Genomic DNA, 110,918 nt, shown 5'->3' with positions numbered 1-110,918 from the left:
AGAGTGGAAAGCTGTCGACAGAGGGGTAAAATAAAAAAAGACTAGGGGAGTATGCAAGCACGCAGGTGGTTTTTCCATTGATACCCAATTTTCAAGATCGGTAAAATAGTGTGAAAGAAGAACTAAACATTTAGCAAAAAAAATTCCAATGCGTCTCAAATCAAATATATATTTGATTTGAGACGCTTTGGAATTTTTTTTTGTGCAAAATGTTTAGTTCTTCTTTCAGACTATTTTATCGATCTTGAAAATTGGGTATCAATGGAAAAGCCACCTGCGTGCTTGCATACTCCCCTAATCTTTTTTTATTTTACCCCTCTGTCGACAGCTTTCCAAAAAACCTGTATCAGGAAGTATTTGACACTTATTTTCGACTTTTGTTTTCATTTTCCCAAAACGTACCCTCAAATTATCTGAGGTTCTGGGTCCAATTAAAATGACGGGTATTGGGAAGCTCCCCTGTATTTGCGACTATTCACAAACTTTCTTACGCAAACGTTATTGCCCTTGGAAAAGTCCAATTTTTTGATTGTTGACCATCTTGCTGCGTAAGCGGCTACGCCCAAACTTATTAGAACAAAAAGTATGATTCTAGGAAAGGTCCTGCCAAGTCGGGTATGAAGGGTTCAATTGAAACAACAGATTATTTAAAAACCTGATATTATTTGAAGATTTGTCGTTTTTCTGGCACTTTTGGAATTTTTGAAAAACTAACCTGCCCATTCTCAGGTCAAGTGGTTGATCGAGAAGCCTTAACTTTGGGAATAAAATCTGCTGAAGCATTTTTGACATATTTTCAACGGAAAAAAGTTATGATTTACAGAAAGTTAATGTTTTGAAACTTTGGAGGTTTTTTTTGACTTTCTTAAATACTATCTTAACAAATCTGAGATGAAGAATTCAATCGAAAAAACCGGTTGTGAAAATTTCCAAACAGAAGTGGCGACTTTATAATTTTTTGTAAAAGAAGTGTTACGTCTTTGGGAAAGTTCCAATATATCATAAGTTTTCACTCTTCTCACTTATTTTAGTAGAAAAATAATTAAGTTTTTGGGCGAACTACTTTTTTCAATAATAAACATTTTATACTCATCAGGATAACATTTTTAAAAATATATATCAAATACGTACCTCCAGTTTTAGCTGGGATTCTAGTTAAACTTTGTAATGAGATAGGAATATTTTGGGGCTGGCAGTTTTGTTTTCAACTTTGCGTTGTATGGCAAGTGCGGAGATGCCTTCTTTTGGCCTTTTTGTTACCGTTCCAAATTGAATTGAAGCAAAATAATAAAATTAATATAAAAGCATTTCAAACTTTAGTTTTTTCCAACTACTGAAAAGGGGGAGGAACTTTGTTTTCGGATATGTTTAAGTTTTTCTTAACTTTTTGTTTTCCACGCAAAATCAGGCACCGAAACTCTTCTAAGCGTAATTCAAAGACAGACAAAAAACTTTAACATTTTTCTATTGTTGAGAAAAACTGGCGCAAACTTTTCGAGTTTTTGTCAACTTTTGAGTAACAATCGTTATATATAAAAAAGCCATTTGGGCTACAAAAGTTTGATTGAATTAAAAAGAAAACTAGTTTTGGAGGCTGTATTTAGTGCTTCTTTGGAAAAAAAAATTTTAAAAAATTTTAAAATAAAAAAAATAGCAGAACTATAGCAGGAAGTCGGCATTAATTAAAAATGAATTCAAAATTATGCATTGATTCGCCTATGAAAATACTTTTACAAAACTATTTGCACTTTTTTCCGCAAAATCAGTCGAGTTTTTTGCTGAATGATGAGAAGATGCAATTAACTTGTTTTCATTGCGAATAATAGAAAAATAGTTACAAGGTTACCTATCAAAATGCGATACATTATCATTGATATCACTACCAAACAAAAAAATACCAAAAAAGAATGAAATTCCCATTGTCAAGAGAAAAAAAAAGATTTTGAGCACAAAAGAAAAATGTAAATTGCTCAACTTAAAGACTATTTCTTTTATCAGGGCAAAGCCTTGAATGATCTGACTGTTCCATAAATTATATCGAATAGTCTTTTTCAGGAAAAAAAAATTAATAAATAAAAGGGTGGACAATATCAAATGTCAACTGAAAAAAATTGAGTCGTAAAAAATTGATACGATTGACTGACTAGCCTCAATTCAATTGGTAACGTTTTTTCGTTTTGCGTTCCGCTTTCAGTATTTTGTTTAAAAACTTCAAAATGCGCATGAAGACGTACAAAGTGCCGACCCAAAGGTTCCCCCCTTTGATACTTTTTCAGAAATCCATTTTTGGCCGACCGACTCTAAAATTTTTCTAAAGGCGTCGGAGCCAATATACTAACTTTGAGGGGGAGCGCGCGCCAAAAAAAAACGCGATTTTTTTGTCAAAATTTTTCAAGAAGTGCCCAAAAACGGCTTTTTTGACTGTTTTTTCAAAAATTTGCCTGCGGCGCACAAAATTTTGCCAAAATAGGGGCAAAACAGTGCTTTGGGAGAGCTCGAAAAATCAATTTGTTCAACCTAAAAAAAAAAAGGTCGTCAAAATTTTGGAAGTTTTTTTGAAAAACTGCCCCCCCCTCGAGAAAATCCTATATCCGCCCCTGACTAGGAGCAAAGGGGAAGAAAAACGTTTCCTTTTACAACGTGATCGTTACAAAAAAATCAATGATCTGGCACTCAAGGAATTTCTCAAAAAATGTAAAACTACTTTTCGACAATTGGGGGAGAGACATTTACAGTGTTCGCTGAAGAAAACTTGTACTTGAAGGCAAGTCCTCAACAGATTGTCAGAAAAACAGTCATCTGCGCGGGAATAAATGACTAAGAAGAGGTTCATTCATCCGGGAAAAGTTCATGGGTAGAATGAAAAAGAGGCGTTCAACAGTGCCGAATGCAACAGTGTGAAACTTAAAAAGTATTCAACAGGGCCAAATATTGATGATTTTTAAAAATATTGAGTTCTGTCTGTGAATTATTGGCAATGTTGCGTGTATACTGTTTTATTTTGGAGCAAAACCAAGTTGAAGGGTCGACAATTTTGCCGAATTAATTGTTTGTTCAGAAAAATTTATGGCTGGGGAGTTTGGGGAGTTTTTGTTTATTTAACAAGCGGCATTAAATGGCCGTTTTTATCTTTTCAACTTTCCGTTTGAATATCAATACTTTTCAGTGATTTGGAATGAGTAACAACAGTATTCAAAATAGTTTTCGGCATAATTGTACAGGGTTTTAATTTTCGGCACTGTTGTGTTTTGGCACTGTTGTACTATTCCAACGAAAACACTTTGAAGTTTCAGAAAGAGCTCATAAGGATCCAAGGCATTCTAGGAGATATTCTAAGAGATATTACAGCCTCATTTCAATCCAGTGGGAGAGACCATTCAGCATAGATCATTCAGCATAGTATCCGCGAAAAAAACTTACACTGAAATCTTTTTAAGGTATATGTTTTTTTGATTTTAGATGTAAATTTTATCACTTGAGATTTTTGCATATAACAGGAAATATAGCAGAACTATAGCAGCAAAGCGCATCGGTTATAAAGGACATCATAATTATGCATTGTTTTGCCGATGAAAATAATTGGACAAAAAATATATTTGCAATTTTTTCTGCGAAATCAGTCGAGCTTTTTGCTCCATGATAAGAAGCTGCAACTAAGCTTTTCAATTGCAAATATCAGACAATTAGTTACAAGGTTAACTTATCAAAACGACTCTTTGTTTTTTTTGATATCAAACAAAAATAAAGAGATGAAATTCCCATTCTCAAAAAAAAACAGAAAAAAAAAGAATTTGAGCAAAACAGGAAAGCTCAATTTATTGAACTGACTCATTAATTAAAACGAGACTGCTCGTACCAGGGCGAAGTCCTGATTGATTATTCCGACCGCTTTTTGATTTCTATCGATTAATTTAAAATAAAATAATTGATGTTTTTTCAACAGAAAACTGAGATTTTTCTTTGAAAATCATCCCTTCACACGCTATACAAAGAAAAAAGTGATATACTTTGCATATAGAGGATTTTTCTGAGGTTTTTTTGAAAATTATCCCTTCACACGCTATACAAAAAACACAAAAAACAAAGTGATATACTTTGCATATAGTGAAAATTTAAATAGACCGAAAAGCGTACCTCAATCAATTTAAAACAATTTCCAATACGGATTCGCAGTATGTATAATCTATCAGTCGCCTGTAAATCATAAAAAGTGAATTAGTAAAACATCCCAAGGTTGCATCCTGGTTTTCATGAGTCGTTTAAATTATATTCGTGGCTCTGAAAAAAAAATTTTGATTTCAAAGTACACGACAAAAAAATTATACAAAGACAACTTATGCTAGCCAATGTGTACCGAAAGTCAAATCATCAATGCGCTGAAGTTCGAGAAATCGAGCGAGTACTACAACGGGGGATCGACGAGTATTATTTACTCTAAGTAACAGACTCTAAAATAGGCTAACAGCGTAGTAGGAATTCATCGAAAGCAATCAATCGGCTAGTTGTTTTGAAACTCACGCCAACAGCATTCTAGGATTTCACTTTGAAAAATGCGGGTAGTTAAATTGATATTGGAACCACCGGGAAATATGAACGATTCAATTCTAAGGAATGGCATATTTAAGTCAACGTACTTTGAAACAAGACTGCTCGTTTATCAGTGCAAAGTCCTGAAAGGTCCGACTGCCCCTTAACCCATATCGAATATTTTTTTGGGAAAAGAAGATATTAAAAAACTATAAGTTTTGGACAAAATCAAAAATCATTGGAAAATTTGAGTCGTTCAAAGTTAATTCGACCAATTAACTTGCCGCCCAATTCAATTTGGAGCAATTTTGTTGTGCGGTATAGTTCACCACACATAAATAATTGGCGTTACGCTTTCAGGGTTATAATTATTATCTTCAAAATGCGCATAAATTAGCCCAGAGCCCCAGCGCATGCCCGAATGGGCAATTTTTAAACTACCAAAACTTTGAAAAAATTGATCGGAGGTAAAATATGTTTTTAAATTTGATTTTAGAGAGTCAAAATATTCATTGGGCATAAGTTTTTCATTTGAAAAACAATTTTTTTCATCGCCGAACGGAAATTGAGAAAATAAAAAACCTCACCAAGCATAAATATTCCGTTTCCTTTGAAAATCAGAACAAGTATAAACTAATATCAAATCGTCAGCTACTTATCATTGTTATTACATATTATTATTCGTAAAGTTATGGGGGTTTAAAATTTGCTATTTTGGTCAATTTGGGACACGTAACGCGCGATATATATTGTAAGCGGAGATTTAATCCGTGTTAAAACTTGTTCCAAATTGGTTCAAGAAAGCTTATATGCCATAATTGAATTGTTAATATCAGCAAAATCTATCACTTTGTGCTTAATATGGCCTGTGGGGGGTTGTTTTTAGAATCTGAAATTAGAAAAAACATAAAAATTCTTTTTTGACAATTGATTTTTTCATGTTGTTATTGCTCCATATACCTTAAAAGGCAGTCGGAACATTTAGGACTTCGCCCTGATACGAGCAGTCTTGTTTACGCGTAAGCGGAGATTTAATCCGTCTTAGAAATCGTTCTAAATTGGTTGAAGGAAGCTTATTTGCCATAATTGATTTGCTACTAGAAGCAAAATCTATCACTTTGTACTTTATATGGCATGTGGTGGGATGATTTTTGCCAAAATTTTCAAATTATGAAATTTTCAAATTTTTTTAATACTTAAGTTTTCATGTTATTTTTTTGGCTTCAAAAGCAGTTGGAGCTTTCAGGACTTCACCCTGATACAAGCAGTCTTGTCTTATTTTGGCCTCTAATATAAAAATATAAGGCTGGAAATAACTTGTCATACTTAACTTTAGTTTAAATTTTACAACAAATTGAAGAAATATTTAATAGGGAGTACAGAATGGTCAGAGTTTATAGGGAGTACAGATCAAATGATGAAGAACTAAGAAAACGGCAATTTATAGATGACAAGAGACATCAAACAGGAACAAAACTGCTCGTATCAGTACAAAGCCCTGAATGTTCTGACTGCCTTTTAAGCTCTAATGAGCATTAATTACATGAAAAAGTTAAAAGTAATAAAAAAAACTTTTTAAAAAAAATAAATTTGAGAGTTTTTTGAAACATCATCTCTCCACCCACCAAATAACAGAATGATAGTTTTCGCTCCTAGTAAAAAATAATTTATGTTTCCTTCAACCATTTATGTTTCCTCCAACGCTAATTTATGTTTCCTCCAACGCTTCCTCCAACCATTTTAAAACGATTTCTAAGACGGAAAAAAATCTCCGCTTACGCGTTATTAGCGAGAAATATACCGCGCGTTAGTTGTCCCATATTGGCCAAAATGGCAATCTTCAAACCCCCATGAATTTACGAAAAAAATCACAAGTGAAATATCTTTTCAAATTTAAGCTCAGAACAACAATACTTTTTGATTGATTAAAAAAAATCCGTCAAAAATGGCAAGTTAAAAAGTCGAAATTTGTCTGTAGTAAAAAAAAAACACCCGAGCAGAAATATTCCGTAACTTTTGTTACGAAAACCGGAACAATAAAAAAGAGTTGACATTAGAACAGAAGTGTTGACTCTCCAGAAAAAATTAAGAACCAAAATTGTCGCGAAAAAAGAACTTTGGAATTCAATCAGGAAAATAGTACGGGATTCTTGGCTGAATTAGGAACAAGAACAGATTTGATCTAAGTATTAAACCAGCGAAACAGGTTGCGGACCTTTAAATTGATTAAAGAACGTTATATACACCTCTGACTTGATCTAATGGCCCTTTTTTACATCCTATTTGCTCAATTGAAAAAAATCTGCCTATTTTTTTGCAGTTTTTGCAAGATTGGTCGACAGATCACAAGCGAAGGGGCAACAGCAAAACAAAATAAAGAATATCTTGCCATAAAAAGAAAAAAGTTTGGGATTGTGGGAATACTGCGTTCTAGTCGCCTCGCTATTACGCGGAACCAAAGTGAGACTATCTGCGTTGAAAGCAAATGAACTGAGACACTTCATGAAGAGGAGAAATCCCTCAAGTATACAGTCTTAAAATTCTTCCACAATAACATATTAATTGCAATATAATTTTTTTTCCACAAGGAAGGATGTGTTTTCGACCTCATAATTTGTGACAATTTGTTTTGTGCAGAGAAAACATCTGATTTGTTGAAGAAGTTTTTTTTGAAAGGCTGAATTTTTACCGCTTCAGTGCTTGCTTTGTCTTAAAGTTTCATGCTCAGACCAAGAAACTTTGCGCTGATTTTTTTTATCTGTGAGTTGGTTGATATCATTTTGAAGTCTTTGCAGTCACAATTTTTGATGGACCGATTTTTTATTTCAGTATCGAGAAAAAAAATGATTTCAAATCTTGATCATGTGATTTCAAATGTGATAATGATTTCAAATGATTTTTATGGTTTTATGCAAGCCGATAACCATTTGTATGTACAGCCACATTGCCCAATTTTAAAAGTGGAAAATTTAGTTGAGGACTAATTTTGTTTATCAACTTTTACTTCATCTGGTATTGTCTGATCCGATGCTTTTTCTTTAAATAGGTCGTGTCAGATCTTCTAAGGCATCAGTTAAATTAAAAATAACTCAGGGAAAAATATTTTGATGATTTTTACTCTGGATTTTCTTAGTTAGTGAGACTTTCAATCAGTTTACTTTTCCAGCTTATCAACCTCACAGTTGCTCGATTGAATAGTGGAATTGTTTTTTTTTCTTTTAAGCACAATTTTCATCTTAAGACTTGAAATCCTGAGTTCTTTCCTGCTCCAAAATCAATATTTTGATTTCTTTTCATCCCCATGCAAAGGGTAGCTTGAGCTCCAATGGTGACAATCCACTTTTTTGTTTTTACCTGTCAAAATATTGCTTTTTAGGTTTTCCTCATATTATAGATTTTTTTGTTTGGTAAAAGTAAATAGTATTGTACGTATCGCTGCTCTGAATTTTTCATACAAAACTTTTCTCTTATAAAATTCGGGATTTCTCCATAAAATAGCAGAACCAATAGCTTTCTCAGCCTCCAGACTGCAACTTAGGCTAAATTTTCAAATTGAAAAATCGATTTTAGATTTTTTTATCTGCTTGAAATTCAGAGCAAAAAATACAAATTACAAAATATAAACATCGATTTTAGTAAGTTACCAGAGGAGCAAATATCACCAAGATGAAAAACAATCAGCAACCTAAAATTCTCTTCACTTATGGCCAAAAATTTGTTAATTCCTTAAGTTAGTATTTTTATTATATTTTCTGAACTGGCGTTACTTTATTCTGTTCGTTTTGCGATCACATTACGATAACTGTTCCCATATAAAAGTAGAATCATTTGTGTTGGGTCACAATAATGGTTTTTAACAGCACGAAATCTTGACCGCTCGAAGCTAAATTGGAACCTCATTACGAATATCTGGGTTAATAAAGGCTAAATTTTAAATAACATCATCAGTCCGTCTATGTTTTGTTGTAACATAAAACCAACAGCTATAATGGCCTAAGAAACCATTACTTATTTTGAGGACGGCCTAAGCAAACAATGGTAAGTGGAACTTTACACCAGCTTTCAAAATATATATCAAAAATAATTACAAATATCTAGAAAATAAAAAAACACACGCTTTTTATTCTCACTCGGATTTAAAATGGCGTCGTTTCCTTGTCAAACTGCGGTGTTAGAACAAATACATTACTGACCATTTTTTATCGACACCGAGACACTTTTTTCGATTCTTTTCAATTCATAATCCAGTCCAAAACAATTCTGAAGTAGATTCGTAATACGTTGTCTTCTGACCAAAAATTCATTCTACTGAGTTATGACCGAAGTGTATAACTCATAGAGTAATTTCGGATAGGGTACACCGTCTGCTCGTCACGCTATCTTATTTTCGGCCGGATAGATTCGTGCAACTTCTTAGTCTAATACCAATCCTAATCTTACTCTTATACTATCTAGTCTCAGGTTGTTTAACTAGTCTCTGCTAGGCTCAATAGATCTAGGGTATACTGGTTTATTGCGGTTGCTGAAGTCTTCTTGGAGAGTCAACTAATTTCTAAGTTAAATTCAAATCTCTCTGGTGCTGAAATTACAAGTAATTCCAGCACTTACAAATAAGTGGGTTGTTAGTTGTATGGATCATGATTGGTTAATATTAAATACTTTACAGTGGTAAAATATAAAATTTATCCAATCATAAAATGTAGTTTAGATCAGGTTCCACCCATCCGGGTTTTACAGAGTTTTTTTTGAATAGTCTTTCTGTAGTTCAAAGGATGGATGATGGACGTTGGTATTTGGCGAACATCATATTTCTTGTGGGTTCTTTTGTTAGAGAAGTTCCAGGTTCAATCGTTGTGTCTTCTCATGACAACGACTGGGTTTTCGCAACAAACTCAAATCTGATTTCAGAATGGTTGGCTATGTCAGGTTTTTCTGTTTCATTGATGAGAACTTCTTTGTGTTTTATCTTGTCTGGGAATGGCGTGGAGATTGTGCGTGGAGGGGATGCCTGGTTACTCGGATCTGTACGTATACTTGAACATCGAGGTGGTCATTGGTCTAGTTCAATGAAGTCCTTTTCTGCGAAGTCAAGTCGTACTCTAAATCCTTTGAGTTGTGATTGTGGGCGGCATATTGATTGTGGTTGGCCATTCTTTTTCGAGTGTAGTGGGGTCGTTTTGTCTTTGGATGTTCGTCCTTTGTGTTGTGTGCTGATCTATATATTGCATAATATAATTTACATTTTATAAAACTTTTATTAGTTTAATGTTTTTTAATTATGATTTTGGTTAGTTGTTTTCACAAAAGCTTTTTGTTTTAGTTCAGTTATTTTGAAGAGTTACTCACCCTTGAGTAGCTCTTATTAAAAATAGGAGTGTGGTCACAAAGCGTGGATGTAGCACGGTGGGTTAGGCCGGCTATAGAGCATGCTCAGGACGTCCTCTTCTGGTGGGTTAGGCCAGGAGTGGGAGTATGATTGCATGCGGTTTTTGTGAGAGGTCCTGTTATGTGACAACGTTTTATGTTGGGTTTGTTGTGGTTTTTCTTATGTTTTGTTGGTTGTGTCCTTTTTTCAAAAATCAAATTGTTTGTGGTATGGGTTTGTCTTTCGACTTTTTTGTGTTTTATTATTTCTTTCTTAGACTTTATAATAGTCTTCAAAAGAATAAATTATCCAGTTTTAAACTGGGTTAATCCGGTTTGGGTACCGTTGGTTTCCTTTTCTTAGTCATGCTGTTATGCTATGTGTTGTGGTGTTTAGTAAGCTGCATTGGTTAGTTTTGTTTAGTATATAATTCCTTTCCAACCGGGTTAAAGGAAAGTTTGAAACTTGTTATCGTGTGTTAGAGTTGTTGAGTGAGAAAGCTTGAAACTGAAATTCATTATTTTAAGCAATTCTTCGTGGGCGAGCTGTGCGAATTTGGATAGAATTCTTGTGCGAGTGAATAAAAATATCAAAAGGTTAGTACTGCATTTTCGTTTTATCAATTTATTACATAGAAATTCAAATTTTACTGCTATTTGTTGGGAAAAATTAAGTTACAAATTTTCATTATAATTAGTTTTACTGCATTTGGGAAAAAATTTATAAATTAAATTACTGCATTGGTATTATTTTTATTTAATTATTTGGTGGAAAAAATTTATAGAGTTTTAAACAGTTTGAAGAAGTTTTCAATTTTTATTTTCTTATGTGAATTTTTCAGATGATCGTTGGATGAAGGCTAAAATTCTAAAGAAGACATGAATAAAGAATGGTTAGTTTCTAATTTTAATAACTAGTTAATAATATGTATAGTTCATACTTACCTGTTAGTCGTCGGGGAAGAAACCGTGGGGGAAGATGTCGTGAATGAGATCTGAAGTTGTTAGTAATTTAGCTAAGATGCGGATGATATTTTTAGTTTGAAGCAGTGGCCAAAGCAATTGAAGTGCTTTAATGGTGGTTAGTTCTTCAGTGCCAACTGCAAACTCATAAGGTGTGTTTTGGATTAGATTATATAATTTGTGATTGAATTTAGTGTTGTGGATGAATTCTAAAATGGGGATTTCTATAGGTTGAACAAATTCGTGTGGGAGAAGAAAGGGTCGGGATTCTTCTGCGTTGAAGGTCTTGGTGATGGGACAAAAAATATACATTTGGGTTATGGGATCATAATTTCGAAGAATACCATGAAGGTTAGTATCTTTAATGCAACATGTGAAGTTAAGAAAGAATGGTGAGGTGTATTTGGAATTGATGAATTGAAAACGGTGGTGTGGTTGTCTGGAGGGGGTGTGTAGGTCGAAGTGATTTTGGATAAAACGATAATATGTATATGTGTGAGTTTGTTTAGTGCGCAACATAATATCGTGTGAGCAGTGCAAATCTCTTTCATGTGGTGCAAGGAAATGAAAGGTTAGTGAAAATATTTGGAAGCGTTCTTTAAAACTTTCGTAAGCTTGTGTGTCTGTTAGTGCTTCTGAAATGATGTGGTCAAATTTGCGGTCAAAGATATTGAGTGTAAATACATATGGTGTTTTAATGAAAAAATTTTCTGTGATTTGTGGGTTAGCGAAGCGATCGTCGTCTAAGAATTGATCTTGGTTAGTTCTGATGATGTTATGATCGTAATATTCTAGCGTATATTCGTTAGCTCGGGGTGCAGTGTATGTTTTTAGTGATTTTTTATATCCGATGTAAGTAAATTGTCTAGGTGTTAGTGGTGTAGTGAGTCGATATAGCATGTCCTTATTTCGTTCTAGATCGATGTGAGTGTTAGATAAAGGTAAGCAAAGGGGATTAGTAAAATGATAATATGAGGTCCAAGGAAGGGTAGGCATTAAAACGTGTTCGTCTACAAAGTTGTGTGTCTCGTTAGTGTCGTGAGGGGTGTTTAAGGTGTATTGTGGAAATGAGGGTAAGGTGATAGCTAAAAATTCTTTTGTATTAGTGTGATGTGGGTGATTTATATATTCACGGGCTGTTCCTGGTTTTGCTGGGAAAGGATGGTTGGGGAACTTTCTTTTAAAAGTGCGGTAAGCTCTATTAGTGCTGAGTGAAGATTCAGTAGATGTGGATGATGGTGCTAATGATTCGGTATAAATTGAAGAGGGTGTAGGGGTAGGAGGGTTGGATGAATCTATTGTGGATGAAATTAGGTTTATGGTGGGGGGTATCAAGGTGGTAGGGTTGTTGTTGTAATGTAATAAAATTATCTAGTTCTGGGGAGATTTGGGGGGTGTCTGGAGAATTGGATGATCGGTCTGAATGATGTGAAGAATAGGTTGGAGTGACTTGGGAAGCATAAGAGGGTGTAGAATTGGTGGGGACGGGGTTATTTGGTAGCATTGGTTGAAAAGGGGGGTGGGAAAAAATTGAGGGGTTGGTGTGAAAATTATTGGATGGAGATGGTTCAGAGTCGGCAAATTCATCGGGGGTTTCAATATTCGGGTTATTGAGTTGTGATGTGCAATATAAAACTGAGATGTGTGAATTAGTGTCGGAATTCATGCCTGATGTTACATTACTGGTTGGGAAATCGGGTGGCGGGAAAGCAAAAAGTGGTATTATTGTAATTGGAGTAGTGAGGTTGGTTGGGTAGGAATTTGAACGGTGTAGGGATCCAAGTTGTCGGCTCATCGTGGGCTAAAAAAATTATTATTTTGAGACTGAAAAGCGGTGGTATGGGGTTGTTCTATAATTTGTTCATAAGTATTTTCATCTTGTGAGTGGCGTGTCATTATATGTTGGATGGGACTTTGTGATATGGTTGGTCTAAAATTTGGATTATGTGTTATTGCTAAGTTTCGAAAATTACGTGGGACTAGGGATAATGGATGGTTATGTGGTAGGGGTGGTAACTGTGGTGCTGTTGGCGTTGTGTCTACATTGTTATGTTCTTCGTCGTATGTGTTCTGTCTTGTTGCTATTTTTGTGTTGTATTCTTTTATTTGTGCATCTAAAAGAATTTTGTTTATTGATGTAGAAAAAATTCCAAAAAATCCTGCAAATAGTATGCGTGCTACACTTGCTTGTCTATTGACTTGTGTGTGTATAGCACATGTGTTATAGATTCCTTTTAAGAGTGAAAAAAGAAATCCAATAAAGTTAAACATTGCGTATAAAATAGTCAGTTTTTCTAAGATGTAGTAGGGCCATCCTAGAAAATCAAGAATTTCATTCTTGAGTGTAACAAAGCTAAAAATATTGATAGGTGATATATCTTGGGGACGGTATTTTTCACCGTTTAGATATATATAATCTTTAATGTCTTTAAAATATCCGCTATAGTCTTGCGTATAGATGTCTGCAAATCCTGCGGTTTCGGCAAGTTTGCGTAAGTTTTGGTCAATTGATTGTCTTTGTATTGTGTCCATTTGTGTTAATAATTCTTGGAATTGTTGTGTTCTAATGTGATGTTGAATATCTGATTTTGAGTATATTCCTATTGATTGTAAGTCTATATTTGGGTTTCGAGCGATAGCGCGAATGCTTTCTGGTGAAAATTTTTTGAGTGATTGCATTAATGTGGGATATGGGGTGAGAAGGTAATATTTATCTTCATCAGGGTTTAGTTGTACTACATTGTGGCTATTTTCTGATCCACATGGGACTGCGGTATCCCAGAAATAGGTTCTTCTTGAAAGTGTGTCAACGAAATGTACCTTGTTCTTATAAAAGATCGGGATTCTTTTATAGCATCGTTTATCTTCAAAAACGTATAGTGGTGATACTTTTTTGGTACAAGTATAAAACCATAAAATGTTTCCTTCATAGTCTAAAAAATTTGATCTATTTCCTGATAGTAAATATCCTGCGTAGGGTATTTTTAATACTGCTAGTGCAAGTGATTGTAATATTTGTGTTCTTTCTAATTCGCATAGTTGGTGTAGTGTTTCTAATTCAGAGAGTGACATTTCTTGAAAAATTCGGCTAATCGTGTAGTCTAGTTTCATATCTAAGTGAATATCATAGTGGATATTACCGAAATATGTACTATTCATTAGTGATAGTTCTTGTAAACGTGTGCTTTGATCGTCTTGGGGCTTTAAATGTCCACCAGGTTGACCTGTATTTTTTTGAAAATGAACTGGTATGTATGATGTTCCTTCATTTGGAGGATGACTTGTGGCGTATGGGTCGACTTTTATTTTTCCAGTGGTCATGTCGAATCCTTTTTCGTATTCAACTAGTATTTCGGAGTATTGTGTTTTGTGAAGTGGGTTTCTGTATTTACATGCAAGTTCTGTTTCTTGATATATTTGAAAACAAGTTAATTTATTTTCTATATTATGAATGTTTCTAAAATTAGAACTTATTTTTCGTAATGGATTTACTTGTTCATATGGTATTGATTGTATAAAATATTTTTCGTGAAATTTTATCATACGAGCGTGTATTTTTGCTACTTGAAATGTTGTACATGTGTCTTCGGGGAACCAAACAATTGTTGCTTGTGTTCTTGTTGTAGGGTCACAATAGCCTTGGTCGTTTTTACAAGGTAATCTAATTCCTTGATAGATCATTGTGTTGTCTGATAAATCTCGTGTGAGTTGAATTTTTTGGAGTTGTATTTTCCAATCGAAAAACATTATATCTTGGTATCCTTTATTTTTTGTGTCTGCTTTGCAGTTTGATGGGTTATTTATACCAATGTGTGGTATCCAGTGTTTATCGTGCATGTCATAGGTTAATCGTCTGTGTGCGCCGTTATATGGGTACTTTTCATCTAATTTTATATGTCCTTGATATCTTTCAAGTTCTGCTTGATGTACAGAATCTGAAAAAACTTGGAAATATACTAACTTTCTATCTGTGTTTTTATTTTTTGTGATGTTTAGTCGGAGTAACTCGTTTTTACAATCTTCGGGATTGAGATGTAAAAGTCGTTCTATATTACTCTGGTAGAATGATTCATGGTCAAGTCGGTTTTTATTTCCGTTTGAGACTTGTGAACAATGTACTTTCTTTTCAGAAAATGTTGCTGTGAATTTATATCCTATAACTGTAGTTGCTCGGGCTTTTGAATAGAGTGTCGCTATTACATTTGTTGTTTCTATGGCTTGTGGTTCTGTTTCGCATTGTGATACTTGATTTATTGCATATTTGTGTAGTGTTTTTTGTTCGTTTTCTTCACAATCGTAATGTGTTACTAATAAATCTTGTGGTCCTGTGCGGGGGGAAGGGTTTATGTTTTGATTTGAGGTTATTAGAAAAAGGAGTTGGAGAAAAATTAAAATTTTTAGAATATACATGTGTATGACAATCCTGAGTATGGGTTATAAAATGTGATGTAACCAATTGTCTTTTTGGTATATCTGTCGTATTTGTATATTACTTCAGTTGTTATAAATGGTGGTGGTAGGGATTGAGCTGTTATATTTGGTGGATTTAATGGGTAGGGATGTTGAGTAATGTTGTTTAATTTAACCGTGATTTCAAATTTTAATTGTAGACTATTCTGTTGGAGTATTTGGATGTTATGAGCACGAATGTCTTCGTGAATGTCTTGTCTATATTGTAGTCTATTTAGTGCCCAATTGTGGAGTCGGTTACTTTCTAGGTGTTGTCCAAATAATGGTGGAGGTGCTGTGAATGTATTCCAGTCTAGTCTTAAAGGAATATTTGTTGATGATTGTTCTCGATATCTAGCGTCGAGGTTATTTGGGAAATTTAAGTTAAAAGGTGGTGGTGAAATCTGGCTTATTGATGGTGTTGATGGTAGTGATAATGTTTCTGGTAGTGATGAGGATGTTGTTGAATCCGTAGAAATATCTATTGGATCATTGACTAAATTTAGTTCACCTTGTGTAAATGAATGTGTTGTCCAATATGGTAGTCGTGATGCCTGGTTTGGGGGGTTAAAGGGATTTTCACGTATTTGTTCAGATGTTGGTGTTGAACCTAAGTAATCTGATGGTAGGCTTGAGGTGCTACGTTGTTAAAGAAGCGTAGGGGTTTCTGGTAATATTCCAATGGGGTTTTCTGGAGTGTTTTGTGATGGGGATTGAGGTATATCAAAATGAACTCGGGGAGTTTGAAAATTTCTGTTTCGTCGAGGATGTATAATTTGTCTATTTCTTTCGACTGTATTTTGGTTTTGACTAGGATTTCTTATTCTACTTAATTCTTGTGGTAGTGTTGGGTATAAGTTATATGTTGGTTTGCTTAGAGGTGCTTGTCGTTGAACTGGTTCTAGTGGTTCTGATAAGCGAGCGTGTCGTTCTTCAAAGGTATATGGGTTATCTTGAAAGGAAATTCGTGTAGATGTTTGAGGATTTTGGGTAGTTGAAGGTGTTGTTGGGTTATCTTGGGATGATGTCGGTGAAGACTGACTAGGTGACTGTTGGGTAGCAATTTTTGATAGCTTTTTGGTCTATTCTTTTAGTGAAAAAGTTTATGTTTATTATAGTATTCTTCTAAAAAAAAGAATTAGGAGAATTGTTGCTAGGGCGAATGTGATGATTGCTTTTTTATACATTTGCATATTGTCAAGATGAGGGATGAGAGAAATGTTATAAAAATTACAAATAGTAAAAAAATATCGGTTCTACTAAAAATGGTTCGTATCATTTAGATAAGTTTTGTGAATCGTACCTGTGGATATAGTCAATAGCTTTTGAAAGTTGGAGGTATAGTTCAAATAGGGAATAGAAAATTAAAAAAATATTGCAAAAAATGATTAAGATTATTACAAAAGATTCAAAGATATCAAAAAGAAATATTATAAAAGTTTTAAGTATCGTAAAAAATTGTTTGAGGTTTGTGATAATTATAGTGACTGATTGAGAGAAGAGCATTTACAAAATGACTTCTTGATCGAATATTTTTTGTTGTTTGGGGCAATTTTCAAGTGTGGTCGGGTTATTTATTGGTTTTTTGACAAGTGGGTCGAGTTTTGTGAAAAATTGTTGGTGGCAATTTTTATGGTGATCGGGAGGTCTTCTTTGTCTTTATTTTCATTTGTCAAATGATCTGGGGTATTTTTGAGATTTTTATACTTTAGGCTAATTAAAATGGTCGTTCTTTTACTTTAGGCTAATTTAACATATTTGTTTAGAGGGTATTTGAGGTCTGAGTTGGGGAAATATTGTTGATCTTTGGTTTATTAGATAAGGGAGGGTTATGATATTATGGTGATATTTATTTTAGTTGTCAAGTTGGAGTGATTTGCTTATTTTTGACCTGGAGGTCGTAAAGTTTAGTTATAGATATGCCTGGAGTTTAATATTTTTGGTCTAGTTGGTTTGTGTTAGAGTTATAGAAGGTGACGGATTGGATGAATCCTATTGGCTAATTTTGAACTGGAATCGCTGCGTGTTTGTCAGCATGTTATTTTGAAAAATGGAAGTGTAATATGTTTCAGAGGTGCAAAGATTATTAAATGTAGAATTAAAGTTGTTTTTGAAATTCAACTTTCTTTAATATTTTAGATTGTGGGATGAATAATTTATAATTTTTACGTGGTTGGTTTCTAAGTCGTGAAGACTCTCTATGTTCTGATTTGTCGATTTGTTCTTGGGGTATTATTTGTTCTGTCAATTTTCTATTTTTTCTTTCTTTTTGAGATGTATTTTGATCTAGATTTTTTGTATTGTTTTTTGTGGTGGTTGATTTTGTATTTTGGTTTTTGAGGTGAAAATCTTTTTGTTCCTTTGTTGTATTTTCAGTATGTGGGTCATTTTGAATAACTTGTAAACCTGTAAAAGAATATAATTGAGTTAGTTCGCGGAGTGCGTATTCTTTTGGATAATAAGGTAATAGGTTATTTCGGTGTTGAACGATTTCTTTTTTGTCTGAGTCGGTGATTTTATATGTGACATCAGTGGGTTTTGCAATTATTTGGTATGGTCCTTTACGAAGGGGTTGTAGTTTTTTAGAAATTCCTTTTTGAGTATTAAAATTGGGTATTAATACAAATGTTCCAATTTTTAAATCGGAGGCTGGTGTAAAGCGTGAATTTATTTGTTCATTAATGTTTTGTCTTTGTAACAACTTTTTTGTTACTTTCTGGTAAATTTCATTGTGTTTTTTATCTCTGTTTAAAATCCATTCGATGTGTGTACCGGAGGCTAATTTAAGAATTTGTGGGTGATGAAAATGATCTTCATCGTGTGTATGTAAAGGTAGGTTATAACAGATTGAGTCTTTATTTGGTTGACAATAACCTTGTGCGTTTTTATGAGAGTTTGCTGTAAACATTATTGGTTTTCGTGGCTTTTGGTTAAAAACCATTTCATATGGTGACATTCCTAGAGTTGTCGTAATTTGTGAATTATATGCTAAGGGAAATAATTTTACATCTGCTGACCATTCGGTGTATCTTGTATCATTTCCATTGATGATACATCTGAGATATTCTTGTAATGAACGGTTCATACCTTCGACTAAGCCGTTTGTCCAAGGTGCGTGAGATGTACGTGGTTTGTGTTTGATGTTATATAGATGACATAGTGTGATGATTTCATTATTTATGAATTCTGTACCGTTGTCTGTAACTAAAATTTCTGGTAGTCCGAATTTGGCTATCCAGTGTTCATAGAGTGTTGTGTAAGCGTAATAAGCGTTACAATGTGGTACTGGGTTAAGTGCTACATAATGTGTAAACGCGTCAACAATTACCATAATGTAGGAGTTTCCTTCGGATGAGGGTGAAATTGGTCCTTTTGTATCAAAGGAGATACGGTGGTTAAAGTACAAACTTTGTCCTTTAAAGTCTTGTTTTTGTGCTATTTGTTTTTGATTTGGATAAGGTTTATTTAGTTGACATACTATACAATCATTGCATAGTACTTTTATCCAAATTGGTGCATTTGGGAAATAAAAGTTTTGTATGAAATTTGAATATGTTTTCTCTGATCCAGAGTGTCCTTTAATATTTTGTGTATGTGAAATATTAAAAGCTATGAGAATCATACTTAGAGGGAGACAGGGAACTGTAGATTCATTTAATTTGTATTCTAGAAGGTCTGTGTTTTCGTTAATTGTTGTATTATTGAATTTTCGAAAATATCGGAGGAGTGTTTTATTTCCTAAAATAGTTGTATCTGCCTTGACGGGTTTAGTTTTATATTTGTGCCATGATTTTAGTTGTCTAATTACTAGGTCAAGATTTTGGTATTGTTTCAATGTTGAAATTGTAATTGTTTCTGTTGGGGGGAGAAAAATGTTTTCTATTTCTAATTTAGATAAAGGAATTGTATCAAGTGGGTCATGAAGGTCAAATATTTGATTTATTGTGTATTTTGAATCGTTTGTTTGTTGTCCTGATAAAATTTATTTTATCAGTTAGGTTTTCTTTTTCAATTAGTGGAAAAAGGTCTTTTTTATGCGAGTGTTGTTTTACTCTTTTTTGTTGGGTGTTATTTTTTATCCATTGTGAATATGGGATTGGTTTAAAAGTTGATGTTCCAAGTAGGTCAACTTCATAGTGATTATTTTGACAATCTAAATAAAGTGGGAAGTGTTGTAGATTGTTTATCTGTGATTGTTCAACGTCAGTTTTTACTGCATATTTGCATTCTAGTCGGGGTGATGTTTCGTTTTTTGCAAGGTAGAATTTTATATTTTTGGGTATTTCAACTGTGGTTTTACGTGTAAGTAATTCCGGTGGCGTATTTCGACTTAATGTGTCTGGTAATGCAAGATTCTTTCCTGCTGTCCAAACTATATGTAAGTTTGGAAATTTCATTAGAATTAGTTGAAATCTATAAACTCGGTGATTTGGATTAGATTTTTGTGTGAAGAGAAAAATGATTGGTTTGTGATCTGTGAATAGAACTGTTGGATGTTTTGATCCAAGTATCCGAAATTCATATTCTGTAAGTGTATAGATTATGGCTGTACATTCTCTCATAAGGGTTGAGAGTCTTAGCTCTGCTTGAGTGAATAATCGAGAGTTTGCTGATATAAGGTTCATTTTGTTTGTACCATTATGTGATTGTAATAACGCTGCGCCGATGCCAAAGTTCGAAGCATCGCACATTGCATAAAATGGTTGATTTGAATCTGGAATTGTGTTTGAAATTTGTTCAGTTAGAAGTTTTTTAATTTCTTCAAATCGTGCTTGATGTTCTGTGTTCCATTCAAAAATTTTTTTGTTGTCTAAGTATATTATAAAATGGTCTTAGGTATAATTGCATTTTATAGACATATTTACTTAAAAAATTCAACATTCCAAGGAATTCTTGGATTTTCTTTTTGTTTGTTGGTGGTTGGAGTTTTTGAATAGCATCAATGCGTGATTTTAATGCGGTGATTGTTTTTCTTTCTATATTATGTCCTAAGAATTTTACTCTTGTCAAAAAGAAGTGTGATTTATCGGTGGCGGCCTTCAGATTTTCGTTCTGAAGTATTTGGTGATATTGTTCTAAAACATTGAACATTTCTTCTTTAGTCTGTGATTGCATAAAAACATCGTCTAAATAGGTGATTGCGTTTTTCTTGAGTATTAGTGGTCGAAAAATTTTGCTCATAAAAGCTGAAAATGCTGCTGGTCCTATGGATATTCCATAGAATAAGCGGTTGAATTCATACTGTTGGTTTCCAATAACAAATTGTGTTAAACGTCGCGATTGTTCATCTAATGGCATTTGATTGTATGCACTATTCATATCTGCGGTTGTAAAGTATTTTCCGTTTATTTTTGTTAAAATAACTTGTATTGGTTCAATAGGCCAACTACACTTTGATTCATCTATGAGTGAGTTGAGGTATCTAGCGTCGAGAACGATTTTTAATGATTCTCCTTTGGCTAGAATGATAACAGGGTTGATAAATGTGTTACCTTTTGGTTGTTCTTCTTTATTTACTGGTGAGATTATATTGTATTGTTCTAAAATATCGAGTAATCTGTTCACTTTATCGTGTAAATGAATTGGTACTTTACTTGCTCTTTGTTTTTTGAAAACTGCGTCCGGTTTTAATGGGAGATGTAGTGATGAGCTGATTTTGCCAACATCAAATTTGGATGTTGCATAGACTGATGAATATTTAATTAGCTGTTTGGCTAATTTTTCAAATTCGTCTTGTGTTATTTGTGAATGTTGGAAATTAAACATTGTTAAAAATTTCTGTTGACTCTCAGTGTAGTTATTTATGTTGAATGTCGGTTTGAAATATGGGGTTTTTGTGAAATAATCCGTATTTCTTTTTTTGTTACTTATTATATTATTTATGGATAATTCTTCATTAAGAATTGTGGATTGACAAATATCTAATAATTGGAGTATATTATTTACGCGATATGCTTTTTCGTGTATTGGTGATATTGTAGCGTTGGTTTCGCAATAGCCTAAAAGTCCTAAAGGTAGTGTTACTTGATAGGGTGTATTGTTGTATACATGTAGAGAAATAATATCTGAATTCGAGTTTTTCAAATATTTTATGGATGAAATTGTGATTTTGAAAAACTTATGGATAGGTTTGAATTCAAAATCTGACATATAGAGTTGTTGTTTGTTTTGTTTTTTATCATATTGGTGAACTTGTTTTATTGAAAAATTATATATGTTTCCTGATAGTGGTTTCAGGTGTTTTCTTTGTTGGTTATATATTGGATAAAATTTTGAAAAGAATGGTGGTTGTTTGTTTAATCTTTGAAAAAATGTTAGGGATGTGTCTTTTGCTTTTGTGTATTTATCTTTGATTAGTATTTTACCGTTTAATATGTTGATTGTTGGTATATATTTAGAGATAAATGGTATTCCAATGATATTGTGTTTAATATCAGTGATATGGAATATTTGTTTAAATGGTTTAGTTAAAATTTTATTTTGCTCCATTGTTCTTGTGGGGAGAAGAAATAATTGAATTTTTCCATAGTTTACCAATGTTGATCCTTGTGCTGTTGCTAGTTTACTGGAGGTTTCAAGAGGTGTTAGCTTTGGGTGTAAGGTTTTTATTTCATTCCATGTGGGAATGTTTATTATATTTGATTCTGAATCAATTAGAAAATCAATTTCAAGATCTGGTGGTTGAAATTCTTTGCTTCTTGGACTTTCTAAAAGAAATGGTATTGTCCAAATTTTTTCTTTGGGTTGTTCTTTTTGTATGTTTTGATAGATGTGATTTGTATTCAAGCATTTTGTTTTGTCATTTTCATTGGGTTGATTTGTAGTGTTAATTTCATTAGTTTTTTGCGTCGTCGGTGTGGAATGGATGGGTTCAATATAATAATTGTGAAGGAGTTCTGATTGATTTTCATATATGTGTGATGAAAATGGTTGTTCATAAATAATAGGTTCATAGTCATTTTCGACTTCTATCATATTGATGGAGATAGTGTTTTCTGTTTCACTTTCTGAGTCTGATGATTCACAGTTTATTTGATTGAGTTGTAACACATCATTTACTGTGTCGTCAATACCTGGAGGGTCTGATGTTGTTTCTGGATTTGATTGTACTTGATTTATATTCCTTTGATGTTTAGGTGTACTACTTCTATGGCGATTATTAGAATTATTATAATGGTTATTATTCCTATGTGGTGATTGGGAATAATTTCTATAACGATTATTATAACTTGAATGTCGATTTTGTGAATTATTTCGTGATCTATTTTGGTAATTATTGTTTGGTCTGTTATAGTTTGATCTATTATATGAGTTATTCCTTGATCGATTGTTCGGGTAATTCTGGTTTCGGTTGTTTGAATAACTTCTATTCCGATTATTGGAGTAGTTTCTATTCCTATTGTATGATGAATTTCGTGATTGATTGTTTGGATAGTAATTATTTCTTGATTGGGAATTAGATCTAGAAACAAATCGTGTTGTATTTGAATTTGATCTGGAGTAGTTATTTCGACTATTTGGTCTATTGTAGTGATTTTGTGATGAATTTTGCGTATTTCTTCGTTCTGGTGATCTTCCTCTATAACTTGAGTTAAATGGTGATTGATTCCTTGTATAATTTGTATTGTTCGGGAGTGGTTTTCCTGAACTGTTGTTGCTGTACACAGTTTTGATCGGTAGATTTTGATCTTTTTTCATGTATTGATAGAATGATTTATTTGGTTCTTTATTTTTTTGAGGTTTATTTTGATTGTCTTGCTGTTTTTGTCTACATTCAGAAATACTATGTCCGTATCGTCGGCAATAATTACACCATTTTTTGAAAGATGGTTTGCCTTTAAAGTTTGGATGTTTTTCGTAAATATTGAGTATTTCAGTGATTTTTTCAACGAGGTCTGTATCTGATTCCTGTATATTGTTGATACTTGTGGTATTTGTTTCGATTCGGTTAACATATTGTAATTTGAGATTTTCTGTTTCTTCGAGTTTCATTGTGATTTCTGCTTGTTCTAGTTTGTCTACTAGTTTTCGAAAATCTAAATCGGGTTCTCGAATTGAAGAAGGATGGGATGCTCTCTTTTTTATTGCTATTTTTCTTAATTGCGGTGTTAAGGTCATCATTAAAATTTCTGTCATCTTTGTGTTTTTATAGTCGTGTGTATTTAATGAATATGCTTTTCGAACTAGTGTTTCGATGCGTACTGCTAATTGCTTGATGGTTTCATTTGGTAATCTGCGAATTTCATTACATAAAACTCTTTGTTGTTGTTTGTTTCTTTCGGAGTCAAACATTTTTGAAAATTCTTGTGTAAACCTTTTCCAATTTGATTTTATTTCTATAGGCAATACTGAAAACCATTTTTGGGCTGCGCCGTCTAAAGTTGTTTGTATCAACGCTGTGCGTCGATGTATCCAGTTTTGATGTGGTGGCGTATTAATTGGTTCAGGTCCTATATTTAAAATCAAATTTGCTGTTACTGCATTTAAATAGTCTTCTACAGAATATTCAGGGTCTGTTCCTGTGAATACCATTAAAGGTTTATTTGATGTTATTGATGATCCACCCATAAGGTATGGATTCATTGTCATTTGTAATGATTCTGCTGCATTTGGCATTTGAGAAAAATTTGAAAGTTGATTTTTTGTTATTTCGTGTTGTTGAAGATAATATGGGAGTGGTATTTCATTTTGCATTTGTGTCGGTTGATACGAGTGTGTGATCATTGGGTTTTGTTGCTGAATTGGTTGAAAATATTGTGTATTAATTGGGTTTTGTTGCTGAATTGGTTGTTGATTTTGTGTATCTATCGGTTGTGGAGAAAAAATTCTATGATTTGTATGTGGTTTCTGTACTCCTTGTCCACGATATTCTTGATTATATGGTGCAAATATATCTGGTTGTAAAAAATCATCATCTGAGGATAAGTAATCCATTTGATAAGATGTTTGTTTTTTATTTTTATTTTGTTGAAAAAATGGATAGTTTTCAGTACGATCCTGTGAAGGATGTAAATTTGTTTGAAAGTTTACTGAATTAGTTTGAAAGTTTACTGAGTGCCATTGGGTTATCCCAGTTTCGAGATCTTGTATAATTATTAAAATTTTTTCGTGGGGGATAATTTGTTTTTGATGGATGTGTGTAATTATAATTATGTTCTGCAAAATTGTTTCTAGTGAACGTTTTACGTGTTTTTGACGGTATTGTCATGGGTCTGTATGTTTGATAATCCATGTGTGAATATTTTGGGGCAACCGAAGGTTTAACGGTTGATTGTAAGTTACTTGTGTTTGTGAAGGGTTTGTATTTCTTGGTGTTGTTAAGTTTGGACGTATTGGTGAAATACTTTGTTGTGTAGTTGTTGTGTGTACGATTTCTTCATTTATGAAGTGTGATGGTGTCTGGATATCTTGTTGAGTGAGATTTCTAGTTCCATTGAGGTTTTCATTGTGTATAACTGTGGAGTTTAAACTATTATTTTGCATATCAGGTAAAAATGTATTATAGTTTAATGGTGTTGCATCAATGGTTAATGGTATTACTCTTACATAATCTCTTACATAAGATATCGTACTTATTGCTTGACTTGAGATTGATTGTGGGAAGTTTATGAATGCGGGATGAGACCATTCGGGGTCCCAAACATAGTCTGATTGTTCTGTGATGGCAGTATCATCGTTTGAGTTTTGGGGTCTAAAATTTTTTCTTGCTTGTGAAATTAAATCAATATTATGTGTGAAATAATCTATTATGAACCATGCCAAAATTTTTTGTAAGTCGTGTTTTGTATGTTGTGAAACTTCATCTTTCGTGAAATTTTCTTTAATTATATTTAGAAAACTAGAGAGTAGTGTGATTTCATGTCGTACTCTTATATGTTTAGATGTTTCTGTCGGTGAAACATTTGTGATTGGGATTTCGTTTTCTATTATCGAGATATAACTATATATTATTGCAAAAACTTCATTGGTGAATATGGAGTTTGCTCTTTGTGAGTTATGATATTGTATGCTTTTTATATATTCTGAGAATACTTTTGAGAATTCTGAATCAAGGTCGTCTGTTTGAATTACATATTTGCTGTGATTCTGGTTTGGTGAGTTGAATTCTATGGAGTAGATTCCGTATTGTTGTGTTAAGTTACATATATCTTTCAAATAGTGATCGATAATTTGTCTTTTGATTTTTACATCTGGGAACTCTGTTTTACATGGAATGATTCCGGGTTCAAACAAATTTAAGAGTAAATTTTTGCAAAATATGTGCTGTCCTCTATCAGTGGTTGCATCTACGATAAAGGGGAAGATATCATCATCATCTGGACTTTCTTCACCTGGGGTGTGTGTTGAGCTCATTTTTTCATTTGATGACTGTTAATATGTAATTATCAATGTGTCTAATTGGTTGATTCCAATTGTATAAATGTACTGGTTTGTGTTTATATTGCTTTTTTATTCTTCTTTTTCCTCTTTTTGATGAATTTGAAGTTGTTTCTGAGTCGGAAAAATATAATTGATCGTGAATGGGGCAATTTTTATCTATAGATTCTTTTAATTTATAAAGTTCGTCTAAACTGCTGGTTTCTGATTCTGAAAATGCGTTGCGGTTTTTGGAAAATCTTTTTCGTGTAATTTGTCTTTGTTTGGTTATTATTTTTCTTTTTAGTGTTTGTCGTTTTGTTCTGATATATCCAACTGTTTGTGTGTGTGGTGTGATTACAAGATCGTATTTTTTGTTATCTATTTCACAATTGTGTAAAACGATTGTTTGTTTATTTCCTAGGTTTTTAAATGACATAAGGTTTAGGATGACGGATGCAAAAGGTTGTTAAATGATTTCTATTACTTAGACTGTTAGTCCTTACGATTTTTTGGTTAGCCTAACCTGGGTCTATTTGTTCAGGGTTGGGGAGAAAAGTATATCGATTCCGAAGAATGATTTTATACTTTCTCGTGGCTAGTATAAGCTAAGGTGTTAACTTACTTAATCTTACTTAAGGGTAGTGATTGTGTTCAGGGTTGGAGAATAGTAAATCGATCCACAAGGTTCAGGTATAATTAGAACGCGAGTAGTTCGTTAGATACTATTTTAAACTTACTAAGTCTAAGATTTATCCTGGGTCTGGTAAGAGGGGGGATCAAGTGAAGGATGAATAACCGAAGTTCTTCACTGTTTATCCTAATTTGAATGATTAGTTTTGTTCAAAAATTTCTGTTAGTCCTGGGTTTTTAGAAAGGGTTGGATAGTGAATCGACGTTTGAGGTCGTTAGACACTAGCTAAGTGGGTGGGGGAGAACAAAATTGTTCTTTTTGATCCAAGGAGAGGCCTTGATGATCAAGTTTTAAATTTAATTAAATAGAAAATGATTTAAGATCCAAGGATGAGCCTTGATGATCTGATTTTAAATTTAAGTGAATTTAAGTTTAAAATGATTTAAATTTGTGTAGAGAAAAAATTTAGTGTTTTTATGATATTAGTGAGCTTATGAATGCTGTTATGTTTAGGTGATGAAGCTGGAACAACAGGATGATTTATAATTACTAACCATTTATTGTCATGCTACTAATTTTTATTTTGATTTTTCAATAAATATTTTTCAAACATGTTTTGTATATTACTGCAGAATTTTAGGAAAACGATCTGAGATCTCCTTATCAATCGTTATTGTATATTAATAATTTGGTTTAGCGCCTGAAATGATTTTGAAGATTGACTTCAAGATTTTATGTTTGCAGATGAAAATCTAAATTCATTGCTAGTAGTATTCTAAATACAAAAGTTTGTGTTGGCTTTTGCCGAACTATCATATAACTATATGGTAGGTTTCTACTTTGTCGTATGTCGTCTCTGGTTCGAGGTCTTCTTGCAATTCCGGGTAGTTCTCTTATCGTTCGGAATATTGGCTTTGATCTATTGAGTCGTAGAGACATTTCGATTAAATTATTGTCGTGTAACATTTTAAAAATGTTTTGTCTAAATTCTAATCTATTTTTGGTTAGATCTAAGCTATTAAGGTCTTGTTGGAGACTTATGGTCGCACCAGATGAGTTATGACCGAAGTGTATAACTCATAGAGTAATTTCGGATAGGGTACACCGTCTGCTCGTCACGCTATCTTATTTTCGGCCGGATAGATTCGTGCAACTTCTTAGTCTAATACCAATCCTAATCTTACTCTTATACTATCTAGTCTCAGGTTGTTTAACTAGTCTCTGCTAGGCTCAATAGATCTAGGGTATACTGGTTTATTGCGGTTGCTGAAGTCTTCTTGGAGAGTCAACTAATTTCTAAGTTAAATTCAAATCTCTCTGGTGCTGAAATTACAAGTAATTCCAGCACTTACAAATAAGTGGGTTGTTAGTTGTATGGATCATGATTGGTTAATATTAAATACTTTACAGTGGTAAAATATAAAATTTATCCAATCATAAAATGTAGTTTAGATCAGGTTCCACTACATCATTGATTTGCACTGCGTTTTTTTTTGGGTTTCATTTATGGGTTTCTAGAAACCTGTTTTGTTAAAGAAAAATTATTTTTGACTTCTCAGTTTTGAACAAATCTCCCTTGACTAGAAAATACTTTGCTGAATTGTTCACTTACGCACGTTTCAATTGTTCACTTACGCACGTCACATTTCTCAAGTACAAACTTCGGGAAAAAACAGAAAAAAATTGGATTTTGGATTTTTTTTCATGATGTCAGGTACTTTTTTTGATAAGAAAACATCCCAGTTTTTATGACTATGAAGAGTTGCGAGTAGTTTGATCAAAAAAGCATTGGTATGCTCTAAACCCGGAAAAAGTTTACACAAGTTAGAAACAACGCTGAACACGGAAAAGCTTTTTACTTTCTATTTAGATGCGTTTTGCTTCACTTACTCCACTCAATATGCTCTTTTGATCATTTGTTTTACAATTTGTAAAAATTTGTCAAAAATCAAGCTATTAAGTCCAAATAAATCAACTTTTGATTAGTTTTTACGTATTTAATTTTTTTTCAAAAAAGTTTTCGTGAGAGCAATTATTGAGCAGGAAGAATTCAGTTGTTCAGGTTTGAATTGCTATCGAATCTTGACTTGAAAATCCCAACGAATCACAGTTGAGCTTTTAACTGCAAGTTCCAACCAAAGTCAAGCAGAAAAACCTCAAAGCTCATAAACAAATAAAAAGATATATAGTTTTAAATATATACAATTACTCATTTTTGGTGAGAAAGAAGACATTCAGATTGAGAAATAAACTTAAAAAGTACAAAAAAGTAAAATGAATCTAATTATTTGTCTCAAAATTCTCGAATTACTCTTCTCGCCAGCCTAACAGTGAATTATTATGAATTGCAAAAAAAAATCAATTTTTCTTAACACAGAATTTTTGAAGTATCTTTTGGAGCCCGAGTTATGATCGAAAAAGTTCCATTTGGTTTACCACTGGACATTATTGAAGTTGAATGTTGAAATAGCTTGAAAACTAAGCACCATCTACAGAATACAAGCTCCTTCCACCTCTGGATGATTTCGGATCATTGATAAAAGTAACGATTGCGTTCAACAGGAGTGAAAATAATTCAGACAAATCGGCGCTTTTGAATAAAGCAGAGCCCGCAAGGCGTGTAACCCCTGCAAAGGAGATTTAAATTTTCCAGAAGCCACATGTTGAGGTTATCAAAAGTTAACTGCATTGAATGCTAAAATTATAATTGCTATTAATTTGCAATCACATGACGAGGCCAAACTGTGCATTTCGTGAAATATAAGCGGATTCCGCAACAAGCAAAAATCAGATTTGTCGCGGAATCCGCAACATTGCTATTTTTCTTTGATCTTCTCTGCTGATTTGAATTTCACGGACAAACAGCTAAAATACTGTGCTGCTCAAAGTTGCTCCAAAAACAGGCAACTTTGCGGAATCCGCAACAAAATGTGTGGAATTCGAAACCAGTTTGTGGAATTAATGAATAAATAGTAATATATGTGTTTAGTAAACTTAAGCTGTTGCGGAATTCGCAACTGTAAGTAGAATTCGCAAAATGTAAGCGGGATCCGCAAAGTGTAAGCGGAATCCGCAATCTGTACGCGGAATGCGCATAAATTTGCGAAATCCACTTACATTTGCCGAATCCGCTTACATTTGCCGAATCCGGAACAATTGCCTATATTCGCTCGTTGCGAAATCCGCAACAAAATCAATGTGCCGACAAAGCTTACGTTACAGCTAATTGTACGCGGAATCCACAGAAATTTTGTAAGTGGAGTCCACTTGCATTTTGTAACATGTTTATAGACTTCTCTCTGGAACCCAGGAACTTACAGACACAAAATTATGCGCCAATCCGGTGCACAGTTTGGCCTCGTAATGCAGTTATTTGATAGAACAGTTTTTTATATAAAATTACTTAATTTTTACAATTCATTTGGCTGCAACTGATGGTAGTCTTAACTTTTAAATGGCTTTAATCATTTTTTGCAAAAAATCTCCCAAAAATTAGACATGTTTACCAGCGATGAAGTTCAATGGAGAAAAATTGGCCTGTCTTTATGGCCTGTCTTTAATGATTTTAATGGCCTGTCTTTATGAAATTTGAAAGAAATCGATTATAATGGACAAATATTTGATTACAAATCAAACAAAGTAGAAACCAATTTGATTCCTTTTCATCGATTATAATGGATGATAAAAAAATATAATGTTTTAATACAGGTTGTAATTTTTTTATAAGCAAGGGGTTGGATTTTCCAAAACATTTCCGTGTATATTTAAAAACTGATCCATCGTTTATTTCAAAATTTTTCCAAAACATTTCCGTGTATATTTAAAAACTGATCCATCGTTTATTTCAAAATTTTTCCCTGCCATTTTTACTCTCTTCTTTATGCACCCTCTCCCCCCCCCCCCCACACACACACTTGCCCCTTACACAAACTTTATCCCCCCTCATTGCAGATCAAAATCGATTTTTTTAACCCATTATTTTTATTTCTGCATATTTACCTTCAACAAGGAGAAATAAATTCTTCTCCTTCTTAACGGACTCTAATGAAATAAAAGTCAATGGGTGGTCCAAAACTTTATTTAATTTCGATTGTGAACAATTTTTAATAGTCAAATCGATTGCCATCATCTATTATCCATAGAACTTCAGTTTGTCTGATGTTTCCAAAATTCGTTTACCGCAAGAGAAATTTGCATCAACAATCTTTTTATAGTAATGCAATTATCGGATTATATAGTTTTACAATTATTTTGTGGTTCAAATCTATTCTGTACACACATAGTTTATAAAGAAATCTGAGTAGCTAAATTTTTTTGGCTACAATTGCAGTCTTATTACAAAGGAAGATCAACAAAATCGAGAAAACATAAAATTTTTATATTTTAAGAAAACGATAGATGTCTTAATGGGGCTTAAGAGTCCGGGAAGTTGTCATAACAAATTTTTGAGGATCTGAGAAATCATTGAATTTAAGACTTTAAGCATGAAACTTAAGACGGCTAAATATATGAACTTATTTGATCTACAGGGGTGATTCTTTATTTTGTGCTGTCTCTTAATTATCAGTTAAAATGAACCAATTATCGCAATGTGTCAACCATGATAGATTTTCATTAAACTAATATATCCTAAGCATCATTGCAGTTTTATATATGTCGAATCTTTTCTTGATAAAAAGTTACCAAAAATGGGAACAAGTGAGCAAAAAAATGCTGTCCCTAATGACCTACCTTGTTTCGTTTCATGTATAATTTGTCACAGATAGCAAACAATTTTCAGGTCGTTTATTACTCAATAACTTGATATAGTAAATTAGGCAACAACATCAGAGGTGTTAGTAGATTGAGAAGAGATAAGCCATTATGACGAGAGGGGTCAATTCGCATAGGAAGAATTAGAAAGCTTTCAGAACGGTACTAAGTATGAATGTTTTCGCATCAAGCCTCATCTGAATGGTCCATTACGGGAAACTGTCATCATTGATTGCACTGATGTGAATTTTCAAATGCAGACAGGTGCTGATTCAACAGTGATATCAACGAGCCTCTGGGAGAAGATTGGAAGACTTACTCTAGATGCAACTGATCGGATCAACAAAAGAAGGACGCAAACTCAGAGTAATAACAGTTTTTGACCTAAAATGAAATGGAACGGTCGAATCTACTCAAAGCTACCACTGGAAGATGTGCAATCGAACAAGGATTTCGGGTACCTGGGATACAATCTTTTACCAACCCTTTACTCGATAAATTGGCTCTCAAGAAATTTGCCGACAGCTAAAGGATATAAAAACCAAGTGAAATTCAAGCCTTGAGATCAACTACGTTTCTGCAAACTGCGCAATTTTCTGTTCCGATGCAAGAGGCAGTAAAAATAAAACTACAGGATTTGGTCGGACAAGGCATTCTCGAACCAGTATGGCCCAGAGTAGTAAGCAATTCATCACCAGTCGCGTGGCAGAGAAACTAAAATTCTACGCGCTGAAACTTAAAACTCTTCTCTCAATCAGACGTGCAACCCTGCTCGCTGTTCAAAGAAGTGACCGTGATCAACGATGCTTCAGAGCAGGCAGTTGTCGGGGTTCTAATTACATGGTTTCAATAAAGCTATCATCAGCTTAATGCGACTATTCCATTATAAATTGAGAAGCTTTGGGGTCACACAACTGAAAATAAACATCCTCGGGCGCCACTTGACCCTGCAAAGAGATCATACAAACATGAAGTACCTCTGTGCGCCAGACGGAGCAACACCGAAAGCAGTATCATCTAGAAAAAGCAGATGAGCTATAGCGCTGATGAGTTTTCAGTATTAACTGAGTATGTGCAAATAGAGCAGATATTTTATGCAGACGCTCTGAGCAGACTGCGTTCCGACGAAACCATAGTAGAAGAAGAGAAATTCTGTTTGTTTTAGACTGACATCCTTATCGCATTTACGTTAATTACTCTGAACATCAAACGCGATTTTCAATCGCATTGAACTTGTCAAGATGTCTTCAAACGCATACAAAGTGGTCATTGGAGACATTGATCAGATGTTTAATTACATTTCATGAAGGAAGCTGAGTCGCTTACAACAGGAGAAAGCATCATCTACCGAGGTGTTTTATCCTTCATACCGCCGACATTCAAAAGCCGATTAATTATCAACGATGCCCACAAGAGGCATTCACGAGTGCAAGCAACAGAACCAGCTCTGGGAAGAGTTGCTTGGTGCCCTGGAATGTCACAAGACGTGACACTACTTGTCTGAAGATGCAAATTCGATCGGAGGAAGAGACCGTTGCTACGTCCAAAAACCGACGTAATGAAATAATTTTATATAGACTCGGCATACATCAAAAAGCAAACAAACATACTGATTGTTGTTTACGCAGGAATTTAGCTCGATCGAAGCATTCACGACCAATGACAGAACTTCTCCAACGGTCAAGAAAAATTTGTCAGCAGTTTTTGCAAGATTTTGAGTACCAAAACTTTTTCTCTCTGATAACGGACCCAAACTAATGTTCAATGGTTTCGAATCGTGGTTCTTTTCTCAGGACTTTCACAAAATGGAATGACCGATCTACAACCTAGGAGCGAACGGACAAGCAGAAGGAGCGAACCAGTCGATTGAACAGACCATGAAGGCATGGGGAAAACTCATCAGTTAACTTTTGTGCGTTTCTCAAGCGAGCAGTAATTACGCATAGGATTATTTCCAAAGCGAATGGAATACACCATTAGAGCTTGTTCTGGGATGAAAATTAGATTGTTTACAATTATTGATTTTCATGTATGTGAAAAAATCTTTTCAATTAGCTTGCATATTTCATCGACCGACGTGGAACCAACACATCCTGGATCCAACCCAAACAATCACAACGGAATGTTATTATAGGAGACTACTAGAGTGCGAAATGCAGTCAAGGGACCAACACCGCATATGAAACGAGTTGCATTGTCGATGATTAATTTCCAGGGCCACAAGAAACCGAACAAAAACCAGTCAGTCAATCGGAACCGAAAAAAATACAGACCGTCAATCGTAACCGGTGTCAGGAGAACCAAACTATCTTCAAGATCAGGAAACCAACCAAACACTCCGGAGATCCTATAACGACAGATCTTTTTAGACAGGGAGGAAGGATCTGATGATCTGAGAAATCATCGAAAATGAAACTCTTACTATAACACTTAAAGATAATAAATAAATGAACTTGTCTAGTCTATTGAAGCTTGTCTTTTTATTATCAGTTGAGTTTGACCAACTTTTATAATGTGACAACCATGATAGAATTTCATGATTTCAATAAACCGTGTCGACGATTAAGATGCTACTATTTTCGAATGTGTTTTTGGTAAAAACATATTGAAAATGAGAACATAATGACGTATCTTGTTTTAGGTTAAAAAATTTTTACCCTTAACAAATCCTAATATCAACGTACAAATAGGTAAAATATCCATTGAATCAATCTCAAAAAAATTTCGAAGAAGTCTCTTGCCTTGCACTGATCCACTGTACAAACACTGATAAGATCGGTGTTGAAACTTTGCATGAATCATACTGAGCGAAAGTATTTTCAGATTGCTAAGAATTTTTGGATGAACAACCGTGAAAAAGCCCACCGCTTCCAAAATACGCACGGCAGAATCTCCCCTAGCAAGGTTTTTAATTTTGAAAACTGAGCCTAAACATATGCATTTTCAAAAAAGCAATGAAACTCATAAAATGAATTATATGGACAAACAATATGGACAAACAATAAAATTAGATTTTGATCATACCCAAAAATCTGGAGCAACATTATTATCCAGTAGAGTGTATTTACTTAAGTAAGGGCACGGGATCTGGGCGAATGTATAGCCTAATCTCAATTTTGACAAACAACAAAATTAGATTTTGACCATACCCAAAAATCTGGAGCAACATTATTATCCAGTAGAGTGTATTTACTTGAGTAAGGGCAAGGGATCTGGGCGAAAATCGAAAATCATAAAAAGAATCATCGAAAGAGACTCTTATAGTTTTTTAATTCTAGAAATTATTTATTGGGAAGAGTGAATTTTTGCTTTTTTTTTAGCTCTCATTAAGTTTACGGATAATCTCGTTCTACTGATATATCGGATCCAAATTATGGCCAGACTGAAAAACAGTTGATAAGTTTTCCGCAGCTTCCGACGGTTTTAAAGGTGACAAGGTTGCATTGGTGAAAATTGATCTTCGATTAACTCATTAAGCTAGTGTTTAGTAGAAACTTTTTCTTTTCATAAAATACACTTCAACTGCTTGCCGACAAATAATAATTGCTGCTGATGATATCATAAATTTTTACCGATTAATTTTGAGCTTAAGTTTCGTAGTTAAAGTTTTTTTTTAAATCGTACCCTGTTGGTTGTCGATAAAATAGGACGACAACCGTTTTTGATGGGAATTTTTGATAAGCCTTTCTCCAATTGTATTTCTGATAAGCACGAACTGCCTAAATTTGAACGGTTCATTTGAAATGCTTCAAAGCTTACATGTCGTCTTGTTTTCATGTCGTCTCAATTTGGACACTCAGGTGGACACTAAGGGATTCGACCACCTACCGACGCAAAGGGTCCCCCCTTTGGTACTTTTTAAGAAATCCATTTTTGGCCGACCGACCCTAAATAATTTTTTCTATTTTATACTACATTTTGTGCAGAGCAAAGCGGGTGATAAGGTTTTAATTGACGAAACAAGAGCTGTCAAGGTTTCCTTCACAGTTCAATTTGTTGGTTTTGATAACGATTATGTCCGATGCCCAGACTGGACATCAGACATTCCTACAACAACAACATGCTGGAACCTTAAATTGTCTTATAGACAAACAACAACATTTGATTTTGACCATACCCAAAAATCTGGAGCATCATCATTATCCAGTAGAGTGTACTTACTTAAGTAAGGGCAAGGGATCTGGCCTAATCTCAATTTTGACAAACTAATTTTTCAAAACCATTTTAAACTACTTGACGAATTGTTTTGCTAAGAGATGGCACTGTTAACCCAATTGTGAGCTTAATTAAGGGAGAAGAAAAAATTGGAGGCGGGAGGCTGGGGTACGAACCATTCATTCGATAGCTAACACAAGAATTATTTTTTTTCTTGCAAACTAGACAATAAAGTCAAATTTAATCATTTTAAAAATGCAAAAAATTTGTCAAAGTTTGAAAACTCACCAATCCGCCGCTTAACTTCGTTATAAAAAATAAGTGATCACGTCACTGATCAACCAAACCCATCAAAGATCGTTTTTTGCAGAGTTATGTGGGATTTAAAAGACCAATTCGGGTTAACACATACGCAGTATATTGCGTTCTTTCAACCCATATAAGCGTTTTACTATGAGGTCTTTGATCCTTGATAAAGCTACTATGACAGACAAATTCCATATAGGCAACAAGACTGCTCGTATCAGGGCAATAACCTGAATGTTCTGACTGTTCATAAACTGGTCTCGAAAAATTTTTGCTCAAAGAAACTTTGACAAGCTATGAATTTAAAGCTGAACAATAAGAGTACTGTATGGATTATAATTAAGATCAATTAGCCTGCCTCAATTGAATTTGCAACAACTTTGTGGTGCGGGATATTCACAGCAATTATTACAGCTTTTTCTCACGTTGGTCAATTTGTGCGCGTTTCATAGCAAAATTTACGCCAAGTGGTGTGCGCGACACTTCTGGGTGCGAGAAGAACCGTGGAACAATCCCCCGAAAGAATTATTTTTGAATGGGTCTGAAAAAATAAAACCACCCAGAACATATATATTCCTTACTTTCTTCGAAAGTCGAAACAATCACACTATAATTCCACGCTATAATTGGGGAACTAAATTGTGTATGTTTTTCAATTCAAACTGCGGTGTAAAAATAACTGTGACTAGACGTTTGGTTTTATTAATAAGTTATGGGACGCTAAATAGTAATAAGTGCAGTAGCGGATGAAAGGGAACGGGGGGCGGAAGCCTTCCTCTCAGGGATTCGAGCCCCTGCCGACCCAAAGGGCCCCCTTTGTACTATTTTGAGATATCCATTTTTGACTGACTGACCTTAAAATTTTTCTAAAGGCGCCTCTGGCGCCAATATGTTTTCGGGAGCGCGCGCCGAAAAAACGCAATTTTTTAGTCAATATTTTCCAAAAAGTGCTTAAAAACGCTTTTTTGGCCTGTTTTTTGAAAAATTTGCCGGCGGTGCAGAAAAAATGGTCGAAATGGGTCTTGAAAGTATTTTGAGGGAGAGCTCAGAAAATCAATTTGGTCGACTTAGAAAAAAAAATGTCGAACAAATTTCAAACTTTTTTTCAGAAATCCCCCCCTCACTTCGAGAAAATCTTAGATCCGCGCCTGAATAAGCGTGTGGGGTAATATTAAAGAAAAAAGCCCCGCACTGTAGTTCCATGGACAAAAATTGATTAAATTTGAATTTTATTATCAGTGTCCATAAAATTTGAAAAAACTTAAAAATGGACAATATATTGCTATTATTTAAAAATGCCTTAAAATCCATTGCAAATAAATCATAATCGAGTGTTTTTGTTAAAGACAATGAAATTCCATCATAATCGGTTTTTTTCCACTTTATGGAGATTCAAATTTGAACTCACATAAAGTGTTTTCTACCTTTTAAACTAAATTTGGTTACATGTTGAAGTTCAACTTTTTTTTGCTCAACTTCGATTTTTGTTATTGTTTTTGTGTTCAATTTTGTTTAATTTTGTTGACTTTTTAAGCCAACCGCCACCCCCACCCCCTATAATTCATCGACCGACGTGGAACCAACAAATCCTGGATCCAACCCAAACAATCAGAACGGGATGTTTTTTATAGGAGAATACCAGATTGCGAGATGCAGTCAAGAGACCAACACCGCATATGAAACGAGTTTCATTATCGATGATGAAACTCCAGGGCCACAAGAAACCGAACAAAAACCAGACAGTCAATCGAAACCGAACAAAAATACAGACCGTCAATCGGAACCGGTCTCAGGAGAACCAAACGATCTTCAAGATCAGGAAACCAACCAAACACTACGGAGATCCTATAACGACAGATCTTTTTAGACAGGGAGGGAGGATGTGATGATCTGAGAAATCATCGAAATTGAAACTCTTACTATAACACGGAAAGATAATAAATAAATGAACTTATTTAGTCTATTGAATCTTGTCTTTTTATTATCAGTTGAGTTTCACCAACTTTACAATGTGCCAACCATGATAGAATTTCATGATTTCAATCAACCGTATCGACGAATAAGATGCTACTATTTTCGAATATGTTTTTGGTAAAAACATATTGAAAATGAGAACATAATGACATATCTTGTTTTAGGTTAAAAAATTTTTTACCCTTAACAAATCCTAATATCAACGTACAAATAGGTAAAATATCCATTGAATCAATCTCAAAATTTTTTCGAAGAAGTCTCTTGCCTTGCACTGATCCACTGTACAAACACTGAGAAGATCGGTGTTGAAACTTTGCATGAACCATACTGAGCGAAAGTATTTTCAGATTGCTAAGAATTTTCGGATGAACAACCGTCTAAAAGCCCATCGCTTCCAAAATACCCACGGCAGAATCTCCCCTAGCAAGGTTTTTAATTTTGAAAATTGAGCCTAAAATAATGCATTTTCAAAAAACCAATGAAACTCATAAATGAATTATATGACAAACAATATGGACAAACAACAAAATTAGATTTTGACCATACCCAAAAATCTGGAGCAACATTATTATCCAGTAGAGTGTATTTACTTAAGTAAGGGCAAGGGATCTGGGCGAATGTATAGCCTAATCTCAATTTTGACAAACAACAAAATTAGATTTTGACCATACCCAAAAATCTGGAGCAACAGTATTATCCAGTAGAGTGTATTTACTTAAGTAAGGGCAAGGGATCTGGGCAAAAATCATAAAATGAATCATCGAAAGAGACTCTTATAGTTTTTTAATTCTAGAAATTATTTATTGGGAAGAGTGAATTTTTGCTTTTTTTTCTAGCTCTCATTAAGTTTACGGATAATCTCGTTCTACTGATATATCGGATCCAAATTATGGCCAGACTGAAAAACAGTTGATAAGTTTTCCGCAGCTTCCGACAGTTTTAACGGTGACAAGGTTGTATTGGTGAAAATTGATCTTCGATTAACTCATTAAACTAGTGCTTAGTAGAAACTTTTTCTTTTCGTAAAATACACTTCAACTGCTTGCCGACAAATAATAATTGCTGCTGATAATATCATAAAATTTTTTTCCGATTAATTTCGAGCTTAAGTTTTGTAGTTAAAGTTTTTTTTTAAATCGTACGCTGTTGGTTGTCGAGAAAATAAGACGACAACCGTTTTTGATAGGAGTTTTTGATAAGCCTTTCTCCAATTGTATTTCTGAAAAACACGAACTGCATAAATTTGAAAGGTTCATTTGAAATGCTTCAAAGCTCACTTGTCGTCTTGTTTTCATGTCGTCTCAATTTGGATACTCAGGTGGACACTAAGGGATTCGACCAACTGCCGACGCAAAGGGTCCCCTTTGGTACTTTTTAAGAAATCCATTTTTGGCCGACCGACCCTAAAATTTTTCTACTTTTTACTATATTTTGTGCAGAGCAAAGCGGGTGATAATGCTTTAATTGACAAAGCAAGAGCTGTCAAGGTTTCCTTCACAGTTCATATTGTTGGTTTTGATAACGATTATGTCCGATGCCCAGACTGGACATCAGACATTCCTACAACAACAACATGCTGGAACCATAAGACAACCACCGCAGTGGTCGTCTTATGGACAAACAACAAAATTTGATTTTGACCATACCCAAAAATCTGGAGCATCATTATTATCCAGTAGAGTGTATTTACTTAAGAAAGGGTAAAAGATCTGGGCGAATGTATAGCCTAATCTCAATTTTGACAAACTAATTTTTCAAAACCATTATAAACTACTTCACGAAATGCTTTGCTAAGAGATGGCACTTTTAACCCAATTGTGAGCTTAATTAAGGGAGAAGGAAAAATTGGAGGCGGGAGGCTGGGGTACGAACCATTCATTCGATAGCTAACACAAGAATTAATTTTTTTCTTGCAAAGTAGACAATAAAGTCAAAATTTAATCATTTTAAAATGCAAAAATTTTGTCAAAGTTTAAAAACTCACCAATCCGCCGCTTAACTTCGTTATAAAAAATAAGTGATCACGTCACTGATCAACCAAACCCATCAAAGATCGTTTTTTGCAGAGTTATGTGGGATTTAAAAGACCAATTCGGGTTAACATATACGCAGTATATTGCGTTCTTTCAACCCATATAAGCGTTTTACTATGAGGTCTTTGATCCTTGATAAAGCTACTATGACAGACAATTTCCATATAGGCAACATGACTGCTCGTATCAGGGCAATAACCTGAATGTTCTGACTGGTCATAAATTGGTCTCGAATAATTTTTGCTTAAAGAAATTTTGACAAGCTATGAATTTAAAGCTGAACAATAAGAGTACTGTATGAATTATAATTAAGATCAATTAGCCTGTCTCAATTGAATTTGCAACAATTTTGTGGTGCGGGATATTCACAGCAATTATTAAAGCGCTCTTTTTCTCACGTTGGTCTATTTGTGAGCGTTTCATAGCAAAATTTACGCCAGGATAGTCAAGTGGTGTGCGCGACACTTCTGGCTGCGAGAAGAACCATAGAACAATCCCCCGAAAGAATTATTTTTGAATGGGTCTGAAAAAAATAAAACCAACCAGAACATATATATTCCTTGCTTTCTTCGAAAGTCGAAACAATCACACTATAATTCCACGCTATAATTCGGGAACTAAATTGTGTATGTTTTTCAATTCAAACTGCGGTGTAAAAATAACTGTGACTAGACGTTTGGTTTTATTAATAAGTTATGGAACGCTAAATAGTAATAAGTGCAGTAGCGGATGAAAGGGAACGGGGGGCGGATGCCTTCCTCTCATGGATTCGAGCCCCTGCCGACCCAAAGGGCCCCCTTTGTACTATTTTGAGATATCCATTTTTTACTGACTGACTTTATAAAATTTTTGGGCCTGTTTTTTGAAAAATTTGCCGGCGGTGCAGAAAAAATGGTCAAAATGGGTCTTGAAAGTAATTTGAGGGAGAGCTCAGAAAATCAATTTGGTCGACTTAGAAAAAAAATGTCGAACAAATTTCAAACTTTTTTTCAGAAATCCCCCCCTCACTTCGAGAAAATCTTAGATCCGCGCCTGAATAAGCGTGTGGGGTAATATTGAAGAAAAAAGCCCCGCACTGTAGTTCCCTGGACAAAAATTGATTAAATTTGAATTTTATTATCAGTGTCCATAAAATTTGAAAAAACTTAAAAATGGACAATATATTGCTATTATTTAAAAATGCCTTAAAGTCCATTGCAAATAAATCATAATCGAGTGTTTTTGTTAAAGACAATGAAATTCCATCATAATCGGTTTTTTCCACTTTATGGAGATGCAAATTTCAACTCACATAAAGTGTTTTCTTCCTTTTAAACTAAATTTGGTTACATGTTGAATTTCAACTTTATTTTGCTCAACTTCGGTTTTTGTTATTGTTTTTGTGTTCAATTTTGTTTAAATTTGTTGATTTTTTAAGCCAACACCCACCCCACCCCTATATTTCATCGACCGACGTGGAACCAACACATCCTGGATTCAACCCAAACAATCAGAACGGGATGTTTTTTATAGGAGAATACCAGATTGCGAGATGCAGTCAAGGGACCAACACCGCATATGAAACGAGTTTCATTGTCGATGATGAAACTCCAGGGCCACAAGAAACCGAACAAAAACCAGACAGTCAATTGCAACCGAACAAAAATACAGACCGTCAATCGGAACCGGTCTCAGTACAACCAAACGATCTTCAAGATCAGGAAATCAACCAAACACTACGGAGATCCTATAACGACAGGTCTTTTTAGACAGGGAGGAAGGATCTGATGATCTGAGAAATCATCGAAATTGAAACTCTTACTATAACACTTAAAGATAATAAATAAATGAACCTATTTAGTCTATTGAATCTTATCTTTTTATTATCAGTTGAGTTTCACCAACTTTTATAATGTGTCAACCATGATAGAATTTCATGATTTCAATAAACCGTGTCGACGATTAAGATGCTACTATTTTCGAATGTGTTTTTGGTAAAAACATATTGAAAAATTGAAAATGAGAACATAATGACATATCTTGTTTTAGGTAAAAAAATTTTTACCCTTAACAAATCCTAATATCAACGTACAAATAGGTAAAATATCCATTGAATCAATCTCAAAAAAAATTTCGAAGAAGTCTCTTGCCTTGCACTGATCCACTGTACAAACACTGATAAGATCGGTGTTGAAACTTTGCGTGAATCATACTGAGCGAAAGTATTTTCAGATTGCTAAGAATTTTTGGATGAACAACCGTGTAAAAGCCCATCGCTTCCAAAATATCCACGGCAGAATCTCCCCTAGCAAGGTTTTTAATTTTGAAAACTGAGCCTAAAAATATGCATTTTCAAAAAAGCAATGAAACTCATAAAATGAATTATATGGACAAACAATATGGACAAACAATAAAATTAGATTTTGACCATACCCAAAAATCTGGAGCAACATTATTATCCAGTAGAGTGTATTTACTTAAGTAAGGGCAAGGAATCTGGGCGAAGGTATAGCCTAATCTCAGTTTTGACAAACAACAAAATTAGATTTTGACCATACCCAAAAATCTGGAGCAACATTATTATCCAGTAGAGTGTATTTCATTGAGTAAGGGCAAGGGATCTGGGCGAAAATCATAAAATGAATCATCGAAAGAGACTCTTATAATTTTTCAATTATAGAAATTATTTATTAGGAAGAGTGAGTTTTTGCTTTATTTAGCTCTCATTAAGTTTACGGATAATCTCGTTCTACGATATATCGGATCCAAATCATGGCCAGACTGAAAAACAGTTGATAAGTTTTCCGCAGCTTCCGACGGTTTTAAAGGTGACAAGGTTGCATTGGTGAAAATTGATCTTCGATTAACTCATTAAGCTAGTGTTTAGTAGAAACTTTTTCTTTTCATAAAATACACTTCAACTGCTTGCCGACAAATAATAATTGCTGCTGATAATATCATAAATTTTTACCGATTAATTTTGAGCTTAAGTTTTGTAGTTAAAGTTTTTTTTGAAATCGTACCCTGTTGGTTGTCGAGAAAATGGGACGACAACCGTTTTTGATAGGAGTTTTTGATAAGCCTTTCTCCAATTGTATTTCTGATAAACACGAACTGCCTAAATTTGAACGGTTCATTTGAAATGCTTCAAAGCTCACATGTCGTCTTTTTTCATGTCGTCTCAATTTGGACACTCAGGTGGACACTAAGGGATTCGACCACCTGCCGACGCAAAGGGTCCCGCCTTTGGTACTTTTTAAGAAATCCATTTTTGGCCGACCGACCCTAAAATTTTTCTATTTAATACTATATTTTGTGCAGAGCAAAGCGGGTGATAATGCTTTAGTGACGAAGCAAGAGCTGTCAAGGTTTCCTTCACAGTTCAATTTGTTGTTTTTGATAACGATTATGTCCGATGCCCAGACTGGACATCAGACCTTCCTACACCAACAACATGCTGGAACCATAAGACGACCACCGCAGTGGTCGTCTTGTGGACAAACAACAAAATTTGATTTTGACCATAATCAAAAATCTGGAGCATCATTATTATCCAGTAGAGTGTACTTACTTAAGTAAGGGCAAGGGATCTGGGCGAATGTATAGCCTAATCTCATTTTTGACAAACTAATTTTTCAAAACCATTTTAAACTACTTCACGAATTGTTTTGCTAAGAAATGGCACTGTTACCCAATTGTGAGCTTAAATAAGGGAAAAGGAAGAATTGGAGGCGGGAGGTTGGGGTACGAACCATTCATTCGATAGCTAACACAAGAATTTTTTTTTCTTGCAAAGTAGACAATAAAGTCAAAATTTAATCATTTTGAAAATGCAAACAATTTGTCAAAGTTTAAAAACTCACCAATCCGCCGCTTAACTTCGTTATAAAAAATAAGTGATCATGTCACTGATCAACCAAACCCATCAAAGATCGTTTTTTGCAGAGTTGTGTGGGATTTAAAAAGACCAATTCGGGTTAACAAATACGCAGTATATTGCGTTCTTTCAACCCATATAAGCGTTTTACTATGAGGTCTATGATCCTTGATAAAGCTACTATGACAGACAAATTCCATATAGGCAACAAGACTGCTCGTATCAGGGCAATAACCTGAATGTTCTGACTGTTCATAAACTGGTCTCGAAAAATTTTTGCTTAAAGAAATTTTGACAAGCTATGAATTTAAAGGTGAACAAAAAGAGTACTCTATGAATTATAATTAAGATCAATTAGCCTGCCTCAATTAAATTTGCAACAACCTTGTGGTGCGGGATATTCACAGCAATTATTACAGCGCTATTTTTCTCTATAGTGAGCGTTTCATAGCAAAATTTACGCCAGGATAGTCAAGTGGTGTGCGCGACACTTCTGGGTGCGCGAAGAACCATGGAACAATCCCCCGAGAGAATTATTTTTGGGAAACGGTCTGAAAAAATAAAACCACCCAGAACATATATATTCCTTACTTTCTTCGAAAGTCGAAACAATCACACTATAATTCCACGCTATAATTCGGGAACTAAATGGTGTATGTTTTTCAATTCAAACTGCGGTGTAAAAAGAACTGTGACTAGACGTTTGGTTTTATTAATAAGTTATGGGACGCTAAATAGTAATAAGTGCAGTAGCGGATTAAAAGGAACGGGGGCGGATGCCTTCCTTTCAAGGATTCGAGCCCCTGCCGACCCAAAGGGCCCCTTTGTACTATTTGGAGATATCCATTTTTGACTGACTGACTTTAAAATTTTTCTAAAGGCGCCTCTGGCGCCAATATATTTTCGGGAGCGCGCGCCGAAAAAAACGCAATTTTTTAGTCAATATTTTCCAAAAAGTGCCCAAAAACGCTTTTTTGGCCTGTTTTTTGAAAAATTTGCCGGCGGTGCAGAAAAAATGGTCGAAATGTGTCTTTATAGTATTTTGAGGGAGAGCTCAGAAAATCAATTTGGTCGACTTAGAAAAAAAAAATGTCGAACAAATTTCAAACTTTTTTTCAGAAATCCCCCCCTCATTTCGAGAAAATCTTAGATCCGCGCCTGAATAAGCGTGTGGGGTAATATTGAAGAAATGTAGTTCCATGGACAAAAATTGATTAAATTTGAATTTTTATATCAGTGTCCAAAAAATTTGAAAAAACTTAAAAATGGACCATATATTGCTATTATTTAAAAATGCCTTAAAGTCCATTGCAAATAAATCATAATCGAGTGTTTTTGTTAAAGACAATGAAATTCCATCATAATCGGTTTTTTTCCACTTTATGGAGATGCAAATTTCAACTCACATAAAGTGTTTTCTTCCTTTTAAACTAAATTTGGTTACATGTTGAATTTCAACTTTTTTTTGCTCAACTTCGGTTTTTGTTATTGTTTTTGTGTTCAATTTTGTTTAAATTTGTTGATTTTTTAAGCCAACACCCACCCCCATCCCCCTATATTTCATCGACCGACGTGGAACCAACACATCCTGGATTCAACCCAAACAATCAGAACGGGATGTTTTTTATAGGAGAATACCAGATTGCGAGATGCAGTCAAGGGACCAACACCGCATATGAAACGAGTTTCATTGTCGATGATGAAACTCCAGGGCCACAAGAAACCGAACAAAAACCAGACAGTCAATCGGAACCGAACAAAAATACAGACCGTCAATCGGAACCGGTCTCAAGAGAACCAAACGATCTTCAAGATCAGGAAACCAACCAAACACTACGGAGATCCTATAACGACAGATCTTATTAGACAGGGAGGGAGGATGTGATGATCGGAGAAATCATCGAAATTGAAAGTCTTACTATAACACGTAAAGATAATAAATAAATGAACTTATTTAGTCTATTGAATCTTGTCTTTTTATTATCAGTTGAGTTTCACCAACTTTACAATGTGCCAACCATGATAGAATTTCATGATTTTAATCAACCGTATCGACGAATAAGATGCTACTATTTTCGAATGTGTTTTTGGTAAAAACATATTGAAAATGAGAACATAATGACATATCTTGTTTTAGGTAAAAAATTTTTTACCCTTAACAAATCCTAATATCAACGTACAAATAGGTAAAATATCCATTGAATCAATCTCAAAAAAATTTCGAAGAAGTCTCTTGCCTTGCACTGATCCACTGTACAAACACTGATAAGATCGGTGTTGAAACTTTGCATGAATCATACTGAGCGAAAGTATTTTCAGATTGCTAAGAATTTTTGGATGAACAACCGTGTAAAAGCCCATCGCTTCCAAAATACCCACGGCAGAATCTCCCCTAGCAAGGTTTTTAATTTTGAAAACTGAGCCTAAAAATATGCATTTTCAAAAAAGCAATGAAACTCATAAAATGAATTGTATGGACAAACAATATGGACAAACAATAAAAGTAGATTTTGACCATACCCAAAAATCTGGAGCAACATTATTATCCAGTAGAGTGTATTTACTTAAGTAAGGGCAAGGGATCTGGGCGAATGTATAGCCTAATCTCAATTTTGACAAACAACAAAATTAGATTTTGACCATACCCAAAAATCTGGAGCAACATTATTATCCAGTAGAGTGTATTTACTTGAGTAAGGGCAAGGGATCTGGGCGAAAATCGAAAATCATAAAATGAATCATCGAAAGAGTCTCTTACAGTTTTTTAATTCTAGAAATTATTTATTGGGAAGAGTGAATTTTTGCTTTTTTTTTAGCTCTCATTAAGTTTACGGATAATCTCGTTCTACTGATATATCGGATCCAAATTATGGCCGGACTGAAAAACAGTTGATAAGTTTTCCGCAGCTTCCGATGGTTTTAAAGGTGACAAGGTTGCATTGGTGAAAATTGATCTTCGATTAACTCATTAAGCTAGTGTTTAGTAGAAACTTTTTCTTTTCATAAAATACACTTCAACTGCTTGCCGACAAATAATAATTGCTGCTGATGATATCATAAATTTTTACCGATTAATTTTGAGCTTAAGTTTTGTAGTTAAAGTTTTTTTTAAATCGTACCCTGTTGGTTGTCGATAAAATAGGACGACAACCGTTTTTGATGGGAATTTTTGAAAAGCCTTTCTCCAATTGTATTTCTGATAAGCACGAACTGCCTAAATTTGAACGGTTCATTTGAAATGCTTCAAAGCTCACATGTCGTCTTGTTTTCATGTCGTTTCAATTTGGACACTCAGGTGGACACTAAGGGATTCGACCACCTACCGACGCAAAGGGTCCCCCCTTTGGTACTTTTTAAGAAATCCATTTTTGGCCGACCGACCCTAAATTTTTTATATTTTATACTACATTTTGTGCAGAGCAAAGCGGGTGATAATGTTTTAATTGACGAAACAAGAGCTGTCAAGGTTTCCTTCACAGTTCAATTTGTTGGTTTTGATAACGATTATGTCCGATTCCCAGACTGGACATCAGACCTTCCTACACCAACAACATGCTGGAACCTTAAATTGTCTTATAGACAAACAACAAAATTTGATTTTGACCATACCCAAAAATCTGGAGCATCATTATTATCCAGTAGAGTGTATTTACTTAAGTAAGGGTAAGGGATCTGGGCGAATGTATAGCCTAATCTCAATTTTGACAAACTAATTTTTCAAAACCATTTTAAACTACTTCACGAAATGCTTTGCTAAGAAATGGCACTGTTAACCCAATTGTGAGCTTAATTAAGGGAGAAGGAAGAATTGGAGGCGGGAGGTTGGGGTACGAACCATTCATTCGATAGCTAACACAAGAACTATTTTTTTTCTCGCAAAGTAGACAATAAAGTCAAAATTTAATCATTTTAAAAATGCAAAAAATTTGTCAAAGTTTAAAAACTCACCAATCCGCCGCTTAACTTCGTTATAAAAAATAAGTGATCACGTCACTGATCAACAAAACCCATCACAGAATTTCGAGGTAAATTGTTCCAATTTTGGAAGAAAAAGCGGAATAATGCTTGTGGTGTTTGTGTGTTTTTTCTTCAGTCCAGTTTTGATTTTTCAGCTAAGCTTTTTTGACAGAAAATTATTAGACCCTCTGAAAGGTATGATTACCTGGAGCTCAAATGTTTTTAAAAAGATTTCACCTATGATCATTTTTTGCAGAGTTATGTGTGATTAAAAAAGACCAATTCGGGTTAACACATACGCGGTATATTGCGTTCTTTCAACCCATATAAGCGTTTTACTATGATGGTCTTTGATCCTTGATAAAGCTACTATGACACACAAATTCCATATAGGCAACAAGACTGCTCGTATCAGGGCAACAACCTGAATGTTCTGACTGTTCATAAACTGGTCTCGAAAAGTTTTTGCTTAAAGAAATATTGGCAAACTATGAATTTAAAGCTGAACAATAAGAGTACTGTATGGATTATAATTAAGACCAATTAGCCTGCCTCAATTGAATTTGCAACAACTTTGTGGTGCGGGATATTCACAGCAATTTTACAGCGCTCTTTTTCTCACGTTGGTCTCTATGTGAGCGTTTCATAGCAAAATGTACGCCAGGATAGTCAAGTGGTGTGCGCGACACTTCTGGGTGCGCGAAGAACCATGGAACAATCCCCCGAGAGAATTATTTTTGGGAAACGGTCTGAAAAAATAAAACCACCCAGAACATATATATTCCTTACTTTCTTCGAAAGTCGAAACAATCACACTATAATTCCATGCTATAATTTGGGAACTAAATGGTGTATGTTTTTCAATTCAAACTGCGTTGTAAAAATAACTGTGACTAGACGTTTGGTTTTATTAATAAGTTATGGGACGCTAAATAGTAATAAGTGCAGTAGCGGATTTAAGAGGACGGGGGGGGGGCGGATGTCTTCTTCTCAGGGATTCGAGCCCCTGCCGACCCAAAGGGCGCCCTTTGTACTATTTTGAGATATCCACTTTTGGCTGACTGACCTTAAACTTTTTCTTAAGGCGCTTTTGGCGCCAATATATTTTCGGGAGCGCGCGCCAAAAAAACGCAATTTTTTTAGTCAATATTTTCCAAAAAGTGCTTAAAAACGCTTTCTTAGCCTGTTTTTTTGAAAAATTTGCCCGCGATGCAGAAAAAGTGGTCGAAATGGGGTCTTTATAGTAATTTGAGGGAGAGCTCAGAAAATCAATCGGGTCGACTCAAAAAAAATGTCGAACAAATTTCAATTTTTTTTTTCAGATATCCCCCCCTCACTTCGAGAAAATCTTAGATCCGCGCCTGAATAAGCGTGTGGGGTAATATTGAAGAAAAAAGCCCCGCACTGAAGTTCCATGGATAAAAATTGATTAGGTTTGAGTTTTATTATCAGTGTCCATAAAATTTAAAAAAACTTAAAAATGGACAATATATTGCTATTATTTAAAAATGCCTTAAAATTCATTGCAAATAAATCATAATCGAGTGTTTTTGTTAAAGACAATGAAATTCCATTATAATCGGTTTTTTTCACTTTATGGATATGCGAATTTCAACTCACATAAAGTGTTTTCTACCTTTTAAACTAAATTTGGTTACATGTTGAATTTCAACTTTTTTTTTACTCAGCTTCGATTTTTGTTATTGTTTTTGTGTTCAATTTTGTTCAATTTTGTTGATTTTTTAAGCCAACACCTACCCCCTCCCCCACATACTTGATCAGATGCAACACCAACTACCCCACCTGAATCATCACCCTCCTTTCCTTCCGAAGCAAGGAAAGGAAAAAAATCCATTTTAATGTAACTTTCTAGTTATTATAAAATCCATTATCATGGAGCTCAAATGAAATATAATGCATTCTATTTTTGCGGGAAAAATGGATTTAAATGCTGAAATAAAAAAGGCCGAGATTGTTTCGTTATTTTCTGTTCAATCAAAAAGCCTTTTAATTGGCCTTAAAAAGCAGTCGGTTTAATCATGGCTTCGCCCTGATATACGAGCAGTATTGATGGTGTTCAGAATGATTTTGGTAACTGTTTGCCGTTTGAAATCGATGGCAATGGTGAGTGAAGAAAAATCAAAGTCTATGGTTAGCACCCATCAACAATCCTCCAAGTTAATATTTGCGCCAGAAGCGTCTTCAGCTTTTTGTGTAATTCTGTCATTTTTGATGTAGTCAAGAGTACCTTTAGATAAACTAACAAAGAAAAGGGCTTCGAGCTATTATTTTTTCTCCCGACTTCATCCGCTTTTTTCAGCCATAAGATGCATTGATTTCAACACATTATCTAAGTATAAACTTCAAAATGGAATTATATTTTATTGCATTCGTTTTATGCAGCTAATTCAATGATGCAAGCGTCAGAAACTGTTTAATTTTTTGTTGCAAAAGTGATTATGGGTCAACCTGACTTTTTTCATGATAATTTGAATTTGACGTGAAGCAGGGACTACCAACTGTTACCTTAATTTTACGAAACATATTTAAAACCCACATGACCTGTCCGGTTATATAATGAACACATTACCTAAGTCAGATATAAAAATTTCATTTTGTTTCCGGGACTTGCAGGATTACTTTTCAAAAGACAACTGTCAGTGTATATAGAGGAGGGGTTTCTCAAAAAATCACGCTCACAATCACTTTGCCTCTGAACATTCCATAAAAAACGGAAATTTTTGACAACTTACTAGGCGTTTAACTTTTCGTTAACTGAAAAAGAATCAAACGGATTAAAAAGTATTTTACTCACAAACTTAATCAAGAAACAAAACAACTGTGTCCATTTTTGAGGATAAATTCACAGAAATTTTTCAATAAATCTTTAAAACTAAACATCGTTTGCGTTATTCGGAGCCGATTTGTGACCCTACTTGCAACCGGTAAGCAAAAATTTAGAACAAATTGCATCCTTGCACGATAGATTTGAACTTTTGCGACAAAATTTTTTTTAAATTTAATTTGAATATGATTTGTGAAACAGAAATACTGAACTCTACTTTATTGCTTATAACTACCTAATTTTAATTAAAATCAGTTGCAGGTTTAGGGATTAGCAGATATAGATCAGTAGCAGATTTAGCTCTAATCGCTCCTCCTCGGGGATTAGATCCCCTACTACCCAAAGGGTACCCCCCTGGTACTATTTTAAGACCTCCGTTTTTGGCTGGCTCACCCTAAAAAATTGTTTTAATAATAAACCATAATAATAATGATAATAAATTTGTTTCAAGTAGTGCAGTAATCCAACAATATAGAAAACTTATCATTGAATGCGCACCAACTTGAGCAAGCGCAGAAGGTAATTCAACCTGTTGAAGCGCCGCTGAGAACGTTCTATTAAGTACTGTCTTATATGGACCTGATTGTTTAATCTAAGTAACATTTATACTGAGAAAACTTAATAGATTTATAGAAAAAAAATTCAAACTCTTACAGTTCCTTTATTATGCATCTAATTGATATATTTTTACAGTAGTATTTACAAGCAAAGATTTAAGCGCTTTTAGTATTTAAAGCACTTTTAGTGCCAATGTACACTATTTGTTCAGGGTGGAGAGGAGAGCGCGCCGAAAAACACAATTTATCGGTCAAAAGTGTCCAAAAAGTGCCTGAAAACGCCTTTTTTGGCCTGTTTTTCGACAGTTTGCCTGTGGCCGAAAGCAATTTGGACACAACAGCGTCTTTTTAGTGATCAGCCATGAAACGAAGAAAAGAGCTTGAATTTTTTCCATCCACTGAATTTACGGAACAGTTTTGATTCATGAAACTTTTTTCATCTTTACAGCACCACAAAAATAATACTAACAGTTGCGTGCGCAAAACTTTTTGAGGGCGGAGTTGTTGGGGTTGGGTTTGAAAAATTGATCTCGACTTCTTCATTTGAGGCCTGCCTTCCTAAGTTTTATGAGCTTTGTCAGAGCCTCCAGATTGACCAGATATGGCCATATTTTTTTGACAAAAATTGGGTTTTTGAGAATTTTTCAAAAATTCTGCCACAAAAAATTGATTTCTTTTCGGCCGCAAAAAAATGATTTTTTTTTCGGCTGTCTTGCCCCTCGTTTCAATTATTTATGAACTGATGATATTTTTATTGTTTTTCAATTAGAAAAGCTGTCCAGAAATAGTATCAAAAGACAAATGGGCCGATTATAAAACCTTAGTAGCCTGAATGGCGATGGGAGAGCGGTTGCTTCCCACAATGCTTCTGGTTTTGAATGATATATCATGAAAAGGCCCTGTGATAACCGAATTGAACTACACGGAAAAACATCGAAATCTGAATTTTTTCTTTTATTCAGCCCCAATTATTAGACTGTTAATTGAGCTTCTGTTTTCATTCAATCCTAAATTTATTTTCGGTGATATAAATTTCAACCAACCAGATTCGAGCATTGTGATTAAGTTTTAAGAAAAGCAAAATGATCTATTTTTGGGCCGTGAAACGGAAAAGACTTCGATAACTTTCTCAATGTCGCGTCAAAGATTTTAAAAATTTTGGCTAGTTTTGAGAACAATATAGGCTACTTACGAAGCCACGAGATATTGCTGAAGATATAGTTTTATCTGCGATCATAAAATCAGAGCTGGTTTGGTAGATTTACTTTCGGAAAAGGACTATCATTTGCTGTGCATCTAGCAGGCTAATATCTTTATCTAGCGGAGGTAGCAGACTGCTTCCTCCGCCTTCGACTAAATCCCAAACTTTTTCTTGCGTCTGAAACTCTCACTTGGTTTCACGATTGCAACCAAAATTGTTTTAATTTTTTGTGGCTGTTACTGCGCATTGTGAAGTTAGTTAAACTAAACTTCAAGACTAAGGCAAGAAAATACTTTATACTTTCTGGGGAATGGTGGTGATTCTGTATGCGGAGCGGTGGCAAAGTGGCTAAATCTCCGCCACTCAATCTAAAAGTCTGTGGCTCGAGATTCGCCATGATTCGTGTAAGCTCGTTTCGCTAGCGTAAGCCAACATTACTCAGTCCAGAAAAATAACCAAAAAATTTAACCAGATAAAAAAAGCGACAGATTCTATGCTGGCCCCTTCTCCGGTGAAAAAATGGTCTTAAACTTAATCTAGAAAATTGCAAGTTCAAGAGAAAAAAACTGTTTTTGTTAGATTAAATTTAAAACAGAAAGGGTTTCGAATGATACCACATTAAGCGCTCTAGGAGCGTTCTTTAAAACACTTGAAATAGAGTAAAAAAAATTCTCACTGGGTATGGTCGGAACGGCAGACAAAAGTGATGTTAAGAAACAGTTCAATTTTGTTATACTAAAGATAACGACGACTGCTCGTATCAAGGCGAAGCCCTGAATGTTCCGACTGCCTTTTAAGGTCTATGGAGCAGTAGTTGCTTGAAAAAATTAAAAGAAATAAAATTGAAATGCAATTTTTTTTTCAAAAATTTGAGATTTTTTGTGAAAATTATCCCCGCACACACCATATAAAGTACAAAGTGACAAATAGCGCTCCTAGCAACAAATCAATTACGACAAATAAGCTTTCTTCGACCAATTTGAAACGATTTCGAAGACAGATTAAATCTCCGCTTACGCGTTAATTGTCCCAAATTGGCCAAAATGGCAATCTTTAAACCCCCGTAACTTTACGAAAAATGATTACAGGCAAAATGTTTTTCATAAGTTTGAGCTCACGGTAACAATGTTTTCTGAATGGTTTTCAAAAACGTCAAAAATAGCTAGTTAGGAAGTCGAAATTTGTCTGAAGGAAAAAAACCAACCCGAGCACAATTATTCCAATGCTTTCGTTACGAAAGTCGGACTAATAAAATGTTATTTTTTATGTGCATCTTTTCAAACTCCTACCTAATACTACTTGCATGAACCATTCTCGTGAAAAATTTGATTAAAAAAATAAAAAAGGTTATTTCTAAATTACTATCAAAACACGACGTTTTCCGCGTAAATTTTTAAATGCTATCACAGAAATTGTACCAATATATTTAAAACAAAACAATAATAATATCGAGTTTTGATAGATTTTTTGTAGAAATTGCTCAGATTTGAAAAAAATACAAAAGCTTTTTTTAGACACCGCCGTTGACATCATAACATAAACTCGTCAATTCATCTTTAGAAACACAAAAAAAAATTGCAAAACCGAAATCATTTAGAGAATTAAAAAATACAAAAAAGTGAGCAAATTTTTTTTTACAGTTGTGAGCAATTTTGAAGAATATTTGTGCACGTGTTTGTTTTTTTTCTAGACAAAGTTTGACTTTTCAACTAGGAAACTTTGACGGATTTTTTTGAGTCAAACATCAAGTTGAGCTGAAATGCAAGAAAAATTGTTTTCAATTTTTGTAAAATTATAAGAGATTGAAGATTGTCAATTTGGTACAATTAATGTAGGATGCATTTCGTACTTTTGCCAATTTTGACAAAATCTGGGATAATTAACGCGCGATATGTTTCTTGATTTTAGGAAATATATGTTTTTTGTAAAATTATGATGGTTTAATCATTGCCAATTTGGGTTGATTAATGCGCTTTATAATTCGTGCTGTTAACGAATAAGCGGAGTGTTAACCCGTTTTGGGAAATGTTCATATTGAATTGAGGCACGTTAATTGGACTAAAGTACGCTTGCTTTATGCCAGTTATTTACTGTGAATTTAACACTTTGCTTCAAAAAAGTAGTGTTTGCTTTGGAAAAATGATGAAATTGTCAAAAAAAGGAAAAATTTCAAAAAAACTTTTTCTGTTAATTTGTTTCTTTTTTTTTTTGAAAATATCATTGACTTTGTCTGAAACCAATTACTACTTCATTGACTTTAAAACGCAGCCGGAACATTCAAGACTTTGCCCTGATACGAGCGGTCTCATATAATTTTGTCAAAGGAAAGAATATAGACATCACAGATGCTTTTTAAGAAAAAGAAAGGACGAAAAACTGCGCATCATTCTAACTGACCAGAGAGCAAAAACAGGACTGCTTGTATATCAGGGCAAAGCCCTGAATGTTCCGACTGTCCCGCCATTCATATCGAATAATTTTTGGGAAAAGAAAATATTGAAAATCTATAAATTTTGGACGATATCAAAGTGTGAAATTTTGAACGATACGATATTAGTAGCTAGCCTTAATTTGGAATGATTTTGTTTCAAATTTTGCGGGATAATTCGCCCCGCATAAATAATTCGCGTTGCGTCTCAGCATTGTGAACAAACTCTTCAAAGCGCGCATAATTTAATCCAGAACATTGCCAATTTGGCAATTCTCAAACCTCCAGAACTTTACAAAAAGAAACTGGAGATAAAATATTTTTTTTACATTTGAACTCAGGCAGTCAATATCTATAATGGGGTATAAAAAGTTTTTTTTGAAAAATAATATTTCGATTGGCGAAAATTGACTGAATAAAAAAACCACACCGAGCATAAATATTCCGTTTTCTTCGAAAGTCGGAACAATAATTCAGTAGCGCTGAACAAAGCACTCTTATAAACTCCATAATCGCTATGAGCAAACTCTATTGTATGAAAAGCATTGTTTTGAAAAAATTGTTAAGATGTTTTGATGTTAAAAATAGCTCTAAAAGGCTGTTGTGCATGAATTATACCGATCAAACTGGTCAAAATATGATGAATCAGACCATTTCGACCCAAAGAAGATGTGATTCGAATTATTCGATCAAACCTTTAATGGTTCGAGTTACCACACTAAAAGTTTCTGTAGCTAGACTTAATTTCGAAGCAAAACATGCATAAACACTTTGGGGAAAATATTCGGCTGAAACTGGAGCGAAAAAATGCTCAGCCAAAGCTTCAAGCATGTTGACTAGTTTGACTCCCGGTGCATCAGTTTACTTTTTCAAATTTTGCCGAGTCGGCTCTAGAAGTTTTGCAAAGAACAGAATTTCAAAAAATCATAATAAAATGCTTAATGAAATTTCAAAATTGTCTTACAAGAATTGAACTTAATTCAAAATTTTTATTTAGATTGGCTTAAAATTTGTCTTGTTTTTTAAGATAATTCTGAAAAATCAGTGACACAAAACAAATAAAAATTTTAGCACCAATGATCAGCAGTAAATTGATTTTTGAACAGGGCATATACTATTTCACATCCGCCCATTGTGCGATGCAGCTCCTAATAGCTCCTAAAAGCTCCTCTCGTCAAGGTATGTGCAAAGCAGCCGCCTTTTTCCACTATTTGACTTTCGAGCCTTAATTTTCTGAAATTAAAATGGAGACCATATGGTTTCATATCAGCCCTCAGTTCCTGCGATTTTTTTTTCATCTGAGGAAATCGTTCTTAATTCAAAGGGCGCTTGTTGTAGAAAAATTTTCAATCCCTTTGGCTCAAATCTTTGATTAAAAATCACTCCATCGTGGACGCACAAATGTCAAATACCGAACATATTATCCTTCATACAAAGCCTAGCTTTTATTACCTATTTATTACAGTGATTATACCTTGAAAACACAAACAATAATACTTTCAGTTCCTTGTTTTTTGTTAAACAGGTGTTTAAACAGTCATAACGTTCCGCTTGAACCTTCAAATTATTTGATTGCACCCTAAATCCTACCATAAAGCTTCAAAAAATTCCAAAAATATCCATCGATAACAAAAAATGGGAAATGTCACATTCTTTTTCTGATATGTTTTTTATACTAATTTCTTGACAACTTCAATCCCCCCCTATAGAAGGAGAACGATAGCAGAACCATTTCGCTTGATTGATTTCAATTTATATTCACTTTAATGTTGTAGTATTTTTTGTGTTAGTGTTTTTAACTTACATTTGAAATCAGAGCAGCGTGTCAAATTGACTTCTGAAGCGCCGATTGGGATCAGCTTTAGCTAGCCCCCCCCCCCCCTCTTTTCCCGTTTTCATTGCATCGAAAGTGAAATACAACATGGGTCGACGACCACGTGGATTTTAATTGGTTGTTTTTTTTTCAGTCTCATAAAAAGCAACATCAACAAAACAATCAGAGATCCTTGACTTAGAAGGGAATTAAGACAGAACATTGTATTTTAAAACACTTTTCTTCTTTTCAAAGAAGCAAGATATTTTGATGCAATTCTTGCTTCAACTCTTAAATCCTTTCATACTTTACAGAGTTTTCGTCACGAGCAACGAAACGTTTTTTTCTTATCTAGATACTCCGAAAAACTTGGTGTTAACCCGGGTTGACCAAAAATGCTAGTCATACAATTTTTATATATGGAAAAATGCTAATCATACACTTTCCATACAATTTCATAGGTACAGAAAATTGCATGGATCTACTTAACAATCTCCCCCCTATGGTACCTACTTAAGAATCTCCACCCCTATAAATAAATACAGTAAAATAGCACTGAGCTTTCTATTGAGAATTCTAATTTTGCTGCATTCCGATTGGTCGAAAAGTTGACCAGTTTGATCTACTTAACAATCTCCCCCCTTTCTTGAAAGGGGTGGAGATTGTTAAGTAGATCCAATTGCATGAAAGGTCTATGGCTAGTATTTTTTCATATATGGAAATTGTATGACTAGCATTTTTCCAAATACCAAAAATAATGATTTGTTACATTTTAATTTCTCAAAATTTTTTGGTTGTGTTCGTAACCAAACACAAATGACATAAACCTTGATTACTCAAACGCAGTAACCAAAGGTTTGGCCGTCTCGCATTAAAAATGCATTGGAAATAGCCTGCAATGGTTTAATTCTGTCTCACACAAATAATATAAGGAAAGTAACGAACTTTTAAATTTTGGCAAAAATTTTCAAAGGTGATTATATCTAAAATTTGAATTTTTAAATTACCAGATCTTGATCAAGGCATACAAAAACATGTCATACAAAAGATTGAGGAGTTTTAAGCGTTTTTGAAAGAAGTTATGAAGAAAAAAGGAAAAAAATCCAATATTAGTATCTCCAGGACTAAGTTATACGGACAAAAAACTAAATTTTGCATGCAAAATTTTTTTTCAAAAAATGTTTGTTTGAGCATGAAAATCAATATGCGGTTGAAAAAAACACAAAAAAATATTTGGGGGCAATTTCAAAAATACTTTCAAAATTTTTGTCGTCGCTATCAAAAAAATGCTAGTCATTCATTTTCCATATATGGAAATTGTATGATTAGCGTTTTTTTGACAAAAAGTTTTTCTTTTTTATTTAGTACGATACACCAAAATTTTTGCCAAAACAAGAGAAAAGTTTTTCGAAAATTCGACGACACCATTTTAGCAAAATGTATGAAATTTTTATGATTAGTATTTTTTCATAGACTTAGTTCATGGAATTGTATGATTAGCACTTTTGGTCTATCGAGGTCAACCCGGGAACCTGATTCCATTTTTGGTTTTCATGCAAAATTGAAACAAAATCATTTTCTGTCGTTTTTGTTCCGACTTTCGTGACGAAAGTAACGGAATAATTGTGCTCGGGGTGGGTTTTTTTCTTCAGGCAAACTCGACTTTTTAACTAGCCATTTTTGACGGAATTTTTTAAAATTTCATTCAAAAGGTATTGTTGTGCTGAGCTGAAATTTGAAAAAATATTTCACCTCTGATTATTTTTCATAAAGTTATGGGGGTTTAAAGATTGCTATTTTGGCCAATTTGGGACAATTAGCGCGCGATATATTTCGAGCTATCAAGCGGAGATTTAATCGGTCTCAGAAATCGTTCCAAATTGGTTAAAGCAAGCTTATTTGCCATATTTGGTTTGTTACTAGGAGCGAAGTTTATCATTTTGTACTCTATATGGCATGTGGGGGGATAGTTTTCACAAAAAATCTCAAAATTCAGCAAAAAATTTTTTTTTCGTTTTTTTTTTTTACGTATAATTTTTTACTGCTCCGTAGACCTTAACAGGCAGTCGGAAATTTCAGGGCTTTGCCCTGATACGAGCAGTCTTGTTTATTTATGAATATAGTTAGGTTATTCGCAACGTATATCGATTGCACCTATTAGCTGCAAATTCAACCCGACCGGTAGAAGCCTCAGGCTGTCTTTAATCGTCTATTTTCATCTTCCATATTTACATCTCATCACCCGATTAAACTGCGGTCAATTTAGCCGAAGGCACTTCTACGCCAGGATATGTAAGCGGGCATCAGATTTTCCTAATTTACTACGAAAAACAACAACAAAAAACACCGTCAAAGCACCCGTTTTAACTCTAACCAAATCCCAAATCAGGTCAAATTTGAAAGCCTTTTTGTTTAATCAAATTAAAAGCTGGCAATCTGAAAGTTTTTTCCAAAAAAAGTGAAGTTGATATTCAAAAAACTAATCCAAATCGATACGGTACTAAAATTTAACCAATCAATTTCATTGACCCGTGGGGAGCAACAACATCTTAACGGGTAAGCAAAGCAGTTTAGGGCCTCCTTTAACTATTTCGCCCCTGCAATATCTTATAAAGAACATCGACCTACAAACGATTAATTCAACGGCTAGGTATGTATGGATTTTGTATACCCTCTCTCATGTAGCGAATCCGAGCCCCCTGTTGCAATACATGGGGGAGGGGGGGCTAATGCACGCGGCTAGTTATAACTAGAGATCCTTAGTTTATTCGGCTCTTTTTCCTCCTCCCCCCCCCCCCCCCCACCTGCTAATTTTTATATTTGAAATTATTAATCACTTTGTCCGATTGTCATGAAAATTGTCATGCTGACTGATTAGGCCATGACAAACATATTTGGTCTTCATAACTAACCTCGTAAAACCACTCGTTAGACCATAAAATTCATGTTTGAATGAGGTTTGAAGGAAAAAGAGCCGTTTATTCTAGCCAAAACATCAATCAAAAAGCTGATTTTTTTTCTCAATAATGTATTAATCAAAAATGACGTCTAAAATGTCTCTACAATCTCTAAAGTCAGATTTTTATGTGTTTTATCACCCTTATTGGATACGTATATGCGAGTTTCTTCGCATATATGCGACTTGGAATATTAGAGGGGACATTCTTTGATACATAACTTGAATCGGAGTCACAGTTGAAAAGCTAAAGAAAGATACTACAGTATTTAACAATAAAGGTTGTTTTGATTTTCCTGGAATTGCATGAAAAAAATTCTGGCCAATTGCCTTCCCACTTTTTGGATGCCATTGGATTAAAAAGCTGAACCTTTCTAATAAAAGAAAAGTTTAGAAGTGTTCGATTTCATTAAGGTTTCCTTCATTTGTTCTGTGAACATCAATTTATCAACATATGTTCAGCCATGATTCAACCGTTTTTCGATATGACCACACGTTTATACAAAATTTGTGATAACTCAGATTTGAAACTCAATTTTTCGGCAGTTCTATCCATTAAAACTTCCGGATTGATCGATGATGCAATTTAGTTTCAAAAAAGATTCGCGGTACAATTTTCTTACAATTGCATGCGTGCGAAAATCGATTTGAAGATTCTATGATTATGGTCATATCGCATTTAAAAACACTCTGAATCGCTGTTTTCCGTGAAACAGTTTTATATCTTATCTCAAAAATCTAATTACTTGGCGAGACAATAATGGTCATTTCGAGTTTAATCAAGGTTGAATACAAGAATACAAAGTCTCTTTTGAGTGCCTCTGGTTGAGTTGCTACCGAGAAAAAAAAGAATACCCGGGTTGACAAAAAAGCTTAAAAAAGCTTAATAAAATTCCACACTAAAGAAAAGGGCTAGCCTTAGAATAAATTTGTATGAAATTAGCTTGATAACCATTTTTCCATTTTGCAAAATTGTTTAATGAGTTTTTTTCTTTGAAAAAGAAATTATATGGCAAGCGTTTTTTTTACAAACCACTAAATAATTTAAATTGATCATTATATTTTTGTGTTTGTAAATTACAAAACCCGCACCGAGCGCCCATATTTCATAATCGACAATATTGTCTTTTTATAGTGATTATCGATATGCACAACTACAAAATGCACAATTATGATCCATTATAATGGATTATAATCCCATAATTTTTATGTCAGTATAATCCATTATGAACCGATAGTTTTTGATGAAGTTTTCAATTTTGTTTTAAATTTATTTCATTTCCTGTTTAGTGCAATTGCTACGTATTTTTTTCATAATTTTATACTTTTCACATTTTACATTTTTAAGTTTTTTATTTTTTATATTTTCCCACTTTTTATAATCTCAATTCACGGCAGTTCAATGTTTTATTTAATTTTTCTAATCAAAATCAGAATTCACCCAACCCCCTTCTCTCCCTCAAGTCAATAGTTGACCGGGTGATTCCAATGGTTGAACTCTGCCTCTTTATCAACACCTCCCAGTTAACCATCCTTCCAGTTTAAAAACCCCTTCCCATAGCTTATCCTCTTCCGCCAAGTTTACTGAACGTGGTTGGGGGGAAGTAAAACTCAGAGGGAGTGGTAGTGGGGTTGGTAAACTAGAGAAGTGGGGGGAAGGGGGATTGGGAGTAAACATCGAAGTTGACTATTTTGCCGCGGAAATCCAAAATTAATGAATAAATACAAAAGTGCTCGGTGCGGCTAACTAGTGGTTTTTGCGCTTAGAAAAACTTTATTCGTCTAAGTTAATGTATAGTGGAACCAGTTCAAAACAATTGTTTATTTTATCCTATTACATTCTCGATAAGGGGAGTATTCTAATGCTTGAAGGACCGAATGGTTGAAGAATTTCATTTCAACCAATCAAAATCGCTAAGCGTTCTTATTGGCTAAATGCCTTTACCACAAAATCGAAGTCAATATTAACAGAAAATGTATTAAATCAGTAGGAAATAATCAAAAATAATACAAATTGCGGGTTACAACCGCAATATTATTCAGATAAACATCAAGATTTATCAGTTCAAGTTCATAAGAGTTTCTCAGTCTTCGAATTTTGGCGTTCAACTGACGCCACTTAAATTTTTGGGCCGGAGGTTTTTCGCCCTTTTCGATCCGGCCAAAAACTAAACGATTCGTTTTTTTTTTGGATTTTTTAATAGTAAATTATTAACCACAATGACGGTCTGATCCTGGCTATTTCACGATTCCAGCTTGAAAGCCAGCTTTCGTAAATTGTAGGGTCTATTATAAACATTCCACATTCCAATCTTCATTTTTTGGATCCAAAAATTTTGAAAATAATTCGAAAGTCTTGTAGTTTTGGGAAAAAATTGACAAGTACTTGTATATCTTGGCGTCCAACAGGTCGATGGTAATAACTGACCACTAAATTGGTTGGAAAGGATGCCAAGGCAAAAACTTTTTGCGCAAAACTTTGGAAATTTGTTTTTTTTTGTAAGTTTGAGTGAATTCCATGATTTGATGTTCTCGGTAAATCGCTTGGGTGTAATGAAAGTAGCAGCCATAATGAATATTGTATGGTAAGACATTACTAACTGCCGCAAAAAAACCGAGTTCGAAATCGGAAATTATGATTTCAGGATAAAAAAATCCTAATAGTTTTCCAAATTTTTTTCCTGTAATTTTTGGAGGATATATTCGTACTGACTTTGTTGTTTGCCTTTCAATAGAGCCCAGCACACTGGTATTTTGCTCTTGCCAATCACTACAAAAAACTTTAAATTTGGTCGTTAGGCTTTGGGGCCGTTTTAAACGTCGCATAAAATTGTGTCAGTTTTTAGCAAAAATTTGAGAGATTTCTCAGTACCAAAAATTGCAACTCCGATATCATTGTTCAAATCAAGCAAAAATTTTTCATTTTCTTCAGACAATGCCCAAATTTTTTCGATTTTTACTTTTTTAGGGGGACGGCCGGCAAGCATTTTGTTCTTTCATGCAATAAGCTCCTCGCTCCCCTTGATTTTCCGATATTCCGGCGCCAAAAAATGAGAATTTTGAGTGTTTTTGATAGTTTTTTTTCGTAACTTTGTTTAAAACTAAATGTTGGTATTTTTCGTAATAAATCAAAACATAACACTCGAAATTGATTTTCAGAAATAAAATCAAAGTCTGGGTCATGAGGATGATTTTCGTCGCAAGATAGTTTTGAGTTTTGCTGAATATTAAATGAAAGTTTTGCGGAACAATTCGTGCATCTATAATAAGTTTTCTGTTTTGATTTTCCACTTTTCGTAAATCGGTATCGTTGAAATATTAAATTCGTTCCAATTTGCCTTCGATCCGGCAATATGTGAAAACTCATCTGCTTATTATCTAATTGGCCAATATTAACACTAATGGCCTGGATTTGTTTTCTTAATTTGAGATTTTTGCGATTTATTTTGAGATTTTGAATACTCAATTCTGATTGGCTGAAAGTAAGCTAAAATTAATTTCAAGCATTCGGTCCTTCAAGCATGAGGGACGCCACCCTTGATAAACTTTCTCTGTAAAGTACTCAGAACTAACCAATCATGATCCATAACTAACACTTACAATAATTTGTAATGCTGAAACTACTTGTAGTTTCAGCACCAGAACAATTTAAGTATAACTTAGAAGACAGTTGTTCTCCTTTGGAATAAGTTCCAGATACCTAACCTGCAAATACCAGTATACTGCACGGCCGAAAATAAGATAGCGTGGCGAACAGACGGTGTGCTTTATCTGAAATTACTCTATCAGTGAGCTATCCCGGACTTAAACTCAATAGATTCTCACACAGAAATATGTTTTTAAAAAAAACTTTTTCGAAGTGGCTAGAAAACTTCCATTTTTATAAATTTCAGTGTTTTAGATTGTTTTTTTTGGACAAATTTAACTGCAGCTAGAAGTTTTTTTGCACAAATAAAACAAAATGGCTATAAAAAATTTTGTTTTCCTTGGAAATCTTGATCATTTTTGATCTATCACTCCAATGGAAAATATTGTTGATCAGAAAAGCTTGCTAATCAGAAGACCTCATCTTTGCTTCTCAGTTAGATCAAGTTAAAATGGTCCATACCAGCGTTCAACTCGGTTTAAAGTTGCTATGTGTAAAATTCAAATGCTCGATTCTGATTGGCTGAAAACTCAAATTACCGTTCTCCCCCTGTACAGATGGGGGGATGTTTTCATTTGTTTTCAGCAGAAAATTTTGCATGTTAGCTCGGTATGCAAATTGTATTCTAACCTTTTTTGCCGCAGCAAAATTTTTCCAAGCTACGGTTGTCATTTTTGGTCTCTGCAGTTCAACTCGGGGTTTTCAACTTGAATTTATTTTTCCATTTTTTTCCTGTTATACCGCACATTGCGACTTTGTGGAGACAGAGTTATTTGTGTTGATTCGATTATGTAATTTGAATGGGCGGATCAATTGTGTAAGTACGAAAAGATGGATGAAATGATTTTCTCTGGGGGGTTATTATATCCATCTATTTTCCATTCCCCCTCAAATCCACCCGCCCTTGGGCTGTTAATGTGATCCGCTTGGCTCATTCGACTACTGCCGCTTCATTGAATTAAACTCAATTTCAATCAAGCTCTTTTTAATTTGAAACACACCAAATACTCCTTTTGCAACCTGTCAACCCTTCAACAACTATAACGTTCATATGGCAGAAACTAGAGTTATGCCAAGTGAATCGAACTCCAATATGCTTAGCTACCGCGTCTTTCAATTTCATATCGTTTTTACAATTTACTACAAAACAAAACAAAAAAAGTTCCATTTTCTTGAGTCAATAGAGTCAAAATAGTAGTTTTAAAAAGCAAAATAAACTGAACAACTAACTTCCAGGGTATCTGAATAAGTAATTTGTAAATTTAGTGACCTTTAGTTGCTTTGTTTTCTAAAAAATTTTGTTTAAAAAACAAAAAATTGAACTGAATAAATTTAATTTAACTGTAATTATTCCATTTGATTTTGTGTTTTTTTTAAATGAAAAATTTTGATTTTTTTCAATGAATTTCGATATAGCTCCTTCGCTAAAGTTGAAAAAAATTATCGTTCTGCTTATTTTTACATCGGGTCTTAGCACCAAAATTTATGCAATCTCTACTCGACCCTAGAGGCTCTGGTAGAATAGATATTTTGCCATCGTATAAATGCTTTTTATGCTATCTTAGACATTGTCAAACAGACTGAAAGGCCGACGAAAAAGGTCATCAATAACTCCATAAATGGAATTGATTTATTATCATTTCGACTGTGATTTACGCAATTATTCAGTTTCATCATCACGTCGGGTGTCAACCTGCTCGGCGGGTCCCTTCTTGAATCTTTAACGAGACTAATGAAGTTAAATTCGCTTCTTCTGTTCCATGTCAGGCAGAGTAAATTAGAGACTGCGAATACAATACGACAGATAAGAAACTAGCAAAGAAGTGGTACTTCAGCGTTCACATTAATTTACGGTTGTTCCTCATCCCCGATAATTCTTCTCTTTCAGGTGAATTCTTTCTTGATAATTTTGCTTTTTTTTACCAAAAAGTCATCGATGTGCGAGCAAAATTTTCCGGAGAATTGATTTTTGACTGGCTTTTTATAATTTCTTGTTTTTTTAAAGCGTGGTTTAGGGTGCTTTTTATTTGTGTCGGTTTATTTACTAAAAGCTCAATTGATGTTCTTATTCTTGCGATAAGCAAGGGTGTTGCAACCGGGTACTAGTCTTCTTTTTCAAAACAACTTTGCATCAAACAACTTTGTTCACAAAAATTTAGCAGATATTACATCTTGCTCCATAAGTAAATGTATAACCAATCATTTTTCCGCGCACCAGGTGTAGAGGTTATAAATTTGATTGAAACAACAAAGATTTTTGGTTCGGAGCCGGCTGCGACCAGTTTTTTTTTTCAAAGTAAAATTTTTTTTTTGGATTATTGTCTATCTGTAGCGCCGACTTTTTTTTGAGTTCCTTTTTCTTTCAATTTCCTGAATGTGATTTCTAAAGCCTAATTGGTGGAGTTGATTGAGTTAAATTGTTTGTGGAATCTTACTTATAATTCAAATTTAGAAAATAATGAATTAAAATTAAATTTTTTTGAAAAAAAAAAAACGGTTTTCCAATTTTTCGCTCCGTTTAGTAATCTGCACTGAAAAATTTTGCATGCTATGATTGCGCTCATGATTAGCATGCTTAACCAATTCAGAACAGACTTTTAAACAGATTCTTTTAAACAATTTGCCTAAGAAAATCACTGAATTATTTTCTCAAATCTACACCGTATTCAACCAACAAACATTTTGATCATTTTTGCATTTATTAAACCCGCTCTTTCATAAATTAATTTTATTGTTGATTTTGATTTTACCAACTCCTTTTCCGAACGTTTAGTTTTTTTGTTTTTTCTTGTTTTTGATGACTCGGCTTCAAAACATTTTTGGGCTCATATCTAATTGGTTCAGCGGAATTCTAATACATCGTTGGATGAACAAAACAAGTTTCTTATTCGTGTGAGTTTTCTTAGAGAGCATTTTAAAATTCTGAAATGATTATTTTTTTGATGCAATGGGTGTCGACTCAAAAGTTTTCGGCCCCACTCAAAAGTTTTCGGCTCAAAAGTTTTCGGCCTTTTGGGTGTTGGCTCAAAAGTTTTCAAAAGAACGCTTTAATTTTATGCAAATGCGTTATCTAACTTTCTCAGTTTGCATTTCTTCCAAAAAACTGAATTTTTGTCAATTTAAATTATGAAATTTTTGGAAGATCTAGCGTTTCTCGACTTTTTAATAAGTATTTTTTTTTGGATTTAGCGGCTTCCATCTTTGTTGCAGCGCAAATATAAAACAATAGTACAAATGCATATAAACGTAAATGTGCGAGAGTATAAATGCATATAAAAGTAAATGCATACAGGGACAGTAGCCAAGCGTATACATGGTGCGTCCCGGCGGGTTCGGCGCCGGTTCGAATCCCGACTAGGTCATTTCCTTTCTAGAACTCGAATCTGCACCGAACTTGATGGGATGCTCCGTAACCAGGTTCGATCCCCCCAAAACCGATTTTAACCGTCTTTTCGCTCTAATTTGGTTCAGCCTTGATTAAGGCTGACCTTTAAAAAGAGCAATTTGTCTCAAGGACAAATACTGGCCATTTTTGCAGCTTGCTTTGATTTATGCAGTTGTTTGTGGCCGATCTTACCGATGTTGAAATACGTTTTGAAAACTGTAAAACTATGGATTTCCAGTGTTAGTTTTGCCGAGAAAACGCTCTGTAATTCAACTGTTTAAAAGTCAATATTTTGTGGAGATTTACGCGCACATTTTGGCGCCCCACAAGGCACTCGAGTTTACCTTAATTGTAGTTATTACATAGCGAGCATGCTCGCAGTCTGGAATGGTCATTGAGTTTTTTTTACAATCATGGCTGGGCGATAGTCAATTTTACTGATGGCCAATTTGAGAAGTGTGACATTCAGTTCGCATTGGAGCCTTGTGGATGAGAATTTTGTTATTACCGCAACACTCTTTAGTTGCCTCTAGAAGGATAGCCCCCAGGAGGTCTTTCCCAGTCAGTAATTGAAGCACGTACCACGTCTTGTACGCAACTGATCCGACCAGCAACACAACAAGCAGCAACACGAATAGCTGAACAAACTTCTTCATCTCCAGCGTCAGAGTTTTCTAATACCAGCCGCCAGAGTTTTGTAAGATATACTGGAGGGTGTGAAGCTGGGGCCAGAGGTCAAAAAACAGCTATAGATAAGCAAGTTCATACGATGCCTAAGCATAGATAGGCATCGTTCCTTCATTACATGGATTTCATGGCTTATCAGAATTGAAAATTCCTGCGTCAACATTAGATTTAACAATCACCAGAAGTCCTCCTCCCAGCCCCACTTCTTGAGTGACCCTCCTCATCGAGAAAGTGTGTTTCATTCTCACAGACAGGCACGAGAAAACAGTTGTTCAGACTCGTGAGAGAGAAATTTCCGGTGCCGAAAATCTCCAAAACCGTCAAAAACTGTAAGACTCATCTAGTTTTCATAATTTTTTTTGTGCAATAAAATTACATACGGTGTCTTATTGTGTATCCCAACTCAAAGCAAGCTACAAGTGGTAATTTTCCCGATACCACAAAGTTTTGGGTAATTGTGAACGGATTGAAAATTCAAGAAATCGGATCATAGACAAGGGGTACTAGACTAGTTTTTTGGGTTGGTTTACGACTCGAACCTGCTGACCAAAATTTTCCGAAAAATTTTGGGAAAAAAGTAAGAAATTTCCAAAAAATCGTCAAAACGTCCCCATAATTCTGCGAAACTGTGCTGTAACATGACACCAACCTTATGGTAAGTGGTCTGGTAGCGAAATATCAGGCAAATTAAGTTGAGTTTTTTCATCCTCAGGTTTTTTCCGCGTGTGTTGTTGGAACTTAACCGATTTGCCTGATTCTCCAACCCCATTGGTAAACATAAGGCTTACAACGACTTGATACCTGTTTGCATCCGTTCGCTTTTCAAAACATTCGTTTCGCAACGACTGACTAAGTGGTCCGGGACGGTAAAATTAAGCAAGTTAAGTTGTTGTCTTTCATCCTCAGGTTTGCTCCGCGTGTGTTGTTGGTTTTCAACCGACTTGCTTAATTCCCAAACCTCTTGGTAATTCGTCGAGCTACTAGCCGATTAGTAGTGACGCACCGTCGTACGACCGTTCAACAAATTTCGTACGCCGTAACATCATCCTAAGTGGTCAGGGAGGTGATATTAAGTAAGTTAAGTTGGTTTTATTCATCCTCAGGTTTACTCCGTGTGTGTTGTTTGATATCAACCGACTTACTTAATCCCCAGCCCCATTGGTAACTTTACTCACCGAAAACCGTTCCGAATCGCCCCGCAAACGCCCGATAACCGTTAATTATAGTTTGAGTTAAGTATAGACCCTAGAGCCATGGATGAGAACTTTCAGAAGAGGGTTCAAAGGTTATTTGCGAAGCGAACCAAACTTGAAAATGAACTGTACAAGTGCCATGAAATTATAATTGAGAACATTGAAAGTCAGAGTCGCTCATCAAAGATTGACACTCAGATTCAGAATTGCAAGAGCCTGATAGAGACTGCAGTTGAAATAAATGAGGAATTGATTAAGTTAGCTTCTAAAAGTGTTGATCCTGATAAATTGATACCAGCGCAGGATATGTGGCTTCATACGGTTACATCAAGAAACGATACAGTTTTACAGAAGGCTGCATCATATAAAGCTGGCTTAAACGTTGAATCTGAGGAAACAGAGCTTGACAATGTTGCAGAATCGTTAAGTACGATCGTAACAACACAACCACAAGATTCACATGAAGCAGATGCGCGCTCTAAGGTGTCGCGGTACAGTAGTCGACATCATAAATCAGGTTCGCATAAATCCAGTCGCTATACCGTCGCGCAGTCAAAAACATCAACTGAGAAGAGGCGAGATTTGTTGGTTTTGAAGAAGCAGCAGGAGGAACTTGAGAGACAAGCAAAGGTGTCATTGAAGTTGAAAGCGCAGCAAAATAAAATAAAAGAACAGCAAGGTAATTTAGAGTTGGAAGAACTAGCTGAGGTACACCGCAAGAAACTGGCTGAAATTGAGTTAAAGGAATTCGAGTTGGAAGAAGAGCTTTCTGCAGCAAGTGAGAAGATAGGAAATGCTAGCGTAACACATGTTGACCCACAACGTACTGAACAATGAGTAGAAAACGTTGTCACTGAGCAAGAGCAGGCCGAAGTTGTTGCAAGCTCAGAGCAAAGTCATCCAGTAGTCGAGAGTTCCACTTTGATTGCTACTGATGTTTTGCAAGGGGTTGGTGCCGTCGTCAGCGGGGGTGCCGTCGTCAGCGGGGGTGCCTTCGTCAACGCTGGTCAAACCACATACAGTGAACCGGGAGGCCACAATAGGAATCGAATTCAGGCTCAGAGATCAAGTTTGGTCCAATCGCGTCTGTCATTGCACTCAATCGAGAACCCATCTAGTTTACCACAGTTCGTTGCCTCCAGCTCAAACTTTGTTACTCGACACTTAGCTTCAACACCTCATGCTGAAGTTTCGCAAAATCACAATCTGATACCACAAGCAAGTGGTAGCATTCCCGCTTCAATGCCCTTTGGTAATCCCACCATTAATGTGGCACCGCCTTCTGTGTCGACCGTTACTAATCCAGTTTCGCTTCCGGCGAGTCAACCTTTTGTTCCTCCATTAACCGTTCCGATTCCCATTTCGCTTCCGATTATTCAACCATTTGTCCCGTCAACCGTTCCTATTCCCTCTTTGCTTCCGGTCAGTCAGCCACATTCCGGCCCCGTTTCAACTGGCTATCAGGCGCCTGCAGCGCCATCCCATCAACCTATAAATGTTCCAAACAACCCAACAAGTTTCTCAAGTGAACACTATAACCCGTATAGCAGTTTGTGGAGACCTGCCGCGACTGCGCAAACGATGCCAGTTCCTCAATACTGCGCACCGCCCTCAAACGTTTTCTCAGTGACAACTCCTGTTGTTCCACCAAACACCGTAGTTCCTTATACAAGTTTTGGGACTGTGTTTTACACCCAGCCGCAAACTCATCCAGTTGTTGAAACAGCGCATCAAGGTTATCCACCTACATATCCTGCGCCCACTACGGGCCCGTCTTACGTGCCTAATAGCGAACAACCCATCTCGGCGAGAGAGTTAGCAGATATCATTCTGCATAGCCGCAAAGACCGTCTACCGGAGTTGAACTTGGAAGTGTTTGATGGAGAACCACTTAACTGGTATGAATGGTTCGGGCAGTTCCAAGCAACAGTTGATTCGGCTATGCTAACTGATGATGAAAAACTCAAATATCTGAAAACACACGTTAAAGACAAAGCCAAGAGTGCAATTGCGGAATACGGCTACAGTGGAGTGTTGTATAAGGATGCTCTAGCAACTCTCCAGAGAAAATTTGGGCAACCTCATGTTGTAGTTGGTGCACATTTGGATAAGTTGAAGAATTTTCCCGCATTGAAGATGCACAACTCTGACCATGTTATAAGTTTTTCTGCGGTGATTTCTGGGCTCGTAGCTGTTTTTAGGTCTTTGTCGTTCAATGACGACTTGAAAAGTGTGAACCTATTAAATCAAGCCGTCAGTAAGCTTCCTCCAAATCTAAAAGAGGCATGGTCCATGCATACTGTTAGACAACATTGGCAGCGATTAACATTGCTAGACTTCAACGATTGGCTTAAGAATAAGGCAAAAGGCCATGAGCGATTGAAATCTTTAGTCAAAGTCGAGCAGCCAGTTAAACAAAAAGTAGTTACAAAAGTGCTTGCAGGTAACACTAAGGTAAGTTCTAAGGATGAGAAAAGTAGAGAAAAGACAAGGTTTCCTCCATGCTCGCTATGCAAAGGGCAGCATGCACTCTGGAACTGTTCCGTGTTCAAAGAGAAAAACGCAACACAAAGGGCTAAATATGTAGCAGAACAAAAGCTCTGTTTTTCTTGTTTACAAGGCAACCATACCTTCCGAAAGTGCCAAAAGGCAAGAAAATGCCCAAAACAGGACTGTGAGAGCACTCACAATGTGCTTCTTCATGGAGCCGAGAAAGTTTTCCCGCCCAAAGAGGCCGACCGATCATCATCGACTCAAACTAATACAAACACTACTTCTGCAAATAACGCAGCTTGTGTTAAACCTTGTGAGGGAACTGCAAAAGGTATTATTCCCGTTGCGTTGGTAGATGTGTCCTCTGGTTCGGAAAATTCGAATGCACTAGCACTTTGTGACACCGGTTCCACTCATTCTTGGGTTTCCGCGGCACTCGTTGAACGTCTGAAATTAGTTGGCACGCCCGTAAATGTTACGACCGATGGTTTTAACTCAGCCAAGGTATCTAAAACTCAACGAGTTCACTTGAAAGTTTCCGCAAAGCCCAATGAAAGTGAATTTTCCTTTTCGTTTGTCGCTTTCGTTAAGCACAACATGTATATAGGACCCGATGTTATAAACGTTTCCGAATTGCAGGTCAAATACCCGCAACTAGCCCCGTTAAAGACGACTGCGTATAATTACAAAGAGATTGAGATAGTTATAGGACAGGACTTCTATCATGCGATAAGACCCCTCGAACATGTCTTCGGAGATGAACTTGACTCACCGTGCGCCGTCCGACTTCCGATAGGTTGGGTCATTAGTGGTCCGTCTCCTGATCGTTCGTCCTTAAATTCTTCTTCCTTTAACTGCGTTACGGACGATACTTCTCTGACCGACCAAATCAAAACTTGGTATGAGTTAGAGTCGTATGGTGCGTTCAAGCAAGTAGATGCCCGTTCCGCAGCAGACAAGCGTGCTTTGTCGATCCTAAAAACTGAAACCGTTCACGATGGTGAGCGTTACACTGTACCGATGCTGTGGAGTGATAATGATGTTAGCTTGCCTAACAATTATTATTCTTCATTAGCCCAATTAAAGTCGCTAGAGAAAAGATTAGATAAAGATCCGTTACTTCGCGAGAAGTATACCGAAATAATCAGAGAAGATATAAGTAAAGGATATGTCATAACCGTCAACCCGCACGATCCCAGCTCACGAGCCGAACGTGAGTGGTATCTTCCACACCATCCGGTTTTGAACCCGAACAAACCCGGCAAGGTGCGCCGTGTGCTCAATGGAGCATCCAAATTTCATGGCACTTCCTTAAATAGATCTCTCTTGGTTGGCCCGGATCTCCTTCAAAATCTTATTTTTGTACTGTTGAGGTTCCGTCAACACAATTACGCCGTCTCAGCGGACATAGAAGGTATGTTCTTACAAGTTGGAGTGCTTGCGCGAGATCAACCGTCTCTCCGTTTTTTGTGGCGGGAGGACCCCACTTCAAGTGTGGTGGTTCACCAATACACCCGTCATATTTTTGGCGCTCGTGATTCGCCAACTTGTGCGAATTTCGCGCTACAAAAAACTGCTTCTGATAATCAAGCTGAATACCCCGAAGCCGCTTCAGCCGTTGTCCAGAAGTTTTACATGGACGACTATCTTGACTCGTTCGAAAATACCGCTGACGCTCTTAGCCTAAGTAAAGACTTAGTCGCAATGCTCAAATTAGGTGGGTTTAACCTGACCAAGTTTGTTAGCAATGTACCCGAAGTTACAACCGCTCTTAATCCGGACAACCGTGAGTCCAACCAGTCAGTTAAGGATATTTGTAAGAGTCCAGACCAATCGTCGCATGTTCTTGGTCTCAGGTGGGATCATGTAAAATATACCCTAGTAGTAAGTAGAGGTGTTGATCGACCACTAGATAAAGCAATTACTCAACGCACCGTGTTGAGTTTTGTTTCCTCAGTTTTTGATCCAATAGGACTGGTAGCTCCATATACTGTGAAAGCGCGCCTTTTACTAAAAGACATATGGAGAATCAGTGGTCAAAAGTGAGATGATGATCTCCCAGAGGAAATTAAACAACAATTTCTAGATTGGCACTCAGGGCTTCCAGTATTAGGTACTCTGACGATACCTCGTAGCTACTTTACCGAACCGTTCGACCGCTGTGAACTTCACACGTTCGGTGATAGTTCGCAGGACGTTTTTTGCGCCGTATCGTTTCTCCGAGCCCGACTTGCTAAATCGCAAAAGACCGAGTTAGCTTTTGTATTTGGGAAAGCCCGTGTAGCGCCTATGAAGATGCTCTCCATTCCCAAGTTTGAGCTTCAGGCTGCTCTGCTTGCGACTCGACTCAAAGAAGAGATTTTGAAAGCGCTTACTTTCAAAGTAAGCAATGTATTCTTGTGGACTGATTCTACCACCGTTCTCCAGTGGCTTAAATCGTGCAACAAACTTCCTGTGTTTGTTGGAAACCGCACTGGTGAAATCTTGGAGTCCACCACCATTGATCAATGGAATCATGTACTCAGTGGTGATAACCCAGCTGATACCGGCACACGAGGGATTTCTTCGGAAGCCCTCAAGGATAGCAGCTGGGTTAGAGGCCCTAGTATATTGAGGACATGTGATTGGCCATTCAAGCCGAACACTGATGTCATCAAAAAGATCCAATTAACAGGCCCACTCTGTGACATTGATACATGCCTTGAGACTGCATCTACGTTTGTTGTTGATGCTTCATCTGAGAAAGCGCCGTCGATCCGTCTGTTTAAAAATTGGGATAAGTTCAGCTCAATTGTAAAGTACAAACGTGTTTTAGCGTTCATGCTTCGTGTGCTACCATCGCATAAACACTTCCGTACAGAAACGCTTGAAATAACCGACCCGTCCGAGTTAGATATTGCCGAGCAGAAGCTCATTTATCTCGCTCAGTCCGAATCATTTCCTGCCGAAGTGAAAATACTTCAGTCCGATAAACTGATAACAAAGAAAAGTCGGATTGCTAAATATTCTCCGTTCATCGGCCCAGCTGGCATCCTGCGTTCAACTGGACGTATCAGCCGTCTTGTTGATACCGACTTTGATAGCAAACATCCAATAATACTGGATGGTCGACACCGAGTTGCTCATATGTTGATTAGGCATATGCACTTTCAACATGCACATCAGGGGTTGGATTACATGCGTGCTGTAGTTCAGTTGAAATACATTGTTCTGAAGTTGCGCTGGTTACTTGGGAACATCGAAAATACTTGCATAACATGCCGTAAGCGCAAAGCAAAAACAGTTGTGCCCATTATGTCTGACCTACCGATTGAAAGACTGGGTTACAAGCAGCCTCCCTTCTCCAACACAGGTGTTGATTACTTTGGCCCGTTTCAAGTGCCAATACGCCGAAGTACCGAAAAGAGATGGGGTTTCCTATTTACCTGCCTCACGACTCGAGCAGTTCACATCGAGTTGGTTCCATCTCTCGATACTAGTTCCTGCGTCATGGGCGTAAAGCGATTTATTGCAAGGCGAGGTACCCCAAAACCATTCTTTCTGACAATGGCACGAATTTTGTTGGTGCTCAAAAGGAGCTCCTATCCTGTGTCCAAAATTGGAACAAAGTCGCCCCGGCCGTTTTCGTCCACAAAGGCATTAAGTGGAAGTTTAACCCGCCCAGTGCCCCTCATCACGGTGGCGCCTGGGAGCGGCTAGTGAGAAGTGTTAAGCGAGTGTTGTACGACATATTAGGCAGCAGGAGATTAACTGAGGAAGTTCTAGGAACAACGCTCTGCCTAGTTGAACAATTACTTAACGCAAGACCGATCACTCCGGTCAGTTCCGATCCGCACGACCTAAAGGCACTCACCCCGAATCACTTCATTCTCGGTCACAGCGCAGCTAGCTTCCCGTCGTTAAGTTTCGAAGATAACTTTGATTATAAAAAGCGTTACGCCAGAGCACAATCGTACGCTAACGCAGTTTGGTCACGCTGGCTGCGTGAATATGTACCATCTCTCAACAAGAGAGCAAAGTGGCATAATGATTCGGATGTCACACTGAAAACCGGCGACTTGGTTTGGGTAGTCGAACCCGACAGCCCACGTGGGCATTACCCACTCGCCCGTATTGCTAAACTACACTACGGAAAAGACGGATGCGCCCGATCTGCCGATATCAAAACTGTTACGAGCGAGCTGACACGACCGACCGTAAAACTCGCACCTGTTCTTCCGTCTTTAGGGGCGGAGGATGTTGCAGCGCAAATATAAAACAATAGTACAAATGCATAAAAACGTAAATGTGCGAGAGTATAAATGCATATAAAAGTAAATGCATACAGGGACAGTAGCCAAGCGTATACATGGTGCGTCCCGGCGGGTTCGGCGCCGGTTCGAATCCCGACTAGGTCATTTCCTTTCTAGAACTCGAATCTGCACCGAACTTGATGGGATGCTCCGTAACCAGGTTCGATCCCCCCAAAACCGATTTTAACCGTCTTTTCGCTCTAATTTGGTTCAGCCTTGATTAAGGCTGACCTTTAAAAAGAGCAATTTGTCTCAAGGACAAATACTGGCCATTTTTGCAGCTTGCTTTGATTTATGCAGTTGTTTGTGGCCGATCTTACCGATGATGAAATACGTTTTGAAAACTGTAAAATTATGGATTTCCAGTGTTAGTTTTGCCGAGAAAACGCTCTGTAATTCAACTGTTTAAAAGTCAATATTTTGTGGAGATTTACGCGCACAATCTTATTTTTTGTCTGCAACTTTGTTATGATACCTTTATGTTGTATCGCAAGTAGATTGAAACTCTGCTCTCCTTTTTTGAGAAACTGTTTTTCTTGCTCAGCAAAAGTCAATTTTGCAGTTGATGTAATTCTTAGTTAGGGAATTAATCCCTCAGGGCTTAAGACGCTCTAGTACTATTTAAAGGCATCGGTTTTGACTGACCGACCCTAAACTTTCTGTAAAAGGGTCTTTAGCGCCACTATGTATTAAATTTGAGACAGGAGCGCGCGCCAAAAATACACAATTTTTTGGTAAAAATTGTCCAAAAAGTGCTTAAAAACACTTTTTCGGACTCTTTTTTCAAAATTTCAAAAATTTGGCCAAAAAAGGGTCTTTTAATTGATTTGAAAGAGTCTGGAAAATCAATTTGGCTGGCCTGAAAATCCCTTACCTCTCGAGAAAATTCAAGTTCCTCCCGTGCATTCGCACATTGGATGTAAAATTAGATGTAAATTCTTGATTTATCAGACATATTTGGCTTTTGGGTCTTGCATTTTTTAAAATTTTTGTACTGAGAACAATAGTACATAATGAAACACCAAGATCTTCAGTTTTGAAAAAAGTAGGTTTGGGTTCTCAAACTGAAAAGACTTGCAATACAGTTGTTTCTGAACTAAGGGCGACTATTAAATATATTTTTTCTAAACTTAATTGCCAATAAATGCATTTTAAAGAAAGCGTTTCTTCTTTTATTGACCCTGCTGCTATTTGCTTTCATCGCCCAATTTTCAGCAAAAATCTAGCATACAAATCGACCGCCATGTGAATAAAATGTTCGACCATTTCATCAATTGCTGACGAAAACAAACATTGCTGTTTCAGCCAGAGAAACTTTTCGAACCTTGCAGCACGCATTTATAATCATACGGCGAGAACTGTAGTCTAAGGCAAGACCAACTGCAAACTTAACGTCATGTTTGGTTCTCGGAGGAGTAAAAAGACGAGCATCGCGTACTCGGAAACTAGTCAGAGCGACAGTACAACTTCTCCCAGCTCCCCCAATGGAATAATGGACAGAGGCGGAATCAATTTCCCCCAAAGCCCTTCAGGGTTGATGACGTCATCACAGCGACGGCTTTCCGCCGGGCTGGTGACTTCACAGCGACGGCTTTCCGCCTCCTCGTCTTCCCAGTACACTCAAAGTATTCTTGCCGGTTTCTTTTCCCTGGGAAGCAATAACGTAAGTGAAGTATTCCTTTCTTCAACATCGTGATTTGTTTTTGTTTTTGCTCCGACAATTCCACGAAGTGAAGTTAATAATCTGAGACGTAGAGTGTGTTTTTGCGGTCAATTTTGACCAGCTCTATGAAAGCCAATAGGGGGGGTGGGGGTGGCTTTCTTAGAGTTTAAGTGTGTTATCACATTAAAGCTTCATTGGTTGTGATTTCAGTTTTCTTATATCTCAATATCTCAAAACTTGTCTCATTAGCCAATAAACTGGTCCGAAATTTGATATTCAGGCAAATTTAGAGCAATTCAGATAACCGGCTCTAATTTTGATAACAAATCCTATGGGGGGCTTTAAAAAAATTTTTCGGAAAATTTGTCGACCGTTTTTTTAGGTCGACCAAATTGATTTTCCGAGCTCTCCAAAAGCACTTAAAAGACCCTTTTTTGAGCAAATTTTGTGAACCGCAGGCAAAATTTTGAAGAAAAAAACAGGCCAAAAACGGCTTTTTTAGGCATTTTTGAAAAAATTTCAACAAAAAATCGCGTTTTTCGGCGCGCGCTCTCCCCTCAAAATTAGTATATATTGGCGCCTAAGATGTCTTTCGAAATATTTTAGGGTCCGTCATCAACAATGGATATCTCAAAACAGTACAAAGTGGGGACCCTTTGGGTCGGCAGGGGGTCGAATCCCTGGGGGCGGGGGTGGGGAAACGTTCGTTTTTCCTCCATAAAACCCCCCCTGAAACCAACTCTCTGTTGCCATGCTCTTAACATATTGACGAGACTGCTGTAGTAAGCATATTACGAGTTGGCTTTTGTTGCGAGTTGTCGCATTACATTATTTCAGGACGATAAGGGCTCCTCTTACTGTGGATCTCTGCACTTCAGTTTGCGATATGACTTCCCCCGCCAGATCCTGGCCATCACCATCATAGAAGCCAAGGATCTCCTTGCCATGGACAGGGGGTATGCTATTCATTCCCCCTTCCGGATCAAAGTAATAGACCAAGTTGCAGATAGGACAAATGTTTTTAAGAGCCAAAGCAAAATAGATAGTAAAAATGTTCAAGTGAAAAAATTTGAATGCATAGAATTGCACTTGTTGAAAGTTGAATGGTCGATTTTAAAACTTCTTGTGTTCCTTCAGATTGGTATTTTTCTCAAAAGTTTATTAATTTTTGACCCTTATCGCATTTGTTGTTTTTTCAGGGGCACGAGTGACCCTTACGTGAAGATGAATCTTCTGCCAGATAAGAAAAAGAAGTTGGAGACCAAAGTCGTCTTCAAGAAACTCAACCCCACCTGGAACGAGACTCTCTTCTTCAATGGTACGAATAACGTCGCTAGATCCATTAGTTAGAGGGGGTAGGGGAGGGAAGCGGGAGGGAAGAAGGGGGTGCTTACAAGATCTGGTCTGAGATGTTCAGTTACTTCATCCTAAAAATTGTGAAATTATTCATTAAGGCTTTTTTGCTATTTTTTGATAATTAGCGAATTGGTTTTTTTTATTACTTCTAAAGGAGCTCCAGTGTTATATTAGATATAGTTAGCTTAACAATTTTTGGCAAAAAATTTTGTTGAAAGTTTTTTTCTAGCCAAACGTATTCGAAATAAGCGAACCACTGGTTTTTAAAATAAAATTTGTTGCAGTTGTATGGGCTGTATGATATTTTAACGCATTACCTAGTAGAGAACCATTTAGTTTTGGCTCTTTTTCCTCCTCTTTCTCCCCCACCTCATACAAGCATTCCTTATTTTGGTAAAAAGAGAGGTTTTTCAAGGTAAAGTATGAAGACTTGATATGTTTGTCTTGGCACAATTACTCTGCGTGCCAAATTTTGTAACAATTGGACAATGTGAACAGTAAGTTTGCTAGTAAAATTGTTCAGGTCGTGGTGAGCGAGGGGGGGGGGCAGGAAAAACAGCCTTAGTTATTTTAGGCTACCCGCATGACAAGCTGCAGAAGCGTGTATTACACATGGTGGTGTTAGACTATGACAAATTCAGCAGGGACGACCCAATCGGGGAGATCAACATCCCCCTCTGCGAAGTGGACTTCGCCCACCCTCTGCAGATGTGGCGAGAATTGAACCCCATATCTAAGGTGAAACACAATTTTCTCATCGATTATTCATCATCATCATCATCATCATCCTTTTTTATTTGGAAACTCCTTTTTCTCAGAGATGTTAGTTGATATATTTTCGAGTTTATTTTTTGAGCAAATTAATGGGGGGCCCTTTTACCGTCCCCCGGCGAGATATAAAGATATATCGATGGTGTAAATGTAACCATTTATTTTTTTGGGCTCTTTTCTAGTTTCTCATCCCCTCATAAAATTACTAAGTAAAGCTGTTCGAAAAGTTGTTCACCCGGTATTTTGCATGTAATTTTGTTGTTCGTTTTTGATGTTATTTTTGTTGAAAAGTGTGTTCACCTGTTCACGCTGACACGTTTTATTGCAGCTGAAACATGAAAAATCATTTAAATATTTTTTCATAAAAAAATTTTCGGAAAAAATCAAAGGGGGGATTGGAAAAGAGCCATTTTTTGCAAAGTCGAACATGAAGTAAAAATGTGTTTTTCGATAATAAAATAACGACAAGGCAATTTAAAATTATAGAAGTTCGCTGTTTGGAGAGTCGGTTAATGATTTAAAAATCAACAATTTTCACCAAGAGTAGCATTTATGCACAATATGGCTCCTTTTCATTCCCCCACCTCATACGAGCATCAATTTTATAGTGTAACGAGTGGTTTTACCAGGTTAATTATGAAGACCAAATATGTTTGCCATGGCCTAATTAGTCATACAATGCTAGTCATGGAAAAATGCTAGTCATAAAATTTTCATACAATTTCAAAACTGAAATTGCCCCAAGTTTTTTTTGTTTTTTTTTACAACCGCAAATCGAAATTTGTACTCAAGCAAACATTTTCCAAGAAAAAGTTTTTGCATGCAAATTTTAATTTTTTGTCTGCATAACGTAGTGCTGGATACGCAAAAATCAGATTTTTTTCCTCCGTTTCTCTGGATAACTTTTTCAAACAGACTAAAAACTCCGGCTCTTTTCCAGTTCCCCCTTTTCAAAATACCGAGTTTTATGTTTGTTTTACGTGTTATTACGGCTAAATGCGTGATGTTACGTTGTAAAGTATGAAGAACAAATCTGTTCACAGTTGTCGATTTGATCACCACGCCAAATTTCATTGCATTATGACAAGGTTATATAAGCTTTTCAAAATTGAATTTGAAAGGGGGGAACTGGAAAAGAGCCAAAACTTCTATTTCCTTTGTATGGCAAGTTTATATATGCCTTGATCAATGTCTGATAATTTGAAAATTCTAATTTCAAAAATATTCTTTTTTGAAAATTTTTGCCAAAATTTAAAAGTTTGATGTTTTCACTATATAATTTGTGAAAAAAAAACTATTAGACAATTTATGTCGTTTCCATTGGAAAAGCCAGATCATCAACCATTTGGTGACTCTAATGTTGATCAAACCATGGGTTTAGTTTAGTTACTTGTATTCGGTCACAACCACATCCCTAAGATTTTGAGAAATAACTTTTAATAAAATCAACTTTTTGGTTTCTGAAAAAATGCTTATCTTACAATTTCCATACATGAAAAAATGCTTATCTTAGAGTTTTCTTATCATTTTCTGTATCTATGGAATAGTACGAAATTGTAAGATAAGCATTTTTTCATGTATCAAAATTGTAGGACAAGCATTTTTGGTCAACCCGGGTATGAAGACCAAATATGTTTATCATGGCCTAATTAGTCCATCGAACAAATTAGTCCATTAATTATGAAGACCAAATATTCATGACCTAATTAATTCATAACATTCAAACAATGTGAACAAAAGTTTACTCATAAAATTTTTTAAGTGGGGGAAGGAAAAAAGAGCCCACAATGTTTTCAACTGCAATCTTTCTACTCTTTGTGAGCCCTTATCATTCTGACTTCAGTATGAAAGGTAGAGATTGCTGCGTTTTGTAGATAGCAATTTTAAGCCCGTTACCTAATTCCATAAACCAACTTAACCAGTTTATGTGACCCAATACCTAGTCTAGTAAAACAATGTAATCAGATTAAGTTGAAGTCAAAATAATTGGAATATGTCGAAGTGCTTGGTAATTCAGTTTCACCTCAGCGATGTTAAGCATCGCGCTCAGCAAATAGTTTGTAGAAATTATGTACCGGTTATAGCAAAAAAAGATGATTGGAGTAAGATATTGCACAGTCAAAAACGATTACGTGTTCAAGGAAAACGTGCTAATTTTTTTAGAGTAACATATATTTTATTTTCCTTGTTTCAGAAACTTTCAGTACCGTTCATCATGTATAGAAAAATCTTAAAAAGTCATTCAGAAAAAGTTTAGGTGGTCAAATCTAAGCATATCAGGGAAAAATCTACAAAATATATGAAGAAGTCAAGTAATTCCGTTTTTTCACTTTTTTTTCGCTCTTTGACAAACGTTTGGTGAAGTCAAAAACCAAATAGCCCAAAGCACTCCTCGTAATTATATACAAAAACATGTTAATTTTCACGACCAAGCATATATTGTTCCGAATTTCGATACGAAAGTAACGGAATATTTGTGCTCAGGGTGGGTTTTTTTTGACGGAATTTTTTCTAATATCATTTGGAAGGTTTTATTTTCCTGAGCTTAAATTTGAAAAGATAAGGGACGATCAACGCGCGATTTATTTGGGACAATCAACGCGAAATCAACGCGCCAATTTGGGACAATCAACGCGCGATATATTTCGCGCTATTAACGCGTAAGCGGAGATTTAATCCGCCTTAGAAATTGTTCCAAATTGGTTGAAAGAGGCTTATTTGCCATAATGATTTGTTACATTGAGCAAAATCTATTCTTTTAGACTTTATATGGCGTGTGGGTGATGATTTCATAAAAAAGTTCAATTTAAAAAAAAAAATTTTAAATTTTATTTTATTACATTTAATTTTTTTATGTTACTACTGCTTCATAAAACTTAAAAGGCAGTCGGAAAATTCAGGGCTTGGCCCTGATACGAGCAGTCTTGTTATCTTTGTATAAATTTTTTGGTTTTTCCAGAAAAAAAATAGACTAGCAAGTCCATTTAGCAGATGAGTTTCAACGTCATTTTTATTAAGTCGCATTGAGTCGCTTTGAAAGTTTGCATAATGTGTTTGATAACTTGTGCCGGTTGACAAAAAAGACTTTTTTGCGAGCCATTCAATTAATTAGTTTTAAAAAATCCCAACTGAATTTTATTAATTGAAATAATTTGCATTATAAAACTTCGATTTGAACTATATTTGTAGCTTTGCTCAATTTTGCAGAAAAATCATTCAAAAGTTGTTCGAAAAATAAAAATTGAAAAACATCATTTTAGTTTTGATAGCTTTGTCAATTATTCGAATCGAGTCTAAGGAAAGACTGTTCAACATAATTTCAAACTTATGGGATAGCTTCGCAAAAAACTTAGAAATTAAAACAATTAAGTTGCAATAAATCCTAAACAACTTCACGACTTCAAAAATTCTACAAACAAAATAATAGTGCAATAGAAATATTATGCAAATTGGAAAGTGGAGGCGAAGCAAAAAGCAGAATGGTCTAAGAGCAGAATGGGTCCAAGAGCAGAAAAACGGAAAAAAATTAACTTTTATTGATTAATACGGGCTAATTGATAAAAAAATTTATTATAATTGTCAATAATTTCAAGAAAATGAAAAAGTAGGCATGAATTGAAAAATTTTATCAAGTTTTTCAAACTGAATTTTAAAAAAATTGCGATTAAATTATTCAAATTATGCATAAACTATTGCTTCTTTAGTAATATTGACAATTCTTATATTTAATTTACCCATAAGCTTATAAAATTTGATATTTTTCTGTTTTTCTGCTCTTGGACCCATTCTGCTCTTAGACCATTCTGCTTATTGACTGGCCACTATGGAAAGTGTTTTAGATAGCTTGAACTGCCTCCTCGCAACTTCTTGATGTGTTTATTCGCAAGGCTAGCGATGAAACTGAAACAAATCAAACCTGATGCTTAGCTCGAGTTGTTTTGCTAAAAATGAATTTTTTTATGCGCATTTATGAAGTTCTTTTAGGAGGCTAATTGATCAAAAAAAATTTAAACACATCAAATTGCTTTGATTGCTTAAACGCTGCGCAAAAAAAAAGATTTTCTACGAGGTATTCATTCTATGAAACTTCTAAGCACTTCACCCTATTTTTTGAGCCTTTTGAACGCTTCGCAAACGTTTTGAAATGAATCAGCAGATTTTCAAGCAATGAATCTTGGAATTAGTTCAAATTGCCTTGAATTTTTTGAAATGCTGCGCAAAAACAAAAGTTTATGGACACGGTTTCTACGTAAGAAAATCCGACGCCGAAAGCCGAAATGAGCGTTTTTGAGTTAACCAATTTCGCTCAGATTCATTGACCGCAATTGGCGACAACTTGATATTAACTACAAAAAATTTTTTTTTCATTTAAATAACGCTTTTTAACCCATGCTTTTTCAAAGATTTCAAAATTCTTGATCCCTGCTATGTGTCAATAAGTTGAGGAAAAGTCTGCTCTATGAACCGAGGCAAAAATCCGTACTTTCTACGCATATTATGTTGATATCAAACCCTAAATTGGTTGAAACAAAAATCAATCGTTTTTTGCCGAAGTTTTCTGCACCATAAACTAACTTTTGAAAATCTTGCCGAAAATGATGTTTTAGGAACACAATCGATGTTTCAGCGAAGTACACGTAGTAGTTGCAGAAGCAAAAAATTTCAATTAGATTTAAATTATAATTTATCTCAAAAATTGGTAAAAGCATCAAATTTATACACTAAAGCTGTTTTTTTTTCTGGAATAAATTAACAGTTTTGATGAATTGTTTAAAAGTCAATTAAAGCACTCAGTGTCTTGAGATTTCTGGATTTCCATTAACGGTTTTGTTTGGACCACCTCCCTAGGTGTAGGAAATAGCTAAATTAAATGGCGTAGGCTAGGATATTTTCAAACCCATGCAATTTCATCAATCAACGCTCTTTTGTCATTGACTTAGGTATCATTTACACCTATTCAATTTTATAATGAATTTTATTAACTTAAAAGTTTTAAATTTTGAAGTACAGTTGAAATTAAATCTTCATTTTCAAAACCAACTAATTTGAATGTTTTGAGAATCTAAAAATCACAAACAACTTTTTTAGAAATATGTTATAGTCCGTTGAATAAAAATTTAAAATATTTCTTTCTTTTTGTTTAAATTCAAATTTTATTCTTGCTATTGGCAAGCGCTACCAAAACAGAGTAACGAACAATTTTTCGGATAAACAGCTTGCTTAGGAAAATCCAGAATAGCTTAATTTACTTTAATTTCAAAGTTTTGCTTTCTGCGGCAAGCTTGGTCTAGATACAACGACTATGTCTGGGACAAATACGGCCAGGGCTTATTTTTTTTTCAAACTAAATTTTTTGCAATTTCAAAAAAAAATTGTTGGTGCCGGCCTGCGGTTCGTCGGTTATCTTTGGTCGGTTAAGTTTCCACATGACGGAAAATTTTTTGGCTGTAGATGCAAGTGTGTTTATTTTTGATTTACTGCTGTAAAAATTTGTTTGATTATAACTTTAACCATTGTAGATGATAGCGGCTTATGTTTGATTTTCTATATAACCAGTTTTGCGCCATTTGATGGGAAAATAATTTTAAATGTCTCGCCCCCCCCCCCCCCCCCCCCCCCAGAAAACAAAAGTTTGAAAAATTTGCAAATTTAAGAGCTAAAAAGCTCAAAAATTTCTTTGGCACTAGTTTCAGTTCAACTGGGTTTTACCCAAGTTTTGTCTGTTTCATTCCTGCTAGATGGACAGTGGTCTTCACAGTGGTCTTCATTTTGATTCCACAGTGGTCTTCAAAATTTTATTTTGTTGGGCAAAAAATAGCTTTTCAAACATTTTTAATTTATGAAAAATGTGTGAAAAACATTTTTTCCATACAAAATTTTAAAAAAAGAGGACAAAATTTGTAGCTTCCATTTTAGTTCAACCAGTTTTATTTTAGTTTCCAACCAGTTTTATCAACAAAAACGTTTTCAGATATTCGCTTATACCGTAGACCACGAATAGTCTATTTTCATAAAAAATTCAAGGGTCACATTGAAATTTCTCTGTGATGGCAAAAAGTTTGTAATTTTTAGTTTTAGATAATAACATGTAGCCTAAATCTGTCCTAAAAACAAGGCATGATTTTCAACATCCGAAAATTTTTGTCATCCGGCATAGATAGATAAAACTTCATATAAAACTTCTTATGTCGTTATATATCATTTATATTCTGATATTATATAACATGAATGCGTACTGGTCGATTGACCTTGATAACAAGGACGAGAACAGCGTCAAAAGAGAACTACGGTTCAGAGCGTAAATAAACTTTACATAAACAAGTTGTTTTAGCTTCTTCTCTCTCAAGCCCGACATTATCTATCCATACGGATTCAATGATTAACAGCTCATACCTTGAAGAAATAGCGGTATGACATGGCGCAGTCAGCAGGATTTTCGAAGAACCCACTCAACATAAACCCATTTTGGGAACGAGCATCGGCCGAACCTCCATTAGAGTGGACAAAATGGGCAGCAATACTGGAAATAGCAGTATTCGCAAAAGACGGCATCGAAATTCGGTTTCTACTACGAGACAGACCACAACTAGTAGAGCCATCTGAACCAGTATGCGAGGTCGAGATAACCGGTGAAACGAAGCCCAAACGAAAAACCGCGAGGTGCGCAACCAAAAAAAAGAGTGGGCTGGGAAAGCCACGTGATCAAAGCGTTGGAAAAAGGAGTTCTGTGTAATTCATTCAGATGAGATGAAGCTGACGCAAAAGTATGCAGCTATCTTTTCTTGTGTCTCGGCGCTGAAGGACAACGCCAAATACAACAAAAACGACCGAATATGCAGCTACACAAGGTATCTACGCAACAATTCATGACTGTTTTGGAGGATATATTCGTCACGACACGTATAATAGCTTGAGAGATTTAATTTTAATTGTCGAAAACAAACGAAAACAGAAAGCTTAGAACAAATTCATGCTGACCTAGTGGAACTAGCTTCAGCGGCCGAATGCGGCGACCGAGAAAGTGAGTGTTTAAGGGACATGTTTACCGCTCACATGAACCACAAAAAATTGCAGAGGAGTTGTTAGCACAGACACGTACCCCACAGGAGGCATACGAATACGCAATTCGACGCGAAAAAGGAATAGAACACAGTCGTACAATGAAAGTAAATCCAATCGTCAAACAGTGACGACCCCAAAACAAGAACCAATACATTATGTTAATACACGTGGCAGACAAAACCAACAATACAACCAAAACAATCAGCGAGGACGGGGTGGTTTTCGCGGCCGACTGTATCCACGCAGATGACAAAACACAAGGGGTCAATAATATCAACAAAAACGAAACACAAGTTTCAAACAGTGTTTCAAGTGTAGAAATCAATATGGTCCGAATCATCTACAATCTTGTCCGGAAAAAGACAAAATTTGCTCAAAATGCGCAAAACGCAGACACTTTGCAAAAGTTTGCCGTTCCACAAACGTAAATTACCTAGGAAATAGAAATTAGGAATAGCAGGAGGAAACAAAAATAGGGAGCACGGGGACGGATACCGACCCGGTGGCATATGCTGAGTTCACCACAAACAATGGTTGGGAAAACTATCAAATAGACGAATTTTCCGTTATGGCAATATCGGAATCATTTGAAATTAAAAACACAAAAACAACATCGGAAGACAATTTGAATGGTCACATTGTTAAATTGAAGACGAATACAACAGAACTATTCGCGATTGCTGACTCAGGCAGCCCGATGTCTTTTATAAACAAAAAAACCGCTCAACGATTAGAACAAAATGATCAAACGGCAGTGTTCAAAAACATCCTCCCGGAGGATACAGCCAGAAACTTAGCATGTTACAACGGCGAGTCAATACATCCTAAAGAAAAGCTAATAGTTGCGATTGAGTCGGGAGGATGGAAAATACAAACAGCTCCGTTCATTATAGTGGACAACCACAAAGCAAATGTAATAGGACGGAATCTATTACCACACATTGGCATTAAATTAATTCAGGACAAACAAACCCAAAAGGTACTCACGGTACAACAAAGCTACGAATCAAACCATGAAATTAAACAATGGATCAAGGACAATTTTCAACAATTATGCGTACAAATAGGAAAGTCAAAACACCACGTAATGAAAACAAAATTCAAAAAAGACTTTGAACCGATACAACAAAGGGGCAGACGTATACCAATACATCTACAAGAAAGGGTGGAAGCGGAACCAAGTTGATTGATCAAAAACACAATTTCAAGCTCGATAAGTGCTCAGACCAACAATTTATCAGTTCAATAGTAATCACAATTAAAAAGTACCAACCGGTTAAACTGGCTCTCGATTTCAAATAAATTAACAAATACATACGCAAAAACAAATATCAAATGTCAAACATAGATCTCCTTCTGGACAAAATCGCACAAGTGGTGAAATCAGACAAGTCAAACCAGACACTATTCACTACACTCGATTTACGATACGCATTTTCACAAATCCCGTTGGATAAAACAACACGAGAACAATGCAACTTCAGGCTCATTGGCGGAAATGCTACACGAACATACCAGTTCCAAACACAATTTCAAGCTCGATAAGTGCTCAGACAAACAATTTATCAGCCCAATAGTAATCACAGTTAAAAAGGACCAAATGGTTAAACTTACTCTCGATTCCAAAAAGATTAACAAATACATACACAAAAACAAATGTCAAATACCAAATATAGATCTCCTTCTGGACAATATCGCACAAGTGGTGAAATCAGACAAGTCAAACCAGACACTATTCACTACAGTCTATTCACGATACGCATATTCACAAATCCCGTTAGTAAAAACAACACGAGAACAATGCAACTTCAGTCTCATTGGCGGAAATGCTACAGGAACATACCAATTCCAAACACAATTTCAAGCTCGATAAGTGCTCAGACAAACAATTTATCAGCCCAATAGTAATCACAGTTAAAAAGGACCAAATGGTTAAACTTACTCTCGATTCCAAAAAGATTAACAAATACATACACAAAAACAAATGTCAAATACCAAATATAGATCTCCTTCTGGACAATATCGCACAAGTGGTGAAATCAGACAAGTCAAACCAGACACTATTCACTACACTCGATTCACGATACGCATATTCACAAATCCCGTTAGATAAAACAACACGAGAACAATGCAACTTCAGTCTCATTGGCGGAAGTGCTACAGGAACATACCAATTCCAAACAAGATTTTACGGCCTTACGGATATGCCGGCAGAGTTTCAAAAAGCAGTGGATCTAACGCTCACAAATTGCAATAATACCTAGACGATATTCTAATCGTAACCAAAGGAACGATAGAGACACATCGACAAAAACTCCAAACGGTGGTAACAAAACTTGACGAAGAAAATCTTGCAATTTCGTTAGACAAGTCTAATTTCGCATGCAAGCAAGTTGAGTGGTTAGGTTTCATTATCAACAGTGAGGGAACCAAACCACTTATAAAGAAAACTGAAGCAATTGAAAAAATATCGCCTCTCAAAACGTTCAAACAACCTAAAAGTTTCACGACGATGACAACTTCGTCACAGCTAGAGGCCAGCCACACCGAAATATTGGACACCGTAGTGGCCACAGTTGAGAAAGCCACCGAAACCGAAGAAGAAACGCCGCTATTTCGTCGGAAACTACAGAAAGTACTGGGAATTCTATTCATTGCCGCAGCCACCAAGAAAAACAGAAATCTACGCCCACTGATAAAATTTGTAAAAAAGCGCGACTGGGACGCCATCAAAGCCTCTTACGGACAATATTGGTTCAACAGTCGAAACCGGCTACACGTCCGAGAGGATTACCCACTCATCGATGAAAGAATCGTAATTCCCCCACAACTACGACAGACAGTACTTGACAGTCTTCACCTAACCCACCCGGGATTGGCAGCCATGTTGGATTTGAGTCACTATGTCTGGTTCCCGCACATCCATCGTTCATTTGTGCAAATGGCACAAAACTGCAATCATTGCACAGAGCAAGATAAAAATTTAAAACCATCCCAGGAAAGAAACTTTCATTCCAAATGGAACCGGTAGTCGAACCTAATGAGGAAGTTCAATTAGACTTTGCGGGCCCCTACCGGACGAATTAAACACGTTTTGGTTGCGATAGATAAGTGGTCAAAGTTCCCGACAGCGAAAGTTGTGTCAAACACAACAGCAGATATTGCAATCAAGTTCATGCAAAGATATATCTCTAACAACGGGTTTCCGAGAAGTCTGAGGTGCGATCAAGCTCAAACATTCAGGGCGAAAATTTTTTAAATTTTCTGCAGGCCGAACAACGTAAAACTAGTTTTCGCACCCGTAGACGATCACAGAGCCATAGGGGTTGTTGAACGAATGATTCAAACAATTAAACGTAGACTAGCGGTAACGAAAATAGACCAATCAAATACACCATATTAGCTAGCCTCGGATGTCGCAGAAATAATAAAAACACTAAGAATCACACCACACGGTGTCACAAAAGTTTCCCCTTTTGAGGCACATATGGGTAGAAAATCAAATACTCCAATATCGAACATAGCGACGAATAGCTCACCTAACAATTTAAAATGGGAGAGCGCAAAACATGCATGTTTAGATCGAAAGAACCTTACGAAGCCAACTTTGTCAGCAGAAGTTATGCATGACCTCGAGCGATGGTCAGAAGATGAAGTTCAAATCCGAAAGAAGGGAGCACCACCTAAAGTATCACATAAATCACTACCAAGGACGCTCACAAACAAGCATTCACCAAAACAACCAGAAACAAGTGCAAACTCAAAACCTAAAGAACTAGCCAAGAACAAACTTGACATAAGATAAAAGCGAGTGCAACGAACAATCGACAAAAATATTGCAACATAGAACAAGTGGCACGAAAAACCTTTCGGTTAGCAACAAAAGTAAAAAATCCAAAAACATTTGAACAAAATTATAAAACCATAGATGAAAAAATTCTAACCTACACACCGCACACTGCTTGGGTACAGACTTTTGGCAAACAACCGAGGTTACTAAGAAATAGCGGAACCGCATTTGTTCCTAACCCAGTAATATACGGACCTTGCAGACCTTCTCGTTTAAGCGACTATGTTGCTTACAAATCCGCACGGAGAACATGACCATGCTTACGTTTTTTAGACATAAAGGATCCGCAAGCTCCACAACATCCCATGTTCAAGAAGGACACCACAACGGGGCTCCAAATAAAACTAACAATGCAAGAGAAATCAGCACAAAGCCAGGGCACAAGCAAAGTCAGTCCCACAAAAAGAAAGGCGTTAGGAAAACGGACTGTAGGAAAACCTATAAGAAAATTGCAAACACCAAGAGGAATGAGCCTCCAAACGGAGATTGAACCGACAAACAACGCAGAAAAGGAAGATGATTGGTCATCAATATCGGAGGAAAACACCTCACCTTCACCAAAGCGACAAAACCAGAAAATTACACCGCCTGCGATCGCAACAAGAAAGTCGACTAGAAACCGACAGGCGACATTAGCGACAGCGCTAGGTAACCCCATTCCAACCAACACAGTACAAATCACAAGTGCAACCGGGACAAATAAATTTGAAATTGATTCGCCAAAAAAAAAACAAGATTCGCCAAGCTTAAAATCTCTGATTCAGGAAATGGGATTTTCGGAAAAAAACTCCAGAATATAAAGCTTGTGTACAATTTATACAGGCTATTAGCCCGAAACACAAAACAAGCAACACAAACAATGTGATCGACTTAACTTCACCAGCGGAGGCAGAAGATGAAGCGATGGAAAATGACGACATATTTTGCGTTAAAACGAAAGACATAGAAGAACCAAAAAAAGGACAAGTAGACGAACAACCAAGCAACGAAGAAGCACACGGAACAATAGATGACAACATTGACAACAACACAGGAAAAATAAGAGGGGAGAAATGAATAACCAATTCAAACAGTCCTACGGGGACTTAAAAATTCAATTAAACTTTATCATTTTTCCCGAGGAGGTGGAATGTCATCCGGCATGGATAGATAAAACTCCATGTTAAACTTCTTATGTATTTATATATCATTTATATTTTTATATTATATAACATTAATGTGTACTGGTCGATTGACCTTGATAACAAGGACGAGAACAGCGTCAAAAGTGAACTACGGTTCAGAGCGTAAATAAACGTTACATAAACAAGTTGTTTTTAACTTCTTCTCTCTCAATCTCGACATTATCGATCCATACGGATTCAATGATTAACAACTCATACCTTGAGGAAATAGCGTTATGACAATTTTGAACCAGAGTCTTCGCAGCCATTTACAAAAAAACATACATTTTTGTAATAATTTTGAGTGAAATTCAATTAGTATCTGACTTGGCTGCTAGTTGGTTTAGGAAAACCTACGTATGGCTAGTAGGTCATACATAGGTTTATCTGCGGTTTCAATACCATTCAATCCTTTGAGGTTCTCATTTGAGAAAACAGTATGGAAAAAATGCTTATCATTTAATAACATTGTAAGGAAAAAAGCCTATTAAGTGATTTTCATACAATTTTTTTTAATTCTATGGAATTGTATGAAATTTTATGATCAGCGTTTTCCATATTATGGAACTGTATGACAAGCATTTTTGTCATCGGGGCTGTTTTAAAGACTGATTTTATATTTATTTGATTATTTTTATTTCAGGAGAAATACCGGCGAGGGGAGATCATGATCACTCTTACTTACAACCCTCTCACTGGCATTCTCACCGTCACCATAGTCAAGGCCAGAGACCTCAAACCCATGGATATCTCCGGCACATCTGGTCAGTTTGAGTTAGACACCTAGATTTTAGTAAGACAAACATCACGACGCCGCAACATTACGAGGCCAAACTGAGTATTTTCTGAATTGTAAGCGGATTGATCGTTCCGAAAAAACTTTAACATGTTTAAAGATTTGTCTCTGGAATCCAGAAAAATACAGACACCAAATTGTGCGCCTATCCATTGCACAGTTTGCCCAGGTCTAGTCATCCTGAAAATCTTACCAATATCTTGAAGAATCTTGAAGATTTATCAAAAATAGCAAAGAAACTTGAAAAATTTTCATGAGTTTTCGTCTAAAAATTATGAACCCACCTCAGAAACCTGTATGATGGCTTCATGATTCTTTGCAATCTTTGCTTTTTATCTTCAAGATTCTTAGAATTTTCTCAAAGATCTTTACCGATCTTCAATATTCTTGACACAATCTTACCTTTTTTTCGAAGATTTTTCTTCAAGATTTTTCAAAGAATCTTCAAGATTTGTCAAAGATTGCAAAGATTGCTGGGGGGCCTGGGTGGCCTCTTAATGAATGATGCTCTATGCGAGTTTGAAGAAGAAGCACGGTGTGGTAGTTAAACATGATCAGATTAATGTTTATACGACTGAGGTTACGCAAACCTCAGTTACACAAATATGCACTGAAAAATAAGCAAAAATTGTTATTGCATAACCGAATTTAGTTTTGTGGAGAAAAAACTTTAAATTTCTTTTTGCCAAGCATAATGCGCTAAAAGGGACGGTATTTTCCGGGAAGATTCTGCCATTTTTTAGGTCGACCCAATTGTTTTCCGAGCAATCTCAGAACACTATTATTACCTTACTTTGATCAAATTTTCTGAGCCGCAGGAAAATTTTTGAAAAAACAGGCCAAAAAAAAAGCGTTTTAAGCACTTTTTGGAAAAAGTTGACCAATCTGGAACATTTTGATTGCGCTCCTTTTCAAAGTAGGTCCCTTTCTTATTGTCGCAAATTGAGACAATAAATCCTTTTTTTTGTCATTATTACAAACGTTTTCATAAAATATAATCAATCAAAATCCATTTTATTGGAAATATATTAAAATACATTATTTGAAATTCTTTAAAATAGATTATAAGGTATTATAATCCTAATTTTTTTTGCAAAATTGTTGTTGAACTTTTCAAAACTTCTGCTGTACTCGCGGCGTACTCGAAATTTAAATATACCCGCACTAAATAATCGAATATAGTGGTGTATATTGCCAAAAAATAATCGAATATAGTGGAGTATATTAGTAGAATATACCCGCACTAAATAATCGAATATAGTGGAGTATATTGCCAAAAAAACATGACCCATACTATCAATTTTCATGACCAATCTAACCAGAAAAATGGCTTTTTAGGTGATGAAATCGATTAATTTCTGTCATCAAAAAAGTATTATGATCCAGGGGCGGATTAAGGGGGGAGGGACGCCCCTCCCTCAGGGATTTGACCCCCTGCCGACCCTTTGATACTTTTTAAGAAATCCATTTTTGGCCGATCGACCGTAAAATTTTTCTGAAGGCGCCTTTGGTGCCAATACATACTAACTTTGAGGGGGAGCGTGCGCCAAAAAAAACGCAATTTTTTTGGTCAAATTTTTCCAAAAAGTGCCCAAAAACTTGCCTGCGGCGCAGAAAATTTGACCGAAACCGCGTCTTCATACTGCTTTAGGAGAACTCGGAAAATCAAAAGAACTCGGAGAATCAAAATGGATAAAACTTTTTCAAAATTTTCATGAAAATCCGCCCCCCCCCCTCGAGAAACTCCTAGATCCGCCCCTGTTATGATCATTCATAATCGATAATTTATTTTAGTTTCAATATTATCAATTATTTTTGTTCATGAAATCCATGAAAATCGATTTCGTTTTGCAAGTATGAAATGTTTACTCAATTTTTGCAGCTATCTGCAAAAACTCAAACGAGAATGTTCATACCTGTGTACCACGACAACCCCCCCCCCCGCCCCCTCCCTCCAACGCTCGGTATCCGGCTTTACTTTAACGTCCCTCACCCCTTTTAACCCCCATACCCACGCCCACCTACCACACACACACAAAGCACACCCTTTCCAACTCCGCCCGCACCTCAATTCTCACCCCTCTTCTCATATATACCCTCCCCTAGCTAACGACCCCCGAGTTTTTACTTCCCATGTGAACAGGGGGATCAAAATCTATAGACGTTACGTTACGTTCAGCAACCACCATCCCTGGTACAAAAGGACACTGAACATGAAATGGTAGAGAAGGAGGGGAGCAAAATGGATAAAATAGCGTAACAAAAGTCGAGAAACAAAGAAGTTCTAGAAAGAAGTTGTGAAATAAAAAAGTTGAAAGCGGCAGAAGTAAGTCTCATTTTTGCAGTTTTTCTATAACGAGTATTAAGCCAAAAGCAACTCTCAATTTTAGAAAACGTTGCACTCTGTTTGAAAAACATCAACAAAACTAAACAAAGTTTCAACACCCATTATAATCAGTTATAATCGATCAAAGTAGATTTTATTGATTTGACAAAAAAAGATGACAACCTATTTTTAATCAATTATAAGTCACTTTTTTGTATTTTGTGAATGCTGGCCATCAAACTTAATATAATAGATTACTATTCGTGAAACTCTAGTGCGGGTAATCTTTTTATGTAAAATGCGCGTTTAAACGTACTCCCTCTCCTTTCCGTTCGCGTGTTCAACCCCTTCACCTGCGATTAATAGCCACCCCAAACCCTCTCCGCGTTTACAAATCCGCACAGACCCCCAACCGCCGCCTCCTCCCTCTCGCATCTAAGTTTAGGCGTTAGTAATCGATTATAACGGATTTTTATGATGATTTTTTGACAATTAATATTGATTATAATTACCAAAATTAGGTGTTAAATGGATTTATAATTGATTATATTTGTGATATTTTCCAAGAGATTATAATTTCTTATAATCGATTATATCTGATTATAGCTCTTAGAAAACCCTTAAAATCAGTTATAATCGATTATAATTGATTATAATCTCTTATTTTGCCAAAACTTTGTCAGCTCAAAAAACAATATTTGAATTATATTTAATGGGTTAATAATTTTGTGCCAATAAGAAAATCTCTAAACGAGAGATCTCTTGAACACTTTGGATCACCTGAACACAAAGTTTTGCCACAAAACAAAAATTTCATAGAGATCCTTTCATATTGGTGAAAAGATTCCCGTGGTAGATTAAAAATAAATTTTCCGAATCAATCATGGACCTAAATCAATTTTCTGATGTTTTGGTGGTTGAAAAAACTTGAAATATGCATCAGAAAACAATTCTAATAGGGAATAAATGAAAAAAAAACCTATAAATTTGAATTGATTGCATAACTTTAAAATAATGTTTCTCATTTTTCATAGGAACGTCTACAAAAAGCATAAAAAATAAGCAATTTAGATGCAACTTCGAAGACAAAATGGACAAAAAAAGGAATTATAATCCATTATAATCGATTATAATGGATTTTTGGGCAAAAATAATGAATTAGAAACATGAATATAAATAATGGATTATAATCAAATATAATTGATTATAAATAATTGTATCGAAAAAAAAAGACGAATAAATAATCGATTATAATCGATTATAATGTATTCTAATTAACTATAACTTGATTTTTAAAAGAGAGATTCTAATCAATTATTAATTGATTAAAATTGATTGTTTCTCAATTTTAGCAAGACTGGCACTAAAATTGTAATGTAATCGATTTTTAACGCTTGAAACTGGATGCGGGCTGTTTATTTGAAAGGGGTCATGTGGGGTTAAAGCGCGGCGAGGGGGTTGTAAACGCGGGGAGGGTTAAACGCGGGAATTTAAACGAAATGTAAGTGAGGGGGCAGAATAAACGTGGGGGTCTCATATGCTGGAGGAACGGCAAGAGACGCAAGCTGCTTCAGGGCGAGAATAGAAAATAAGGAAAAAAATGAGGAGCTAAAAAAAATTATGAGATTCTCGTTTTATCTGATGTAACGAGTATTAAGCAAAAAACAACTCTTTAGTATTGAATGCAGCATTGCGTTTGAAAGTTTCAGAAAAACTTTACAAAAAAATTATTATAATCCATTCAAATCGATTATGATCGATTATTTTTGAAATTTTTAGAAATTGACTTCGAAAGTTGAATATAATGGATTATAATATTTGTAACTCCAGTGCGGGCCGAACAAAAATTTTAAGGTTGGTCGGCCAAAAGCGGATGTCGTAAATTATAACAAAGGGGGGACCTTTTGGTTGGCGAGTGGGACGAGTCCCCGAGGAGGGGACGTCGGGATTCCCGTCACCCCTCTAAAAATCCGCTCCTGGATATATTAGATAGTTTTCGATGATTAAATTGTTTTTTTTTGTTTGAAACAGACCCGTACGTGAAGGTATACAACATGTATCAGACTAAACGACTGCAGAAAGTGAAGACAACTACCAAATACCAAACTTTGAACCCAGTGTTCGACGAAAACTTTTCCTTCACAATTCCCACCCATAAACTGGAAGACACACAAATCGTGGTCACAGTCATGGACAAGGACCTTATCAAGTGGAACGAAAAGATAGGTATGGGCAAGTAAATATGACCTTGAATCAAGTAAACCTTGGCGGAACAAGTTAACAACCCCCATCCTAAAACGTTTTAGGGAAGAGAACTATAACTTTGGTTCTAGATTAGAGTTTTCATCCAATAAGAATCGAGCAATATACACGCAGTCCTGTGAAATTCTATTCCAAAAGTAAAATTTAGGTAGATGCTCTTAACTTGGTCTATTTAGGTGCGAGGACTTTAACTTGATCCAAGCATTCTGCTCCTCAAAAACACCAGACCAAGTCAAGATTTTCCATCGATCTACTTAACCATCTTATTGGGGCTAATTTTGATGTGCTGCTTGTCAAACACTCAATTCTGGTTGGCCGAAAGTTCACACTTAAAACCATTCTAAAATCGTACCGTCTTCAGCTTTAGATGAATGCTGCTACTTCATGTAAGATCATAACAAGGAGAACGGAAAAATAGGGTGACAGTTAAGACAACTGGGATCTATTCTAACCCAACTGCAGCCTGATTAATCTACTATAAATCAATTATATGAATGATAAACAGTTTGAGCTAAGTAACTTATCCTGGAAATTATCACACGACTTTTACTTGCCACATTAAATATCCCAAAGGGGAAAATAGTGCAAGTATCTGAAAAATAACTGGGAAGACAATTTTCGGTGTTTTAGCAAGCAGTTATTGGCAATTAAAAAAAAATTGAACCAAAATGCGTTGATAGATGAAAAACTATCGCTTTGTACTTGAGATTGTCTATGGGAGATGTTATGTGAAAAACTTTCAAGACTTTCATTTCAAAAGTTTATCCTTAATTTACCAGAAACTAAATCAGATTCTAAAACAGGAACTAAATCAGATACTTGAGGGGCAGTCAAAGCATACCAAATTTGCCCCGATAGAAGTCGTAATGTGACAACTTGCACCAAAAGAAAACTCGCTTTAAAAGACAACTCAGATTTTACTCACCACCGCAGTCGCGCCATCGTGTTGCATTCATGCCAAGAGAGTTAGGACTTTACACGATATCTGGAGCCGGTTATCGCCCACAATCGGCAAATCACTGGTAGCGCGCCAACCGACAACTATAAGCCGAAACTCTCAACTTTTGATTTAGTTTTCTAATTTTGCGAGTTGTCGCTTTCTTTAAGTTTTGTGAGTTGGCTTTTGGAGCAAGTTGATTTTTGCTGCGAGATGTCGCAGCACCGGTAAAAGTAGTCTCGACTAGTAGGAGAGTAATTCAAAAAAGTTTTTCTTGATTTTATAATCAAGACTTCAAACTTTTTTTATATGAACTACCATCAAAATTCTACCGTTTATTATTCGAATATTTGGACTTTCAATTGCTCACCCTAACTTCTGACACGCCCTTTGTTTTCAAAAATTATGCTAGCGTTTAGACAGAGTGCTTAAAATTTCAAATAGCCCCTCTGATATAAAATTTTCACAAATAGTCAAACCCTACAAAAATACTGCGCACGCCACTGTTTGCCTAGTGTGTTTTGTTTGTTAAACGGTCTGACCATTTTTTCAGCAATGAAAATGATTCAATTATTGAAAATCAATGTGTTATTTTTTGCGGTACAACCGCATTCAAGAATCAGGAGCAATTGGATGAGAACACTTTCCTAATTAAAAATCTGCTCTTTGGAATTTTTTGTATTTTACAAAAAGCTATCATAATTATACAACCCTTACTGACAAAGCTGAGATAGAACCTGAAGAAATTTATCATACGGACATTTTAAAGCAAAAAATTTGATTTCAACAGATTTCAACATTCATTCAAAACTGACTCAAATGGTTTTAACTGTTTTGGCTTTCATAACGAAAGTAACGGAATATTTGTGCTCGGGTGGTTTTTTTATTCAGAAAAAATTCGACTTTTTAAAAAGTTTTTTGAGGAAATTTTTTTTTATATCATTCGAAATTTATTGTTGTCCTGAGCTTAAATTTGAGAAGATATTTCACCTGTGATTATTTTTTGTAACGTTATGAGGGTTTAGTGATTGCCATTTTGGCTAAATTGGGACAATTAACAAGCGATTTATTTCGAGCTGTTAACGCGTAAGCGGAGGTTTAATCCGTCTTAGTAAGCGGGCATAGCGTGGTTGAAGCAGGTTAGTTGACTTAAATGATTTGTTACTAGGAGCTAAATCTATGACTTTGTACTTCATCTGGCGTGTGGGGGATGATTTTCACAAAAACTTATAATTTAAAAAAAGTTTTTTTTTCTACATTTAGTTTTTTCATGTGGTTACTGCTCCATAGACCTTAAAAGGCAGTCGGAACATTCAAGGTTTGGCCCTGATACAAGCAGTCTTGTTAGATTCTGAAACCATCAAAAGTTTAACAAATACTTTTCGAATCAATAAGTATCAATTTTGAACAAAGTAATTCCATTTCACATCGAACTAAATCATTTTTTTTTGCTTCTCTAGACATTAAGTATCAGTTTTAAACATACTAAACCAGTTTCATATCAAACTTAATCATTTGTTTTGCTTCTATAGGTTAGATTGTTGCTAAAAGCATGATATAAAAAGTTTCTTAATGATTTTTACAAAATTGCAAGACAAAATAAGCTTTAAAAAAAGGACTTTTTGAGCAGAAATTTTGGAATAGCGAGAAGACAAACAATTTTAAATCAGGTTTAAATCAGGCAAAAGTGTATCTGCAGTATAGAAACTATTTTGGACGCAAAACAAGAAATAGAAAGAAGAAAATGAGCAAAATCAGTCAGGTTTTGGGCTCACTGGGATAAAAAAGCCAAAAAATATACAAAAAGTTTACTTTCATAGAACTAAACTTTTTCAGGATTTTATGAAGGCAATCGGAACATTCAGGGCTTTGCCCGGATACGAGCAGTCTTGTTTAGTTTGCAATCCATAGGTTAAACCATTTTCGAAACGATTTTTGTTGCTCGTTTTATCATCTTAGAATGACTCAAAAAGTGATTTTAAACCGCTTCAAATTTTAACCACTTTACTAGTTACTCTGCAGTTTTTGTTAGCAAAATTCAAATCATTTTCTAGTTGAAATCTATAAAAAATAGTTAACTGAAGATTTTAAAAACTTGTCAAAAAAATCATTTTAAGAAAAACAGAAGAAACTTTGTTTTCATGCTGGAAGAATGCCGCAACTATTGTGTAGATACTGCAAAATATTTGGTCCTTACAGGTTTTCGACCACTCATCGACGCACAGAATCATTTTTTGTCCCCTCAAAATTTTCGAGCTTTTCTCCTCCGTGGTATACACTGCAGAATCTTTGTCCCCAGTACGTTTATGTTCGGTGGTTTACAACTTTTCCTCATCGTGAAAAAGAGACTTTTGAATTGATGGCAATCTACTGTATAGAATTCGATCTTATCCGCTATGAAAAAACTCCCAATTGTTGAGTCAATAATTTTTTTCGTCGATTGATGTTTGAACAGTAAATTTGGCAATTTTCGACTGTTTTGGTTTTGACTGACGCCTCTTTAGACTTCCTATGCTCTGCGTAAGGATTCCGCTTTCCCTATGCGTTACCAATGCTTCGTGCCCGTAGATTTTGCTTTTTGTCTTTCCAGATCTTTCATAATTCTCCCAGATCGAATCAAAAGGGCGGACACAAGAACCAGGCATTATGTCAATTTTATCTAAATTGAGTCAGTTTGTAACAATTATAAATAACACGTATGGATAAATAACTTTAAATAACAGTTTTATAAACAGTGTAACAATTAAGGTTTGTAATAACAGTTCAACCCTACATGTCTTCTTTAAATATGTAAAAAAAACTTTTTCAATTGAAGAATCCCAAAAAACCCCAAAGAAAATTTTTAATTAGAAAAAAAAACAACAATATTTGGTGATGCCTAGAAAAATATAAAAACACTGATTGCAGAATTTGGGCAATTTGTTCGCGATTTCTGGTTGTCGAAACTTATAACACAATTTTTATAATGCGACAACGCGCAACGAAAGACAACTCGAACTGAAAGTTACAACTAGGAAACTACTCACCACCGCAGTCGGGCCCTTAATCCAATTTTCTACAGCTATAATTTTATTTTCAAACTGCGAGTTCTCACTTTCCTCAAATTTTGCGAGCTATCTTTTGCTGTGAGTTATTTGTGTGGTACCGATACTTTTAACTAGGCGTTGATAGAAAAACCAGATTTGCTTAAAATGAATTAAACATAGATTAAAATTTTTGTTTATTGAACATTTTTTGAAATTGTGTCACTGTGAGTTTATATCCGGGGTGGCCTTTTCATAGAGTAATTTTGGATATGTTACACCGTCTGTTCGTCAATTGAATATATAAATACTTTTGAATTAGTTCCAACTGTTTCAATTAATTGGCTGGTAAGAAATAGGGAAAAAGGCGGGATGCCCGAAAAGATTTTAGCTATTTTGAATTTGATGTTGTTTTTAATATCAACGGGTGGGTCTTAAAAACTTAAAGCAGGTGTGGATCTAGGGTTTTTGCGAGGGAAACATTCGAAAACATGTCTATGAAACTCCTAAATCTTCTCAAACATTCAAAAGACTCTGCATGAATTGTGAAAAAAACTTTTGCCAAAAAGCCGCTTTTACTCAGTTGTGAAAGTATTTGAACAAAAAAATATATTTTTTGTTGGGCTCAAAATTAAAATATTTTAATAATGAAGGTTTGTCGGCAAAAAGTAGACGTCCTAAATAAGTATTTACAAAGAAAGGGCTCTTTGTGTAATTAGAATGTGGAAATCCCGGTGGCCAAAGAGGATAAGTTACTGGCTTAAAGGGTTTTTTTTTCGTAAGAAATTTTCGGCCGTTCGGCGCTTCTATCATAAGACTTGCGACCTTAAACCAGCGACAAGCAGTTTGGCTAAAATTGTTTCTTGTACAGGCAGCGTGCTGTTAGGAAGAAGAGCGGGCCAACGAGAGATGCAACACTGGCGAGAAATGCTGACCAAAAGACGACAGCCAGTCACAATGTGGCACTACTTAAGGATCGACCAGGACTACTAGCGACCCCCTCTTCCTTATCAACCCCCCCCCCCCCGCAGCACCCGTCGCACCTCAACCCTGCTCAACGAACCCTCTCACACGATTGAAACCATAACATACCATTAATACAGGCAGCATTACAGCATCATACAACTATTTCTGAATTCCAAACCAATTCAATTTAGAGATTAAGATAAAGAAAACAATTCATAATTTTTATGAGATACATTTTCGCATTCCCAATCTGTTGCCAAATGTTTTACCGCAACTTGTGGATTTTTAGAATCAATTTAGCTTCGATCTCCGATGTTTTTTTATTTAAACGACTAGCAGTGAAAAGAGAATGTTAATTCGTTTGAGATCCAATCAAGGTTCCATGGTCGAGAAAAATTGGAATTACTGGAAGAGGTCCTCAAAACTTGACCAATTTTCATGGATCTGTTGACTACCCCCGTAATAATCGGTTTATCTGACACTTCCGGAAGTTACAAAAATTTAATTCTTTTTCTTTTAGACCTCAAAGTTGCTTCCTCTTTGAGCATTGTGAGTTATGACTGTACAACTGTATTCTAAGCTTAATTCAAATTGCTCTGGTGCTGAAACTACAAGTAGTTTCAGCACTTACATAAAAGTGGGTTGTTAGTTTGATGGAGTATGATTGGTTAGTATTCAATATTTTATTGAGTTAAAACATCATAATACTATCCAATAATAAATTCTGGCTTAGATCTGGTTCCACCCATCCGGGGTTTACAGAGTTTTAGTTCTTCAGTGTTCTACTGTAGTGGAGAATGGATGATGGTGTCTTTCTTTAGAAGTTGCGAGCATATTCTTTTTTACGATTACGAAGAACGATTGTTATCACGATCGTTTTGGGAGATCGTATCATGATTTCTGATCGGTTGTGATGAGTGTTGATTAGTTTTATTAGAGAATCGCAATGCTCCAATCTCGTTTGGATGTGGCATGTATTTTGAATTTGGATGAAGTGCCTGGTGACTTGGATCTGTACGTATACTTGAACATCGAGATAGCCATTGTTCTGTTTCAATGGGTTTCCTTTGTTGCGATGCCAAGTTGTACTTTAAATCCTTTGAGTGTAGTGACTGAAGGCAGCATGTCGGGTTTGTTTTGCCATTCCGTAGTTGGAGTGTGACTGGGTTGTTAAGTTCCTTGCTGCTCGTCTTTGGGCTGTAAGTAATCTATATTCTGCATTGTTTTATATACATATACAAATCTTTGTTAATTTTGTTTTTAGTTATGACCTTGTATTAATTTTTATCGCAAAAGCGTTATTGTTTAGTTCGGTTATTTTTAAGAGCTACTCACCCTTGAGTAACTCTTGTCAAAAATAGAGTGTTGATCACCAAGCGTGGATGTAGCACGGTAGATTAGGCCGGCTATAGAGCATGCGCAGGACGTCCTCTCTGGTGGGTTAGGCCAGGAGCGGAGTATAAATTCATGCTCTCTTTTTTGGAGGGTCTTTTTTGTGTTCAACCTTTGGTGCCTTTTTTGTTACTGGTTTTTCCCTCTTTGTCTTGGTTGTGTCCTTTTCTTCAAATTTCAAATCGTTTGTTTTGGGTTTGTTCTTCGACTTTTTTGTGTTTTGTTTTTTTTTGTGTTCAGACTTGAAAGTAGTCTTCAAAAGAATAGTTTATCCAGTTCTAAGCTGGTGTTAGTCCGGTTTGGGTACCGTGGAATTTCTTTTCTTAGTCATGCTGTTAGGTTGTGATTTGTGGTGTTTAGTAAGCTGCGTTGGTTAGTTTGGATTATTATATAATTCCTTTCCAATCGGGTTAAAGAAAAAGTTTGAAATGTGTTAAAACTGGTTGGAGTTGTTATCGGTGAAAGTTAAAACTTGAATTCATTATTTTAAACAGTTCTTCGTGGGCGAGCTGTGCGATTGTGGATAGGATTGTGGGCAAGTGAACATTTAAAACTATAAAGAAGTGTCTTTGAAAAGATTAGTACTGCTTCAATTCTATAGGCAACTATTATTAATTTTTTATTTTTGAAATTATTAATTTTACGGCTTTTATTTGCGGGTTAAAATTATCAATTAATTTTCATTTTAAAAATATTTACTGCATATGGGAAAAGAGTTTTCATATCAATTTAATGCTGTTTTTTGGGGGTAAATTTTACTGCTTCACTTATTGTATTTGGTTAATATATTTTATGATTCTAGAAAAAAAAATTCTGTTTTTTTTTCTCGTTTTTCTTTTTTGTAGATGATTGATAATTGTGCCTGTGAAGACTAGAGAAAAAGAGAAAACATTTTTAAAGATTGGTTAGTTTTCGTTCTAATTTGTTACTAGAATATATTTAATTTATATTACCTTATTCGTCTGTGAAGAATTCGTGGGGAAAAACGTCGTGGATGATTTCTGATGATGTTAGTAATTTAGCTATCTAACGAAAGATGTGTTTAGTTTGGAGAAATGGCCAAAGCAATTTGCGTGCTCTAATGATTTTATGCTCTTCAGTGCTAGGTGAGAGTTCGTAAGGTGTGTTTTGGATGAGGTTACAAAATTTATGATTATATCCTCATTTTGGATGAGGTTATAAAATTTATGGTTATATCCTGGTGTTATGGATGAATTCTAGGACCGTGTTTTCAATGGGATGTAGGAATTCGTGTGGGACGATTAGTGGGCGGGATTCGTCTACGTTGAAGATTTTGGTGTGGTTAAGGGACAGAATATATACATCTGGGTGATGGGATCATAATTGCGGAGGATGCCTTGTAGGTAAGTGTCTTTAATACAATAAGTGATGTTAAGAAAGGATGGTGAGGTATATTTGGAGTTAATGTATTGATATCTGTGGTGAATTTGTCGTGCTGGTGTATTATGAGTGTAATGATGTTGGATGAACTTATAGTAAGTATAAGTGTGTGTCTGTTTAGTTCGTAACATGATGTCGTGTGAACAGTGCAAATCACGTTCTTTGGGTGTGAGGAAATGAAAGGTTGAGTTAGAAATGAGTTAGAAATTGTTAAATTTGTTAAAATATGAGTCATAGGTTCGAATATTACGAAGTGGTGCTGAAATGACGTGGTCTAATTTTTTTATCTAAAGTATTGAGGGTGAAAACGTATGGTGTTTTAATGAAGAATGTTTCTGTTAGTTGTGGGTTAGCAAATTTATGGTCGTTCAGAAAGGTGTCTTCGTTTGGTCTTTGGATGTGATGGTCGTAGTGATCGATAGAATTTTTGTTAGTTTTGGGTTCGGTGAATCTGATAAGTGACTGTTTGTATCCTGTTTGTGTATATTGTTTTGGAGTGAGTGCTGTTGTTAAAAGGTAGAGTTGAATGCTGCATTGTTCGCTATCAGATGGGGTGTTATATGATGGTAAGGGTAGTGGATTAGTGAAGTGATAAAATGATGTCCATGAAAGTGTTGGGTATAATACGTGCTCATTAAGAGAATTAGGGTGTTCGTCAATAGGTTCTGAATGAAAGTAGGTGTATTGGGGGAAAAAGGGTAAACATATTTGAAGAAATTCTTTAGTGTTAGTGTGGAGTTGATGATTAAAAAATGTTGAGGCCGTTCCTGGGTGAGAGGGAAATGGAGTATTGGGGAATTTCCTTTTCAAGGCTCAATAAGCTCGGTTTGTACTAGATGAGGATGGATTTGACGAGGGAGTTGGGTTTTGCGAAGGGTTGTAATTTGAAGGGGGAGTTGTGATTGATGGGTTTGATGGTATTATGGATTGTGAGAGTTGGCGAATGGTTAGTATATGAGGGTGCTGTAATTGTTGCTGAAGTGTGATAAAATTGTCAAGTTCATGAGATAGTTGTGTATTTACAGAGCTGTTGTTGTCTGAACGTACACTGGTCAAGGGGAATATGTGGGTGTTACATAGGAAATAGAAGAGGAAGTGGAAGGAGGTTCAAATTTTAATTGGGAGTGGAGAGGTTGAAAAGGAGGTTGGGAAAATGTAGATGGGCTCGGTTCGGAGTTGTCAGATTTGTCAGGGGTCTCGAGATCTGAGTTTTTAAATCGGGAAATAGTATTATTTATAGTGGTGTTTGAATTAGTATCTGAATCCATGCCGGATGAAGTGCTATCTTGATGTGATTCAGGTGGGGAAAGCAAAAAGTGGTATGAGGGGGAGGTTGCTTTGAAGGTTGACTGGGTAGGAATTGGAGCGATGGAGTGATCCAACTCGGCGGCTCATCGTGGGCTAAAAAGATGGTTGTTTTGAGAACGAAAGTTCGTAGTATGTGGTTGTTCTATAATTTGATCGTATGTGTCTTGTATATTATATTCTTGGGTTAGTATGCGTTGAATTGGGTTTTGTGAGTAATTAGGTCTTGAAGATATGAGGACTGTCTTCTGAAATTTCGTGGTACTAATGATAAAGGATGGTTATGGTTTAGGCTTTGTAATTGTGGTGCCGTATGCGTTGTTTTCGTATTGTTTTTGAATTGTCATATATGTTCGGTGTTGTTGATAGTTTGGTATTGTATTCTTTTATTTGAGCGTCTAAAATTATTTTATTTATTGATGTAGAGAATATTCCAAAAAAACCTGCAAAAAGTATGCGTGCTACGCTTACTTGTTTGTTTACTTGCGCATGTACTGTAGATTCCTTTTAGTAGAGAAAAAGGAAATCCAAGAAAGTTAAGTATTGCGTATAATATAGTCAATCTTTCTAAGATGTAGTAGGGCCATCCTAGAAAGGCAAGAAGTTCGTTTTTCAAATTTACAAAACAAAAATTTTTTATTGGTGATGTATCTTGTGGTCTGTATTTTTTGCCATTTAATAAAAGGTAATCTTTTGTATCTTTGAAATATCCGCTGTAGTCTTGTGCGTAGATATTTGAAAAGCCTGCTGTTTCTGCAAGTTTGCGTAAGTTTTGATCTATGGATTGTCGTTGTATTTTCCATTTTTGTGAGTAGTTCTTGAAATTGTTGTGTACGCATGTGGTGTTGAATGGCGGATTTAGAGTGTTTGCCGATCGATTGTAAATCGATATTTGGATTGCGGGCAAAAGCTCTAATGCTTTCTGGTGAAAATGTTTTTAATGGTTGCATAAGTGTAGGGTATGGTGTGAGAAGGTAGTATTTATCTTCATCAGGATTCAATTGTGTTACATTCTGGCTGTTTGTTGATCCACATGGGTTTCTGTTTCCCAAAAATAAGTTCCTCGTGAAAGTGTATCAACAAAATGTACTTCATTTTTTATAGAATATTGGGATTCTTTTATAGCAACTTTTATCTTCAAAAACATATAAGGGTGATACTTTTTTGGTACAAGTGTAAGCCCATAATATGTTTCCTTCATAGTCAATAAAATTTGATCTGTTACCTGATAATAAATATTCTGCATAAGGGTTTTCGAGTTCTGCTAGTGCAGGTGATTGTAGAATTTGTGTTCTTTCGAGTTCGCATAATTGATGTAGTGTTTCAAGTTCTGTCAAAGACATTTCTACTTATTGTATAGTCAATAAAATTGTATTGTATTGTATAGTCAATAGTTGTAAAAAATCTACTTATTGTATAGTCTAGTTTCATTTCTAGGTCTATGTCATAATGAATTGCGCCACAATGAGTGTTGTTCATAAGTGATAGTTCTTGTAAACGTGTACTGTCTTTGTCTTGTGGTTTTATTTTTCCACCAATGTTTCCTGTGTTTTTAGGAGGTTTACTGAGATGTACGAATTTTTGTCACTGGTTGAGTAATGTGTTGCATGGGGGTCTATAATAAATTTTCCTGTATTCATGTCAAAACCTTGTTCTTATGCGACCAGAATTTCTGAATGTTGTGTTTTATAAAGTGGTTTGCGTTATTTACATGGAAGTTCCGTTTCTGGGTAAAATTGGAAAGTGTCAACTTGTTTTCTATCTTATGAATGTTTCTTAATTTATATTTACTCTGTCTGATTTTTTCAGGGTTTACATCTTCATAAGGGATTAGTTCAATAAAATATTTTTGGTGAAATTTTTTCATTCTAGCGTGTATTTTGCTACTTGAAATGTGGTACAGGTGTCTTCGGGAAACCAAACAATTGTTGCTTGTGTTCGTGTAGTGGATTGCAGTATCCTTGGCCATTTTTGCAAGAGAGTCTGATTCCTTGATAAATTTTGGTGTCATATTTTAAATCTCGTGTTAATTGTACTTTTTCAACTTGTATTTTCCAATCAAAAAACATGATTTCTTAGTATCTTTTTTTAAGTGTCTGCTTTACAATTTGAGGGATTGTTTATTCCGATGTGTGGTATCCAATTTTTATCATGAAGATTGTAAGTTAAGCTTCCATGTGCGCCGTGGAATGGAAATTTTTTGTCTAGTTTTGTATGAGCTTGGTATCTTTCAAGTTCGGCTTGATGTGCAGAGTCTGGAAAAACTTGAAAGTTTACCAATTTTCTGTTTGTGCCTTTGATTGATGTAATTTTTAATCGGTTATGTTTGTTTTTACAATCATCAGGGCTGAGATGTAAAAGTTTTTCAAAATTACTTTGGTAGAAAGATTCATGATCTAGTCTTTTTTTATTTCTGTTTGAGACTTGAGAACAATGTACTTTCTTTTCGGAAAATGATGCTGTGAATTTATACCCTGTTAGTTTTGTAGCTCGTGCTTTTGAGTAAAGTGTAGCTATTTTGTTTGTTGCTTCTACTGATTGTGGTTTGGATTCGCTTTAAGTGACTTGATTTAATGCATGTTTATGTAATGTGTTTTGTTCATTTTCTTCACAGTCATAGTGTGGGACTAGTAAATCCTGGGGTCCTGTTCGGGGGGAATGATTGTTATGATCGGGTTATGAGAAATTGAAAAAAAGAAGGGTCTGGAAAATTAGTATCTTTAAAAGATACATGTGTATGATAGTCCTGAGTATGGATTATAAAGAAATATCTTTCCGATTGTCTTTTTTGTGTATCTAACGTATTTGTAGATAATTTCTGTGGTTATAAAAGGGGGAGGTAAAGATTGAGCTTTTATATTTGGGGGGGGGGGCTAGGGGTGAAGGATGGTGAATTATATTATTTAGTCTGACTGTAATTTCAAATTTTAATGTCAGATTAATCTGTGTAAGTTTTTGTATGTTATGTTCTTTTATATCTTTGTGGATATCTTGTCGGTATTGTAATCTGTTTAGTGCCCAGTTGTGTAATCTGTTATTTTCGTGATGTTGACCAAATAATGGAGGGGGTGCTACGATTGTATTCCAGTCTAATTGTAGGTGTATGTTATTGGTTGAATTCTCTCTGTATCTAGCGTCGAGATTTGTGGGAAAATTTGGAGGAAATAGTGTTCGTGAAATTTGAGTTAAGGAAGGGGTTGAAGGGAGTGAGAGAGTTTCTGGTAATGACAAAGTTGTGTCAGATGAAACGTATATTGGATCATTCACTAAGTTTGGTTCAATTTGAGTAAAAAATTGTGTCATCCAATATGGGAGATGTTCTGTAGTAGCTGGGGGATTAAAAGGGGTTCTCATCGAATTTGTTCAGATGTAGGGGTTGAACCTAAATAATCTGATGGGATGTTTGATGTGTTTGGTTGTGATGGGGTATGGGGAGTACTTTGAATTGTACTACTGGAGAGGTCTATAGGATTTGCTATTGGTGAATGAGGTATGTTGAATTGAACTCTGGGGGTTTGCAAACTTCTATTTCGTCTTGGATGAAAAATTTGTCTGTTTTGTTCGAGTGTGTTTTGAATTCGAATTTGGTGTCTTGTTATAATAACATCTTGCTGGAGAGGGTTATATATTGGATACTGGTTCATATTGTGGATCACTCAGAGGTGCTTCGCTAATTACTGGCTCTAGTGGTTCGGACAATCGTGCGTGTCTTTCTTCTAATGTATATGGATTGTATTGAAAAGAGATGCGTGTTGACGATTGGGGGTTATTTGTTTGACTATTTGTTGATTTTGTTGGGGGTTCTTGGCATGTTGTTGGTGGGGACTGGTGTGAGTGTTGTTGATTAGCAATTTTGGAAAAATTTTAAAAATTATTTAATTACGAAGAAATTTTATGTTTTTTGTAATATTCTTCGTTGAAAAGGATTAAAAGTATCGTTGCTAATGCGAAATTTACGGTAGCCTTTTTTTATACATTTGCATATTGTCCTTATGAGGGATTTCAGAAACGTGAGAAAGTTTATAAACAGAAGAAAAACATCTGTTCTACTGAATAGATATGAGAACATTTAGATGGTTATTGAAATATCGTACCTGAGGAAGTGGTCAATGTTTTTTGAAAAATTTTTGTAGGTTCGGGCTAGAGAATAAAACATGATGAAAAAAATACAAAAAAGATTCAGGAGGATGATCATTTCAGGGTATCGGCTATTAGGATTATGCTGAATTTGAAAAAGTTTGAAATGATTGAAAAAGTTTAAAAGTATATCTTGAATATAGCTGACTGGTTTTGAAAGAAGCATTTGAAGAAAAGATTCGTTCCGTCGAATTATTTATTATTTTGTGAGGCTTAATTTGAGTGTGGTCGGATTATTTATTGATTTTTTGACAAGTGGGTTTCGTTTTGGCAATTTGTGGTGAAGCGAAGTTTTAAGGGCTATTGAGGGTCTTCCTAGTTTTGTTTTTATTTATTGGATGATGGGGGATATTTAAGAGATATTCGTACTTTAGGCTAAATGATCAAGTCAATTTTGTTCTTTAGGCTAATTTAATGTTTTTGCTTGAGGGATCTTTGAGGTCTAAATTGGGACAATACTGTTGATCTTTGTTCTACTTGATAGGGGAAGTTTGTAATAATGAGACTTTGTTTATTTCAGGTGTCAATTTGTAGCGGTTTGCTTATTTCTGACCTGGAGGTCTGTTAGTTATAGTTAAGATACGCTTGAAGATGATTGTTTGTAAACTAAAGAAGTCGTATCAAAAATAAGGCGTTGATTTGGATAGGGTCTTATTGGCTGAATTTGAACTAGTTTGTTCAAGTGCTTTCCAGCATGAATTTTGAGAAAATGTACGGGTGTTTAAAAGATCTTTCAAGAGGTTAAAATAGTAACTAATTTTAAAGTGGTTTCTGAAAATCAACTTTCTTTGTTATTTTAGATAATGGAGTGAAAGTGGCTGATTTTGAAGTCGCGATGATTGTCTATGTTGAGATTTTTCTTTTCATACTTGTGGTAGAATTTTTTCTACTAATTTTTGATCTTTTTTTTTCAGTTTGAGTTATCTTTTTGTTGTCTAAATTTTGAGATGTTAGTTTGTTAAGTTCTTTTTTATTTTTTTGTTCTACTAGTTTTTGTATAGAATTCTTATCAGTGCTTTGATTTTGTTTGTAATCGGAGTTATTCCGTTTCGGGAGATCGTGTCATGATTTCTGATCGTTTGTGATGAGCCTTGATTCGGTTTATTAGAGAATAGCAATGTTCCAATCTCGTTTGGATGTGGCATGTAGTTTGACTTTGGATGAAATGCCTGGTGACTTGGATCTGGTCGTATACTTGAACATCGAGATGACCATTGTTCTGTATCAATGGTTTTTGGATAGAATTCATATCTGTGCTTTGATTTTGTTTGAAATCGGATTTATTGTGATTAACTTTGAGTCCTGTAAAGGAGTATAATTGAGTCAGTTCGCGAAGAGCGTAATCTTTCGGATAATAAGGTAAAAGATTGTTTCGGTATGAACAATTTCTTTTTTCTTTAGTTCTATAAGTGTGTATGTTACGTCAGTAAGTTTATCGATTATTTGGTATGGTCCTTTCCGGAGTGGTTGTAAGTTTTTATAAATTCTTTTTTGTGTTGTAAAATTTCGAATTAAAACGTACGTATGTTCCAAATTTTAAATTTGTAGCTGGGGTATATCGAGAATTTATTTGGGAATTAATATTTTGTGTCTGTAATAATTTTTTTAATACTTTTTGATAAATTTCCTTATGTTTTTATTTCTGTTTAAAATCCATTCGGTGCGTGTACCGGAAGCTAACTTTAA

The 110,918-nt window shown here is 35.5% G+C and overlaps 1 protein-coding gene across 8 annotated transcripts; it reads left to right on the top strand.

Moving 5' to 3' along the window:
• The first annotated feature begins 8,271 nt into the window (after positions 1 to 8,271).
• LOC134850961 (synaptotagmin-7-like) lies at positions 8,272 to 101,272 on the top strand. Of its 8 annotated transcripts, none has more exons than XM_063866808.1 (8): positions 8,272 to 8,565; positions 76,128 to 76,485; positions 77,323 to 77,441; positions 77,685 to 77,803; positions 78,416 to 78,579; positions 91,331 to 91,451; positions 95,841 to 96,035; positions 100,903 to 101,272. In XM_063866808.1, exons 2-8 carry the CDS (start codon positions 76,219 to 76,221, stop codon positions 101,022 to 101,024), a joined length of 1,107 nt encoding a protein of 368 aa, XP_063722878.1. In that variant the 5' UTR covers positions 8,272 to 8,565; positions 76,128 to 76,218; the 3' UTR covers positions 101,025 to 101,272. The 8 variants fall into 8 exon arrangements, with proteins under 8 accessions (XP_063722878.1, XP_063722905.1, XP_063722895.1 ...); XM_063866835.1 differs by lacking the exon at positions 8,272 to 8,565 and adding an exon at positions 50,124 to 50,271; XM_063866825.1 differs by lacking the exon at positions 8,272 to 8,565 and adding an exon at positions 58,300 to 58,462.
• The last annotated feature ends 9,646 nt before the right edge of the window (positions 101,273 to 110,918 follow it).

This window comes from Symsagittifera roscoffensis, chromosome 1 (genome assembly GCF_963678635.1).
Source record: "Symsagittifera roscoffensis chromosome 1, txSymRosc1.1, whole genome shotgun sequence".
Lineage (NCBI taxonomy): Eukaryota > Metazoa > Xenacoelomorpha > Acoela > Convolutidae > Symsagittifera > Symsagittifera roscoffensis.
Note: the sequence above shows the minus strand (reverse complement) of the source record. Positions and strands in the feature narration are given on the sequence as shown.

Coding starts and splice junctions, on each gene's coding strand:
- LOC134850961 (XM_063866808.1), top strand. CDS start 76,219: ATGTTTGGTTCTCGGAGGAGTAAAAAGACGAGCATCGCGTACTCGGAA. Junction 78,580..91,330: donor AATTGAACCCCATATCTAAG/GTGAAACACAAT, acceptor TTTTTATTTCAG/GAGAAATACCGGCGAGGGGA. Junction 96,036..100,902: donor CAAGTGGAACGAAAAGATAG/GTATGGGCAAGT, acceptor TTTCTTGTACAG/GCAGCGTGCTGTTAGGAAGA.